Source organism: Xiphias gladius, chromosome 8 (genome assembly GCF_016859285.1).
Source record: "Xiphias gladius isolate SHS-SW01 ecotype Sanya breed wild chromosome 8, ASM1685928v1, whole genome shotgun sequence".
In the NCBI taxonomy this organism is placed as follows: Eukaryota; Metazoa; Chordata; class Actinopteri; order Istiophoriformes; family Xiphiidae; genus Xiphias; species Xiphias gladius.
In genome coordinates this window covers 18,307,444-18,449,510 of record NC_053407.1, presented here as the reverse complement: position 1 = coordinate 18,449,510, position 142,067 = coordinate 18,307,444, and the positions used below count along the sequence as shown (strand labels likewise).

Genomic DNA, 142,067 nt, shown 5'->3' with positions numbered 1-142,067 from the left:
CCATGTCCTTTACCAGATAGCTCGTTCTAATGCAATGGCAAGAGACTGAAAGGTTGCACCAGCGTGGCTGCCGATATCCCATTAGTGTGTTTGTTAATAGTAAATTGAGAGTCAGCTGCAGTCTGTCAGGGATGTCTTGGGGATCCAGCTTTCCCCCGTCATTCTACTTCACTGTGGAATTTATTTGTTTGGTTCTTACAACCTACAAATGACTGCCAATTTTGCTCTGAGGGGGGTGTAGACAGCCATGTGCTTCTTCCAATTCATATGATGTCGCCAGCTGCTTTTGCAAAGAGCTTCACTATGAGGTTTACAATATACACCTTTTGTGCAGGCACCTCAACTAACCAGCAGGACTGGCTAATTTAAGGGCAAGGATATGATACTCAAACATCGTCAGCTGCATCCTGTAGGATGTAGGTACAAAATGGAGGCTTGAACTTTTGTCTTTGAGGTGGTAGGCAAGACTTTTTAGCACTGCATTGCTCCACCCTGGAATTCAGTCACTCTTGGTGGTCCCTCTTATTATGTCTACGTAATCCCTGCAACTTTCACCAGGCTAGAACGACAGCTTAAGTTTATTTAGAATAGAAATGATTGTGTTAATGAACTAAAACAAGGGCCGACTTTGTAGTAGCTTGGTTTGAGATGGATGGATGGATGGGGGAAGAGTCTGGGTTATCTGGGTGGTTTTTTTTTTTTTTTGGTTTTTTTTCTGCGAGACCCCATGAGAGTAACCTTTGGGAGAGTGAGACGGAGTAAGAGCAAGAGAACTGGAGAAATGGGGTGAAATGGAGCTGCAAAAAGTGAAGCATGGCTGGCAGTAGGTGCAGCAGTATATATATGTGTATGTGTTTATGTGTGTGTGTGTGTGTGTGTGTGTGTGTGTGTGTGTGTGTGTGTGTGTGTGTGTGTGTGTGTGTGTGTGTGTGTGTGTGTGTGTGTGTGTGTGTGTGTGTGTGTGTGTGTGTGTGTGTGTGTGTGTGTGTGTGTATGTGTGTGTGTGTGTGTGTGTGTGTGTATGTGTGTATGTGTGTGTATATGTATATATATGTATGTGTGTGTGTGTGTGTGTGTGTGTGTGTGTGTATGTGTGTGTATATGTATATATATGTGTGTGTGTGTGTGTGTGTGTGTGTGTGTGTGTGTGTGTGTATGTATGTGTATATGTATATATGTGTGTGTGTGTGTGTGTGTGTGTGTGTGTGTGTGTGTGTGTGTGTGTGTGTGTGTGTGTGTGTGTGTGTGTGTGTATACGTATGTATTTGTGTATACATAGACTGCATAATTGGAAGCCTGGAGGAGATAGCTAGTGCGATCAAGAGTTGTCCTTCCTTTTGAACTTCAGTTACTATCATAAATCCATTCAGTTTTACAGTTGCTTTTCTCTTCATTCTGTAAACAGATTTGATCTGTTTTAAAAAAAATCTATAGTTAGCTATAGAGAAGTGCAGTGAACCTTCCCTGTCTTTCTGTCTGCATCTGCTCAGACTATAATATTCCTGTCTTAGGTCTGCCAGAGATGACATTCATGCCATGCGCATTCTTTACCTCATGACTTTGCATTATTTCTACCACAGGGTGAGGACTGTGCCACAGTGTGTCCTCCTGGTCTATATGGACCAAGCTGCATGTCCACCTGCTCCTGCCATAATCATGCATCCTGCTCTCCTGTCGATGGCTCCTGCATCTGCAGAGAAGGTACGGCATAATTGACTCTGTGATGGAGGTTCAGAACAACTCTGGAGTTTTGTAAGGTATAAACACTGACTGTAGATTATCTGAGGACACAGATTCTTACATGGATGAAAAACACTTGCCCACATACATATTAATGGTCTGACTTCTCTTGCATTCTGTACTGGAGAATGTGAGAGTAGTTGGTTGTTTTCCTATATATACTGGATCACACACAACTGCCAGATGACCCCTGATGCCAGGTGACCAAATCTCTCCATGCTATGTTGAGTTTCTTTTTTAATGATGTATAACATATAACATAAAATATATATATATAAAATGTTCTTAATAATAAGCTATAAGCTATTTTCTTGAGGGGACATTTGTTGCAATCAGGGTGTCATTTCATTCTGTTCATAAATGTGTGATTGTGACATACTATACTGTTGGTTCCCAATCTTTTTGGTTTTTAAGCCTTTAAAATGAGACATCTCATCTTAGGTTATGACCTTAGTTACGATTGGAGTTACGAGCAGTTCGACCAAAAAAGGATTTTTCCTTCTCAGATTGTTTTATCTGAAGGATTTTGAGAGGCCCTGAGCACCAATTAGGCAACAATTACAGAATATAAACAGGGAGCACCCCTCAGGTCTGAGGTTAAGGCACAATCCATGAACTGCAACGTCCCTGGGTCGCGCCCAGCCGGGGAGATTTGTTGCATGTTGTTCCCGGTCTCTTTCTCCATATTTTTCTTTCATCTCTCTACTTTCAAATAACTAATTTAGACATGAAAAATCCCCCCAAAATAATTATAACAACAAAACAGTCTTCTAACAAGACTAAGCATCTACAGCCATGCTAGCTGCTCTGCTGGGCTGTACTTACGCATAGTGGTGCAGGGAGCTAAAGGCTAACACATCTTAGTTTACTGTTTTAGCATACTAATATTTCCTAATTAGCACTAGGCACAAACTACAGCTGAGGCTGATGGGAGTGTCATAACTTTTGCAGGTATTTGGTCAAAAAATATTGGACAATTAAAATTTGGCCAGATGATTTCCATAAAACTTTGTTTATATAAGTGTCTAAGGTTGATGTGTCTCTGCTTTCTCTTACCCCAGGATGGCAGGGAGTGGACTGCTCCATCCTCTGTTCTAGTGGTACATGGGGTCTGGGCTGTAATCAAACATGCTTATGTGGCAATGGAGCTGCATGTGACCCTATGGATGGCATCTGCACATGTTCTCCAGGGTGGAGGGGTGAGCACTGCGACAAGTCCTGTCCTGTAAGTTTGTCTTATAACTGAGAGGGTGCTGCAATGAACCCTTTGGGTTTTGTATCACATTTAAAAAATTTTAAAACAGTGAGTTTTTATCGTTGTCAGGATGGCACCTATGGGTTGGAGTGTCGCGAGCGCTGTGACTGTACCCATGCTAATGGCTGTGACCCAGTGAGTGGCTACTGCCGCTGTTACCCTGGCTGGACAGGTCAGTACTGCTTTGTCCAAAAAAAATAATCCTAGCAGCCTGACATTACGACTGGAAATAACATCTGAGATCTAAACTGTATTTAATTATCCTCATCAGCTGAAAATCAAAGGCATCAGTTGCGAGTCGTACATACTTATTTACCCAAATGTTAAACTATGCTGGGGCATTTATGGTTTGTGTTTTACAGTATGTTTACCGAATGTCTAAGCAGTGTTTTGTTAATTAAATGTTCAATTTGTTTTTCCACTGAGCCAGCGGGGTATGGGAATGAGAGATGTTGAGAATTGAGTTCTAAATTAAATCTCTTGGCTGACGCACTGGATGTTGGTGTGCAATCATGCTTATATTACATCCCTTATTGGATATACACAACGTCTGAAGTGACTCACCAGATAAATATTTTGAGACTGAATCAAATTATTGGCCCAGAATGCTCACATGCCTATGATATTTTTATTTTTGGCTCTGTTAATTATTTAAAGTTCCAGGTTGTTGTGAAGTCTCACTCAACCAACTGCCATATTTATTCATCAGAGGATTCACTCTTTCTTAGGCTCTCTGATCCCCTCTAGACCCAAATTCTCAGTTTTAAATGAAGATATGTCTGCTCTTTGTTTCTTGTCATTTCCAACATTTGCTTACAGGGAAAGAGCAGGAGGTAGGAAAGTGTGAATGTCACAGCAAGGGTGAGGATCATTATGCTCAAAAATGAAACGTCGCATCTGAATGTCAAATACAGGGGGCTAGCTAAGGACCTGGTCTCTGAGCCAGGGTGGAGAGGTGCAGTCAGGGAGGGAATAGATTCAGCAGGAAAGGTCAAGCTTGTGAGCTCTCAGCAGCCCACTCCATTCAGCCTCCTGAGCTTAGGGCATTTATTCTGGGGAACAATGTGGGTTTTATTATCTGCAAGAACGGTGCCGGCAAAACGGGCCTCTCATGCTCTGAATCCTGCACAGGTCGGGACCATCTGTCAGCCTTAATTGAGTCACCGGGGTGCAGGGCTGGGGGCAGTGTGCAGCCCAGTAGGCCAGACAAACACACACAAACACATAAAGTACAAACATACTTGAATCGTCGAGGCTTGACAGTGGGGTCTATGAAGGAAGGAGCACCTAGAGAGAGGACAATGTTGGATTCGTCAAAGAACTAAATCGGGGATGGAATAAAGTGGCTATTTACAGAAATGCTATAGCTACTTTTTTTTTCTGTAAACTCTGTCATATCACTGAGTGTTATAGCCCCAGAGTTGGTATGGCATCCTACTTTGCTGTCATCTTGCTGTTTGTTTTATTGTGAGGTTTGTATGAGTGTGTGCAGCTAAGCGGTTAAGCTGCCTGTGACCCACACAGCTGTTGCTGGACTGTCGTAAGCCTGACATCAGCCAACAAAGATTTAAAAGAGTGCTCTGTGACTAGACACTTGATGCAGGGACCTTATACTAGTGCATGTTAAATAGGACTTCACCTTTTATGCCATGGAGCAGGTAATATGAGTGTGTGTTTACATGCACTGAGAGAGAGAGAGAGTTAAAGAGGTAGAGAGAAGTTTGCTTTGCTCTGCTCACTCTGTACAAATTGGATAGTGGGACCTCTGGCACTTCTCAGTGAAAAGCCTCCTTTGAAGAGACTTCAGTTCTGGCTTCTCTCACGCTTTCTTCTTCTCCCTCACTAGGCATCCAAAGCCCCTCTGTTTGTCACCATTAGACTGAAAAGTGTGATGCTCTGTCCGCATTCATTTTCTGACAGTAAAGGCAGTCGCTGTTTTTTCTGCCCGGCCTAGCAGAACCTCAAACATACTTGCACAAGCCTTGCCCTCCTTTTGATGTTCATGGCTGGGCTTCTGACTAAATCGCTGGTACCATGCCCCCCCCCCTCATCAGCACTAACATTTCCTCTCTGTTATTCCTTCATTCCAGCCCTAAGGCACTCTGCTTACTGTATAACATTAGTCCCCAGAGTTTAGTCCAGGTTTACTTCAAAGGTAATGCACTAATGCTGCTTTAATGGCCACCCCATTCTCAGATATTCTCATTCAAAGAAAATTTCAAATGAGACTTCGAACTAAGAGCTGGTGCTTGAAAAGTTGCTGAGTTTGTGTGCATGTGTGTGACTCTGTGTGTTTGTGTGCGCGAAATTGTCTGTGTGTTTAGAGCGATATATTTTATTTTATGAACCTGTGTGTATGTACAGTACAGTACATGTGACTTGGCCCCTTAGTTTTTTGAAGGCATGGGTATGGCTGAGAAAAAACGTGCTGCTTCGATGGATGTGCTAAAGCATTCATGTGCACATTGAGAGCTCTGTATGGATGCAGTGTTTCGCATTTGTTGTTTTGGAGCTGCTCCAGACGCTCAGTGACACTTCCAGACTGTGCTCTAGTAGCCTGAGTACTTCCCTTCAGCTCTGTACACTACCCCGACTCTGCTGAAAGAGAATGGGAGACAAGCTCAGCCTCTCTGGAGACGCAACCCTGTTAATCAACACAGTGCACTGGCAGGGAGCCTCAGTCAGATCAAAAATAAAATACATTTGGAAAGGAGAAACAGAGTCTAAAAGGGTGGGCTGAACTAAAAAAAAAACACACTCCAAAGTGCATCTTCTTCATTCAAGACTAAAATCTATTGAGGATCCATGCTGGGTGAATATCCCTCCACAGATCCACTGGGATCAGACATTGTGAACGCTGTCCTTTGATGTGTTTTTACAGATGGCTTGCTGTCTAGAATATTTCAGCACACCAGTCTTTGCCTTTTTAGTGTGCATTCACTGAATATTCGTCATTCTAATGTGCCCGCAGGAATCCACTGTGATAATGTGTGCCCACAAGGCTTCTGGGGACCCAACTGTTCAGTCAGCTGCTCCTGTCAGAACGGAGGATCCTGCTCTCCAGAGGACGGCACATGTGTGTGTGCACCTGGATACAGAGGGACCTCCTGCAAAAGAAGTGAGCCTCCTTTCCTTTCTCTACACAACCTCCTTTCTATCCAACCTTTAAGAAATAAGGGCACGAGACTGAGAGCGGCACATTAACAAACTCCACCACAGAACTGACCTTGCTTTGATCATTGAAGAATTGTTGAAGGGTGAGCGAGCAGAGAAGAAGCACTTTGTTGTCAGTCATTATTGCTCAGTGTAAACTCTTCATCACTGCTATCACTTAATCACAGTGTATTTACCCCTTACAGCAAGCCACCAGACACACACACAAACACACACACACACACACACACACACACACACACACACACTTCAGCCCCCCACCCCTGTCCTCAACAACCAACTCTCAGTGGGAGACTCACAGTCCTCACCCGAGGCTCATCAGAGGGCGTGCTCACTGGGAGTGCCAGCTCTGGTTTCTGGATAGGGTCTGTCAGAAGCCACTGTCAAGTGATGAGCTCACTGATTGGGAGTGAAATTCACATTCAAAAACCTGTAAACATCAGTTGGAGTGGCATGTAAGAGAGAGAGAGAGAGAGTGTGTGTGTGTGTGTGTGTGTGTGTGTGTGTGTGTGTGTGTGTGTGTGTGTGTGTGTGTGTGTGTGTGTGTGTGTGTGTGTCTGTGTGTCTGTGTGTGTACTCTGTGAGGACCAGTTTGAGTTATAGACATTACGGAGTGAGCACATTTTGGAAAAGTGAGAACATTTTGTCTGGTCCTCATACCTTCAAAGGGCTGTTTGAGGGTTAAGACTTGGTTTTAAGGTTCGGGTTAGAATCAGGTTTAGGTTAAGATTAGGGTAAGGGGCTAGGAAATGCAATATGTCAATAAATATCCTCAGAAAGATAGAAGTACAAGTGTGTGTGTGTGTGTGTGTGTGTGTGTGTGTGTGTGTGTGTGTGTGTGTGTGTGTGTGTGTGTGTGTGTGTGTGTGTGAGAGAGAGAGAGAGAGATGGAGAGAGAGGAAATGATTACTCCTCCAAATTCAGTGTTTACCAAGAGATAATTTTCTCGTCAGGTGAAAACCTCATAGCTGCAGTTTTGCTGTTTTTCCTGTTGAAACTTTAATTGAAGGATTACATGCTTCTCCAGAGGCTGATAAAGGTGCATCACACATGCTGCTTTAAATAAAATCAAAACCCATGGGTATACTTACCGTTGCATTGTTGTCAAACAACAACCCAGGGTTTTTCTGTCATTTCCTAAAAGGTTTCTGTTTTTGAAATAACTGATCGTTAGTAGGAATTTATTCAAATCACTGTGTGAAAACGGGCACATAACATGGATTTTAAAAGGTTCTTGCTGTATTGAAGTGAAAATAAGTTTTTAATATAAATTACAGCCTCCCATCATGGTTGCACAGTCAGTTAAAACTCTGTATAAAATGTTAGTATAATCATCTCTATGCCACCTTTTGAGTAGCTCTTAGTGGTTCACATTCTTTCAATAAAATCCACGTTAATAACGCACAGTTGTGTGTTTCCTGACATTTATAGAGCTATTCTGCACTCTCCCTCCCTTTGCTGTCTCTCTTCGTCATTTCTGCTTTATTTCTTCTTGATTTTTCTGTACTACCTCGATCACTCTTGTCATGCCCTGTTTCATTATTATATACCTCTTGTTCCGTCCAACTTTGTCGATGGATTCTGCTCTCCTGCCACGCTCTGCCGGCTGCAGTCTGTTCTCCTGGCTTCTACGGGCACCGCTGCAGCCAGTCGTGCCCACAGTGTGTCCACAGCACCGGGCCCTGCCATCATATCACGGGCCACTGTGAGTGCCTGTCCGGCTTCTCTGGCTCTCTATGCAACCAAGGCAAGTAACCTTCTGTGTCCCTTTGACCTTTCCCTGCTGTTTCACTAACTGTCAAATTCATTCACTGTGAAGTTTTAGTCTTTGCTACTTAATTCCGCTACTTTGTTACTTGGCATTTTGCCTCCGCATAAAATACAAAAATCTGTTTTTAAATGGTTTGTATAATAATAATAATAATAATAATAATAATAATGTGCAATACATTAAACATGATACAGTTTTAAAAGTTGTTATGTGCTGATACCAACAATATCTCATAATATTCTGGGGTTCAGTAACATGTCAATAAACCTTTTCTGTCACCGCATTTTGTGAGGACACTTATACGTTGTCTTATAGTCCTTGCTGTGCTCACTCACTCTAATAACATCAACGGATGACCTGCTGCCTCTCCCACTGGCATCTTAGCCTTGAAACTTTGAATAATGGCTATTATCAGTGCAACCCAGACCAAAGGAAAAAAAAAAAAAAAAAACAACCTTCAACAGGAGTCTGAATATTGCTGAGACCCAATTTTTCAGACAAAGGATACGTCAAGTAAATGTTTCTCTGCCTCTTCCCAACTCTGCAAAGTGCATGTAAATCGCCTACACAAATACATGGAGACAAAGATAAAACACGTGTGCATATCTTTTCTTCTGCTTAAATTTGATTTCAAGGCCACCAGGCGAACGTTTCCTTGTGAATTGCCCGTGTGATGTATGTTTTAATCCCGTAGCAAGATGTTGATAGAAAACATACGACTTACTTTCTTACGGCTCCTTATTTTAGCCCTAGACATGTTTTATTAAGATGTTACACTTTTAAAAGTCATGAGTCAATTCTAACACACATGTGTCCCTCTGAGCCCACATACATATTAAATAGAAGAGATGCTGACATTCCCGTGTTGGAAGATTTGTAATTGATAATGTCCTGAAAGTGTCACTTGTAAAAAGTAATAAAAGAGTTTCCTCAACAATTTAGTTAATGCTCTTGTAGAATGTCAGGCTTATTAAAGTCAACAATATTTAAATTGAAACTTAGAAACAGATTAGAGGTAAAATGTCAGACAATCTTTGTGTAACACAAAAAAAATAGAGAAGATGGGTCAAATATTTTTATTTTGGTTTTAAAACGCAAAGAAGCATCATCGTTTTTCCGGTGTATTATATTATTAGTATTTGTAAGCAACTTTAATTCTTCTTGTGAGACAACCATAATTGGGTGCTGGTATATAAATTGATAATGAATGACAGTAAATCAAGGCAAACTTTTCTTTCTAAATTGTTGCAAGAATATGAAATATGCCTTCACACAAAGTTATAATTGTTAGCAAATACTGTACGTTAATATGCAGTTAAACGTGTGCATATAGCTGCGTCAAACTATGTGATGGTGTGTTATGAAACTTGAATGTTTATAACATTTTTTATATACTGCTCATAAGTGCTAAATAGGGGGACTTAAAGCCTTTAAGTGTATCTAAAATCGACTCGTGTGACAATTTATGTGACCAAAAGTACTGTATTTATCTTGTAAGAGGTTCCTCATTGTCAATGAAGTGCAATAAAAATCTGCTCTCCATCACTATGTTGAGGAAAGCTAGCTACAATTTACTGTAGATTTTGCGTCTAATAATTTACCTTTTTTTTTTTTTTTTTTAATAAAATTACAGAAAGGCAGTGGGGAATTTTTGAATTCTCTTTCATGGCTTTGAGTAATGTCTTGCAAATAAAAGTTTAATAGGTTAGCTCGAGAAAGAGGAATAAGAAATAACGAGAGCCAGTCCTAATTTGTCTTGACTATAATTACTGGTGAGTAGGCGTTGCGCCACGAGGGATGAAGGTGGCCAACAACATGCACATCCTCTTGTTGAGCCCCGTTAGCGTCCTCACTTGTCCTCCGTCCAGCACATAAAATCCTAGCCTAATGAAGCTCTCCTGGTGTGTTGAGGCTTGAATCCCCAGAAGCAGCAAAAATGGGGGAGCCAACCTCATGGCCTAATGACAACCTGCTTGAAGGAGCTTGAAAGAGCTCTCAAGAAGAGGGGAAAGCCAGCTGAAATGTAATCATTAAAATCACCCCACATGAAAATGAATTAGACCCATCTCTTTCACAGCCAGCTACCTTATCTGATATTTCTAACGCGGGGCTATTCTCTTTATATGAGACCTTTGATGTATCTGCTGGCGCTGCAGCTCCCTGATCCTGATAGTTAGATACACCTTGGTTCAATTTGTCCCACGGTCCAACAAGAAAACACAATGGAGGTTTCATTGGAAATGACATCTTTTATTGAAGCGTGCCAGAGAGCATTGAAATATTAATTTCATAAAAAATGTATACAGTGGTCTGTGTACATGGTCTATTTTAATTCAGTGGCACATCACTCATTCCACTCTAGTAAGTGGAAATGGGGCAGCTGTGCCACTGGAAGCAGTGATCGACTCCTCCTTTCATCTAAACAGATCCCTTCACTTCATGTCCACTCAAACAGAACAATATTATCCATTAGAGACAGCCTTTACACAACCTTTCAAAGTATGAGTTTGTTGGTGGAAATGTGCTCACAGCTATGTGTCCAAGTTAGATGTCATAATGTTAATGAATTTTACTAGTCTTTGCATTTAAGTGATAATATGCAGATCAGTGATGTTTTGTTTTCTGTGCATTGTAGTGTGTCCAAGCGGCAGGTATGGGAGGGCCTGCGCTGAAATCTGCCTCTGCACCAACAACGGCACCTGCAACCCTATCGATGGCTCCTGCCAATGCTTTCCTGGCTGGATAGGAGAGGATTGCTCTCACGGTATGGCTTGTCTCCTTCGTCCTGTGTTCAATTTGCTTATTTTCCTTTATTTCTCCCCTCTCATTGTCTGTCTCCACTCCTCATTTTTCTCTCTCTCACTTACCTTCATACACATTTATCATTTTCATGGCCCTACACATTCCAAGAACTACCCTCAGCCCCAGCTGATGTAAAACACATAGCTTGCGTAAATGATTGTTATAATACATAATGCTCTTTGATTTACAGCACTGTAGGCCAAAGATCATTAGTGAAGCTTTGAGCTGTCATGCTGTGGGAAATTGATGTGTGGTTTTTTTATTGCATTAACTACTTAAAGTAAAAATAACCTATGATCAGATGGATGTTACATTACCAGTGCTTAACTTTGGACTATTCAACCTGACACCAATGTCTGCTCATATAAGACATATTATGGCCTCCTGGAGTGGAAAGATCACGCTGGATTTTCTGCGAGAATTTGTATAGAGTATACCCTGGAATATTGTATGGAGTATTGTATGTATGTGTGGAGAAAAGGTAGGCATTTCCTCAAAAACGTATGTGCGTCACGTATACATGCATATTACATAGAGTTTGTATGGGAGAGTGTGTGACCATGAGCTTGAATGTTTCTCTGGCGTCTGCAGCCTGTCCCTCTGGGCACTGGGGCCCTGATTGCCTCAACTCGTGTAACTGTCACAACGGCGCCCAGTGCAGTGCCTACGATGGGGAGTGCAGGTGCAGCCCTGGCTGGAACGGACTCTACTGCACACAGCGTGAGTCTCTCACATCCAGTTAGAAGGCACACACTGTCACCTACTGGCAGTCCGACAGAACTGCAGCAGATGACAAGTGAGAAACAAGACACTGGATGATAGTAGGTTTTCATTTACAAGGTTTTTTTTTTTCAAGAAAGCAACGTCAAAACAAAACTAATGGTCACTTCATTATTTTACATTCCAGTCATTCTCCCAGGGATAATGCAGATCATCAACATCAGTCCACTAATTTGAATTCCATTGTGTACCACCCCAAGGGTTTATTCAGTCTTTTTCTTTTTTGTGGTGCCACGCTCCTGCTGTTGTGTATGGAAATAACACTTGTTTTCACTGTTTTTTCTTTTCATCTCACATAAGTTCTTACTATTTCCAGTTGTCTCGTACTCATTGTCCCTTATTGAGTATGCTGCAGAGACATTGAATGGTATTGATTTTCCTGTTCCCTTGCGATATGACCTTGACTCTTTACATTGTCTTCCCCTCTCTTTGTTTTCTCCACCCCTCCCACACTGACATTTTATATATCTTTGTCCCAGGCTGTCCTTCAGGGTTCTACGGCAGGGATTGCTCTGAAGTGTGTCGCTGCCAAAACGGTGCAGACTGTGACCACATCACCGGCCAGTGTGCTTGCCGAACAGGCTTCATTGGGGCGAGCTGTGAGCAGAGTTGAGTAGGCCCAGCGCATTTTAGCTCTGAGCAAAATTACCCTGTGGATGAGTTTGATTATGTGAATGTGTTCTATAAACACTTTGGCTCCCACTCTCTGAGTGCTTTAATTTTGATGGATGTAGTAATGCACCTCTCTCCCATGCAGAGTGTCTTGCTGGCACATTTGGATACGGTTGCCAGCAGCTGTGTGAGTGCCTGAACAATGCTACCTGTGACTATGTGACTGGAACATGCTACTGCAGCCCTGGATATAAAGGCATCCGTTGTGATCAAGGTGAGAGGTGATCAACATGATTGAGACTCTCCACTGTATTATCACTCAAACACAGATGTGTACACAGCGCTTAGACAACCCACTTTCTGTGTTTTCTCTGTAGCAGCTCTGATGATGGAGGAGCTGAACCCGTACACCAAGATTAGCCCAGCACGAGGCTCGGAGCGCCAGTCGGCAGGGGCTGTCATGGGCATCATCTTTCTCCTCCTCATCATCATGGCCATGCTCAGTCTGTTTGTGTGGTACAGACAGAGGCAGAGGGACAAAGGCCATGAGATCCAGCCCAGTGTGTCCTACACGCAGGCAATGCACATCACCAACACTGACTACTCCCTTTCTGGTAAGACATTTAGAGACTTGCCTACTATAACTAAATAATGTAAAAACATCTGTGGACCAATTAAATATATATTTTTGATTATATTTAATTTTTTTTCCTGGGTTTAAAAACAAACATACATGTTTAAATTGCCATGCATTTGTGTACTTTGAAGATAGTGGATAAAAATATTTTATGCACAAACACATACATTTAGTTTTCAATCTTCTAAACCTGTTGTTTGAACCCTCAGATTGTGGCAGTACTGTAGCAATGAGGACCAGTGCTGCAGAGGTCAATCAAAGCCAGAGCAGCAGCAGCAGTGGCCAGTGCTTCTCCAACCCCAGTTACCACACTGTGGCCCAATGTAATGTTGTCTCAACCATTTCCAGCAAACTGGATGGCACCCTGACCCTCAAAGTATGAACACTCCCCACATGTGTTTCCATAAAGCGTAATTTCCCAAAAACATACTACAGTATAAAAGGAACACCTAACTGTGCTTTTCCTTTCACAGTCAAACACCCTAAAGAGCAGAAATGGCTCAGAGTGGAGAGCCTACTGCAACCTCAATGACCTAGGTCGGTTTTCCTCTCTCTTCTCATGACACACCACATACACCCTGAATTTGGCCTTTGTAGGACTGTCGCTTCAAGGGCAAAAACGCAAGTTTCATTAGTGCAAACCTTACATTGGCACCAGCCTGGACATAGCTACCCTGCTGTGAATGACGATGAACCAGGGGTTTCTTGTTAGACATAACCTTTGCTCTGATTTCGATAAGATATGCGGGTGGGATAGAGAAATCAGTGGTGCAGAGGTGAATCGGGGTCACTGTGAGCTCATTAGTCCTCTTTCACTTTCCCCAGTGGCACATTTTCTCTGTGATGGCTTAGACTGGGTCAAACAGTGCACTCCTGGTCTATGGATAATAGAAAACTAAGTGTGATGGTAAAATTACTTAATAACATCTTAAAGCTCTGGTTTATTATCTGTGCTATCTAGCCATATCTCAACACTATACTTTACTTTACCCCCCCCGGTCTATAAACATATTGAGTGACAATGGTAAAACATATTTGTAATAATACTAAATATACTGTCCATTAATAGACAATAAATAAAAATATCCTGTATATAATTAGATTATAATATGTTATAAATGTTAGTATAGTGTTTATAAATGCTAAACAGGGGGAATTAAAGTAATGTTTTAACAAGATTATACATTAAATACATAGTTCATGCCCGTAGACTCTTAGTTCGTGGTGGTGCAAGCTGGAAGAGATTGTAAAAACTGGGCTGCTGGTATGAAAACTGCCAAGCGGCATGCAAAAATGAAAATATCTACGATTTATGCTTTGTTATGCTTGACTTAACAGTCAGATACCTGAACATTGATCTGCACATTCCAGTTTGTGTTAAAGCACACAGCACATCAATTATAATGTCCCTCAAGTATCTCTCAAAAAAAAATGTCATGCATGTTCTTCCTGATGTATTGACGTAATAGGCTGATGTGGCCTTAAACAGACTTGTCTTCTGGCAAATTTCCCATCATGACCACAGTTGATTATATATATAAGCTTGTAAGCCTTGGGGGAATGCGAGAGCAAGCGGGTGAAACATTCAGCGATGCCTCACACTCACATTCCTCATATTCTTCCAACAAAATAAGACATACCTTATTGTACCTTAATGAGATGTTTCCTGTCAGCCTTCACACACTGCGGGGAATTCGTGTGTGATGTTTGACTTTCATGTTTTGACATTTGTTACAGATGTTCAACAGGGGGAGACACAGACACAGATAGGGTCGAGAAAAGGTAAATAATTAATTGTAACAACAGCAGGCATGTTCTGCGTGCGTGTGTGTGCGTGTGTGTGCGTGTGTGTGCGTGTGTGTGTGCGCGTGTGTGCGTGTGTGTGTGTGTGTGTGTGTGTGTGTGTGTGTGCGTGTGTGCGCAGACAGATACCGCATGCAGAATCCTGTTCAGCTTCACCAGCGACAATGTTACAAAATCCTTTTATACTCAACAGCCCGTGTATCTGTTTCCCCATTTGGTTTCTATTCCCATCTGAGACTGCTATTTCTGTGACCCAAAATCCCATATCCTTATATTCTCTATGATTTATGTGAACACTCTCTGCACTTTGGACAAGATCATGGTGGGCTGAGGTTTTGTTCCCATGGTAATTGCTCTCTATGGCTCAGTGCCTGATACATCATTTGTCTCCCACACTGTCTCCCACCAGTCAGCGGTGAATATGAGGGACCCAGGGGTGTGAAGAGTGGTCTCAAGGAGCTTTGTTGCAGTCTCTAATGAGGCCTCTTATCAGGCTGATGAGACTTCATTGGATGACATGAGCCTTCCACTCTCCGCCCTTTGTACTCTGATTGCTATATACTGCCATTAGTCACCTGTCAGAGACAAAAGAAGTATAACTTCTTCAGAGTGGCAATGATTTCCGTGGCCTTTCTCCAGGCCACATTCAGATGTCTATTTAAATTTTGGTTGTAATATCAGGGTCTAGCATTAATACCACTGCTATAGGTAAATGACAATCTCTTCATCTTCGCTGATACCGAATGTCCTTGTCTCGCGGCTGTGGCAGATTACATCAAGGGCTCCATGTGCAGCAACAGCTCCTGCTCCCTGAATAGTGAGAATCCCTATGCCACCATTAGAGACCCACCAGGGCTGGCTTGCAAGCATACAGAGAGCAGCTATGTGGAGATGAAGTCCCCCTCCCACCGTGAAGTGCCCTTTGGAGGCACTGCCACCCTCCTGGGCAGTGCAAGCAGGAATGTCTATGATGTTGGTGAGTGTGTTGTTTCTCTGATGTTTGGAGCCCAGCAGGTTCCTGCAGCTTATGGCCTCTCTGGTCATGTTGAGCCTGCTGTGAGCCTGAACAGACTTTGTAAGCTTTGATAACAGGAAGTGTGAGCTGCATCTCTATTGCATGCACCTCTCCTTCCTCCTTTTTCATCAGCCTGTGCCTGCCACTGTTCAGCCTCAGTGAGTCTCACGTACCTCTCCTACTTTTTCTTTCCTTCTTTGCCAAACTATCACAGAGCCAACGGTGAGCGTCCTGCAGGGACCCAATGGAATGGCCACCGGCTTCTCCCAGAGCCCCTATGACCTTCCCCGCAGCAGCCACATCCCCAGCCACTATGACATACTGCCCATGCGTCACAGCCCCACACACACACCCCCTCCACCCCCAGAAAGCCCCAGCTCCCTGCTCTAGAGGGTACACCTTCCGCCTGGCCCTGACAGCATGCCAGCATCCGGGCAACATTCGGCCAACTTTCAACCAACAGCAGTCCCTCTCTCTCTGTGTTTGTTTGATTTAGATACTGAGATGTTGAGATGAAGGGAGAGCCACAGCTCCTCTGGAAACTGCTCTCTTTGGCTCCCTCACTCACAATCTTTCTGTGGCCCTGAAGGAGGGAGGGGAGGAAAGAGTGTCCCACACACCAGCGAACCATACGTCCATTTTATTTTCTTATAGGACTGATCACTCAAACTGCTGCCCGGCCTCTTTATAGACTTCCTCACGTGGAACCTAATGGTTCTAAACAGCGCTGAGAGAGGCATACATGGATTGTTTGGACAGATTATTTACAGGGAGAGAGCTATACTCACGCTCATTTTTAGCCCATGGTATAGGTTTACTATTCAGTGGCAGCCGAGTGATTATAATATCCCCAAAAGAGAAGTGATTTCCTCCACAGGAAGGAAAGTGTTGTAACCTTGACCATGTCAGAGCAGGCAAAGATTTATTACGTAGAGACACCAGAGTTTATGGTTCGTCACTGTGTGCAGCAGCTGCAGATCACAGTGCAGCTGACATGAAGGGATTATGATCATCTACTCTGAAGTAAGGATATGTTCAGTCGTATAGTAGAGAACGCTCTGTTCTACATGTTAAACATGGCAACCTAGCTAAGAGTGAATCAAGTCTGATAAAGCATGGATAAATAGCAAAATATTGTATTGGTCCTTCATTCATTCTTAATCAGTAATGATTACAGAGTTAATACTAATGTGATCTCTGTCTGTAACTTGAGCGCTTCTTTTAAGTTACAGTGTCAATGAGGCCCAGTGTATCTGGAGATGTATTCAGGTCACCAGTGTTTACGCACTTTTTGCATTACTGGGTTACACACATACAGTAGGTCTAAAGTCTGGATTTTTCCCCACACTGATGAAGTGATCAGATCTTGTGTTGTTTTCTTTGTGAAAGCATTTTTCTTGCAAATGTCTTAGTTTACATTTTTGAAATATTGGGTGTTAAGAAGGGATTGCTTTGACCTTTTATGTTTTGTATTCATAAAGCTAATTGTTTATTTATTAATTTATATTAGTGATGGTGAATCTTTATCAATGTGACACTAGAATTAAAAAAAAAAAAAAAAGATGAGCATGATCAGATAATGGAATCCCACTGATGTAGATAACACATAATTTATCTTCTTGTGAGATGATCAGTGTCATTTTGTGAACCGTTTTTGAAGTTACTTAAAATGTTCTTTCTCTCTCGCTCTGTCAGATTGTAAATTTAAAATAAGGTTTCATCTGGCCAATTCTAGACCCACAAATACCCTGCGCAGTATTTGCGAAGGGAACCATGTGTAAAAAGTCCATTTAAAAAAAAAAAGTTTTATGTTTGTATCAGGCTAATTAACTTATTTATTGAACTGAATTTATTGATTCACTATGTGAATTCCATTTCACCCCTGTAGAAGCAATAACATGTTGACAATCGATGCCCAGACAGCATTTCATTAGTGCTGGACATTATCTCTGACCATCTTTGACCAGTGTGGTGACAGTGGATAATATTTTACGTGACTGTTTTTGCTCTGCGGAAGGTTTTTCCACTTGCTGTCATATTAATGCTGCTTGTTGTTTTGGTACATAAATTTCAAATTAAAAGCCTATTCTGCCATCGGAAACCTGTTTCAGTCAGGTTAATACGCTGGAGAGAGAGAAGATAAATAAGATGAATTCACTTCTCATGTCAAGTCTTAGACAGGACATGTCTCTCTTCATCTGTATCTTTGAATATGGAAATGTCATGACAATGAATGTTGACAAGGCAAATGAAGGATTCCGCTCTAACAAATAAGAAATGTTATTCGAGTCTGTAACGGAGTGCTTACAATTTCTGACCTACGTGTGCCTGATTTGCAAAGTGTCAAAAAGTTTTGAGTCTAGAGTCTATGGGTGAGGAAAATCGTGGCCGTACATTATTCTTCGTAAACATCTTCCAGATTCATGTATGGTGACATTTTGTCAATGAGCTCTCATGTTGAATTGGATTTTTAGAGAGTTGACAACTACATAGGCTTCACAGTTCTGTACAGCTTGTGATTTGAACAGAACTTTATTATTTTCAAGGTATGTGAAGCCTTTCTTCAGATGTTACAACGTTTGTGGCGCACTATTCAGAATCACCCATATATTTTTAAACTTTTTGGGATAAAGGGATGAATTCCCACACATAGTCAGCACCACCAATGTTGCAATTCTAATAAAGTTAGTGCTGACACTGTGGGAATTCAACATTTTCCCGCAGTGTGTGCCAGGCTAAAAAAAAAAGACAGTTTCACCTCTGACCACAGCCAGCATCGCTGATTTAATGTGTTTAAAGGTTTATCAGATTACAAAATACTGCAAAACAGTTTGTAATACTCACAGACAGGAAATTACAATGCTGGGAAGGTATCACAGCGGCAACATTTTTATCTTCAATCGCAACGATCCTGAGCTAAACAATAGAAATACAGCATTCACGTTGCACAAGGAAGGTGCGCTTGCGTGTATGTGATTGGTCAACACAGCAAATCCATTCAAATGAGTGAGACAGTTACGTTAGTGTGAACGCAGCCCAACAAATACACTGCTGTAAGGAACACCCAACAGGGATGTCACAGGGTCCTGAAGTATACCTGTTCATCACTGCAGCAAGGTGAGAAGTTAAACCACTAGTGGTCAGGAGAAGACAGGGTTTTTAGGGGATGGTAAGCTACTGTTTTATTTCCCTATGCACCCAGGTTTACATTAGATAACACTTTGATAATTAAACAGTTTAAAATCATTAATAGAGCCTGACTGATACTGGAATTTTAGGGCCAATGCCAGTAGTGATTTTAGTAAAAAATTCCGATATCTCTCTATGTATAGAAAAGTCCAAAAGTCTGAAATCACACTGAAAATCTCTAATATTTTCACATTAACCTGGAATTAATCAGAAAGTTTGAGGATTAATCTAAAAACATAAGAAGTTATGTCAGAGAAGATGACAAAGAAATATTTAAGATTCTGCACTATTTCTAGGTCAGCAATTAAATTTAAGCAAATTTTGGGCATCAACCAACTAACTCCTCTGTACAAAAGGTCAGATTTCCTTGAGATGTATCTCCTCCATTGAAGCATGTGTTCAGGTGGATTTTATCTAATCATCCGAGGCTCGTTCAAATAACTCAACTTGCAGCCAATTTTCACCTGTTATAAATAAGGCTGTGCCTCAAGTTTTCAGCAGATCATTGTTTACTTAGTAGCATTGGGATGGTGGGAAAAATGGCTTCTGAACTAAGTGAAAGTATCAGAGGTCAAACCGATATGCTAAGCAAAGAGGGGCTTTCTCAGCATCTAATCATGGCTACACTAAAGGTTTCTAAGGAGACGGCGCATGGATCTCTAAAACGCTTTTGCAGAAACTGGATCCGTTGAATCCAAAGCACGATCAGGCAAGACCAAAAGTTACCACACCATCAAAAGATACATCAAGCTTAGTTCCCTGAGAGATAGAGAAGCAACTTCATCACAGATACAGAATTTGCTAAATAAACAAAGCAAGACTCTAATCAGCAAAATTACTGTCGAAAGAAGGCTGTCTTGTAGTGGTCTAAGAGGAAGAGCAGCAGTTTCTAAACCACTTCTCAGGAGGGTAAACAAGGCCAAATGCTTGGAGCGGGCTAAGAAATACCAGCATTTCACAGTGCATGACGGGTAAAAAAGTCCTACTTGATGATGAATCCAAGTTTCAGATTTACGGCAGTAACAGACGAGTGTATGTAAGGAGACAGACAGGAGAGAGAATGTTCGGCAGTGTTTCAAAATGACCGTGAAACAGTGTGGTGGAAATATTCAAGTCTGGAGGTGTTTGCCTACTCTGGAGCTGGACACCTGCACCGAAGTGACAACACCCGGACCGAGGAGAAGTAACACTCCGTTCTTCAGAGACATGCTGTACCCTCTGGTTTGCATGTTTGTGGAGAAGGATTAATACTGCAGCAGGATAATGACCCCGAACACACCTCAAGCCTTTGCAAGAACCTCTTTAAAACTAATGAAGACCAAGGAGTCCTGCCTGTCACGGACTTTCCTCCTCAGTCACCTGACCTCAACCCCACTGAACATTTCTAGGGGCACTTGAAGACTGAGAAAGGAGCGCGCTCTGCTGGACAAACTGTGTTTTGACACCGTTTCTAAATTTCCCCAAGCATCTTTTTCTGCATTATGTTCTGTAAAAAAATCAATCAACGAATATCGGACAACACAGACAGTACGCCGATACCATTATATCTGTGATAGGCCAACATCGCCCGACAAAATCGGCCAAGCAATATATCGGTCGGGCTCGAATCATTAATATATTAATTAGATTGTACACTTTGCAAATATAAAATTATGTATCTGTTCAGTCTGTGGCATTTGTACATAGTGTCAAATCGTATGCATTGTCTTTCATCAAACATCAAAAAAGTACTTAAAGTTGCTTAAAGTTTACTGGTTCTTGTATCTAGTGACTTCAACCACAAGAGCAAAACTGCATAAAATCATGACATGCAGCATCTACAGTAAAAACAATGGGCTTTCAGTGTAATGATAAGCCTGAACTATGTCTGATTCATAAAGAGACGCAGTGGAATTGTGGCTGATTATTAAGCAAGTTGTCTTTGATGAAAATAGGGATGATCATATTATGGGAGCCAGGATAAGCTACACAGAGAAATCCCACTACAGTCGAGGAGTTCCGGATGGTTTCTCAGTAGTTAGGAGCAGGTTCCCCCGACTCCGCTGATGATGGACATGCTGCCAACGAGCCCTGAGCGATGCCCCACTGAAAGCAAATGCAGCCAGTAAGTCAAGGAGCTAATGGACTGAATACATGTGAGTATTTCAGAGAGAGCTCGAAAAATAGAGAATCACGAAAAGACGAGGTCACATGACAGCACTCAAGGTGAGCACTCATGAGAGATTTAGATTTTGGTGTAGCTGGTTGAAGATCCTCTCAGCACTGAAATAATTTATGTGATTACTCGCTGCTCAGAGCGGGAAGAGAGTTAAAGACAGCAACAGAACAGGGATTTCCTTTTACTTCTTAAATGTCGTAAGAGGTTGGCAAATACTGAATGGTGAAACGTTCAGACTGTGAAAATCAAATGCTTCCCGGCATGACATTTCCCCCGAAAAGGTACCGAAACCACTACTTGTGTTCAAATTCAGATATGATTACAGCTGCTGGGTTACTGGGGCTGCCTTTCAACTGAGTCACTGGGACAGAAAAAGGAAATTAATTTTGATTTTCTGCGTCTTGACTCATTGTTAAGACATTCTGGACCTGGGTTAGATTTTAATGCAAAGTGTATCATTAAATAATGTCAATCTAAACTTTTATGGAACACTAGACACACTTAAATCCTCATCTGTCCACATCTGTGCCATCATTTCTAATTTAGCAGCAGCAACTGTCTCAGAGGATGTCATTTGTTTTTCTAACACATTTACATTTCAGGTATAAAATTAATCCTGACAGTACAAAAAAAAACAAAACACTCATTCCTTCTCCTCTGTTCTTGTTCCTATTTCAGTGTGATGATGTGTTGAATAATTACAGTACACAATCTGTTGTATATTTTCACTTCATTAAATCACTATTACATGTATATAAATGAAGTACATCAGTTGAAATTCTATGCAACTGGCGAGTTTTCTGATGTAAAAATTACAATGAAAGATGTACAGACTAAAAGACTTTATACGGCACATTTCATTCGGTAAATTCACTGTGCTTTACATTAAAATGCATAAGGCAACAATGAGTACAGAAGAAAATAATAAAGATAATGTAAGAAAATTCAACATTAACAAAAAAAAAAAAAAACCCACCAACCCACCCAAAGACATATAACTCCACATCCACCACATAGACAGAAACTTGCACAGTGGATAGTGTGAATACACAAGCTAGATAACAACAAACTCTGAGTGTCCTTGACTTAGAAGTATAATTTGAATAAAAGTTCACAAAGTGAGTGAAATGGTTTGCAGGGGAATTACTACTTTAAGATGTAGAGTAAAAAAACTCTTGACTACATGAATGTCTAACAGACACTGTCAAAATAACAGAAATATGAAATTGCAACAACCAATTAAGCAAAAAGGTATTGGTTTCTTTTCAGTCTTGTTAAGCTGCAATTCTTGCACTCTGCCTGGATTCAACATTTTGTAGACCAAAGTGACTTATCCTCATGAAAAAACATCCTTCAGTGGGTTCATTTAGGTGCAAAGCATGGACTCATAGAACCTGGACCATGTATAAATTCTACATAGTACTGTCACTAGTCTGAATATTGGACAGAACAAATGCCGGGACTTACCAATGCAGGCCTCAGGCGTAATCTTTTCTGCTGCAGTCAGCCTGTCAGCTATATCTTTCAGCCAAAGCCGTTTTTCACAGAAGCTGCCACTGGGAAGAAGCGATACTTCTAAATGATCTGACAGAGTTGCACCTTTGGTTCATTTCATTCTCAAGAGGCTGCACCTGGATGCCGACCACACTACTGCTGGATAACCTGTCACTTTTACTTCGGTCTGACATCGGCTGTTGAGAGCCAGGGTGGTAGATTTATGTGTTAAGATGAGCCCTCAGTGCATACTGTCGCAATGAACGTAATCAGGAACGGCTACAGGAACTGTGAAGATCCGTCAGGCCATAGCTGGACCTTTTACTGAGCCATTCTTAATAGAGAATTATTATTCATCCCAGTCAGGCTGATCATTTTCACTTCTTCTGTGTCTATAACTGCTTCTAAGGCTAGATCAAAATATACCTTGGCTTGCATTACTCCACACAATAAATAAGAAGCCCATTAAGACAAGTATGGGACAGTCATTATAAGGACAAAAGCTTTGTCTAAATAAATCTAATTTGTGCATGAAGGAGAGCTCTGTGAGATTACTTTGGACAGTTATTTCCACATTAGTTCAAAGCTGCGGTCTCCGGAGATAACTAGTTTCTCTATGAGACAGAGAGAATATTGTCGCTACAGTTATGCCAGAAGTCAGGGCCACCAACATCACAACTGTCGTTGACATATTAGTACAACTGTACAGACAGATGTTTACCTGAAAGGCCTTTTTCGCTGGTATTTTGTGGTGTTCTGTGTATTAGAAAAAAACCCCTCTGTATCTATAAACCCACTGTGGTAGGCCCTGCCCGCTGAGGTGAAGTTAGTGGCGAGATGCTGGTGATAAACTCACAGACTTCTAGTCATTAACTTGAAAGAAAGGTGGACAGACTTAGTTGATACCAGCTATATTGTATGCAGAAACATACTTGTTACATTTTCATACTTAAATCGGTAATATTTCATGACACAGACCCACAGAAGGGTTTCCCATCATTACACTGCTTACATTCATCCACCTTGAATGCCAGTGTTTATCCAATACCAAGTCCTATAATGAATTTAGTTGCATCTTAGTCACGCTGGTAGACTATGAGGTTATTAAGACAATCAATCTTGCTTGTATAGGCTTTAGCCCTTGGTTATAGTCTCGAAGGCCTTCACAGGGCCCTCACTATAAAACTCATTAAGTCATTAATTAACGTTCATTAATCCTTAGTCCTTCCATGAAAATACTAGAATCTCCCGAGAATAGTTATTGGAAAAAAGTGAACCCACAGGTGTTTCTATTATTTTCGCACACCCTATTTACATCAGGGAGCTAAGTGACAGAGACGCCTCTCTGCATAATGCAACACAGTTCTCCAGCATCGAAAGCTTCGGCCGCTCAAGCGCTCACAAGAGTTGAGTCGACGCCTCTTTAGTACAGTTTCAGCGCAGAACTGCCTACAACCCTCGTGCGACGCAGGCGCGAAACGCCGTCGTTCCTCCTCCTCCTCCTCCTCACCGACACGGGGCAGACTGCGTGACCGTGTGAGAGTGGGTGAGGAACCGAGACCAGTGACAAGTCGCCACACACGTTTTTTCACCCGAAATCGCAGAGCGTAGAATCACCAGTGCGAGACGACGGAAGCCGAAAGCGACTTCTCGATGTCGAGGCACCGCGGGTGAGTGTGTGGTTCCATGGTGTAATGGTTAGCACTCTGGACTCTGAATCCAGCGATCCGAGTTCAAATCTCGGTGGGACCTGAATTTTCACGGTTTGACGGTGAAGTCGGATACCGCCCAACGGTATTCAACCTACGTGGAAATCAATAAAATCACATATGACACGTGAACTGGTGCAAGCGTATCACAATATCCTGTTTTTCAAACTGTTCGGCGAATGACAAATGATATTGAATTGTGGTCACCCAACACTGAAGAAGTGATGCACACCTATCAAAGTTTAATTCAAAAACACCTTCATACATACCTGAGCTACGTTATTGTTTTGCAGTGGTAGAGAATATACTGTAGGACCCTGAAAGTCTGCTTTAAAGGACACTAGAGCTTGGAGACTGACTAACCTTTCTCTTTTAAAACGCAGACAATCTGTTAACACAGTTACAGGGGTGGTCATGGGGAAGCTCATTTACGGATGACCCCTGGGTGGATCGGGTCCCAGGCTTTGAAAAACAATGAACTCTTGAAAAATACATCTGAGCCCTCATAAGCTGGTCAAACGGGTGCAGCTGGCGTGACCAGCCAAGTGATGCTGTCTCTTGTGGAGCTTTTATTGCCACCATTTTGCGGTTTTTTACAGTATTTGTTATATGTCAGGCTGTCTGGTTTTTACCCAGTTTGACAGGCCCCTCGAGGAAAAATGTTTTGGTTTGCAATTGATAAATGCTCTTTCAGCCTTATTGAGTGTTTATTTTTGACCATATAAATCACCGTAAACAATAGGCTCAGACCATCAAAATGTAAATTCATCTGGATTTTTTCAGCAGGAATATTAACTAACACTCTGTCTATAACAACATTCACAGTGCCCTTATTAATGATAAATAGTGGCTGACTGATTCACACCTGTACTTACATAAGACAGACCAAAATAAAGCTGTCACAACACTGGTCTGATTTCAAAGCTCAAAAATCGTTTCCATTGTAGCCCCCAGTGAATACCCTGAGCGAAAACAGACGATGCTGTTCCTGTCTGTCGCATGTTTGTTAGGGAGGCTCGAGTTTGTCTCAAGTGTGTCTTCTTGATCTATAAATGCCGTTGTGTAGATCTTATATTTAGCTACAACAGGGTAAACTAATCCGCCACTTTCTTGTTGTGCTTGCACAAAAATCTGTCCCATGTGTTGATGAAATAATAATCACCTTGACTGTTCAAATCGCTTTGTTTTCCTGAAATTTAGTCTTTTTTCTTTTTTGAATAGGTAGTCTACCGTTTTGAAATATCTCACTGGTGTACGGTGCAGGCTGTTGCCATGGATGCCCTGTCTCCCTCCTCGACAGCAGCAGTATTGTAGTTATTGACAGGCCTTCATCACAGGCTTCATCGCTACATGCTCTTTGTTATGTGAATGAATGTAACGCTTTACAGAGGCCGTCTCTGAGCTCATGCTGAGCAACACACTGAGATCAAATATGTGTCGCGTGATGTCAGTGCTACAGATCCACGTGTCTGCAGAGGCAATGACTTCAGTGTTTCTGGCTTTAGACAGCAAGTTACTGAAGCTCGCTATAAGAAGTCAGAGATCACGACTGACCATAGAATTAAATATCATTATGATCACCTTTGATCATGTTCTGTAGATGAGTTCTTGTGCAAATTGTGTAAATCCACATTTGCTGCCCAAATGTCTTCCAGTTGTTCCTCTCAGCAGCAAGATTTAAGGCCATAGTCAGCTAGTGAAAAACATCCTCAAAACCGGAAGTAGTTTAGGTTCTCATCAAGCATCTTCAACAGAGCAGATGCTCAACAGTGAAGGATTTGAAGCCAGGTCCAGTTGAAGGCCAGTTCACCCCATTTGCCTAACAGCCCTTCACGTTTCACACGTCTTCATATTCATCATTCAAATTACTCATCCAGCGTTGGCAGCTTGTCAGTTAAGCTACAGTATTTCTGTCAGTTACACCAAATTACATTTTTAGTTTTAAAGTATTTATGTTAGGTCACAAAATAATTACTAAGTGATCTAGGCGTGATGGAAGTGGAAAAAAAATGACTGCTGTCAGCTAATGCAGTTACATATCAAATAACCAAATTGGTGTTCAAGACTTTTATTGAGTTTATATATTATTTATTTATCCAGACAGCACTATTGTGGAAGATTTGGAGAGCGCTGCTGAATTGCTATTTGTAGTCTAGTCAGAGTTTAACTTCACAAACCATTTGGCACTTTCATATTTACAAACTGGTGTTGTGTGGACATGCACTATTAAAATCCAAAGATGTTTCTAGTCAAGGCCCCAAGGTGTTAATAGAAAGGGTTTAAAAAGATGATCAAGATTTTTACATTTAAATGAATGTTGCAACCATGCAAGTCGTCTTGGAATATCATAAATCATATAAAAAATCTAAATTTGTAGCTCTGCGAGGAGGAAACTGGAACTTGTTAGGCCTCAAGCCTTTTTTGAGTTCATTTATTTTCCAGACAGCACTATCATGGTAGATTTTGAGGTGTCTGCTGATGGCAGCCATAAAATTTGATGCCAGAGCAAGTGGGATGTTTGGACATTTCAGTGAAAAGTCTTACAAATTGCATTGTCAAAGGCCCCTGAATTGTCTATAGTAATTTAGCAATTTACAAATCAACCCTCCTATATGGAGGTTCTTTAATAACTACACAAATTTCTCCTGAAAACTGTCGAGAATTATTTAATTGTTTGCACTCATGCAAAATCCTTTTGGCCTCAGTGACTGGATCTGTCCAGACTAAACTTGAACACCTCGACTCATTTTCTGTGAACACCCACACATGTGAAATACCAGACAACATCTCTGTGACAAAAAAGCTTTAGAGCAGGTGATGATTTTTGTTTCTACACAGACACTCTGACCTGGAGTCAGGAGCTTTCAAACTGTGTATGATTCAGTCTCACAGAGAAAAAAGAAAAGTCAGACGTAGTCTGCCGCTGCTGACTATCCAATCAACTTGGAGTATTCAAGTTGTCATTTAGACTCTCCTGGTAATCTCTTGGATTAATATTGTTAATTTTTCTAGTCAAAGGGAGTTTATAAACTCCAATAGTGATCATCATTCATAGATTTGTTCTAGTCCGCCTGTTTTATATGGTATTTTATCATCTAAACTAATCCCACACTTTCCAACCTATCCAACATCTCTGTAAAGGTAATACAGTTTCTAACATTTTTGATTTAGTGATTGCTATGATCGGTTATACCGCAAAACTGCAATGTCAATACGGCATGGATATCATTATTATAAAGATATAAATGCAACATCAAAGATGACACAGAACAATGTCTGAAAAGTTTCATACATCTAAGATGTCTGCAATCATCCGGTATTCAAATAAGATTCAAGAAAGCTGTGTGTCTTGCTAATCACCACACAAGGGCAGCAGAGGGCAAGACAATAAGCCGTGCTGTCTCTGGCTGTGGGCCAGTTCTCTGCACCACTTCAGTGTCTATATCACAAACAGAAAAGTTTCATCCCTGCAGCAGTCCATGTCTAAGTAAATCAAATACAATTGCTAGCTGTATTTCAAAGGTGCTCTGCACTAACATCCACTTGCGTCCAGTTTAACCACAAATTCAGCTGACGGATGACTAAGGAAATTACTTTGACTGTGAAGTCTCTAACATGTTATAGATTAGCCCACCTCATACATACTTTCAGTAATGTCGGGGTGATTTCACAGTTCTGTTTTCTTTTGGGACAGAACCAGACTCCACTCGAATGTATGTACGGTGTAGATTTCAACCATCAGTCTGTTTTTATTGTTCCCAAGGGGGAATCTGGTTTTCAGCCAAATGACATAACTTAGTCAGTTATCATTTAGAACAACAGTGTAAAACAAAAAACAGTCAGGCAGTACAGCACAGCACAATGTGCACTGTGATGATATCTACAAAGTCATGATGAGGTTAAAGCAATTCATTTAACATAATCAGCTACAACACACGATGCTGTAACGGCATTGTCCCTCAGAGTAGAATGTTTCTGTATAAAAGTTGAATTACAATGAACCACGTAAATGTAATTATGAGAGGTAGAATGATATCAAAATGTATTTTGAAGTTTTATGCAGCTTTTATACACTGAAAAAATTTAAAAAGTGCTATCATTATTATTATCGTCATATTCAACAAGGTCTTAGCTTACGTTGAGAACACTGTGGTCATGTCCTCTATGTTTTGTGGAAATTTTATCAATCTGGGCAATTTCATATCCTACAAATAAAAGGTGACACTTGTTGGATGTTTTATAGGCTGACTGCAATATTATTCATTTATTTAGACTCAATATATTTACATTTAACTTCTGTAAGGGCATAAAAAGCACTCTGAATTGTATTCACGGCTGTGTGAAGAAGGCTGACAAAAATAATAGAATAGAATCTCACCAGTGAAGAGCGTACTGACTGTTGTTGCAGTCGCTTCTTAAATATGGATCTTTCATTACGCTTTAATTAGTCGGACATTTTTGTTTTTCAAATTAATTGGCTCCATTCTAATTAGACTTTGGCTAAAAACAAATCAAATTTCATTAAATGGGCAAGATTTGCAATTACGTAACATTTTAGTGGTACTGACCAGGGCACTCAAGTTTCATCGTCTGAAAAAGTGTCCCAGAAAGACAGGGGGGGGGACTACAGAGAGACACAAAACAAGCACAAGGAGATGCGAAATAACCATAAAGAGACACAGATGACAAAGCTTCCTGGTTGGTGGTTGTTGTGCGTCTCTTTCAGCGCAGTTGTCTTGAAGGGTTGGGGGGCCCCTTTGACATGTCTGTGCCCAGGGGCCGGTTTTTTGTCAAAATCCGTCCATGCTCACTTATCGCCACGACTGCTCCCACTACCAGTCACGGCAGCAGTGGTGAGGGGCTGTGACAGTAAACACATGTTGTCTTCCTGTAAAGACAGCAGACCAAACGTTTCCTCACGGCCGCAGACGTCGTCCTTCGGTCACAGCTGCCAGCAGAGTCATCGGTGACGTCGGTGAGGGTTGTAATCGGTCACGTGGTCCGCGCAGGTCTGGATAAAGCGCCGCTCGGGACTGCACGGGCTGTTCAGACGCATCCATCCCACTGTGAATTATTATTATTGTTATTATTATTGTTGTTGTTTTTATGATAACAACATTCAGACAGAGTTGGGGGAAAAAAATAAGAATACTAAAGGAAGCAAACGCCGAGAAATAATATTTCTCACCAACGGGAATCTGGGGTTTATTTCGACGCCGGCGCGACAGATTCATCCTTCAGTCGTCGTGATTCGTGAGATGTGAGTAGATTCTTCTTTTATTGAGGATAAAAAAAAACACATCCGGTCTCTGTAGTGGAGGCGTTTTTGTCCTGTTTATTTTTTTTTTAATATATATTTCGAAACTGAATTTATTTGAGGCGACGGCTGTTAGCGTTCCAACCCGAAATCCTTTAAATTACGATTTGAATGTTGGATGTTTGCTGAGGGTAATTAACGGACACGGGAAATAGGCTAGGCTGTGTAATTGTCGTAGAGCTATGTGCACCAGAAGAAGAGCCGAATGCTTTACGGTGAGTGTCGCTGCCTGTGTGTGATCCACTGTATTTACAGTGCGCTCATTGGTTACGATGAAGTCATATGGAGGCTTATTTCGTCGCATCCCGTGTAGATGCTCCATAAGATGGCTTCTTCTGAGTTGGACACAGGGAGACAAGCCCTCTGTATTACTATGGTCGCTGTGGTCACTCGTCTTTTTCAAATGAGCAATTGTTTGCGTTACGGCAAATCAAATATTGCCAATGCATTTACCAGCTAACGCAGGTCTCCTTCAGTATTTTTCTATTTCCAGGACCACCTGTATTTTCTCCTTCATCTTTCTGCTCTGTTTATCTTGGGCGTGTGTGGTTTCCTCTTCAAGCACCCCCCCACCACACACACACACACACACACACACACACACACACACCTGTCAAACATAAGGAATGCAAATGGCTGATGAGGGTGAGGGTTGTCTTCACGGCTAAGAGGGAACAGATGCTGAGTGAAATGTTGTGATGGTTCCCTCCCCAGATCAAACCGCCAATCCTCCCCGCCCGCCGTCAACACAGCCTTCTATAATCCCTGCACAGTCCGGGTCTGACCTGGGACCAGCAGCCGCTGCCTCTGTCTCTTGGGCCATAATTGCAACAACACTGTGATGCTCAAAGCAAAAGTCAAAAGGCCTTTATGTCACGTCACAAAACCACATACAGTATAGAGCGAGGCTCAAGTATTTTTTTTTAAATTCTGCTATTTTGGGGGGAAGAATTCAAGAATTTTATATCTAAACTAACCACAAAAGGCATCTTTGAATATGTTAAATTGAGTACTGGGACTGGCAGATACAGAATGCGATGTCTTCTGTTTTAACATAAGTGTGAGAAAAATCACAGTTTGTGGGACCTTGGGAAACTTATGGCACAAGTGGTTGACAAATTGCTGCAAAGCTGTCAGTTGGAGGTGACTCATAAAAGCAATAGTGGATGTGAATGGGGAAGTTGGCTTGTTAGATGGCAAAAAGAGGAAATCCGCAGTGTCCTTATTTGTCTGCTTTTATGAAGAAAATGCGGGTGAATGAAAAGATTGCTGTTTCTGGGGAGACCGTGAGTCACTCCCTCCCAGTGTTGAGCTAACGTAGGGTTGCCTAAAATAAGTGTGATAGTAGAAAGATAGTTTGACAATAAAATATCAAGTCTGGTCGGATCAGGTTTATTTATAGCCTTTTTGTCAGTAACGCAGGTCTCGAAGGAGTTCGGAAGACAAGACTTTCTAGACGGATGGACAGAACAATCAAAGTATGGCAGTACTGTGTGGAAACAAAACAAAACACAAGACACATGACTGCAGACGGCCAGTAGCCTTTCGACTCTAGTGCAGCCTGCCCAGCAGTACCAAGCTTAGACACTGATGGAAAACAAACAAAAAAACATTGCTGGGCATAAAGGGAAAAACTGTAGACAGGTCTGTTCACTGAGAGTTGACATTTGGTTGTAATAGCTTTCAGGTCAATACAACAAAAAGGCCAATGGCATGGGAAAATTTAATCAGATTAACAGAAACTATAGTTGTTCATTTTATATTCAGGGTATGTCTGTTAATATTTACACTTAAATCATTTTATTCCTCTGCCTTTCTCAGAGACTCTGATTTTACGAACAGAATACGTCTGTGGTAGTGACACAGCCCTTTAGTCGACTTGTATTATCCAGAACAGTGTTTCTGGCTCGTCTCAGCATCACTGGGAGAAATGCTCAGTCTTCAGTTCAGTTTTAACGTTGTTGCTATGGCAAGGATTAGATATGATTTTAGGCCTCCGCTTCCTGTTGAGGGGGAGGAAGAGACGCACTGGTTGTCGTGGTAGTCTGGACTGGAGATTACATCTATATTTAATCCCAAACCGTCCAAGTATTGCATGACAAATCTGCAATGCCATCAGCTGTGTATTTAGCAGCGCTCATGCAATACCTACTGAGAGCAGGAATTTTTTTTACGGAGTGGTGTAAGTGGTGTGTCATTATAAAGGGAAGGTGAATCTACTGAACAGATTTATCTAGGCCTTTATCTCTCTTTGGTTGTTAGGTCACTGAATAAAATAGAAATATGTCTCTTGATTTTCGTTCGTTATCATAATGACTGTATTTGCAGTGTCTCCATTCGGATCAGTCCGGTGAAAGCTTTCACAGCGACGATGAAAAGTTTGCGAACCCTCTAGCAAACTGTCTGAACAGTATATTGCCTCAAATGATACTTGACCCCCGCGTAGCCGGGGAATTCTGGTGGGACGGCAATGTGAGACGTCTTTTTGTTTGGAAGGCATCTAATAATCGAATCCATCCAATACTGGAAAAAGGACCATCATATACTTTTACAGACTGTTGAAAATTTAAAGGCTACTGAATAAAAATACATTTGTGACATTTATCAAAGTGAGAGAAAAGTACGACCAGTGGAAAATCATGAAAAAACTTTAAGCAACTTTGAATATGCGTCACTTGTGAAATTTTGGGACATCTTGAAAGAGTCAGAATGTGTCAAACTCTGGACCTTTTTTGTTTTTCAGAAATTGACTGTACAGCTGATAACACTTTTTGAATCATTTTTCAGAGCAAGAGTGAACAAAAGATGAAATCGAAACATTAAAAAATGCAGTATTTAGGTGCTACTGTGATGTGTAGTTACATATTTTGCCATTTACTGATAACAACCAGTTTTGGAAGAGATCAGAAAAAAACGGACAACTTTTTGTTGTTGGGCATGCTGAGTCATTGGGTATACCCACAAGGCTTAACAATGCAGAGTACAAATAACCTGCATCAAAACAGCCACCGGCTAACTGGGAAACATTGGACACGAGGACTCTTTAATGTGGACTAAAACACTGTAAAACCATGAGTGATGAGTCATGATTTGAAAATATCACTCACTGATGCACAGGAAATATATTAGACTGAATTTGGTTTTGAATTGTTTAGGGTGGTCTTATGGTTTCTAGTAGGCTAAGAAATTAGCCAAATAAGTAAATCTAAGTGTTGTTAGATCTCAGACTGACCAGTTGCAGATTAAGGGCTGCATCATTCTAATCCTCCAGCGCGACGACGGTAACGCTGCAGCGTGTTTGCTACTAAAGATTATCTTTGTTTTTTTCCATGTTCTCATATTAGTGGTCAGTTTCATGTCCTAAACCTGTAAGCAGTGCTTGGCTTTCTGTCCCATCACACGCCAAAGTCCTGATAGGGCGAGATATGCCGTGGTTCCTAGCAGTGACACATCTAGCACAGAGGAGGGGGATTACTTTATGCTAACTCTCTCATATCCCAGGGGGGTTGGGGTGGAGGGGAATAATAGGCAGCTGTTTATCAGTTTGCTAGTGAGTGTGGAGGAACTGCTGAGAGAGATAAAACAGGCTCTTGGGCTGAAGAACAATAAACTGGCCCAGCGCTGAGAGGGCTTCCTGGGCTTCCAGGGTTTCATGCTTTGTGATAAAGCTCTAACAAGCTGACTCACAGGCGATCCCTCTATTCCTTTCTTTATCACAACATTGTTCAGCGCAGAATGTACGCTGTCTGAATATCACCTCGCTAAAAGCTCCCAAGAAGCTTTTTGCTGCACTACAGCGCACCCTCTCCTCAATTCCCAGTGCTCAGTTATAGTTCTGGTACTTTTCCTTTCCACACATTTTTTTCTTCTTTTTTTTTTTCACGAAGGCATGTGTTTTATTTTACATAATCAGTCAAGGCATATAGCAAGGTCATTGGTCTTAAGCCATCCCATATTTCTAGGTGAAATATGGTGCTTTTACAGACAGGAATGTATGCTAAATGCTTCCAGATGCTTTCATTTTATTCGGTTATTTCTTCAGTATAAAATGTATTTGTAATGTAGGTAATGTCTGTATTTTACGTGCTGCATTGTACCTCTATTCACATGTTTCATTCAACAATTATAGCGGCAAGGTAATTAATGCGATGTGCTCAGAGAGTGAATTAAAGGTGATACTTTTATAGCCAGTCTAGTCTGCTCTGTCAGGTCCTTTCCTGATTGCAAAGGCCCATTTTCCTCTTGTTACACTACATCATATGTAATTGCAATATGTTTAAAATGCATAATGGAAGCCCTCCCTCTCTCCCTCTCCCTGTTTTCCAGCCCACAGTGTGGGAATGGGAAATGATGGAGGATAAAGGCCCTCGTGTAGCCGACTACTTTGTGGTTGCCGGCCTCAAGGACTCCTCCAAGCCTCTGGAGGAGGAGCTCCACTTGGACGATGCCGGTCCAAAGTCTGTGAAACCCAAAGCCCCCATCACCGATGTAGCTGTGGTGATCCGCTCCCTGGGTGAAGAGGTACCCCCGGGTTTCACCTGTTTGGAAAGCACTCCCTCAGGCCTCTCTGCAGAGCTCAATGGAGCCAGCCTCAGGGGCCCACAGATCTTCTTGTGCTTCAAGCGGGGCAGAGATAAGCCTCCACTGACAGATCTTGGGTAAGCAGTAATCCTCAGTCTCTCTCACCCTTTACTCACCCAGCACAACTAATCGCTTCTCTGCCTTGGGTCAGTGTAATCTGCTCTTAAACACATCCCTTAGTCTGACATCTCTTCAATGAATATATTATCGAAGCTCTCCAGTAATATTTTTTCAAGAATGTCTTGTTTCAAAAGCATTAAAATAAAGAGTCAGTCTAATACTGCCCTTTATCTCAGGGTTCTGTATGAGTGGAAAGAGAAGCTGAAGGCTGGATGTCACATTGTCCAGACAACGCCCTCAGGTCGCCCTGCCAACATCAGCAGTTCATCCTCCCAACGCATCTACATCACCTACCGCCGTGCCCCGAAGAGCCAGCCCCACACTTCGCTGGCTGTCACTGATGTCTGCATTATCATACCCGGCAAAGGGGAGTCACCCCCTCACACCTTCTGCAAGGTGGACAAGAACCTCAACAGTAGCATGGTGGGATAGAGCTCTGAGAACACATTTATATCTCTAGCATGTTTGCAAAAATAACTCAGGTTTTCATTGATCTGTGATGTCTTTTGTCTTTTCTCATATGCCAGTGGGGATCCTCAATCTACCTTTGTTATAAGAAATCGCTGGCTAAAGCAAACACAATTGCATATAAAGCAGGTAAACTAGTGCACAGAATTTGTATTATGTATGAAATTTGACTGTGGATATGTGTCCTTAATTATCAGATCCTCTTGCCTGTACATCAACATCTAGTGGTGTTTTGACGACGTGTTTGAGTGTGTTGTATGTATTTGTGTCTAGGTCTGCTGTGTAGGTACCCTGAAGAGGATTACGAGTCCTTCCCACTGCCTGAGTCAGTGCCCATGTTCTGCCTGCCCATGGGGGCTACCATCGAGTGCTGGCCAGCACACACCAAACACTCCCTGCCTGTTTTTTCCACATTTGTGCTGACAGGGGCCTCTGGAGAAAAGGTAAAACCATCTACTTACATGAGTGTTACCTAATAACCATGTTCCTTTCTGATAATCCTTTTTTTCAATTGGACTTTTGCATGTTTCGCTTATCTTTTCATGTCCTTTTATGTCATGCAAAAAACATGGAAACCTACAAACGTGCATATCGATATTGCAAAAAGAAAACACCGATGACTTCAATTTCATTTACCTAATCAGTAATGAAGCAGTTTCCCCCAAAGTTAGCATCAGTTTCCTGCCTTTTGATACACAAATTCTCCCTTAATTTCGTCATTTCAGATAGCCTCTCCATCTTTATCTGCCCCTGTGCCTCTCTCTGCGCATTAGTGTCCTTTCCAGATTAGCTTGTTGATGAACTGCAGTAGTATTTCTAAGAATACCAGACAATCTTAATCAACTTCTAAACTCTGACTGGAATCTAAAACAGTCTAAAGGCTGTGTTTGGAATACTAAAAGGCTGGTAGGCTTTGAAAGCAACGCAGAATAAAAGATTTTTTTGCAGCTCATCTTTTGAATAATGGATAACTCATGCACCACTTGGGCTGGTGCACAAGTTTTAAATGCTGAATACCTCAGTGTGCACTCCTTCTTTCCTGCAACCTCTAGTCTGCAGGCTAGTCTCCTGGCACTTAATGCCTGGAATAATTTGTTTATTTATTTCAGAGGAAAAAACTTCAAAGGGCTGAGTATGATTTGGCTGATTTATTATGATGAAAATTCTCTAGAGGAGCTGCCACAACATCTTACCTAAATAAGTTTTTTTCAAACGACCTCTGACTACTGTGGTAAGAGTCTTTGTAAAGTTTGCATCAGGATACTGACAAGTCCTTTTGTGTGTGTGCATACTTGTCTGTGCATTGGATATTCTTTATGGTGATCTAAGTGGGTACGTTGTGATCCCTTTGTGTGCAGGTGTACGGAGCAGCCATCCAGTTCTATGAGCCTTACTCAGAGGGGAATCTGTCTGAGCGTCAGCGCTCACAGCTCGGCCTGCCAAGCTCCAATCTCGGACCTGATGGGACCAGAAATGTTTACAGCAACAAGAGCATCTGTCTGCTCTCCCACTGGCCCTTCTTCCAGTCCTTTAGGAGCTTTCTCACTTTCCTCTACCGATACTCCATCTCTGGACCGCATGCACTGCCTATTGAAAAGTTAGTTAAAAGTTAGCTTTTACAGATTTAGTCTTTTTGTTGAAGTTTATCAGAAACTGGTTAATTCGGAAGCTGGGTAAAAATGGTTTGTTCTTAGTCTTGCAGACAGGACTGGGTGGCTTTATTAACTTATTTTCTTTTTACTTTCAGGCACATTTCTCACTTCATGCAAAATGTGCCATTCCCCTCCATTCAGAGACCACGCATCCTAGTGCAGGTGAGCTTAAAATGTGAAATTCGAGGAGTGAAGTAATAAATTCAGGTCTGTTTGCTTGCTTTATTTGGTTTGACATGATTGTCTGTAAACACACTGTAATCTCAAGCTAAATCCTGCACCCACTGATGCTCTAATGCTCTAATGCTCTTCTTTGCGTCTTCTACAGCTGTCTCCACACGATAGCCTGATACTGAGCCAACCTGTCTCCTCTCCACTGCCTCTCAGGTGGGGAAACGTCAGTAAAATGTAAAATAATAACATGAAGACATACTGTATTTGTTGCTGTCTTGATCTGGAACCATTTGTTTTTTCGTGCTAGTGGTGGAAGCCTCTCCACGTTACTGCTGAATCTGGGCCCAAAAAACGCAGCCACTCTGCTGGTGTTGGCCGTCACGGAGCACAAGATCCTGGTTCACTCCCTGCGTCCAGCTGTACTCACCAGTGTAACAGAGGCCCTTGTGTCTGTAAGTCTTTTCTTCTTTTCTTTCCTTTCCCCTTTTCCGAATAATACCACTAAAGAGGGTGGTCTTTAATGTGATTTTAGGTACAATGGTGGATGAGGTAAGAGGCAGGGCTGTGGCATCAATGAATCACGTAATCACATCAAAGAAGACCCTCTCTTAGGGTATTAGGGGTGTTCAACCGTAATTACTTCCGAAAAATGTTTTTCAAAGAAATGTTCATTAAAAGAGAGGTCGCTGACGAGCTCCCTTTTTAAATCTCTTCTTTCGTCCCTGCACTGTATGTATCAGTTATATTGATGCATTGTACTGATGGATACTGTTCTCTTTTTCAGATGATCTTTCCCTTCCACTGGCCGTGCCCCTACATCCCTCTGTGCCCGTTGGCCCTGGCTGATGTGCTCAGTGCACCGTGTCCTTTCATTGTGGGTGTGGACTCCAGATACTTTGACCTTTACATCCCCCCGGCTGACATCAGCTGTGTGGATCTGGACACCAACACAATCTCCCAGTAAGTGACCTCTGACCGCAACCGCAATGTGATAGATGGCCACTTTCAACTTTAAGACACCCGACCAAGAATCACCTTCCCATGGTTTAGGTTTTTTATTGGTCTGATGACAAAAGTTCTTCCCAAGGTTATCGGCATTTGTCAGTGAGAGTTTTTCTTATGTAATCATAAGAGCTGGAATGTGAAATATTCTCACTGTACACAAAAGCACATCTGGATCCCATTGATCTACCATATAAATTCAAAAGCTCTTTTGTAATTGTAATTGTAAGTGCTGATGTCAGTAAATCCATCTCCCTCCATATATCACTTAGCAATGTGTCTTGACTGTCCTCCCCTGAAATGAAAACCATATGGTGTGCTTTCAGAAAAGACGACAAGAAGGCTTTAACGTGGAAAATCTTGCCCAGGAGAGCCTGCAAATATCTTCTGAATACCCTGAATATACTCTATCAGCAGCTAACTGAGGGTGAGTCAGGTCTGATGCCGTGCAATTTTATGTGTGATGTGGTGTGGTTTCATCAATAATTTAGACTGGCTCCTTGAGTCTGTCGAGTCAGCCTGTACAGTCAATTTACAGGAAAACTTTAATTGTTATATAAAACTGACCTATAATGTTTAGTGCATCCTAGGAGATATTGTGGATGAAGTGTAATTTAGTCTTTATGGTGTACACACTCCTGCTCAAACTGCCTCATCTACTTATACTTCAATTAGTCAACTCCTGAGTTTCCCAGAATCGCTTTTGCCCCTTTACTCAAATTTCAGCATGTGGCTGTATTGTATTATTGTCTAATGTGGTCTGTCAGCAGAGAAAATAGAAATATCTGCCTCTTCTACCATGGATTTCTCCCGTTGTCACAGTTAAACACAAAAAATATTGTCCTTTGATTCTAGCAGATCAATATTTATCTTTGATACTTTCTGCTATAGCACTACATTTTAGCTGACGAAGGATGATTTATTGTCATATGGTCTAAATTTATCCGGTTATGCTGAAACACACTGTACTGTACAAACAAGTGCACCCAGAAACCCATTGCAAGTAGCTGTTTACAACAGTGTTTTAGGGTATTTTAGCTTCATCACTGTGGTTCACTGTGTGGCAATGCCAGTCTGTCGGTCAGTCCACCACTTGGGTCCAGACTAAAATATCTCAACAACTATACCAGATGAATTACCATGAGATCTTGTGCAGACATTCATGGTCCCCAGAAGATCAATCCCAAAGACTTTGGTGATCCCCTGACTTTTTCTCTAATACCACTTTGAGGTTGACATTTGTTTTTGAGAGAAATGTCTCAACAAATATTAGATAGTTGCCACATGTCATATTGTGGAAAACGTGCTCACACTGGCTGGCACAAAAAAATAGCTTATGAACGGAGAGTGTTTAGTCTTGCACCTGACTTTACTTCAGAAGTTAGCTTGTGATGTCATTGTGTTCATGTCCAACCTTTACATTACACATATACCTCTGTTGCGTGCTCTCAGGTGGTCAGCTGAACCGTGAGGATGTGCAGATGGAGCACACAGTGACTGACAGTGAGCTCAACGGGGGGAAGAGCCTCCACACTCTGGAGCTGGAGATCCAGGAGGCCTTCCTGCGGTTCTTGGCGGCCATCCTACGAGGCTACCGCTCCTACCTGCTGCCCATCACCCAAGCCCCTTCAGAGAAGACCACAGATGCCAGCTCCCTCTTTGACCTCCAAGGTACACTTCAGTCTCAGTCTGTGAGATGTTTTACTTTATGTAATCACAAAACACACTGACAAGCTATCGTTGCCTTGCCTTCATGTGATTCGGTGCTGTAGTAGGTCAGGGGGTTAAGTTCTGAGTGCTGCTGCATCAAAGTTTGGCCTGAATCGCTGCAGTAATGACTCTGGGGATGTACTTAAGCCTCAGCGGGAATTAGGCTTGAATAACAAGTCAGCGAAACGGACATGATTAATAGCACAGTGTCCCTGCACATGTGTGCTATTATGCAAGCGGAGAGGCAGAGAACGTGTTTCACAGCACAGTATTCATTTCTGTAAACGCTGGTTGAGTCTGCATCATGACCCTGTAAACATTCTGCAACAGCTTGAGAAGTGAATGTCCAGCTTTATAATGATGACACTGCCATTAAAGCCCACTTGTCATGTGTGTGTGATTTCGTAATACGTTCTGTTTCATAGGCTTCCTGAAGAGCAGAGACCGCTCCCATCAGAGGTTTTACTCCCTCATGACCAAGACTCAAATGTTCAGCCGTTTCATAGAGGAGTGCTCCTTTGTCAGTGACAAGGACGCGAGCCTGGCTTTCTTTGATGAGTGTGTTGATAAGGTGAGGCTTGCAGCTAGTCTTTATTATGGATTTTCTGTGTAGGAGACTGTTCATTAGGAAACTGCATCATCACGCTGTGTAAGAACAAATGCTCCTGTAACGCCTCCGGCCATTTGTTGTAGAAGTTCTCAGGAAAAAAAAGCAGAGGCATTTAGAGGAAAGATTAATCACACGCTGTCCTCCCAATTAAGATGTCTTGTTCAGGTCTTCGTTTAATTTGAAGGAGCTAATAAGCAAATAACAGGAACTAATAGAAATAAACAAACACCCCAACATCTCCCTTGAGGCTATTATTAACATCAGCGCTATGCTTTTCTCATCTATAACCCCCCCCCTGTTCTTTTCAGTCCTTTAAAATGTTTTTCTGTCTTCTTTTTTGCTCTTTACTTTTTCTGATCTTCTGCCGCTTTGTCTTCTATCTCTGCTCCTTTGTTTGTCGTCCTCCCTCCTGCCTGTTAGCTGTTCACCACTGGAGGCAAGGTAAGCTGCCAGGGCTCGTGCTGTTGTTTAAGCCTGGGTAAATGTTTCTACACATTTTTCCTTTTTCAGTGATGGTAGCATCAGGTGTGATCCTCATCAGAGTGTTTTCCATTGTCCTTAGAGCATGAGTCAGCTCGGAGAGTTTTGTGTGTGTACTCAGTCTGAATAAATCAAAGTGAGTTAAAGAGGGAGTGAAGCTAAAACTGTATTAAGGTCTTAAATGTGGGGATGTGCATTAGCCGTCTGTGTGTGTCAGCAAACTTCATTATTGAACCAGGTGCCATTATAATGAACTGCACAGAGAGGTCATGCAGAAATGTTTGAGACTTTGAGACAGAGAGATTAATCATTTGTGTTTGCCATTTTCTAAGGTTACTCTTTGCACTCTTACTCTGACCTGACTTCAGTTGACTCTGTAAAATATAATAAACGAGATTGACATAGGAAGACAAAGACAGAGGCGATAATCCCTATTTGAAAAAATGTTATGAGTTTAGTTGTTGAAGTTCTATGGGGTTTGGGCCTCATTCCTAGTTGGAGGGCTAATCATTTAGGGATTTGACAGCTTTTATTAACACATCCTGCCTACACATGTTTTTTGTAACACACAAAAAAAAGTCAAAGCACCGACCTCTCCAAAAAAAACCCTCTGTGCTTGCAAACTTGTGCAATCAGGAAGTTACATTTACATCCTGCATGAACATTTTGAGCTCCTGTATGAATGGTCATTGCATTTATTATTGAGAAGTGGAAGCATTGATTCATGCAGCGTCATTGCTGCTGAGGTTGACAACAAGTGCATGATTGGGAAAGACCTCTTGGGTGTAAGAGGAAGGGTAACAAGCAGAAAAACACTGAGTAGAATTGAAGTGAGGACAAATGGGTCAGTGACAGTAAGTTGACTGAATCATTCACTCGACTGAGTGGAACAAACCCTGTAACGCAGTTCCACTGGGGAGCTATTCAGCTGCTGCCATAATATTAACGTTTTTGTGAAGCTCATGTCAGAGATAAGCTGGTAATCAATTCAGATAAGCCAAGTGACTGCACATCAGCATAGCAGGCTTTTTATGATCACCCAGACAGCTATTCAGTGGCTATTTTCTCTATTAAAATAAAAAAAGAACATGTAAGCTTTACCTTGTCATCCTGCTTCGTGATCCTGCTGTAGTTCTCAGACAGGCAGCCAGTGGGGCTTTGTACACTTTGTACACTTTGTGCTCTCCATAGAGCACATCCGTCGGTCAGTTTTGAGTTGAAGGAAATGTTGCAGTTTAGTATCCAGCACTACTGCCAAAGCAGTACAGTGTAATGGTTACATGTCCCTAGAGCAACTTGGCATTTTGTCCAGGTCACTGCAGCCTGGATTAATTTAGTCTTGGAAGATTCATAGGATCAAGGCTCTGCCTTGGTAGTGCGCTTTAGATAAACTGGGGACTGGGGACACAGGCCATATTTCTGGTGTACATGGACTCAGTACTGACATCTGTTTGTCCTCACTGACCCTCATATCTGCTCTGATCTGAGGGCTGATACGGTATCAGATGCCCATGAGCCGCCAGGAAGCATTAGCCAGCGGATTTTTGATTATAGTTGAAAGCTTATAGCTTTGCTATAAAGATGGAGAAAGGTGAAAAACAATGATGAAAGTGTGTTTCTCTTGCACACCAGATGGAAAGTGAGCGGCCGGAGGACACCAGGCTGATCGAACTGGATGAATCCCACTGCAGTGAGCACACAGTCTATATCAACCCTCCAGAGCTCCCTCCACCACCACAGGGAGAAGAGCATCCTCTGTGCTATAGGTACCACACTGCACACTCAATCTCTTAACGACAGACACAAAACAAACTTTCTTTCTTTTACACCGCCTTACACACTGCAAGAGCACTTCTCACCAACAATGGGTGGACACAATGCGGCCCCTGAAGGAGAGACTTAGCGTAAATTGCTACTGTTGTTAAAGAATATGTCACTGCCATAGGGCTTTGTGATTATTTTGAGCCGGAACACGTCGCTTTTTGGATTCTCAAGCTTTCAGGGTGTCAGTGCCAAACCATGACTCCTGTCACTTGGCTTGCCATTTGTGATGTGGGATTGATGTCTATTTCAGTTTTGTCACGGTATATAAGGGAGTAAATATGTCTTTTTGCAGCTACACTGGGTTCCCTGTGCTGAATGCTGAGCTCCTGGAGCCACTGGAGGGACAAAATCCTCCATCAGCAGGCATGGCCTCACGCCACAGCAGCCCAGCCAGCCCTACGGCCATCTTTAGGCGCTCCAAACAGGTCAGTCACATGAGTAGTGAGATTTTCTTGCGATTAATAAATACCATTAATGAATGATATCACAGGTGAATGATGATTAATGGTTATAGAAATACCATATATAAATAAAACCTTCATTTCCCCCTCCTTTTTTTTAATCTCTTTAACTAGCTTTTTCTCATTATAACAATAATGTGTTAAATGTATTGTCAGATTTTATCCTTATTTGAGCCTATGTGTTTCTTTTTATCTTAAGCTTATTTTACTACTGCCCTCATTCTTCATAATGATGGGAGAATAATGATAATGATTTCTAAAAGAAAATCAATCCTCTTTATATGTGATCTTTTTTTTTTTTTTTTTTTTTATCTCAGGAGATCAAATTGGCTCAAAGGATGGCCAAAACCTATTCATCAATGCCTCAGATGTGGTCCAAGTGTCTGCTGCGCCACTGCTATGGCCTTTGGTTCATCTGCCTGCCAGGGTTTGTCGGGACCTGCCACTCTAAGGCGCGAGCACTGCGAACAGCTCACGACGTGTTGAGGAAGATGCAGGACAAGAAGCTACAGGCTCCAGATGAGGTAGGAAACTGAATTATAAGACAACCACAAAGATACATACATGTGTATTAATGATATTAATAAAGTTTTTTTTTTTTAAGTTTAACATTAAAATCCTGATGTTTTCTTTCCAAGGTGTGCTACCGTGTGTTGCTGCAGTTGTGTGGCCAGTACAGCCAGCCTGTGCTGGCTGTCAGGGTGCTGTTTGAGATGAAAAAGGCTGGAGTTCAACCCAATGCCATCACCTATGGGTACTACAACAAGGTGTGTACTCTTGATATAAACCGTACCTACAAACAGTAAGCAATAAACAAGCTAATGTGACTTTAAATTGAACAGTTTCGTTTAAATCTTATGAGTATATGACCATGTTCCTGCTCCAGGCGGTGTTGGAGAGCACCTGGCCCTCCACCACCAGAGGAGGCTACTTTCTGTGGGGAAAGCTGAGGAACGTGGTCCTAGGTGTGCTCCAGTTCAAGCAAGCCGGGAGAAAACAACAGACTCTTCACAGAGATCCTCAGCTTTCAGGTAAGAATGGCAAAATCCTGGCTCAGGGACGCATTATATTAAAATTCTACTGATATCTAACCCCTAATTTCCGAGGTAATTTCAGCTAATAATATTTTTCTGTTAAAAACATACAGCAGTGGTCATTACTTTATACCCAAGACTTATTAGGTCTTAAATTGTTTGGCATTGCATTAAGTTCAGAGGCCATTACTTTTCAGTTGCACACACATTAAGTAAATGATAGACTGATAGAGTAGGATCTTTTCTTACTTCCTGTGGTTCTTAATGAATAGACATGTAAATGAATGTGATCCTGTGGGAGCAGTTGTTTCTTCAAGGCATCTCTCTCGGTCTCATAACAAGGTTTATCCCAACTCCAGTCTCCTTCAGCACATATTGTTCCCAACCCGCATTTCTTTAATGACACTAATTAAACAGAGTGGGGAGGTTTTCCTCCCCAGCAGTCGCAGCACAGGTTGCTCTTGATGTCTATCCCTAATTCCCACGACAGCCCAAGAGAGACCGTCATTACCATAATAACATGTTGTGTGAGGGGCTCTAATGAAACATCATGCTTAACACCATATAATGTAATGTTGTTGTTGTTGTTGTTGTTGTGTGTTGAGTTTGATTTCATTCACTTCACAAAGGGGATTTTATACAAAATTCCAAAAATGGAGCGTAATCCTGTAGTTATTTGTGAAATTCATGTGATTCATTCTGCCCCCATTGTGCTCTCCTTTGAGTTAAAAATAAGACAGAAAAGTAAAAGCTGGATTTTTCTTTTGGCGCTCTGGCATCCGTATGTGGAGCAAGGTCCAATCATGATGACAAATACGTACAGTATGTGGTACTCAGCGCATCCCTGCCTCTTCGCAGTGGATGATAATGATTACAGCGCCGTTCAGTCCTGTTGGTACTCTGTCATGTTTTAACCTCTCACCCTCTCCCTTACCTGTTACCTCCCTTCAGACGGCAGTGATCTTGACACAGTCAGTCATGGGAGTTTGGACAGTGCGAATGACTCTGCTGAGCGCACCTCCATTGACACTGACTTCACTAAAATGGACTCCAGCGATGATGGATTTAGTACAGGTATGAAGTCACAGCCCTGCTTTGTTCTTCTTCCACCTATTTCACTCTCATCCTTTAATTGCGTCACTGCTGCTCCTTGTGTCTCAGCGTCTCCCTGTTGATTTGATTTCCCACTTTAGAAGTGCCCAAACCACATGATTCATAAACCTTAATTTTGCTTCGTTCTGTCACCGTACTCAGATAAATTGTTCTGACATTGTTGCACACTCTGCTTTCAGTCTGACACCTGACACCCAGAGAAAAAAACAAAAGTCCCCAGTACCAAGAAATGTCACCTTATAACTGTTGAGTCCCAGAATTGGCAAATGTTACAACAACCCACCTGTCAAAAGTAAAAATAAATACATAACACCACCTAGTAAATAATAATTATTTAAAAAAAAAAATGCTAATTATATTCCAGTGGTATTTAAAAGTGACTGGGGAAAATTGAGATGCTGGGTCACAATAATCTGTGCAAAAAGATTAAAAAAAAAAAAAGACTTCTATCTTTTTCCCCGACTGTTCTTTTCATTTTGCATGGAGTCAGGAGAGGAAGACCAAGAAAAGTAGACTCTGACAACAAATGAATGAGTCAACCTGGTGACACTGTTTCTTCTTTTGCTCTTTTGATCTTACATCATGACTAATGTACAGTAGATAGACGACAGTAGAGACAGCAGGGGTTATAGTGGTCTATCAGCAGGCTGAGGCTCTGATACTAGTACTGTCATGGATTTGAGAGCAGGTTTGTACTTTTTCCTGCAGTTTGACGTTGTGAATATCATTCAAGGTTTTCAAAGACTCTGCGCCTGCTTTTCTATTCTGGGAGTGTTGTGTGCTGTAAGCTGTATGGAATGTCATCACGCTCCGTTGAGGGGGGGGAAAAAAACTCTCAGATCTGTTGTGCTCTTATAAAGGATCCATGCAGGCTAAAAAGCTGGTTTTTGATTTACTCGGCTCTTTCTAAAAGAGGAAACACGACAGTGAGATAAAAATGGTTTTCTGAGGAATAAAGCATCGTAACTTTTTTTTTTTTTTCAGGTGGACAGTCAGACCAGGGCTATGATTCACTGTCCAAAGAGGAGGAGAGGCTGTGTGGCAGAGAGAGTGACAGCACACCGTTGGTGGAAGACAAAGGACAGAGGCAGTCCAGTGAGTTATGGATTAGCTGCAATCTCTAATCTGTGACACTTTTCTGCATTTCTGCAGAAGTAAATCACCGCTTACTGTCAGCAAATTGAACGCTCTCTCTCTTTAAAAGCTGGGGTGTCTTATCGCTGTGTGGGTGTAATGTATTCTCTACCCATCCATTTGCTGATATATTTAGATGTTTTTCCAAAAGCAGATTCTGTTGATGGATGAATGTGTTATGTAAGCAGGTGATTGTGTGCATTACAGGATTTGTCTAGAATTTTGTCGCTAATAACAACATGCTGTGGCCCTCTGTTCCAGTATTCGTGATCAATAGCCCTCACTAATTGGTGTGGCATCTAATCAATCCCCATTGCTTTTAACTTTGTTTTTTGGCATAGAATATAAGACAGCCATATAAAATATGAACGCCTGTCCCTTAAGAAACCACGCAGCTGCCAGTTTTCCCCATCTCCACCCCACAGCAATAGCTTTTTTTTGGCATGAACAACAGCACTCCAGCTGCAGTTTACATTCATAAATGTCATTGAATTAATCATTTGCAATAATAATCTGATTTCCTATATTAAATGCAGAATTTTGCAGGAATGCAGTACTGTTAGTTATTTTAAAGATTTTGATAGACTGGCCAGATGCACAAAAACATGCAATAAGGGTATTATCTCCTTAAGAATTTGGTGTCCTTTGAATCTCTAGCACCTGAGACTGAGCATCCAATCAGCAGCATATCTCCTTCTGCTAGAAGCTACAAATCCACAGATGCCAATGCAGGTGAGTTTTGTTTACAAAGAAGATTGCCATGAAGCCATTATGACTGTTTAAAACAGCGCCAGAGATTGTCAGTCTTACTGTACCAGAGCTGAATTGCCTTGCGATATTTTTTTTTATCACAGGCAATGGCAGCAGGCTGGTTTCCAGTGCAACTAGGGACGCCTTTCTGTGTGGAGTTCTGCCAAAGACAGAGAGGCCAAAATCTCTAGACCTGTCTGGTGGACTGGGAACTCTGAGGTTCACCGTGCCCCATCCAGGCTCAGCAAAGCAGCATCACCTAGCTCCTGACCAGTTGCGCGGAGTAGAGGAAGAGGCGACGGAAACTGATAAAGAGAAACCCCCGGTGGAGAGGACTGTGAACTGCAGCGGTGCAGTTGAGAGGCCAGGTGTCTCCATAGAGAGGAGTGTCAACTTCAGTGCTGGGACTGTGAGGAGGACAGGCATAGAGATGGGTTTTGACCCCCTGTCACTGATGGCAACGGAGACGGTGCAAGAGTGTGACCAGGACAACTGCAGCACACCAACCACCCGCCGCAACCTCGCTGAGGAGATCGAGATGTACATGAACAAGGGCAACAGCCCTCTAAGCAGCCGCACGCCCAGTATTGACCTGCAGAACCCCTCGAGCCCCTTGTTTCGATCCACCTCATCTCCTCAGGCCTCGCCGAGACCCTCCACTCTACCGCACTCCAACACACACCTCCAGCTGTCTGTCAAATCCAAGGAGAGGCTGAGGCCATCGCCGTCTCTTCCTCTGGGTGTCTGTAACAAGGACAGGGAGAGGCCTTCGTCATTAGTTTCACCCTCGTCACCTACTCCCTCCACCTCGTCGTTCTCCATGGACTCTCTCCTCACGCCAACTCTGGACATCTTCAAGAGCAGCGTCATATCAGCAGGGAAGGGTGTGGCTGAGAAGGCCAGCCGCCTTTACTCTCGTCTGTCTTCCCAGACTTCATTAACACAGGTTAGTAGGGCAACATTTTTCACAAACAAATATTTCCAACACAACCTCTGACGATATCAAATTGTGTCCAAAATGAACTCTTGTGAAGGGATAGTATTTTTTCTGTTTTCTATCATGCAGGAAGCAAACTGTGACCGGATTAGTGTATCCTCACTGACCTCAGGAGACGCTGACTGCTTCTCGCTGCTTGACAATGACTCCTGTCTGGACCCAGATGGCTTTACCTCCCCCCAGCATGGCAGCATGTCCCGACTCAGGAGGAGCCCTGTTGTGGGCCATGCTAACCTGGGCAGCCCCAGCACACCCAACAGGGTGTTCAGACACAACTCCTTCTCTGGTTAGTTATACATCTTTTAAACTGTCTGCCTAATAAATATTGTTGGAATTAAGCTGCTAGTTTCAGTGGAATCTTGAAATTGCACTAGACAAACAACACAATCCACATTTATTTCAAGTAGTTTGCAGTCTTTATGAAAACATCTCCCATGTAAAAAAAAAAACCAAATAAAAAAATAAAAAATAAAAAAGTAATTTCTTACAGCCATGCTCATTAAATTGCTGTTTTTAACTGCAGCATTGAATTGGTTCCCAGCAAAACACTTCTTGATAATCTAAAATTCGAGTGAGAGTAGGGCTCAGTAATGGAGAGACTCGGGTGTCGTTCTGTGGGAAACTAGGCCAGCAGGCATGAGGGCTGAGTCGGTGAGTAGGCTTTTCTTCACTCAGCCACAGGCCCTGTGCTTAACATGCACACGTGCAAGCACACTCACATGCACATTCCCAGACACACAAATGTGAGACACAGATTCACTAAACCTGACATGTCCACTGATTGCACACTCTGAAGAACAGGGCGCTGCTTCGTTTCATTCTTGCACTTTTGCCTGATTTAATTCAGATCCGCCTAGCTTTGATAGATATGTTAAATCTTGGCTTTGCCTTGTGTGTCTAATTATATAATCCTCCATCGTATCTAGGTGGTTTGGCAATTCCCTCTAAAACTCCTCACACTCCAGATTCCTCCCCCGACACCAGCCGCTTCCAACCCACTCCCAGTTACACCATAGAGGTAAGTTGCTCACATCAAAATCCCTTATCAGACCCTCATCTTTCGACTGACTCACACTGTCATGATCGAGTGTCGCACTGCATCTGATTTCCTCCACACCCTGATGATTTTTGTTGTAGGTGCTGATGTCCAGTTGTTCGCTTTGTAAGACGTGTGACTGTCTGGTGTATGACGAGGAGATCATGGCTGGCTGGACGGCAAATGACTCGAACCTCAACAGCACTTGTCCCTTCTGTGGCACAGCCTTCCTGCCTTTCCTCAACGTGGAAATCAAAGATCTGAGACCGAGGAGCAGGTAAATCCTCCCCTTTGCTCAGAACAACACAGTATGAACACATTATATATTCACCTGCACAAACGCTTTGATTAATTAATCGAGTGCCTCCGTCATTTCATGCTGAATTCAGTAATAATAGGTTTAATGTCTTTGATTCTCTTATGCTAAATTGTCTATTTTTTTAGCTTCTTGTCAGCTGCCTGGCACTTTTTGGGAAACACTGACACACACACACACACACACACACACACACACACACACACACTCAGACACAACATTTTTTATCCCTGTGGCCAGACAGATTCATCATGTGTCTCCCCTCAGGTCCTCTGAGGAAAGTAATCCTGTTAGAGAGGAGGACACGTCTGCATCACTCAACCCCGAGGCCAAAATGTCTGCGACAGACTGTTCAGCTCAGTCATCTGCGGCTCCAGCGCGGAAGCAGGAGAGCAGTGGGAGTGCTGGGACAGCTGCGCCAGCCTCAGCCCCAGCCTCCGTCTCCACTCCGGTGACGGTGCCGTACCTGAGCCCTCTGGTTCTGTGGAAGGAGCTGGAGAGCCTGCTGGTGAACGAGGGCGACCAGGCCATCTCCTCTCCGAGTGTTGTGGACCAACACCCCATTGTCTTCTGGAACCTCGTGTGGTACTTCCGAAGGCTGGAGCTGCCGAGTAACCTGCCGGCGCTTATCCTTGCCTCAAAGCACTGTAGCCATGGAGACCAGGTAAATATGTCAACATCTGTTAAGCTCACCCACATTATAGTTGAATGTGTAAAGTCACCATTGAATCAACTTTGTTTTAAAGCTGTTATGTGGAGGATGTGAACATTTCTGACTTTGGTGCCTCCTAGTGGTGGCTTCAAAAAAAGACACTGTGAAAACACAGCAATGTATGAAAGCAGCACAAATTTTCACTGGGAATGTGTCTTTTTTTTTTTTTTCTTCTTTTTTTTCATAAACAAATGAAAAAAACAGTACTTTTAAAGATATAACAGCATTCAAATTCTATCCACAGGGGCTGTAAGATACGGAATAAGAGATTAATCCTCCACACATTTTACCCCCTTTAGACTCCTCAGAGCGTTTCATCCGAGGAAAGTAAGCAGGTGCTGGTGAGGATTATGTGGGACAACCTGAAGTTGCACCAAGACAAAGTTCAACCCTGCTATGTCCTGTGGAACACACACTGTAAGTTGTTTCAGCATTTACCTTAATAGACTGAGGTATATTATGTTTCAACAGGTGAAATTACTTTCAGAAAATAATGGTAATGCCGGAGGGTTTGATCAAGGTCAGATATTTACATGAAAAATTAAATGATGCATATGAAGTAACTAGAAATACATGCATATTTCAGCTCAGGACTCCTGTGAGTCAAGCCGCCTTTATCAGCACTGCACTTTCAGAGTTGATTCTGAGTGATGGAGATGAATGAGCCTTTGATCAGGGTGACTTTTATCTCTCTTTCTCTGCAGGTGCCAACTCCCTAGTTCGCTCTGGGCTGTGTGAAGAAGGCCAGCTCTTCACTGTGGAGCTACTGCAGGGTTTTGTGAGGAGCATTAAGAAGAGTGATGTCTATCAGCCCATGAGTCAAATCATCCAGCTGCTGGGGCCGGAGCTGGGTTTTAAGAGGCAGAGGTGAGGAAATAAAGATGTCAGTGTAGAGTCATGTCGAGAAAATGATGTGAGTGGAAAATCAAATTGTTTTTTTCTTTCTCTCTTCCAAAAAGGAGCCTCTACAGAGATTTATTGTTCCTTGCCCTGGTGGCTTTGGGGAAGAACAACATTAATATAAGTAGGTTCAAAAGCCTGATATCCTGTTTTTATTCATCTTAGCGGCATAGGATGGCAATGTCAGTCTGTTGGTCGGACAGTCCACCAATTTGGTCCAGATTGAAACATATCAGAAACTATTGGATGGATTGCCGTGAAGTTTGGTGCAGGTGCTGTTGTTCCCCAACCAATGAATCCTGATGACTTTGGTGATCCTTTAGCACCACCAGCAGGTCAAAATTAAAATTTTTCCAATACTTTGATTGAGGACAAAACTCCTTCAAAACGAATGACATTCCCATCGGCCCCATCTGTACTTTGTGTTTAGTGAAGAAACACAAAAAAATGTTAGCTTGCTGACACGCTAAACAAAAATAGTGAATAATACTGTATGTCCACATTTTTAACCAACCATTCTCTCATTGCAGACGCTTTTGACCGGGAGTACAAGTTGGCATATGATCGCCTCACACCCAACCTGGTTAAACTGACACACAACTGTGACCGGCCCCCTGGAGCAGGGGTCATGGAGTGCAGGAGGACTTTTAGGGAGCCCAGTCTCTGAACTGCCTCTCTTTTTCTGTCCCTGTTTGTGTTTTTCCTTCAACCATGGTCACCGCTGCTGTTTCTTTTTTCTTTTTGGACTGTTCTTCAGACTCAGGACCAGCTCACCTGACTGAAGCGCAGAGCTCTTTAAAGCACAATCGGGAAATGACACTTCAAGTGAAGCAACTGCCATGAGTTTCTTGTGTACTGTTAGAGCTGAGAGGCATGGAGCAACAGGCCTTGTGTTTGTAAATATTTAGAAAATGTCACCTTATTTTCAGTATACCTATAGTAAAATGTTTGTACAGTTGATATACAGTCTATTTTATGACTTTGTTTCTGTTGACGCTGTGAGTAAGTATGTAAAAGTAATTGTATGATCACGTTGTCTAAATTCCTCAGTGGTCCTGGTGACCTTGTTAAGACTGTTGTTGAGTGTGTGTATAATAAGTACTTGCTTTTAGAAGTTCATGTTTTTACAAAGCACTTTGACAAAGATGAGCATTTGCTATTCATTTTATTAACGTAGTGCTGTAGCCCAGCAGCCTACGCTTAAGTCATTTTCTATTTGGCAGCTGCTGGACTTACTGCACTGTCTAATATGTCAATTACATGCAGTCGACAAAAGCAAAGAAATCCCTCCTCGTCTGCACCCTGTAAACCTGGAGGGGCCATGCTCATATGCCTGAACACACTAAACTAGACGATAACATAACAAAAAATTAGAATCAAAAAGGGAGTTCTCAGTTCATGTATATGCACAATGTTTATTCATGCATCGTTTTTATGGACAGTGTTCCAAAAGAACCCAAAAGGGGAGTAACACTTCTATGATTTATTTACAGTTTTTTAAGCAATACCTTTTTTAAGTGAGGACTAAATAATTTATGTGTTATACGGGACCACCAAGGATACATTTCCTTAAAAACAGTACAATCAAACTAATAGCAGACAAACAACAACTGAAAATAAATGTTTTCTGTTGGTTTAATCAATACACTTTTTTGATAAAGAGATTCATGTATTGACGGAGTAACAGATATATGAAATTGTACAGAGTATTTGATTCTAGTATTTTGTATATTTCTTTTTGATCTTCACTGTACGGTGTAGATGTCAGTTTTAGACATTTGGACAACAGCGCACTGTTTAAGGTCAATTTAACCACTTATACTAAAACTGACTATTGGAAAAAAAAAAGTTGAACAGACAGCAGTGCAGGATTCTTTGCACTGAGCGTATTAAAAGATGTGTAAGTGGGTAAAAGGTGTTAGTTTTTTGAACAACAGCTCCGACCTGCCCTTATTCAAACTCACGTCCAAAAATGAGTATGATTGTTCACCGTGTTAATATTGTCTTTCACTATTAACTGACAAAGACTTGTCTAGATTCTGTTTGTAGTGTGATGCAGCTGCACAGTTTATTACTGAATTTCACAATTACTTACAATGATAAGATGCTGGATTAGATACAGCTGTGTGCTTGGAATCAAAACCAGTCTCGCAGCATGTACATTTGCATTTTAACCACCCTGTAAGTTGTAACCAGTGACAAAAGAAAAACACTGATGATCAAAACATCATTTGATGTCTACATGTTGTTTACACTATTTGTCAATTTAAACAATGTTTATGAAGTATTATTTATCATTTGTAACACAGATACTAATTTTTATGATTTTTACATAAAAAAGAAATCGATTTTTTCCCTGGCTGGATCTATAGTTTGCTTTCATTTATTAATAAACACAATTATTCTATGGATGTAAAGTAAATTTTTTTTTTCCAAACTGAGTACTATGCCTGACCTTTTTTATAAAAACTGATGTGCATGAACGAACAGTGAGTTCAAGCAAGCTCAGGTTCTGTATAATAAATGTTATAAAACAGTTGTTGTTGCAAGTGTACAGTTACATTTTATACAAAATTCACATTTAGAAAACTACATTTTCCAAAATGTGCACGTATTGTAGATTTCTAATTCCATTCTGTAGATGCTGTTTTGTAAACAGTGAAAAAATGTCAGCCCTGTTAGTGTTCATTCTTTTACTGCTATAACTCCACAATCTGCACTATATTAGACAGTAGTTCTGAACCTCCTGCTGTAATAGAAAAGTTAAAAGCTGCCATTGTTCCTAAAAGTGAATATGCAACAAGTTCTAGAAAACGTAGTATGTGTAATGCTGCTTAAAAGTGAGAAAAAATGTCACTGGCAGCAGTGCAGAGCAGCTACAGTAGCTTTCTGCGTGGTTTCTACAGATATCCAGACCCATGCTCATGAGATCCGTACATGTACAGGTTAACAGTTGTGCTTCAGGTCACACGCGAAGAGAGCAACTGCTATAGAGAGAGCTGCTGTTCACACGCTCAGATGGAAACCGGGCAGATAATGATGCGATCCTCCAGCATCACGCTAAGCACCACGAAGATAAAGTAGAGCAGGAACATGGTTAAACCCAGTACCTTGTTCATCTTCCACTTACAGGTTGCAATGGAGATGATGACAAAGAGGAGCATGAGGAAGAGGAGCACAATGGCACAGAAGAGCCCGTTGCTGCTGACGGCCACTGGAGCCAAACCGTGGATGGATGAATACAGGAGCCATGGGACTGGCAGACTTTTGAAACAAAGTGACAGAGTGAGAAACACAGAAGAACAAAGAAAGCAGTTAACTAGCTGCATTTCAACTTCACTTGTGGCACATCGGGCTATTAGAGCTCACCCCACAGTGATGTCAAAGATGTTACTGCCCACAGAGCTGGACACAGCCATGTCCCCCAGGCCTTTACGTGCCACAATCACACTGGTAATGAGGTCAGGGATGGACGTCCCTGCAGCCAAGATTGTAAGGCCCATAACCTCCTCGGAGATGCCAATGGTCTCGCCCACCTACCAGGGCAAACCAGAGTTGAGAGTGGTTTTCAGTTCATATTTATGGATTCAGGGAGATTTTTGAAGACCCTGAAAATCTATTTTCAGCCTCTTACTATGGGGGAGGTGGTCCTTCATAAACACTTAACAGTTTTGGTTATTTCGTTGGCTGCACCTATCGGATTTTAGCAACATTTGATTGTTGAGACAGCCAATGTCCAAGCTGATCAAACCACACACACATAGTACTTATGAGGAAATTAGCTGTGCTTTGGAGCGGTTTTTTTTGTTGTTTTTTTTCAGTGTTAAACTGTTGAATTATAACTTTTTTCAAAGTTAAACTTTAAATGTTGCTGATTGTAGTCATGAATATTTAATGTTATCAGGAAATACTACAATTTAAAACCATGTTTTCGATGGTTTTAATTGAAAAAAGTTTATATATCAAAATAGCATTGCATATACGTGCACTACGCTACCTGGTCACACAAATCTGTGTGAGGGCTGCATTGTTATTTAAAAACACAGCCTTTCAATGCCTGTTTGCACAGGTTGCACAGTTAGGAAACAAGGCAGAGCATCTCAAATCTTATCTCAAAATGTCACTAAAGTAACTGACCTGATGGGCCCACCACACCATGAGGTAGGAGAAGATAGCGATCCACAGAATAGAGCCCAGGAAGGTGACCACAAAGAATTTTCTGGATTTCTGTTGTGGAAGTGATATAAAAGCAAAACACAAGAGGTCAGGCATTTGAGCTGCCACAGCTGAGCTCGGAAATGTGTCCGTGTTTTACCTGCTTGCGAACATCAGGAACTGTGAGCCACAGAGGGAAGACTATGGGCAGCAGGAAGAGGTAGGTGGCTTGTCTGCGTCGTGTGTCAGGCCACTCTAAAGACAGAGGCTCATCCTCTTTCTCCTCGTCTTCCTCTTCCTCATCTTCATCCTCATCATCATCATCCTCGTCTTCACTGGACTCATCGCTGTCTTCATCGCTGCCATCTTCGTCACTGTTCGAGTCCTCTGAGCTCCCTGACCCATCCTCTCCTGCAGGCACATCCTCCTGAAGTGTTGGGGTAAAAACATCATGATGGGCGTCAGTAGAGTCAAAAGGGAAATGAAAGCAAAGACCAAAGAAGCCTAAAGAGGCCGTTTGCCAAAGGTTGATGCTCTGTACATTGTCTCTTACGTAAACAGGTATCAAAGACTGACTTCTGGGCTTTTTGATAACCACCAGGACAGGGTTGGCGATTACCTTCTTCTCCTCTGGCTGCTCCTCCTCCTTTGTTTCTGTTGCTGGGACGGCCTCTGGCTCTTTGGTCTGCTCACTCTTCCCCCCACCATCTGCAAAAGGAATCCCAAAAATTCTGTGCATTTCCTTCATGCCTCTTACTCATTCAGCTATCTAAACAACTCCCATGTCATTTTATAAGACTTTAGGACTGGTCATATGGAGAAATGCAATGAAAGTGTTGTTTTTTATATATATATATATGATATAAGATAAATGAGGTCATCTTCATGTGTATGTTTTGGGATTTTATTACATGCTCCTGTAGGCACTTTGTCTAGTCTTTAATACTTTGAGTACGTGGTTTTTATATAGTATATTGTACATGTATACAACTTGATGTATTCCTTGTGATTTATTTACACTACCCTGGATACACTTCATATTTTACTACTGGTCACCCACCTACAGAATGCTGCCCAGCAGCATAAAAGGATGCTAAAGACACACTTTCCCACTGGGGGCAACAAATTATCTAATACTATTATAATGGAGGGCATGTATTATGGACATCTAATATTTCTGTGCCTGACTCAGACTCATGTATGGTTTAATGAGAAACAGTGCTTCGTAACCAAGCAGCTTTCAGTGTCTCTTCGTTAGCAGACTCTGAAAGCTTAATGAAAGGCATCTGATCAGTGGATGACCATCACATCCTTCCATGTTACCTTCACTTTTGTCTTGAGCTTTGCTCTCTGCCGTCCGTCTAGCCACATTATTCAGAGTCTCAGCCTTATCCTTAAATTTGCCTATGAACAATCAAACAAGCAAAAACAAACTTAGAATGCTGTGGTGAATTACTCAATCATGTGATAACCCTTAGAATATATTTCATATATATACATATATATAAGGCGAGAGAGAGCGAGAGAGAGAAAGTGAGAGATAGATAGATATATAGATACTGTATATATACACTGATCAACCGCGACATTAAAACCAGTAACTGGTTTTAATGTTGTGGCTGATTGGTGTATCGAGGACAAAGAATCAGTCACAGCAATCATGAATAAAGCATAGAGCAAAATGCAGGCAGTACAACATCAAAAAAAAACAAAAAACACCAGCAGCGTATTCCTTATTGCAGCAACGAGCTATGTCATGAAAGAAAAATGAGCTTATCAAAGGAATTGCACAAGAGGCACTGCACAGTACAAGACAAAACAGGATCTCACTTTTGCTCTCCACTAAAAACCAATTATATTTTACATGAACTCCACTGCTTCTTTGATCATTATAAACAGCAATTTGTTTTCCAATGAACAGAGAAAGATTGAAAAAAAAGAATTTACTGTTTTACTGTTTATTTTGATCCAATGTCTTTGATTAAATACATGCACCTCAAGCAAGCAGGGTTTAAGGCAGAGGTTGAAACAGATAACTGTGCACGACATGTTAGGCTAAGTTGCAACTGCAAACTTCCATTTTGATTTTTACATTCAAAGCATTTCAAACTTTCTTTTAAAGCTTTATTTAAAAAAAAACTGTGCTCAAATAACCCCAAATTTGAGAAATATATTTGATTCATTTCTTTGTGTCATTTAGTTTGTCAGCACATTATTATTTAAGTAAGTTAAGTGAGTCAAATATATTCATAATGTTGCTTTAATGCATCTCCATGTCACTAGTGATGTCAGATAAAGGGAGTGGGCTGATAACAGGGGCTGCTACATGTGATCCAGATTGTTTAGGCTCATTCAAAAGCTGATAATTGTGCTCAAGTAGTGGGGTGTTTGTTGCCCCGAGGCCTGAGAGACGAGAAAACCAGGAGCCAGGGCCACAGGTACAAAAATTGGAATATACTGTGGCATGGCCAGAGAACAGCAAAATGTGAGCCTTGCTGTAAGATGATCCTGGTATGATCACCATAGCGCAATACACTGTAAAACAAACCCTACTAATCTATGAGGAAAACCTATGAGAGAAAAACTGTGGGAGAGCTGTACAGAACCAGTCCATGACCTCGTTGTTTAACCAGCTATCAGTACATCTTCTTACTTATCTGTCTTCACAGAACAGATAAGCAACCACAAATGAATCACCTCTAGGATTGCCTTTGACATGCATTAAATTGTGTTATTATATATCGATATTTTATTTAGAACCCTCCCTCTGTTGACTACGACCATAGCTTAGTGTGTCCTGAGAATCTTTTTTATATTTCACTGTGGGCCTCCAAATGGATCCCTCCATAGACTGAGATAGGTATTTATCTGCTTAGTATCAATCTGGACTTAGTGCTGCCTTCATTTGGGACACTTTGCTAATCCATTTTACAATGAGAAGGCCGTAGTCCCCAGACACTCATTGTAAGAGCAGTTTTAGAGACACACAGCTATCAGTCCTCTGGCAGGTTATCACAGTGATATGCTACTCACCATCTCCTAGAGGGTCTAACGTGTGGATCATGAGTTGGAAGATGGTGTTTCTCATGGTGCTGTTGTGTAAAGAAGCTGAACTTCCCCCTCGCTTAAGGGATGGCTTCAACTGGGGAAAAAGATTGCTGAGGTCATGATAGCTACTCACAGTAACAGACAGTGACACATCAGACAGTGACAGTCATGTCAGAGGGAATGTCAGGCTTGTATTTTTTTTCTTGACGGATGCATTTACATGTGGAGACACTTGAAGGAAGGCTTGTTAAAATGATGTTATAATAAATGTTATTGTAGAAAGGTAAATATGATGTAAAATAGCAAGGTATGGTCAAAAATGAGCTGCCTATGAAGTAGACTGGGTAAGGATGTTGTTTTTTGTGTCTTTCTTTTGTAGCTGATTGGTTGGTTAATTGATTTTTACCTTTAACAGATTCTTGTCCTCTGGAGCAGGAGGGGCATTATCTTCGTCATCCCCATTTGTCTGCGTGCAACAATGTTTTTTCAGTGATAATCATTCATTGGTTGAAATAGTCCAAAGTTATTTAATTTTGGTAGAGCTTAAATATCAGTACAAACTGTATATTATAATCTGATACATTGCTATTTCAAACTTTGCACACTCTGGGGGTCTTTTTAGTGTCACATGACAGTGAAAAAAAAGATGGAGCTGTGTTTCATGTATAGGATTATAATTTGGCGAAATTACCCCTCACCCCATTAAAACTAATTATGATTGTGTATGATGTGAAATAGCATTTTCAACAGATGAAATAATTACATTTGCTCCTTGGGAACCCAGCTCCAGCAGTATATCCAGCTCAACAAAAGCCTTGGGTGCAGACAAATACTTAGCGTAGCTTTAGGTTGTGTGAATTAAGCTGCAATCACACTTACCAGGGTTACACATAGTATATGTTGATGCTACAATTTGCATAGAGCTGTGGCTCCTCAAAGGATTAGTTTGCTGCCGTTGATCAGCTTTGGTTTTCCAAGGCCTTTGCTAGTGTTATTTCAGTCTTTTGACATGATTTGCATATAAGCCCACAGCTGGGAGTAGAGATGTTGAGTGATGAGTAATGTGGCTTTGACTCTCAGTAATAAACCACACTGTATGTGAGGAGCATGGCAGAATAAGGGACAAAATGATGCATGAGTGAAAGGGCTAGTGTCAACTTTGAGAGTATGTATCTCTTTTATTGAGTGCAATGTTATGTAGTAGTATTGCTTTCATGTTGACAAGATTAAACACCAGCAAAAACGACGCCAATGAATAATTGGTAAAGTATCACAAAATATGCATATTTTTAACTTGTCAAGCTAAACACAATTGTCTGAGCTGTATATGTTGTTCTTTAAAGTGCCATAGCTTTGTTCTCAATTAGATACTACATACTGTGTAAACACCTAATAACAGACTCATTATTGTATCAATTAAGGACATCAGAGATTGGAAATATCCGATTATTGACCTATCATGTTTTGTCACAGTAGTGCTTACCTTTTCGGGTTCCTCCACACTAATGACTTTGACAATGTTCTTGTGTTTGTAGAGTTGGGTCTTGAAGGCCCGCTCTATTTGCACATTAAACTTCATGAAAATCACATAGAAAGTGTAACTGGCCACCAGCATCATGCTCTCCCACCAGATTATGACATTATCCAAGAAGAAGATGATGAGTAAGATGAGGTCAAGTATGTAGAAGGAGACATCTCTGAAAAGTGGCCACCAAGTTAGATGAAGTACCTCTCGAGAAAACAAAGCACACATTCCAATCACAAACAAAATGTTGAAAACTGCTGAACCAACAATTGTGCCAATGCCCACGTTACTGTGAGCGATGAAGACCCCTATCAAGGAGGTAAAAAGCTCAGGGGCAGAACCTCCAGCAGCCATGAAGGTGGCTCCTGCCACATCGTCAGAAATTGCTAACTTGTCTGTGATTACCCCCAGCGCAGGAACAAAGAACTCATCGCACACAATGGCAAGTGACACGAACATATATACCATCCCAAAAATGTGGAGGATCACCCAGCCTTGTCTGCGTTCTTCAATAGAAAAGAGATCTTCAGGGTATTCACCCTTAATATGTGGAGCCTCACCGGGAGAAGCTGGAGTGATGGTAGTTACAGGAGGAGATGGAGCTGGTGTGGATGTCTTCTGTGGAGGCTCAGGGGCCACGTAGATGCAATGCACAATAGTCCGGTTTGTGGTCGGCAACGGTGGAGATTCAGTGGGGGTGGATGCTTTCACATCTGAGGCTGTATCCAGACGATTTACCACATGCATCTCAGGCGTTGTTTGATCTGTGGGCTCTAATTCATGTACTGCAGTGAGAGGTTCCTCCAGCCCTTGAGGCTCCACTGTAGCCTCCTCAACCCCCTCTGCTGAACCCTCTCCAAAATCCTCTCCAGTCCGAGGCATTGGCAAAGGCTTTTGCAGTCTGGTACTGATGGTCAGCTGGTAGAGGGTACAGAGGAAAACGCCAGAGAGGAGGAACAGAACTCGGCTCAGCTGCAGTCTCTTCCTTCTTGTACAGTACATTTTCCTCCAAAGCAGTGTTGCTACTGGCTATGTCAAATTAAGCTGCATTAATGGGCTTTGGTAGAGGCCAAGACCTGCTGTCTCCCCAGCAGACCATGGGGTGATAGAATCTAAAACTTCAGCGGCGTGATTCATGTCACATCCTCAGCTCCTTGAAAAACCCAACCTACCGTAAATGAAAAGAAGCATCAGATATAAAATGACATTTAGACAGCCGGTGGCATACCAGTACTATACATTTGAAAGCATTTACACATGGGTGGTTTTCTGAGAAAGAGAACGAACAATTTGAATGACAGAAACAAGATACTCAAACACCAATCAAAGGTAAAACATAAATGCACAGAGAAACAAAAATGGATGATAACTAAAATAAATAGAAAATGTTGCATGATAAGGGGCTAGGATAATTTCCTCATTGACTGCGAAGAGAACGAACAAAACGATACATTTTGATTACAAATGCAGACTTACCACAGAATGAATATTTTGGAGAGTCAGGGGTGCAAAAATTTCCGAAAGCAGATTTCCACAGCTGGATATTGTGGCACAAGCAAAAGTCCAAACTGTTGCCAGTGGCAAAAGAGGTATGTAGGACGCAGGACAAGTCTTCACAATGGATCAGCATAATACCTAATACCTGAAGTCTTCTAAGAGGATTATGCGCATTGTCTCACTCTCACTTTATCGTGAGCCTATCATAGCAATATTTAATTGAAAGCAAAATAAAATTCGTGCTTTGGTCTAATGCTATTATGTTGCATAACTATAGTATAAAAACTATTTTTAAACAAATATCACAATTTGAATAGGAATGGCTAACCTGAAAATCTAGTCCATAATGTACAATGTGCATGAGCCAAAAGCATTATTGATGAAATTTTCCTTGTAGTTTTTTTTTTTTTTTTTTAATTTTTATCCTAGGGAAAATGAAATTTCCCATGTAAAGTATTTATCACATAAGATTTATTTATTATAGGTGAACTGAGGTGGCGGACGGAAGTGGTGGTGCACATTACAGTTCAAACTGATGGCGTAAGAACAATTGAAAGGCGCCATTAGTCTGGGGAAGTTGTCCTTACAATACGTGTTATCTTTGAACATCTTTAATTGTCGTTCTTGGGCCTAAAATAACCTCAGTGTAAAACCTAAACTCACACTTTTCATCCTGTCCTGCAGGGATATTTGGAGCAATGTAACCTAGCTAACCTAGTTAACAAACGCTCGTCCTGTTGCTTGTAGCAATCAACTTTGTCACAGGAATAATCTTTTCTTTTTTAACCGTTAATTCGATGGTAACTGTTTAGTCATAGGAGCAGATTTCACAGTGTCATACCTGGGATGTGCTATCGGGAACGGAGCTTTTTTTTTTTTTTTTCTTTTTTTTTTTTAACGCAACCTGCAACCCCACAAAATAACGAAGTTTGCTACCGTATGTCGTAAGCCAGTTTCCCGGACATAACATTTGTGGATGACGTGACAGCAGACAAACTGTGTTTATTCCATTCCTTGCACTTCTTTTCCAAATAAGCTCCTCTAAATCTAACATTGTGTAGCGCGGCCTCTTTTTACCACAGAGAAACGCACAGCTTGACGGGTGTGCTGTGCCTAGTTACGGTTGCTAAGCTATGATTGCTAAGCAATCGCTGTTCGGGGGAGGGGCTTAGCTTTGGAAGCGATATCGGACGTAATACTGTCCGCTTACTACCTTAACCCACCTTAACTTCGGCCTGAAAGTTAATATTAATTTTTTATATAGATTTCACAATTGAGTTTGTGAAGCTTTTCCAACTGTTCTTGTCCAGTTATAATCATTCCCCCCATCATTTCCATTCTTTTCTATTCATTTTCCTTTTCCAAAAATCAATATAAATTCCAATGTTTGATCAAAAATGCACGACTGAAATCTTACACCTTGCAGCTCCAGATGGTATATCTGGTGAGCTAAAGTGTCGAAATACTGTTAAAGGTTGTCAGATAAGTCAAAAATACAATGAAATATAACAATAGTAATACTGTTAGCTATATAATTAAAATGGAGTGTAAACAGAAATATACCTTACTTTTTGATATCAGCTACTCATGCATGTTGTTACATAGGGTTATGTTTATTTATGTACCTCTATTTTTGTCCTCTAGGTGGTGCTGTTTTTCTCCAGCTTTATTGGTACACCTGACGCAGAACAAGGGCCACAGAGCATCCTAAATCATAGGTACACTGCATCGTTATAAAATAAAAAATATTGAAATACAGAATGCATATATTATACATTAAATAAATAAACATGTGCACATGTCAATGAAAAAAACACAAGATAAAATACCAATAGTAAGATCACATTGAAAATAAATAATATGAATGAAAAATTAAACACAGTGTAAATGGCATAGTTATCTTACTCAGATTTTTTAAAATAACTCTTGAAACTGATATTTACACAAGTCTATTAATAACCTTTCATAGACTTTTAAAATTCAGTAATAAAGAATTCAGAAGATGGGAGAGATGTGGAAAACATAGTACAATTAGTAAGTTAACAGTTAGTTGTATTTTCTCCTCGTTGTTTTTCATAGTATAAAATATCATATACTATTAATATTCTTAACCTCTACTTTAACTGTATTTAATTTGTTTGATGAACAAAATAATTCTCCGCCTTCTTTCAGAAGGTTGTTGTGTATGGACAGCAATACAACAAATATTTCATTGTGTCTTCTTCAAGGTGTCTGTTCAAGGTTTTTACCTTGTAAAAGGGAGTTTTTCCTTGCAGCTGTCGCCAAGTGCTTTCACATGGGGGAATGTTGGGTCTCTGTAAATATAACTATTACGAGTACAGTCTAGACCTGCTATATATGAAAAGTGATCTGTGATAACCCTTTTCATGATTTGGCACCATAAAAATAAAATTGAATAGATTTCAATCGGATTAATTTTGACCAATATGTAGTTGGGGACACTACAAATCTTGAAATGTAAGCGTTGTCAGATGTACTGTATATTATGTAAGATTTTGTAATGTTCTTAAAAGTAAATAAGACACAACAGAGGTTTTAATGTGACCATTAGCCAGGAAAAACATGATCTTTTTCATTTCTTTTCTTCTGGGCTTTTATTAAGAAATATAATGATTTAATAAAAATGACGCAAATAAAGAAAACATACAAGAAAAAACAATATACAAAGCAAGAAAGTGAACAATTGTGGTAGAGATATCAGGCGTGAGTATATACCGTAGAAAAAGAAAAAAGAAATGAGATGAGAAAGGCAAATGTAAATGGATTATACAAATTAAAATATATATGGATGTGTCTATGTATATGTTTAAATATACATGTATATATGTACATGAGACAAAATGTGTCTACAATGAGTATACAGCTAAGTTTAAGAGGAGTGTTTGTTAGTCACGTGCATATGAACCAGTAAAATGATTAATTAATTACTTGGATTAATAAAATCCAGCGAGTATCTAGGTTATTTCTTGATAAAGACAATATTTATTGATGTAAATAAAATTTACTGAATAAATATTACATAAAATCTTATGTTGAGTCAGATTTTTTGTTCTGACATTGACATCTTAGAAAGCAGAATAATGAAAATGACCAAAAATGTCTAATTTAAACTGTTACTACATTTCAGGTCATTCAAGTTTGCATCACAGACCTTGGGAGTAGGCAACGTTGCGACAGGTTTATGAAGGGAAGAGACAAATAGTTCTGCGTGGAGCCCAGTAAATTATCTTTCTTTACTGGTGCAGCAATACGAACTTTTCTGCAGCCCAGGGGGCACATGGTGTTCTGAATGAGCAGAGACCAGCTGACTCACATCTAGCATTCCTATTGGCTAATCCTGAATGTTACAGTTCTGGCGTGTATGTTGATGCAAAAGTAGATGCAGAAGTAGGTGTTAATGTGTTTGGATACAGTAAATGTTTGCATTTAAGTAGTAATAATTTGTTCTGTTCACGTACAAATCAAGGAGTAATTGCCAAAAATGAGAAAGCATATACAGAAAAATAAGTGATTTCATGAGCATATGCATAAACATACACAAAACATTTAAGCCTTTTTTTGGCAAAGGCTCCTGCAGTCTGGCACTGATGGTCAGCTGGTAGAGGGTACAGAGGAAAAGCAGAACCCGGCTCAGCTGCAGTCTCTTCCCTGTTGTGCAATACATTTTCCCCCACAGAAGCACTTGTATTGTCTACAAAAAAAAAACACACACACTCACACACACACACACACACACACACACACACACACACACACACACACACACACACACAAACACACACAAAAAAAAAAGCTGCATCAGTGGACAGTGATCCAGCTTTCTTTCTGACTAGCAGAGCATGGAGTTGAAGAATCATAAAAAGTACAGCAGCTTGATCTGTTTCAAAAATGAAAGGCAAAGCTGAGACGAAAGATAAAGCCGAGAAAAAAATTACATTTAGAAAGATGGGGGAGCAGCTCAATTGTATTCAGACAGTGCAATACAATACAATACCAACAAAAAAACCTTTGCATTTCTAAACACAGATGCAGGCTTACCGAAAATCTCAAAAAGCAGAGTTGTGGGACGCTGGAAAAGTCTTCACCATATGCATCATACCTTAAGTCTTAAGAGGATTATGACAGTGTCTCATTCTCACACTTAAACTGATCACCCAAGCATTGGTCAATGCAGCCTGACAGACGTTTACAATATTCATTTAACAGCCATGAACACCCAGTTACAGCATATTCTTACCTTTAAAAAGGCGGTACATCCTCCACCAGTTTCTATGAAAAACTACGCACCAAGTTATTGAAAACCAGGTTTCTAACCGCGTCGATAGATGCAAAACAACGGCTAATTGCGAACTCCGGGCACAAAAGATTTTATTCTTGTGAAGAACATTTCTCTCGCATTATTTTTAAAAGTCGTGCAGTTTATGCCACAAAGCAACTTCTCCTGACCATCAGTCCGTTTTTTTTTCTTACGCATCTCAATTTGAGCTGACATCCAAACTTTCGCCTTAAATTTATAATGTACATAAACCAATAGCCGTATTGTTGAAATGATTAAGGTTTTTCCTTCTCATTTTTATATAGATTTTTCAGCAGAGAAATATGAAAATTTCCTCAGACAGGAACTATGTGATAAAAAGTACACTGGTTTCACCCGGACGGAAATTGTGATGCACACTCTAACACAAACACTGGATGGCGAGCGAAACATTGAATGGCATGTATATATGTTTGTTTGTGTATTTATTTATTTATCAGCATACTAAGTATTCATTTTATGGATAGTTATCTTATCACATTCGTTAAATAGTAACCTGGATGTTTCTACAGTCTTCCGGCGTTGTGTTGCAGGATGCTAGCCTAATTTAGCCTACATTAGCTAACAGTCCTCTGCTGTGACATGTCCTTTCATTTTTAGCTTCTAACGTCGTTAAAGGTTTGTTGTTTGATGTTAGCTAACGCCAGTGTAAACCCCGATACTGGAGCTTACATTAATACAGCCACTGTCGCGTAATAAGCGAAATAACTGACAAAAGGTCCTTTTGACATGCCCTCCATAGACAGGAGGAGATGCTATTAAACGCCAAGTTTCTGCCCGTGTTCTCACAAATCTCATCCTTTTCTGTCTTTGCCTTCAGTGGGAGCACGCTGGAGGGTACTGTAAGTCCACTGCATTATTGTGAGTCTATATAAGCCGGCGAGCCATGCCTACCGTGGTCGTGATGGACGTGTCCCTGTCCATGACACGGCCGGTGTCACTGGATGGCAGCGAGGAGTTTCAGAGGAAGAACCTGGCTGTCCACGGACTCAATATGTTGTTTGAACACATGGCCTCAAACTACCGTTTGGAGTTCACGGCCCTGATGGCCTTTTCTTCCCTCTGGGAGCTCTTGGTGCCTTTCACCAGAGATTACAATGCATTACAGGTAAAGTGAGCCCCATGTGATAAGTCGGAAGGAAAAGTCAAAGCATGTTTCCCTCTCCCGAGGCATTGCCTGAGTTTGACCTCAAGAGAAGAAGACTTAGGAGGAGAGTTTTAAGAGTTTATCTAAAATATCATATTTTCTGCACAGGAGGCTCTGAGCAACCTGGAAGACTATGACAAGACCTGTGTTGAATCAGCTCTTCACGGAGTTAGTAACGTAGTACAACAGGAGTGGGGCAGCGCCTGTCCCTGTCAGGTATTGTTGTTAGTATCATCACACCTCTGAATTTATTCTTGATTCAAGAAAGCTGAGGTGTGGAAAAATAGTCAGTTTCAGCTATCTCTGCATAGTTGTTGCATAGTTATATAGGGTTATGCTTATATTCCTCCCTCTCATGTCCTATAGGTGATTCTGGTTACTGACGGATCTCTTGGTATCGGGAAGGGTTCTCTACGTCACTCCCTCCAAACACTGAAGCAGCGCGGGGATGACAAGAAGTTCCCGCTCCCTTTCCCTTTCCCTACCAAACTGTTCATCATGTGTGTAGCCAATGCAGAGGAGGTACAGATTCACCTTTTTTTTGGCTGCCTGTTCAACTGTTCATTTCTATTTACTTGCATCTTTATCTCAACTCAGTCAGCTTAATACCAAGAGGGATATTTTATCAGAAACCATGCAACCAGAAGCAGCTGGTCATAAATAGGATCAAAGGCGATCCTATTGTGTTCATGAAATGTCAATGACTGTAATATGACAGTGACTCCCAGAATCTACAGTGGGTTATGGGTCATCTGTTTTACTGTTGTAGCTGAGTTGTCCATGTTGTTGGAGTTGTTCATGTCTCCTTCTCTGAATTGGGATGTAAGTATTAACTCCAAAAGACAGGAGCGTCTGCAGATCCTACTAGAGTTCTTTGAGAGAGTTATTTGTTGATTGTAAATAAGAATATGTGTCAATACAGGGGTTTGAATGGTGAAGTAGTTAAGGTGACCTAATCATTAAAGCAGCCAATATGTTACCTTGGGAGAAATTTTTTTGATAATTGTTTTTTTTATTCCTCCAGTACTTCTCTATCAACACATTATTTGTATTGAATCAAAAAGTCTGAGTGTTTTATGCAGTCTTAAAGGAGCCTTGAGCATGTCATTTGTGTCAGGTGCCATCAGGTTTGTCTAATGTGCACCGTAACTTGCATCCATGTATTATTTTGGCATCTTGCAGTAGATTTCATAGCTGTACCAAATGCGACCCCCTGTCTTGTGTAATTGCAGTTACAGATGACTGACGCCATGGACAACTTGGAGGAACTACTTTGTCTCAGTGGAGGGGACGGACAGATCTTCACTATGGAGGGACCACTTTGCATGAAGAGTGTACAGGCCATGTTTGGGTATGACTGTTACTGGGGAAATAACTGTAATTTCTCATCATTTTTTATATGTTAACTAAGGCACCTTTTGTACCATTTTACATCTTTGTATGTCTACAGGAGGCTGATTGATCACGCATACTCTCCTTTCCATGCGGTCCTGCACTGTGGGAACCTGTCCTCAGACGTTCAGGTGTTCCCCCGACCTGAGCCTATCGTGGTGGATGAAGAGGTGGAGCCCATGCCCCGAACAGTCAGTACAGGTACCGGCTGGCTTCAAAGTCATTGATAAACAGTTTAATTAGAATTACTTTCTATTCAGACAAATCTTTATTCTTTTATGCATGTTTCAGATTTGGAAATTGTGGGCTTCATCGAAATTGCTGATATTTCCAGTCCTCCTGTTATATCCAGACACTTGGTACTGCCTATTGCCGTAAACAAAGGTTAGTGTTGAAATTTTTTGTCGTATTGTTTTAAAGAAAAACTAAACATTCATAGAAAAAACAGCTGTATATCATGGCTCATTGCTTTTGGTTTAACTGACTTTCACAGAAAAGATACAGATTTTCTTTAAAGGAGCAAATTGTTTTAAACTGATTTAAAAAGTCAATAAATTGTTAAAATAGTGTTTGTGATGCAATCAATGTTTTTAAAACCCTATTTTTGCACAAATATTTGATTTTTTTCTGACTTCTTCCTTTCATATTTAATGTAAACTCATCATTTTTTAAAATACAGACACCAAAATCAATGAGCTTAGTATACCAATTTCCATGCATTTTATTTGTACTTGATTTCAGAGGTGGATGAAATTGGCACAGGAGCCACAGATGAGCTCGAGGAGGAACCCTCTGCCAGTCAGATGGCAGGCAAAAGCCCAAACTTTTGTGTGCTTTTACATGGTAGTCTTAAAGTTGAGGGCATGGTGGCACTGGTCCAGCTGGGGTGAGATTCAACAAAGCTGTTTATATTTAACACATGGAAAGAATTTAGTGCCTTTAAATATCAAGACACCTGCATATTAAAATGAGTTCATACATTTTATGAACAAATAGCCTAAATTTAGTTTGCTTTTTTCTTTTTTTCCTCAGGCCAGATTGGTACGGTATGCTGTACTCGCAAGCAGACAGTAAGAAGAAATCAAATCTGATGATGTCTCTGTTTGAACCTGGTCCAGAGCCTCTGCCCTGGCTGGGCAAGATCTCACATTTGGGACCAATCTCAGGTAACCTGTCACAGACTTTTGTCAGACAAGCAAGCGGCAACTTTTCTGCATATTCACAGCAAACTTCTAAGGAGTCTGTTTAGCATTTACTGTTCATAAACTTTGCTCATTCCTGAAGGCATCATTTTAAGAGTATTTTTTGGATATTGTGAAAATGCATTTTCATGTATCGTAGGACACATGAACCTATGTACAGGTACATGACGGTTTATTCCTAAATACTAAAGGCCTCCTCATATGTGTACATACTCAAGCAGTCAGTTTTTTAGACAGTTGTATGACAAAGTTGAACTGCTTTGATTGTGAAGCAGTGGGTCAACTGACTTCACTTTGATGTTTCATGACCTTTCTGGTATTTCAGAGGCTGCCGAAAATCCCTATGGAGAGGATGACAGTAAAAGTCCTTTTCCCGTGCAGCCACAGGTCAAACGAAGCTATGCCCAGAATGTTACTGTGTGGATAAAGGCCAGTGGACTACAGGTAGAGTAAAATCCCTGTATCAAAGCACTGTTGTTTGTTGAAGTCTTTGGAGAAATGACAAAAATAAGACAAATTTAGTAGCTTTTAATTCTGCTGTAAGAGCCTGACAAAATATCTTCTCAGAAAATGAAAAAGCCACCATAATACCCAGGTTGTGTTCATTTGGGAGGGATGTTGACGCCATGGTAATTCAGAGAAAGTTGAGAGATAGTGTTCACTTAATGCATTGCAGCTAGGACTTATTACAGTTAACAGTATTAACCAATCTGATATAGAAATCAGCCTGGACAAGACAAATTAACTGACACATTAATTATATGTAGATAATATGAAAATACTGAGATACTATTATTATCATGATATTACACAGAGGGGGTATATATTACTAATTACATATTGTAGATATAATCATTCAGTCAGCAGGCTTTCTTCACAGACATTTTGACTTGTCGTCATAGGAAGAGCATTCTATTCAAGTGTCCCGGTCAGTATTTGCATTTATCAGAAATCATTTATCACAAATATGGATGCCTCAAATTAGCCAAAGTCCGTGGTAAAATGTAATTACACCCAAACTGAATGGATATGGCGTCACATTTTAAATTCGTAGCATTTTAACCCTCACAAAATTAACTCTGTAATCTGTTCTGATGAGGTGAACAGTCGCAAGTCGATAACATGGGAATCTCTCTCATCTCTACCATCCATCCCACATTGTGTGACCGTGTCATGAGTGTGTGTTGTTGGTGAGATATATATAGTTAGAGCCTTAACCATTTTTTTAGTTTGAAGGAGTTCTTGAAAAATTATTCCTCAGTTCGGGACTTTGACAATGTTGAGTACAAACATTTTGAGGGTCATTTGTGCTCGCCATTTTACAGACTGATGTGCAGAAGATTCTGAGGAATGCAAGAAAATTACCAGATAAAACTCAGACCTTCTATAAGGTAGGTTTGACTAAGAACTGCTCGGGTTTGAAAATACATCTGAACTACGCTGTTGCTTTCATAATTTAAATTAATGTTTTGTACTTTAATCTGTCAGGAGCTCAACCGTCTGCGGAAGGCCGCCTTGGCTTTCGGTTTCTGGGAGCTCCTGAAGGGAGTGGCCGACCTGCTGGAGAGAGAGTGCACTTTGTTGCCCGACTCGGCCCATCCTGATGCTGCGTTCCAGCTCTCCCACGCCGCACAGCAGCTCAAACTGGCCAGCACTGGTGACTCCCAGTACGCTGCATTTGATCACAACATTGCCCCCATGCACACTGACTTCTCAAGCTGAGCCACATCTGAATGAGTAAAAATGGACTAAGATCTCGCAGCATCAGCCTGTGTGGACCAATGGGGAGACAGCACTTGGTGTATGCTGGACGTTTAAAGAATTCATCCAAGGGGCTGCTTCAAGTATGTGTTTGCAGAAATGATTGGTGATGGATGACTCAAACTCCTCTGTGACAAACGTATATCATGAGGTATTTGTAAAATGTAAATTTTTTTTTGTTTGTGTTTTTACATGTTACTTTGTCGGATCTTTTTGACAAATTGACCAGATTTAATTTTCATTTTTATTCAGTGCGCCACATTACATAACATAACATTACATTACATATCTGCCACATTTACAGGAAACCAGGGAAATTACTTTTTGCTTAAAAAATTTTGATGACTGTTAAAATACTAAAACAGCAGAGGGAGGAAGGGATACAAATAAAAATCTTTCATAGCAGGTTATCAGTGAGCATGAGGGACAAAACGTACTCTGTATTTAAGCAGTCAATAGTATAATTTTCCCTGAGGTGTGTGGAACGGTTCAGAAATCTGGAATGATAGCAAATACAGTATTTGTTGGCAAGGTTGTTGCTTTCTTCATTTATACACCAATTGCTGTATATCAAAAGACATCAGCAGGGTTTCCTGATCAGTGCTTGTTGCAACATATTCAACCAAAATTAACACTGCATTGAGAAAAAAAAAATTACAGAAACACAGTATCATACAGGATGTCAAGGTCTATGTCCTGCTACAGATCTCCACTAATCTATAAAATTCATATAAGAGAAATCAATCACCAGTAAGTGAGCCTGTCAATACAGTGAAATATTGCATCATCTTTAGGATACTCATGTTGATCATAAAGGAAATAATTTTAGTGAGCGCAAATGGGCTATGGAAAAGAAAATATCTTCTTCATAACATTACTGATTTGACTGGACCATGGTTTGTGAGGATCATTTCAAAAAGAAAACATTCTACAGAAATAAGCAGGCAGCGAAGGTGTTTGTGGATTGTTGTTTGTGCTGAATTTCAAATTGCCTTCCTCTTTTTGGTACGGAAACGCCTCTTCCTCTGCTTATAGAGATGATGAAAGTTGATACAAAGTCCTGGGGGGGGACAAAAGGTTGATATCAGAACAAAAATGCTGACACTAGAACATAATATTTGTTGAGAGATTTGAGAGAGCTGCACTTTAATATAGTATCCATTGTTTTATTTCAAATTGAATGTACTGAAGCTCAGCGCCTGAAGAACAAAAAAATGTGTAACTGTCCAAATACTTCCAGTCGTGACTGCATATGATTAATTTTTTATCTAAAGACTTACCCAGAAACATGAGAACAAGATAAACGTGCAGGATGTAAGAGAAGCTGATAAAGGTGCCAAAGGCTTTCGGCAGAGGAATGCTGAAGAGTTTGGTCTCGTAAAAGATGGGAATGGATTGTATAACAGCAACAGCTACATGAGAGTGGGAGATGAGATAAATTTTAGTATTTGTATGTGGAGAATTGTAATTAATTCAAAGAGAAGTGAAGACGCTCACCTTCAGCTAAAACACCTAATGGGTACAGTGGTATCCAGATTGTGTACCGCAGCCACGTGAGGGTTTTCCACTCTGTATTAAAACAGCCCAGCATGTAAAATGGATACCTGAAATTGGAACTTAGTGTTAGTTTTAGGCAGGAAACACAAGTCGTGATGAGTCGCTCATCAACTAACACAAAGTTGCATTAATATCAATCCATCCTTACAGCAATGTAGCCCAAATGACCTGCTGGTATGCTGATGCTTAAAAAACTGCTGCACCCATCTGCTGCTTGGTAAACCTCAACCTAGAAATAAATAAAGAGTTACGGGTCTAGACCTGCTCTATATGAAAAGTGCCCTGGGATAACTTGTTTTATATTTTGGCACTATATAAATAAAACTGAATTGAAATTGAATCTCAAACTTCAGTTGCTAAAGCTGAGTCAGTGGTTACTTTTGATGTGATGCTGCTGCAGTGGATTTACATAATACCGTTTTACTGACAATATTCTGCTTGTGTCAACAGTTGATACAAGTTAAAAGTAGAAAAATTTCATATAATTACAGTATTGTTTAAACCTCTAAATCTTACTGACAACTAAATGACATAAAAAGGAAGTCCACAATTCAGTAGCCGAAGTTTGTCCATTTGGAGAATTTCTGGTGTGATTTAAAGAATATTGGTTGTATACAGAAGAGTCCATTTACATGACTGTTAATCATGAACGATGACAAAGCAGATGCATATTTACCTAAAAATCTCGATGGCGCTCCACAGATAGAAAACGAAGAACACAACTGGCTGGTGATGCATTTCCTCCAAACTACCAAAAATGATGAAGAGGATAAAATTCCTTCCAACCACCTAGTAAAAGAACAAAAGCAACAAAAGCACTTAATAATAAATAAGAACTTATACTAGGAATGTCTTGTCCCTACACCTGTGACCCCATGAAGCTGTAAATCTGGCAAAGGAACATCCCATACCTGTATAAGAGTTGGAACAACAGCTGTTCTGACTACACCAAAAGCAGCGTTGAGGACCTCCACTGCTGCCAGGATCTGGCAGAAGAACATCACATCCGATATAGTGTGAAATGTGTCGTAGAGAGAATCTGAAATGAGGGCAGTGTTATAAATGATAGGTTTGACCAGATTTTGGTGAATTAACTGATCAGTGAGGGAAAAACAGATTTTAAGCTACAGTAGAGGTAAAGTTTCTAACCCTCGCCAAAGATGAAGAGGCGCACAGTCATGTTGACAAAAATCCAGGAAAAACCGAGGAACTGCACCAGGTTGTATACAAACAAAAATCCTGTTTTCAGGCTGACAAACCCTGAAACATTTCAAAGAAGAAGAACTTGCTTGAACAAAGATATGACAAAAGTCTAAAGCCACAACTGAAAAAAATCAATTAAAAAAAAAAAAACTTCGACACAATCTAGAAACTGAATTGTTTGACTTCAGATAAACAGGCATGCATTAAGAAATTTGTGAGTTTCAATTTTTCTACTGTTCAGTAATAATAATTTTAATTTGCAGCACAATTAGAAAACACCAATTAAAACAGACATTTCCTATTGTCAAGATTTTCCATTCACCTTCCTCTTTATGCCTTGAAGCCTTCAGCCGGTTCCTTTTCTCCTCCTTTTCATAGTAAAAAAATAAAACAGGTTTGTACAAATTTTAAGTCTTTGCCTATCGTATCAATTTCTACAATCTTAGTTCAGATATTGACACTTTGCAGTATTTTACGTATGAGTATGCTATTCAATAAGAAAAAAGCTGTCAAATGCACATGGTTGTTTGTGAAAATTTCCCACTGAGTTAAAGGCACAACTTTAATCTCACCTTTTCACGGATCTCCATCTCAGCGTCTGACTCGTCCAGCCAGCGGTCAAAGTCAGGTGCCAGGAAGACAGGTTTACGCTCCTTTGCGGTTAGCCTTTCCCACCAGCCACGCTGCTCTTTCCGCACTGTGATATTTACTTGCCGCTGTGTTGACTTGTGGCTCACCTGGGCACACAGATTCCTTTCATGAACACATTCAGCAAAACTAGATATCATAAGTAAGGAAAAACAGTAGATATCTACAACCAATTTTTTAACTGGGTACATACCTCTGGCTTTACTGGTGAAAGAAACTCCAATTTGAACTCATATTCATTTTGTCCTTTTGCACCATGGCCCTGGGCTACACACAAAATACAATATACAGTGTCACAAATCACACATTTAAAAAAAAAAAAAAAGTACATAGTCAAATGAACATGAATAATATGTCACCTCTAAACTGAAGGACGTTTTCATGTACATGGACGACAATATTCTGCAAAAAAGAAACAGAAGGATGATGAACTTCCTTCCTGCTACAGAGTGAGAATTCAAGCATGATATTATGTACTGCGCGCTATACCGCGGAACAGAGACAATAATGAAACATTCAAAAGACTAATGAGTTAGACCTAAAAAACAATTAAGCTAAGGTTACAATAACAATCTATTATCCAACAAAAATAGTGTCATTTAATTACCAGCCAGAATAATTTCCTTGCTTGAAGAAACTGAGTCACTGTCAAGTGAGCTGTTTCAGTCTCCACCCTGAATCAGCTCTTGTTCATGTCACTGTATGCTGTATAATAAACAGCACAGCAATGTATGGTGCCATAAAAAAAAAAAAAAAAAACTATATGACTATAATGCCTAAATTTAGACAGGAGTGAGCGTAGTTGTAGGTTTCCAGTTAATGAATCCTTAGCTTGACGCTCTAAACAAGACAAAAACACTGCATGGCTCCAATCTCCACTTGCCTGACTGCCCACAGATTACAACCCCACCTCACTTCTCCCCAGAGTATCAAAAAGCAACTACTGATGCGCAATCACTAGGAAGCCTTGATCATAGTCACCTATTCCCAAATGTTACAAATGTAATATAAATTAGATTTTATACACTTTCAATTATCCACACACATTCACAGGGCAAGGAATCAAACAGTTAACTAATTGCATTACTGTAGATATGAACTGTAAATACATCAACTTGTAAATACTGTAAATACTCTTCCCAGTTCCTTCTAAATGAACCATGTCCATTACTCTGTTTTAAGTATAAACTTTAAATGATGCAGGTTAATTAGTCAAACATCCATAAACGGCATTTAGGCTCCTACAGTGGTCCTCATTGCAGCCTGGACTTTGGCACGAACTGACATCTTTGGGTTAAGCAATGCCTGTCACTACCCCCACTTGCGTGACTGACAGTACACACGCACATTATCTTAAAACCATGTTACTCGCCACTAACTCAGGGAATCACTGAACAGGTTTGGTGGGACCACGGCTGCTAGATAATGGCAGGCCTTAATAGATGGCTTTGTTCAACTATCACCTATTTATCATCCAAAATGCAAATTGTACAGCTACCCAGCGGTATGGCATTTACAAGAACATGCCGCCTTCATTTGCATTGCTTAATATTTACCCTTAGAGGCATAAAATGGTGCTGTAACCGGTTTAAAAGTGCTGCCCGAAAGAAAGTCCCTGATGAAAAGTGAGTGCAGACAGTTTGTGTTACCACAGCGGGTCCTGCTCTGTACACTTTGGTTAGCTCACCTGAGCGTCTGTCAGCTCCACTCGCAGGTAAATGACTTCATGGCGTTGAGCCCAGTAAACGAGAGGTGTTAGGGTCATTGTTGCGTTGTTGTTGTTGTTGGGTTTTTGTTCGTTTCGTTTTGTTTTGCTTTGTTTTGCTTTGTTTTGCTTTGTTTTTTAAAGAGCCTTGTTAAAGAGCTGTGTTTCGGGCGGACATTGAATGGACTTCCTTCGTTTCATGCTAGCTAGCTGACTGACCTGGAAGTCTTCAGCAGATACCCAGAATGTTCTGTCAACGCGCGCGCTCACCAGCCGTCAACCTAGCGACGTGCTCGCCGTCGCGCCGTTGGTTGTGGTCTCCTCTGATTGGCCAGCTGTGAATATTTACGGAAGTAGTGAAGTGGAGGCGGTTTAGGGGAGCACGGCACATCCAGCCTGACGACCACGTCTGGTAGATGTGCTAATATGCAGACAGAGAACCATGTTTCTTGTTTAAAAACCGATTTGGTGAAATCCTGCGGGGCATTTCGTGTTCTTGTTGGCGTAACTGGAAGCGTTGCAGCCTTGAAACTACCTCTTTTGGTCTCCCAGCTTCTTCAGCTCCCTGGGGTGAGCTGCTTCGTATTTCTTTTAATTCAAATCCTGTTTTCAGTTACCATTTCTTCTGTCCGTGTCTGTTACCTATACACCAAGTATGGTACTGTGCAGAAGTTTTAGGCTCTTTAGATGTTAAGATTCTTATCTGTCAGGGAGGCGTCTGATCGGTCCCAAATTCGGTCTGCAGCACTACAACGACCCCAAACATACAGCCAGAGATGTAAAGAACCATCTTCAACAACAAGAACAACAAGGAGTCCTGCAACAGATGGTCTGGCCCCAACAGAGCCCTGATCTCAACATCATGGAGTCAGTCTGGGATTAAATGAAGAAACAGAAGAGACTGAGACTCACTCAATCCCCAGAAGAACTGTGGCATGTTGTCCAAGATGCTTGGACCAACTTACCTGTCAAGTACCTTGAAAAACGGTGGCAAATGTACCTGAGAGAACTGGTGCTGATTTAAAGTCAAAGGAGGGTCACACCAAATACTGATTTGATTAGGTCTTTTCTTTTTACTGTTTGTATGAAGTTAATTGATAAATAAAAGATATTCCTGGCATTATTTTTGAAAGCATCGCCACTTTAATTTTATTGCCTAAAACCTTTGCACAGTTCTTTGTGTGCCCATGCAGCTCTAAACATTATTGTTTCTCTGTCTGGCAGAACCCTCATGGGCTCACCTTAACCACAAGATGGAGATGTTGCAGCTGTTAGGCAACGATAAAACCACAGCAGCACAATCTTGCTATTGTAGTTCTTTTTTCAGCTACAGTACTGTTTTTTTACTCTTAGATATAGTCTTTTTAATTTAAAGCCTCATTAAGTGCAGTGGAATTAAACTAACAGAACTGTGTTTCCGGTATACTCAGCAGACCAGAATTAGCAAAAACTGCATATTAATGAAACTGTTAGTGGGGAAACTAAACAGAGAAGTGAAAACATTAAGTATCAGAACGGGAGATAAAGTATGACACGCACCAATGCATTTGTCATAAAAGAGGAATACAAATACATTCTTTTATATTCCTTTGAACTGTAATAGCTAAGGCCTCACGCTGTACGCAGATATATTTGTTCTGACCAACATGTCCAACTAACAATATGTGTTCCATCTGAGTGAAAATGAAACCCTTTACTACTTCACAGCCTCATTTGGATTAAAATGATGCTTCAGGGAGCAGGGGTATATAATATGAACCAATCAATCACTGTAATTATTGATCGTATTACTACAGTAGACCATTCACCAGTGTTTTTCAACATCTATAGCCACTGTTTACTTTAAAACTAATTAAATGACAGCCTTTTATTTTTGTGAGGGGAGAAAAGTGGGATATCTTTCCTGGCAACAACTAATCTGAGAGATATAGCTCTGTAATCATCCTTAACATTTGCAAGGAAAATCCAGGATGAGAGAGAGTGAGAGCTTTTCAAACTGTGGCTTGGTAGTCAAGAAACTCATACTCCAGTAAAAAAAAAATATTATTGCAGTCAAAATTAGATGCCCAGTGTTATTGCGCACATCTAACCACACAAGTCTGTTAAAATTGCTTAAATATGTTAAAGTGTAAGACCAGTAAAATGGTCTCTAAGACAAAGATCAGTTACTTGCCATTTGGAACGCTCTTTTTAGTTTTCCAACTCATCAGCACTGTAGTAAAACTAAAAAATGCTTCTAATCCCTGTGAATGTCACTGTCTTGTTTTATGGTTTAGGTGGATGTAAGAGTGGTCACTACAGAGCATGCCAAGCACTTCTACAATCCTGCAGAGGTTTCAGTAAAAATCTACAGTGACAAGGATGAGTGGGAGGTAACAATGATTTTATCAAATTTTCTAGTAAGCCATTGTTAACTGAGAGTCTTCTCAGACGATTGTGAAAGATTTCTTAAATTTATATTTTAATCATTTCTATTTTTAATTAAATATTGAATTGAACAGATGTGCAGTATATCATAATTTTCATACAAACCTTTCAAAGATTGCTTCATGCTCTTGAAATTAAAACATAAACTAATGCCACACTTTAAATCACATTGAGTGAATTTAAGCGTAGCATGAGTCATCAAGTAGACAATTGACAGCTTTCCAGCTGCTGACCTCATGTGCATTTTGAAACATAAAAACATGGTCAAGGGTCAGGAAACATTGAGAAACCCTGGTCTAAAGTATCATGCATTCCAGAAAAGAAGTGAAGAAGTAAGCGTCTTGTTGCTTGTGTGCCTAACAGTATGTCTCTGTTCTAGATGTGGACGCAGAGATCTGACCCTGTGCTACACATTGAGCTAAGGCGTTGGGCAGACCTACTTGTCATCGCCCCCTTAGATGCCAATACTCTTGGAAAGATTGCTAATGGCATTTGTGACAATCTGCTAGTGAGAAAATTAAATTTTTATCTAATTACCTAGACATTTGTATGGCAAATAATAATTTATTACATGATTTCTCTGAAATTATTTCCAAGTTGATATCTATTTGTTATGACAGACGTGTGTGGTAAGAGCCTGGGATACCAGCCGACCTCTCCTCTTCTGTCCTGCAATGAATACAGCTATGTGGCAGCATCCCATTACAGCCCATCAGGTATCCAGGCTGAAAGAGTTTGGCTATGCAGAAATCCCCTGCATTGCTAAGAAGCTAGTGTGTGGAGATGAAGGTGGGTTTTAATTCCAGGAAAAACTTAATATATGAAATATCTACCAATATTTACTTGTTGGTTTGACCATAACAATTAGAATACATTAATTACTCACATTTCCATTATATAGATTGTATCTGCATTATAGTCTGTGACAATTTGGATTTTATTATTACCTTAAAGGTTTTGAAGTATGTGGGTTATGTAAGAACTAATTCTTACCTTATATGAATAATTCTGGCAGTAGTTGTAAATGTAAATCGATCAGAAAATGAACTAAATACTGTACATGAAATGGTGCTGAAAGTGAGTGGACAAGTAGTGTGTAGCGGTACAGGGTAAATTATATGAGATCAATTGTCTTAAGGCGAGTAAATTGGTAAAACAGGCAATATGACATAGGCAAAAGTTGTATAGCAACATGATAAATATCCATTTTTGCACAAAATGGGTTATTTTAGAATAGCAGCAATCAATGTACGAAACACAGGCTTCAGATGCAAGTTTACATATGTGTAAGCGCACTGTTGCTTTAAAGAGCAACAAAAAATCCTCCTCCTCCTGTGGTTTAACTTCTCACCTTGCTGCAGTGATGTAGAAGTGTGCTCCAGGGTGAGTCAGTACATTATGACATTTTTGTTGGGTGTGGTTACAGATACAGTCTAGGGCACTCTTAAGTGGCTCCAATATCAAGAGAAATGCTACAAGAAAGTTTTTGAATGTCTGCCCTGCTTATTCCAAAACTCTTTTCAGGTCTCCTTCAAGGTCTGCTACATACAAGTGTGTGCATCACAAGATATATACTCCCCTGTTTCCATAACCCAGACTCAGTAGGCCAAGGCCTCCGCCTTCACCTGGTACTCGGCAGGCATTGCACCCAATCCTTATGGCCATCATTGTGGGTGGTGGAACCACACAGTAGTGGTCCCCACATTGTTTTGGACTTTGGCAGGCCCAGGCACCATGTTCTCACCTGTGCATCTGGGCCAGAGGACTTTTCTGTGGAGATATTCCAGGCATATTCTAGTGGGAGGAGACCATAGGGCAGGCCCAGAACAGATTGGCAGGATTTGGCCGTTGGAAACAACTCAGGATCCCCCAGAGAAGGAGAGGAAGGGGAAGTTGTGAGGCAGAAGGGTACCTTTTAGAGGGTAAACAGTGCAGCTGACCCTACTGAACTATGTCTTTACTTCACAGAACTAAAGGAAATGCCCTAAAGACCAACGCAGCCTCAGACTCGATAAGGGGAAGTAGTGGGGCCTGACTATCACCATTTCACATAGCAAAGTACCAGCACTAGTATTCGAGCACCGCAGTGTTCCAATAAAGACTTAAACTCCTCAACTGCAGAGAGTGGTGAAATGAGCAAAAGCAAGGCTTACTCTTCTTTCTGTATTAACAAAGAGCACTTCCTGGGTATATGTCCCCAGTTTTAGAGCAAACTTCACTACTGAGCAGGAGACTGCATGAATTAAAGGAAACAGCAAAATGTCGGCAGTGTGGGAAGGGGAGGGCATATCCACCTGCTCACTGCACTTTTTAGACCTACCAAGGATTCTGTCTTCAAATAATCCCTGACATAGAAGGCCAGATACATGTCAATGGCATGTCAACCATTAGCATGGCTAAGTATATTTCTGATCAGTAGTGCGTTCAGACCATAATACTCAGTATGATCTAGTGCAAGACGTTGATTGATATTGCTGTATGTGTAATGATGCATTCTTTTGCTAAATCAGTTGTTTTTTTTCGAGGGACCTTGGTACATTACTTTAGTGACGACTTTTTTTAGATGCACAAACCACTGCAAATGTAGCAAAAAGAGTATTCTTCTAAACAAAATCATACAGAACAGCATTCAAATAAAGTTTTAAAGAGAATGTAATAATGAGAAAAGTTTAAATTTAAATTTAAAATACTAATCTCAAAGCCATAGCCTAATATATTCTCTATTCTGGAAATATTTGACTTTGAAGCAGTTGCAACAGCAAGTGTTAAAGTTGCATTATCAGTATAACCAAATGAGTCAGCTTTCTGACAGTGGTTTGTCTCAATGATTCACTGGTGAGTTCAAAACACTTAGAATCCTGTGGATGTGGAGAGAATATATTTATTTAGGTGTGTTTGTGAGTGTGGAGAACATGCACAAGGGCTTGCATGATCATTTGAATCATTGCCTGCCACCGACTGATCATTTATTCCTCCCTGCTGAATGTGCTTGTGGAATCATGAATTCTTCACTTTGTTGCAGGTAAAGGCGCCATGGCAGAGGTCTCGACTATTGTCAGTGTTGTCAAACAGTATCTGCAGATACCAGATGATTAATTTCAGAAAACATGAACGTCACGTCGCATTGTACAGTCAGCTGGCACCAGATTACCAGTGAAAAATAAACATAAACATGATGACTTGTCTTCAAAATTACTTTGTGTCCAAACCTCCAAGGCCTCACACACTCATGGTAAACTCACATGCTTGCTGTCACGTTTACCTTTCCTCTTCATGGGATTGTGTGGGTGTATACAGACTGTCAATAATTGGCATCACTCTGACTCTTTCAAAAGTTTTGTTGCACCTGTTAGGGAAGGACAACACAAACTTTTACGATTTGTATTGGGACTTTGATGCCCTCATGAAATTCCTAGTATGGCCCAACCCAAGTACAACCTCCGTGGCATAATCAGACAGTATCTGCAGGACCTTTTTTAGCCATCACCAGCAGTTACTGGAGCCAAATTTTAAACAGTTTGATGCTGTTTTTTAAATGTATCATCTATTCATTATGCACTCATAGGGACATTATTGATGGCTTATTGGAGAGGGAATTCAAACTCAAAGAATTCAAAATCAGCTGAATTTGTCACTTAAGCCCCTCCCCCTTTTCTGCAGTGACGTATTTATCCCAAAATTACACTAAAATGTGTGTTGGTATATTTCTGGTCACAAAGCAGCATTTCATTGGTGACATGTCATTTGGCTGATGTGGATAAGCTGAAAAACGCAGTTCGCGCATTGACATTTGTTTTGTCTATACTTGTGGTCGTCCACGCTGAACCGTGTCTGCATCGTCTGTCACCCCCCAACACTGACAAATGCTTACTGCACATTTCCTCTTTGTCTCTTTCTTTACTGAACTTCCAACTCCGTGAAAAGAGTGAGGTTGAATGGACACACAGTTTGATAATCCTGATTAATGATGTGCTCCACCTGGCTTCCTAGGAGGAAGCTTCTGTTTATTGCTGTTTATTTTGGGATTAATGCAGGTAAAAAAATAATACAGTGGTGGTTTTACTGGGCATATTATTGTGTTTTTTCAAATTAGAAATACAAAATACAAAATGGCAAAATAGCAACTTAGTTGAGGTTCAAATATTGTAAGTGCTTAAAAAAGGTGATTGTAATTCCAGGGCTGTTAGCACTGACAAGCTTACATTGCCTCTGTGTCTTTGACAACAGACTGGGATAAATATTGTCAGTATCAAAGGTAAAAGGTGAAAGGAGTTTGGATTAAAAACACTGTTTTCAATCAAATTAAATTTTCAACCGTTGGTTTTTTGTTTTTTTTTCTCAATAGCAAAATGCCTCTCAAAATGAAGGTCAAAAAACGTGGCTTTGTATTACATTATGAGATTAGGTTTCATCGGCAGAGAAAACGAATGTTCACTGTCCTCAAAGCAACATTACCGTAGGTCTACTTCAGCAAACTGGTCATTATGAAATTTAAAAAAGACAATTATTAAATGCATGTGTTTACCGAGACATCACGTTTACTGTGAACAACATTTTCTTATTTGAGTCAGTAGTGGCTGCCGTGGTGCCTATGGGGTTAATTATGTGAGCAGTGGAAAGTCTTTTCCCACAAGGCAGTTTTGAAAGACTGGCTTTACTGCCGAGACACGTTACATGAAACTGTCAGCTGCGGTACGGATGCCTCACACTCTGTGAGGTATTAGGTACTAGTAGCAGTCGTATTCCAGCAAACATTCACTCTTATTTTGTTCGAGTAGACAAGTGAGGTGTATGGTTACATATGTAGGTCAGAGGCCTTAGGTCAGAGGCCCTTGGTCAAAGGTCCTCGGGGGGTGCCCGGCAGTCTGATAAGCCAGATAATGCTTTGGAATTAAAGCCATATGTTAGTGACGTTTTTCAGGAAAACAACTGTGCTTATTTAAAAGTCGGTGGACAAGGCTGATTTTTCAGAGTGGTTCATTGGCTTCACACCCTCTCACAAGCAGACCTGCGGGTGCTTGACTTGACGCTGTACTTCTTTGTAATATACCTTTATATGCAATCAAGACGGTGTCAGCGGAGTCTCCTTCATTCTCCTCACATTATCATCATCATCATCTAATAAACTACACAAGATCATGCAGTATTTTTGGCTTAAATGTTTCAAAAGAGAGACGAAAGGGAGGTAGATGTATTTTCCGAAGTGCTTTCTACCAAATGCTTTTTTACCATGACTGAAAGCATCAAAGGTGAAAAGTGATGAGACCCATGGTTCACATTAGTGTTAGACATGTTTATCTTTGGGAAAACCCTCTATCTCCAATCAAAGTGAACCGTACCCGTCTGGATTGTGTCAAGAGAGGACAGACGAGAGAAATGTTGAACCAAACCCTACAATGGTTTGTTTATACTGTATCAGTGAGAAGAAGCAGACCGTAACAACTGTCCTGTCAAACACTGAGAGGAACTGAGCCTTGTAGGTGGTAATATTGGAGGTATGTTTCCACTGCAACATTATTATGTAGGACAAGTGGCACACACTTTTTAGACCGGAGCTCAAGATATAAATACTCAAACACTGTCATCCACAGACCAAAAAGAGTTGACAAGAGCATAGCTGCATAACAGATTTTTTTTTTGTGTCACATTTACAAGCACTATCTACTTTGGTGCTGTTAGTATAAAGTTGATCGTTAAAATTCTTCTTTCTTGTAGTCATACACCTTTTACTGTTTTATGGCACTCTTGAAAAAACATAAAGTCTTCCTGATCGCATGCATGGCTGGTGACTCATTAATTTTATTTCATTGTCGCTGTGAGAGTGAATCCCTCCCTTATAACCAACACGTAGAGGTTTGTATTGCTTATGGGGTTTTTTTTCTCCATGCTGTCCAGGTAGTTATATTTTATCTTGGTTTATTTCCCTCTCCACTAAATCCAAAGGAAATGGGAAATTTGGTTTGCAAATAACCAGAGGCAGTCTCACTGTTGATCCGACGAGGTTGCGGCACATGGAGCCGTGTGAATGGCTCCCCAAATGAAAAGCATCCTTCCCTGAGCCACAACTTGTCCTGCTGCTATTGGCCGCTGCGTTATTCTGTTAATGAAGCCAGAGGCACATTACATCAGTCGCACCAATGAGGGGAGTATCACTGCGGCCTTGACAGCGCTGTGGGGGAGTGTGCAGCCTGCAGGTGTACCTAATGGGAATAAACACCACGTTCTCACAACTACGGTCAAATAACCAAAACTGCAGATAAGCGGTAGTCAGAGGCCGTGTGAACTAATCAAAGGTTTGCCTTTTCAAGACTAAACATACTACTTTACTCTACTGCCACTTCAATTCCTTTTCTCCAAAGGACGTTTACTTCAAGACGTTTCTGAGCAGTGTCACACAATACTACCACACTCAGCTTTGTTTTTTGTTGTGAATGCCACAAATTCTAACATGAATACTGTTGTAGATGAAGGCTAACGTAACTAAACATACAAAATGATAAAGCACCGAGTCTACAAGAGACTGACCCTGCAGCATACCAGCTCATCACATAACAATCAACAATAAATTCCATGAGTAGCTCAACTAATTGTCTCGGACTAATTATTATTGTCATTATAATTCCAGCCTCAACTTTAAGGAGGGGCTCAAAATGATTAAAGTCCATGCTCGCTACCATCAGACATTCATAACTTTACTTAATCAGGTCGTCACATTGTGATCAAGACACCTAAGAACAAGAGGCATCCATAGTCACAGAACCACACAACCGGCATGGAAAAGCAACACATCTTCAATAAGAGGAAGTAAAAGAAACTTCTCATTGTAAAGCTTTAAAAATAATCTAGTTTGAGGGTAGTTTGCAATTAACTCCATTTGAAAGGTACATTTCTACCTGAAAGTAGTTCTGCCAAGGTTAGTGCTTACGTATGGGACATCTGAGCAGATGTGGCTTTTGGATTGTGTACTGTAATTACAAGGTTTAAGTGAGAGATGTGAGGCAATTTGGAAGCTTTAACAGAAGAATTAGGACTGAAACCAAATAGTCAGCTATCAGACTGAGCATGCAGCTTCAGCTTCTTATCAGGAGTTCAATGCAGTTAACTGGACCCAACCCAGATTTAATACAAAAAAGGACTTGGTTTACCATAGTGAATATGAGAATTTTCAAACACAGCATATTTGCAGTAATGAACCAGAATATACAAAAAAAGGACATAAATGTATTTGCTATGATAGATTGTTGTAAGTTAACTTGCTGTAGGTTCAATATAAGTTGAATATTAGCTTCAATGGAGCCATGGAGTATAGTATTAGTAGATTTGTTAATTGCATTGTACTGCTGGTGGAAAGCTGCAGTGGAGTGACTCCGAAAAAGAAATATATGCGTGTGATCACCTGAGCAGCGAGTGATATAAAAGGACAGGTGGATTGTCAACCATCCACCGTGCTCAATGCAAACTTCTCACAGTGTGTATAGCCTATACTCAGTGGTAACAGTGTGGCAAAAATACATTACGCCTGTGTGCTATCTTGTTCTCCTTGACAACAAGTGTGCAGGTTCAGGTGCACGTGCATCTCGTGCATCGTGTGATGCAACTTGAGCAGTCTCTAGGCTCGACGTGTAGTTTCATCAGAAACTACATCCTGAGAGATCCGCTGCTCCGCTCCCTGTGTCACCACAGCTCACTTTAGTGACTCTCAGCCGTTTAGAAGTGGTAAACACCTTGTGGATTCACTCAGGAGCAGGCATTAATGAATTGCATTTGTCTCGCATGTATGACATGTAGCACTTTATACATTTATTACATCGTGTGTACTTCCTATACACATTGTACTGTATGTTGCACGAAGAGCAATTATAAATTTGTGTCTCTGCCATTGGAAATATCGTGTGAATATTACAGTAAAATGAATCTATAAAAAGCCCCTTGAAAATTTTGTGCAACTTTTTGCACGGCTGCCTGTAAAATTTAACTGAGCCACACTTGTACTTTTGAATTGAGCCGATGACCTTTCCTCAACTACTCATTGTAGCTCCTCTCCAACCAGGATATGAACCCACTAAACAAATGTCACCCATTTGCTGATTGCCCCAGGGAAAGACAAACCCTTCTTTGAGATCATTTAGTTTACCATATAAATGGTTGAAATGATCTGCCCAATGTTTGACGTGAATTAATATGTATTTATGTATATTAGATATTTAACAGAAAGAAGTTTCACAGAGGGAAAACATCTTTAAAAATACCGTGTCACCAACTGTGTATATGTGTCAGGAAATAAGAGGCAGCAGTTCACTGTGGTGGAAATTCTGTAAACACTCTGGACACAGACACAATTAAAGCACAGACACTGACGGATTGGAATATTAATGTGATTATTACTGATCAATAATAGGAGACAGCAACTTACACAGGTCGGCAAAACCCCCCCTGTCTCTCCTAACAGAGCGCAAACCTAATCTTTTATAGTTTTCTAGAGAACAAAGAAACTCCTTCTGGTTGGTCAGTACATAGCAACATATGTCTTCCATCCAATGGTCAATTTGCCAAACACACATTCACATGCATATGTATAGGAAATAGGAAACCAGGGGCCCAAAAACTTAAGTTCATTAATCAACTCTAGTCCAGTACATTACTACCATCTTTGGTCATACAGAGACCGAAGCCTTGCTCTTCTGTTTACATTACATGTTACATAGGGTGTTTGTGAATTTCCGACCCTCTTCGAAAAGCTCTTTGCCCCCGGCCACAATTTTCTGGCTGCCTGTCTTCATCTGTTTTCCTTTCCGGTTTAGAAACACATTTCCAACAACGGACTACCACACTGTATGTGTTCAATTCATCATTTTGCCCTCCATGTTTGAACATCTGTGTTGCTTTACCCATATGGCACACTCTTAGCCCCTCGATGCCTCGTGTTGGTTAGCCTTAAGCTGTAATGCCATGGAAACTGGAAATAGGGGAGATGTGAGTGCGCTCTGTGGGGAAAAGGTCCCTGCCTCCTCTCCTCAATCAAACCCCTTGACGAGCATCTCCTTTACCTGCGAGGCCACAGGGAACGATGGAGGCCACCAACTTGTCTAGACTAAACCGTGGCAGCCCCAGGGGACACACAAATTAGACTCCAACTCACGGGTGAAGAGGGACTGGTATGATGCAAGTGGAACAAGAAATTAAGTCATTCAGAGGGTAAAGCAAGTGAAAGAATGAAGGTATCGATGATGTTGGATCGTCTGCATCTCACCATAATGATCTTATTAAAGTGCCATGCATGCTGCTAAGTCAAACATTACTGCCTTACTCCTACTGTTAGAGTGTAAAGTAATTGTGTTGTACGCGTGTATGTCAGTGCTCGCGGCCAAACTAAAATATGGGCCATGATCGATGAGAGGAGTTGAAACGCAGTCAGACTGAGGTAATAGCTGACCTGATTTTAACTTTGGTCAACTGAAGTCAAACATTAACTAGATTAGTATGAGGTCAACAAACAGCAAATCTGCACTAGAGCCTTCCTCCACACCAGAATTTTGTCTACACAATCTCTTTATGTATGTTATATTATGCTCTTACTTTTTTTTTAATTATTATTATTATTTTTTTTTTTAATTCAATGCATCATCTTTTGCTTTGCAGTTCATTAAAGGTTTTACTTTTCTGTGTAGGAAACGCACCCGTTCCACAGCTCTGTACCTGTCACACAGCAGGACTAACCACTGGGGTTTATCAAGGCAAACACATGACCGTGCTGTCATTCATTTTCTTGCTGCAGATATCGTGAAAGATGTGTGCTCCTAATCCTTGACTTTCGCTTTGCCATATTCTTCATCCAACCCTATGCAAAGGGGGCCAGTGCCTGAGTCTGCAGTATATAAATTGTGTAGTTCGCTTTCATGTAAAAGTGCAGTGGGACTGTCGTATATCACGACCTTGCACCTCTTGAGTGGAGAAGAATGATTCACAGCATGTCGATGCTCCTTTTGAGTTTTCTTTATTTATAAAAATCAGGGTTACATAGTTTGCAGGGAGAGAATCATGGAGGTCAAATTAAAAAGCCTGCAAGGGTCCAGTCGAGTCCGATTCTCCAATTCTGATTCTCCAACAATATCAGGGTGTTGTCCCAAATATATAGTCTTATGCAAATGCATCCTTTAATATTCAGGATATCCCACTCCCAACTTTGGTTCGTTACCAATTAGGGTCAGTTTCAGTGTTCTCACTCCCCAATTGCTCATCCCACATGTATCACTTTATCTCTGTTCTTACATTAGGCCTTAATGAGGCGACATGGAGCTTAGGCTACACGTTGACGTAAACCTCCTGTGTGTCTTTGAACCAGGCAACACAGAATTTGACAGGAGGCTGGAATTCGTCAAAAGCACTCCCTGTGTCAATTCACACAGAGCTACGGTCTAGGAATTTGGGAAAAAAACCCCTTAACCGATTACGAAATACACAACAGGACAACTTAGTTCCGGGGTTCCCAAACTATTTGTGAATAAGCAACAGATAAAAGGATGGGGACTGATGGATTCCTGCAAAAGACTCTCTGAAAGTGGATGTCTTAGGTTAACGTCCATGGAGTCAGATAATAGTGATATCAGATGATTGTCTTATTCTTTGGTGAGCCCCTGGAGCTCCCTGAGGGGAAAGGGAGTTCAAAACTCTGGTTTGGGAGCAGCGGAGAAAGGAGTGAAACCTCAGCCTGGAGAAATCATTGGCGCACACTCCTATTATCTGTCAGTGAATGAAAAGACAAGTAGGTTGACCTTTTCTTGCTTGATTTCGTTTCTTTTTATTTCTTTTTTTTTTTTCATTTTTTAATTTTTATTTTTAGGCTTTTTGGGGTTTTTTTTTGTTGCCGTCAGCAGCAGCCAGCTGGCAGCCGGACATTAGGATACGGCCAATAAAAGTGAGAGAGTCATGAGCAGGAAAACATCACATGTGTAGAAAACAAGCCGTGGACAGACTGAGGGTGTGACTCCGCCTATTGATCAAAGACCATCCTCCTCCCTTTTGTCTTTTCTTCAGTTTGTTAAGTTCTCGAAAAGCCGCGCGGAGCCCCTCCGACCGTTTGGCAGGGCCTCCGTTTCATTTCGTGGGATTTTAGCGCATCCGGGCGGACAAGTCCACCAACACGCAGAGAGGAAATCCGTTCCCTCTTTTCTTGGAAACTGCGTTTCATGGAGTCCTTGTGGAAATCATTGATTGCCATCACAGCAGCGAGGTAGGAAAACGCATTTACCGCTCAGTCTTCAGATGTCTCAAGTCACGACAGACTGTGAGCCAGGTTGCGGAGCGGAGGGAGGGGTGGGGGGGTCAGCACATCGTGGCAAACACACTTTGATATCTTCTAGGAAAGCATGTGAAACTATTTCATGGCTCCATCGCAGGCATTTGGAACGGTGCTGTGGTTTTAGTTTCGCCCTGGTCTCCGATGCCTTTGCAGCCTGTATGGAAACCACTCGCGCCGCGCAGGTCGAGCTCTGGCTCGTCTGTTATTTTTCATATTATTTGCGTCCTGTTCATTCGAGCAGCTGTTAATGGAGGCAGGGCAACAAGCTCGTGTTTTCATGTGGCTCCGGATAAGCAAATATACGCGCCCCACAGGCTACAGCTTGTCCGGCTGCAGCAAGACGCTGAGAGGAAACTTTTTCTTAAAGTTTAAGTTCCGTTTTTTTTTTTTTTACTGGTTAGTTTGAGACCAACTGGCGGAAACTGATGATTTTTTTTTTTTTTTTTTTTGCTCCTCATGTGAACTTTCCGACATTTTTCCAACTTTTCTTGACGCGACAGACTAATGAGTTGTCAGACAAATGGTTGATAACTTTCAGGCGCGCGGGAATGAAGCGAGTTTTTTTTTTGCCCACTCTCTTCCCACGTGCTCTGAGGCTCAGCCTGTCAGTTTGGACGGTTTGCTTTCGGAAGTCGAGGTCCCCATCAGCCTTGCCCGCTACAGATCCGGGCGTGCGGACACACACACACACACACACACACACACAGCTACACACACACACACACACACACACACACACACACACACACACACACACACACACACACACACACACACACCCACCCCAACCTCACTGGGTGAGGGTTTCAGTCCGTTGAAAACACCTCCGTGCACAGTTTCCTCCGTGCACACAAACCACATTTCTCCTCGCTAGAGGCAGATAGGCCATCGCCCTGTACTTCTCTGAAAGGTGTCAACAGGATGAGCTGACAACATCTGTGGGACAGTGTGCTGTCAAAACGCTGGGTTCAGGCTGAGGCCCCTCTGAGGTTACAGTGACAATTTGGGCGTTTATTTCACCAATCCATACATCGCAGATTTTAGGCTTTTATTATAATTTATTTATTTTTTTTAATTAAAGTTTGCTGGATGCATGTGTTCATTGGATCTGACGCAGCTGTGTCAACATATATTGGCAGATGTCATGCTCTGAATTTGGCTGCCTGTCAAGAGACAGCGGGGATGTTTTGCCCTATGATCTGTTAGTTTTGGGGAGTACAGTGGAGAGGACTGTCCACCAGTGGGAGGACAACACCAGTAATATAACTTACGGATTATATATATTAAAAAAAAAAAGCCTATACTGTTAATGCTGCGTCCTAGGTTCATGCAGATCGTTGAGTGGCAGAGTCATGAATTCTGTGTGCTGCCTTCAGGTGCCTTCAGATGAGCATGCATTAATATGATGATAACCAGGGTAAAAGCAGGGACAGCTTGGATTTTCACTGATGTTGAAGTTGCCATAAAGTGTGCATAGACATGTATATTATTGGGTGCATATTTACAGTGGGGTCCAAAAGTCTGATATCTATAGATAGATAGATCGAAAGATAGATATAGATAGATAGATCGAAAGATAGATAGATAGATCGAAAGATAGATATAGATATATCCAGGTAGATCGAAAGATAGATATAGATATCGATATCTATCTATATATCTATGTCTTCATTGGAGAGGTGTAAATAAAAAGGAACTATAGTAATGACTGAGGACTTCTGGTGATAAAATGCAGAATAGAAACAGTCTGCTGAAGTGTTGAGTCTCAGGAAACAACACAAGATGAGAAGTACCTGTCTGATCAAGTGATATGTCCTGAAAGTGACTCTGAACCTTTTCGATGTGACCATGATGACACATTATGACATCTAGAATAAGCCACAGTAAGACCCCTAAAAGGGATCAAATATGTCTCAGATACATCACAAAGACTCACACACATTGTAATTCTCACATTTGTAGACGTGGCCTCGAAGTGAAGGCTGCTTTTAAGCACACATGGACATTATGTCATCACCATAGCTGGTAACACTGGAGGCTGCACCACGAGAGCTGGTTTGTTTATTTAGACATGTGGCAACTATCCCATTAGCTGTCTGTAGGAAATTGTTCTCATTTTTAGCCTTTTGTCATTCAGTAGAATTCTTTGCATAATCCTTAAGTCACGATTGTTACTTCCTTGCCATGTGCTGCATTTTGCTTCCATCGATGTGCATCGGCTGATAGTTTTATGTGACATACATGTGATAAGCTACAAAGATCTGTCAAGGTTTAGAAAATGCCTCGAAACTAGTTGTTATCTAATGACTTCTTTGAGTGTGCAAAGTGTTTATTGTTCTGCTGTGTATCCTGCCCTGATGCCTGAGGTGGGAGTGTATTCAAGTTAATTAGTGATGCTTTTCTTGAACTTATCATGTATAAATATTAAAAAATGAATGCCGGTGTCTCATTTGTTGTCTTCATATTCTTAGATCTGGAGCCCTATCAGTGCACCATCATAACAAAGTTACTACATGATGAGCAACCATTCGATGCAGACCCTCATTGACCCAGTGTTTCGAAGCAAGATGCCATTATTCAACGGGACCATAGCAGCCACAGGACTGTCAAAGCCACAAAGTATGTCTGGTTTCCTGGATAAGCAGACATTGCAGTACAGCGGGGCCTACTTTACTTATGACCCCAGAGGAAAGGATGGAGCAGGACTCACTCCTCCTTGGAGCAACTCAAAGACCTCTCTGCTGGATGGCAGAAGTCCTGTGAGTCACCTCTCTGGCATGGAGGGACAAAACCGCATCATTTGCAGGCAAGACAGCAATTCTTCAGAGGAAGGCCATTTTCATTCTTCCTCACTATATCACGCTCCGGTAAAACAGGGCTTTACCATATACACTAAAAGTCCTGGGATCAACAGTCCTGCAGCAGCTACGTCAGGGGCTGTTAGAAAACAAAAAACTGGAGGTGAGAGTTCATCTCCTCCATCCGAAAACTCTGTTTACTTAGCGATTCCTAAGCCAGTTTACGGACATAACCCCTGCTGTAATGAACTGGGCTGTATGATAGGACAACGATACAGTGTAGAGCATGGCTCTCCGAGGATACCAAAAACTGTATATGAGCAGGATTGGATGCAAACTGATGCTCACTACGCTGAAAGACCACCTATTCAGAGGAAGGCGCAGGACAAAGTGCTGCAACAGAGAGGTTTACAGTTTGAGCCCAGTGCAGAACCACTAAAGAGAATGACTGTGGAGACATACAGCCCAAGTACAGCGAGGACTTTGCCTGCTGTGATTGACCCAAACTACAGCAGTTACCCCTGCACCCCAACTCGCACACTGTTTGGTTCTTTAAGTGAGCAGAGCCAGCGGTTACAGACTTCCCCCAGAGGCTACCCCAGCCTATACCCCTCCCACCCAACATATGAGCATATGACCTCAGAGGTTTATCAGGAACGCTCTCCCATGTCCAAATATGGCCAGCTAACACAGCACCCAGTGTTTTACTACCCCCAGGCGAATGAGGAGCTAGAAAACAGCACACGGTGTAAAAATATTGGCAGTAAGCAGAGAGGAGATGTCCCAGTAATTCTTAAACGCACACTCTCAAACCCCAGGGAGCATTACATAGTGCCTCAGTCACTTCATGGTGAAATTCCTTTGACTTTGCCTGGCACTGAAGCACTGGCAAATCATTCCTTCATGCAGGGTTTTGACTATCCATGTTATGCGGTCCCAAGATTTCATTTAAATGCAAGCCAAATCAGAGTGCCCCTAAAAAGGCAACATGCATCGCCTAGTTTCCACACTAACAGCATAAATATTTCCCCAACCAGCCAATATATGGATCACCCCTTGGCCTCTGAAGCCAGTCTACATAAGGACAAACCCAACACGATTCTGCATGTTGAACGGTCACAACCTTCCTCACCATTCCTACTTGTGGACCAGACCAGTCCTACCAGATGTATAAGCCAACCTGGTGTCTCGTCACCCAGCATACACATGAACAGATTTTTTTCCCCACTCTCCAGCCTGCACATAGACCGACACATCCTTCCACCAGCTGGCTTGAACATGAACAGACTCGCGGACTACTCCTCCTGTGAAACCCAGGTTACATGCCCAAAACAGCCAAAAGGCTTTCCTGTTTCCTCAGCAGCATGGGTGCCCCGGTCGCCTAGTCATGGTTCAGATCGCATCCACACAGCAGTAACTAATACTGCAAATGTCAGAAAAATTATTTATTCCCCTGCTGTTGTAACAGGAAATAAATACAATGGCCCTACGTCCAGTTCAGCCACCACTGTTCTTAAAGGGTGCCTGAAGAGAAGTATTTCTCATTCATCTCCACCTATCAAAGTAAAAGAAGAGGGTAGGGATTTATGTGACGTGGAACTCATTGAGAAACGACAAAAAGTGGAAATGGAGAATGCCCAGGTAGGAAATAAAACGGACTCCCCTCCTATGCCAGTCATTGACAATGTCTTCAGTCTGGCACCATACCAAGCATACCTGCAGGCCTCTGGGGTCTTATTTCCGGGCAGAGAGCTTCAGAGAGCCATCCAGTCTTCTGAGCACCGTGAAGTCAGAACCAAGACAGACATCAAAGAGAAAAGGCCAGATCGAGATGAACAGCAGCCTGTTGTCCCTCCAGTTTCCAAAGAAATCTGTCCAGATACTCCAACAGAGAAGCCTGTTGTAGAAATCTTTGAATCCAAAAATATTAAAATGGAAAAAGTAGATCCATCAGACACGGATAATACTGCAGTCTCTCCTGTTTGTCAGAAGGACTGCAGCAAAGTAACAATCAAAAAGGAGCCTGAAGAGACTGGTTCATGTGACAGTGGGCCCATGTTGGTGATAAAGAAATGTGAACCTGATGAACTTGAAAGTAAACCCTCATTAGCAGACGAAAATGAGACTTCAAATGAGTCCAAACCTGTTGAGTTGACAGCACAGATGAACTCATCTGCTCAGGTTGATGCATGCACACTGCATGAAGAGGTGGCCACCCTTCAATCCAAATCCATTAGTCCACCTCAGTCATCTGAGAGGAAGATTTATTTCAAAAACATTGCTCCCCAGTGTCTAAAACTTTCTACCTACAAAATCATTCTCCCTGATACAAAGCATTCCAGACCTGTTCCACCCCAAGAGAAGACACCTGCACAGCCAGTAACTGATTTCATGCCAAAACTAGAGCTCCAAATGCCAGTCCGCAAGCACTTCTATGAATTGCACCATTCCCTTTGCAAGCTAGTATCCAAATCTGTGTCGGGTTCTTCAGAGCAGGAACTCAGAACCTGGTTGTCTCAGTTGGAACTGACTGAACCTGCATCTCCGTCGACCAAAGTCCAGAAAGTGTCGTGTTTGTTAGGGGTGAAAGCCAGAGAGGTGTGGCTCAATGAGGAGATGAAGTCAGCACTCCATAAGGTCCTCGAGAGGTTGAGAGAGTACACCACCCAGGAACGCTGTCCTTTTCCACACGTCATGCGAACGGGGGCGGTGTTCATCCCCATGCTGGTGATGAAGGAGCTGCTGTTTCCGACGGTCCAGGGCAGCTTCATCGACCAGGTCCTGCAGGAGCACAAAGTGGAACTGCGGCCCACTACGCTCTCTGAAGAGAAGATACTCATCCAGCTGCATAAACGAGCCTGCTCCTCCCGCCTCAGGAGACTGATGTCCCTCAAACACCTTCCCGACATCTACGCTGACGTGGTCAACCTCTTGTATTACGCCTGTGTCTGCAAACATCTGGGTGAGTGCATGTTCACTTCAGTTACTGAGGTAATGTAATGAATACGTGTAGTGCATTGAATGTTTTCCTAGTAAAGTAAGGAAGGAAATGGGCATTGCCGTGATATAATGTTGGTTAAAAACATCTAATTTTATTCCTTAAAATATTTCTGTCTATATTTCCAAATTAATGTTGCTCTGCGATGGTATTATGACATTTTGTCTCTCTTGGTGCTTGCAAGCCAAACAAATGAGAAGTGTTACAATAAGCAACACTTGTTTTAATTGCCTCTCATGGGGCATGCTGGACACCACTACTTATGACTAACACTTAAGTAAACACAGGTTCATGAAGGAGACAGGAAATTAATGGATAATGGACACTTATTTTAGGGGCATGCATACGCAAACTGGAGCCTTTTTAAAACAAGACTAGACTACTTCTGTTTTTCAGTCCTAAGACCGCAATTCGTTTTGTCAGTGAAGTACAGTTTATTAGTCAGGCAGTTATGAAAATGTAACTTTTCACCTCGGTCATGAGTGAAAAGTATGTAAGGACTTATGATAGATCACAAGACACACTGAAATAATTCATATGATACTGTTTCATATATAAATCTTTGTTTCTTGACAAATACTTTGAAAGATTATACTTCTAGTTTGATAATTTGACCATCTGATAAGTATAACATGACTGCCAAAGCAACAGTACTTCCTGCCTTTCCTTGCAGATTTCTGGAAATCCCCTTTGAGTGGACAGTGTGATTTTCTGATTCCTTTAGATTTTATTATAAGGCGATATTTTTTGACTGTTATGTAGTTGTCCCTCAAACAGTCTTTTAGTAGTCATATTTTCTGCATTATTGGCCCTTTTGTAAAGAACGAATCAAAATAAACAGTACATATTCAATATAAAATCCATTTATTTTTTACAGAATCCACTTCACCTGATGTCCAAAAGAGAGTCCAGGTATATTCATTTTTTATGTTGTCCCTCAATCTCACTATTGTTTGCTTTTTTTTCTGATTAGAGAGAAGGAATAGTTTCTGCTGACTTTCAATAATGAATCACAAGAAGTTGCATGATTACATTATACTTGTTATTGGTGGGTGGATGGGAGGGTGCTGAGCTGGAAAAATGTGAGGAAAAAAGAAACTGTCCATGTTTTTTTTTTTTTTTTTTGTTTAGCATTAGTGGACCTTAAAGAGGTCAGGCAGGCTGGTGGATCACACTATCAGAGGAAGGAAGTGACAGCCTTCAGCACTGGGGGGAATTACACTGTGCGGTGGCACATTTTGAGGCCTTTGGATCGGAGAGAAGTTCATGTTTTCAGAAGATGGTGATCGTCACTCTTTTCTGTGCTTTTTAGTCATAGAGGGAAGTGACACTAAATAAGTGCTGTTGTGAAAACTGTTTGTCCGTGTGGCTTTAAGGGATAAGGCTGGTGATGTATTGTTTTGTTACTGCTCTTTTAACCCAATTAAAAGAGCAGAACCAACAACGTGTTAATCTATCTTTAAATATTTTCTGACTCCCCCAGCCCATTTTTTTCCTACTGAAGGTTTAATTTTTTTTTTTCTAAATGGCTTAGTGATTTCCTAAAACAGCTGGGTACTGCTGTTTTTTTTTTTTAACTTGTTTGACTATATTAACTATTTTCAGTTGCAGATTTGGTGCACTAGTTAGTACTTTTGGCTGCAGGATGGTGTATGTGGGGTTAAAAAAAAAAAAAACTACACTGCCCATACTCATCATGATTTTACCCTGTTAAATAAGTTTTATATTAGGCTTTGGCTGCACGGGCAATAGTTGTTAGAAGGACTAATTAATTGTTTGTTTTGGTGCTTTCATTGGATTTGTTGACAATAAAATGAATATATTATATCACCAGACTTGTCTTTTAACTTTGCCTTTTTACTTTCTGTCCTTTGACAGCTATTATTTGGCACACGCATTTGCTAACTGACTTGGGTTAATCAGATTTCCATTCACTGCTGACTTTATTAAAAGTTCACATGGTTTGGGAACACTTGACTTTGGTATCTGAACATTTCCCTCGTCCTACCCTTGCCTCGGTGCTGTTTTATCCCTGACTGATAGCATCCCTTCTAGCAGCTGACGTTTTCCCAGCCTTCATATTTACGCCCACTGTCCAATCACCATATCTGCTGATATTAATAGAAAGGGCTCTCATTGTTCTTGTTTGCTAAGTGCTATAGGATTGGTTTGTCAACCTGTGTGGAGGTGTTGGACTTTGAGGTTGCTAGCTGGCTTTTTGGAAATTGTCTCTTGAGAAATTTTTTTTTTTTTTTTCTTTTTAATCTGAAATCCTCAATATTCCTCTCTAACTTTCTGTCCAAATGTTTTCCCTGATCACTAAGTAAATTCTATAAACTATTTAACTCCTGCTTTTCCATTTTGTCAGCAATCTCATTTTTATATATCTGGCATGGTTGTGTATGTATTTTGACCCCTCCTTATTGCTGTATTCCCTGTGTTGCAGGATTAGATATGGACGATCCCGCTGACAGAGAAAAAGATGACGTTAGTGAAGAGACTCCTGTATTTTCAGACATCACTGCCTCAGCAGCCTCGCCCGCAGAGTCACACCCACAGAGACACCCGAAGGACCAGGAAACAAAATCACATTTGAACAGGAATAGAACAAAAAGCAGGGTAAAGAGCAGCTCAAGGCGCATGTTTCTGGACAACAGTTTGTCAGATGAGGAAGAGGAAGATGACACAGGAAAGACTGTAAATGGAGGCGTGCTGAATGAATTTCGCAAGAAAAGCTGGAGTGCCAGTCAGTATGAGGAGAGTGAGAATGGAGGAAGTGATGTTATAACTGCAGAGCAGGATTCTTCACTCATTCCCCAAAGCCCAACTTCTGAGAATTCATGGACATATCCTTTAACCTTGGATGAGCTTTCTCCATCTCCCACTGACACAGAAACAGAGGAATCCTCCAGTCCACAGCCTGGTAGTCAGTCCCCAGGAGCAGCCAAATCTCCGGTGCGATCCAAGAATTGTTCAGGCATGATTCTCAAACTGAAAAGGATGTTTAGTGAGGGTCTTAACAGCAAAAAGTCGCACTACCAGGCAGTGTCAGACTCGGGGACATTTGCTGATCCTTCGCTCTCACAGACCGAGGATTTGGAGGGAGAGGTGGGCGGCAAGAGGGACCCTCAGCGGAGGACAGCTAAAGTAACCCACAGGTGGCAGAGAACAGATAGCTTCTCTCACGCCTTAAGACCCCTCAGCAGCTCTTCTAAAAGAAAACGCAGATCACTCTTGAAGATCAAATACTGTCCCTACTTATCTGCTTGCCACAGCGCTGAGAACAGGAGGCGATGGGTCCTGCGTTCAGCGGTCCAGAGGGCTCGGAGGGCCATGAGGTCCTACTACCCGGACCTGGTGGGAAAGAGGATCCGCCATCTGTATGAAGAAGATGACAAATCAGAAGTGTGGTATCAAGGAGAGGTGCTGTGTGTCCATGAGGCTCACACCAACCCTCTAAAGACCATATTTGAGGTCAGGTATGACAGTGAGCCAGAGTGGAAGTACTACCTAGAGCTGCTGATAGACTATAAAAAAGGCTGGCTTAAAATTGAAGACTAGTTTCCCCATGCAAATGTTGCTATGTCAGATTTGTTTTTCGTCATGTCAGAGTGCAATGACAGTTTTGAATTGGTTCCTTTTTATTTTATTTTTTTTACACTTCCCAATAGGCCTAAATATCTGTTTGGCCTCCTGAAGAATAAAGTTGGACTCTTTTTTTTTTATTATTTATTTATTTTTTGTTTGGTTGTAATGAGGTCATCTAAACATTCTTTGTCATTTGAGAGCCACAGGGCGTATTCTCATTTAGGGATGGACTGTATGCAGCATCCTGTAGATGTTTTTGAAGCTCTTATCATGTTTGACACATCTATCAACAGCTTTTCTGGTTTATTCACAAATTAGATTGTGGTTATGTGAAAGAAATGCCATGGCCTTACTGTTAAAGAACATACAAAAACCAAATGTCCCTTAGTTTTTTTAATTAATTTAAATTGTAAGCAAATGTAAAGATTTGTATTTGTTTTTAAGTCATCATTATCCACTTTTCAGGTTTGAAAAAAAATGTGAAGTTAGTAACTTTTTTGTTTGCAAGTAAGAAATGAGAAACCAGCAAATGACATGGGGACATTTTAAAAGGGCTTCACTGTCAAACAGTGCCAGCCACATGTATATAGGTTTACAGTAATAGTGCCAGTCTTGTATATCATTATAGCAAAGAGTGATTTTTACCCTGATGATTGTCTTGGTGTTTTGTGTGTAACTGAAGCTGGACAGGCATTGATGTAGTTGTGTACTAAGCTGCTCAGGAGATCTTTGATGACACACAGGCTGAGATGTTCCCATGTCATAGTGTTTTTAATCACTGTGAACCTGAATACTTTCACCTCAAAGTGAATTTTAATTTAATTTTGTATCATTTTCTAAGACTTCTGAAGTCTGAATATTAAAATATTACTTACTGATGTCTTAAATAAATGTTTGCAATGATTCCATGTTTTGTCATACTGTTGAAATGGTGTTTCTCCCCAAAACACATTTTTCACAACTTCATGTACATTTCTTTTAAAACTCACAACAAAGTTCTTGAAAGATTTCAAGAAATCCTGGACCAAGATTTCTTGAAAAAAAAAAAAGCTAAAGTTCACATACTGCTAAATCTTTACCACTGATGCTACCACTGAGCATGGAAAACGTTTTAAACATGGTGTGATTACTGAGTCTATTGCAGAGTCATAACTATTATAACCTATCACCCCACAGATCATGAAAGTGGTAAAGTTTGTCACTTTTTTTTCTTCCACCACATCAGTATGGATGTCATGGTTTGAAAAAAATAACTCCAGAAAAAGGAGCTTCCAATTTTGTAAGCATTGTCTTCGAAAGATAACGGCACCTAAACTGTGAAACTTTAAATTAGAATTAGTGTCTTTGTCCCCATCCAGTGGCAAACATTTTTTTATCAAAAGTGCTATTAGGTAGGAAACTGTATTTGCAGGAAATGCTTGTATAAGTGACACAGTACACAGTGGTAAGTCTTCTTCAGGACACAGTTTTAAAACACATCAAATATTGATTGTGGTGAAAGTTTTTTTTTTTTAATTAAAATGGCTGCTGCCACAAAAAAAAAAAAAAAAAAAGCATTGTGTCCATTATCAAACAACCACCCATGCCAGAACGATGTTTGCAACATTTTGCACTTTAATATTTTCTCCAAAACAGACAACTAATTTCTCCCACATTTTTACACTAATAGGAAATAAAACACCTTTGATAGCATAAAGAAAAAATATGTAGAAAAGTATTAAAAGTTTTTGGATGTCTCAGTTTAATGTAAGTAGCTGCTTCTGTTACTTCAAACGTTATGAAATGTTTATGAACTACTAGCAGACACAATGAAAACAGTGAACCCTGGAGAGCATATTAGCCTAATGATCACAGCTATAGCTGGTGTGTTACCTGCAAGACAGCTTAATGAAAATAGCCCATCTTTTGTAATTATCCATTCAACTTGCGTCATCATTGGTTCGTGACTTGAGAGACAAAATGAATTCAAAAGTGACATCATACAAACAACCACTTGATCTTTATCGTACAATCTGCAAAGTAAAAGTGGTGCAAAAAAGCTAACAGTTTTACCTAAAATCAAAATTATTCAATGAAAGTTACCAAATGAATTCCACGCTATTCTGGAAGACACAGCTCTGCCAAGGTCTGTAGTACACTACATCGCAAAATACATAGCGCAGAAATGCATCATGGATGTTTGGTTAATTAATATGATTGAGACCAAACCTACTCTAATGACTCACACAGTACTCCCAAAAATGAGATTTCTCATGACATTTATTCAAATAAACAATACAGTTTATAATTTGCTAGGATAAAATAATAAGTTTGAACACATAAGAAGCATTTGGGAGAGAATTCCCCAAAGATTTGAAACTGGGGCAAAGGATGTGTTTTAATGATGGCTGACACTTTGGTGTCATCTTCTGACTTGCATCAGTGCCTGTATATTCATGTCCCCTCCAGTCAATCTTGTGAAGACTGCCATATTGCAGAGACATGAACGAGCATTTACAAGCAGACAGCTTGACAACCAGAGCAACCACCACACAGAACAATGCAAAACCTGGAGGGGCACTGACATTTCAATGTCGAATCCTCAACCCATGTGCGAAAAATACAGTCTTTAATGCAAAAGCATAACAGCGTTATAAAACAGCCCTACAACCTTTAGAAGTTTGCCCTATATTCCTCATCTGGCCCACGCAAGTCCATCTGTGTAGCTCTGTTTAAAGCAATGTTCAGTCTCACTGCAAGGCAAGAGATCTCTTCAAAGAGGCGTGGCCACTATCAGTCCCATGCCATCCAAGTATTCCCTGCAAGAGTGATGCAAATGCCTGACCCTGTTTGACAGTGATCCAGCCCAATTAGCAGCACTACAAAGCTGTGCTGTCAGTACATTCTATTACCCTCATTCAATCCCCAAGGTGCAATCTGAGCTTTAAGAGGGCTACCTCAAGCCACGTCAGGAAAGAGAGAGAGAAAAAAAAAAAAAAAAAAAATGAGTGAATGTCACTCAGTTTGGCTCTTGCAAATAATTAGTAATGTTCTTAAATGTTAAACACCTCTAAAAAAAACTAAGAGGGTACGGCAAAAGGTTAGAATAGAGGGACACAGGGCCAGTGCATTCAACCTTTCCTTTTAACTGTGAAACTTTTTCTGTTCTTGATTTTCTAACTCAGCTGTGCACTTTCACTGAGTCTTTTATCTGATCACTTGGCAAATAAGAGAAATCTTTTCCATCAGTCCCCATTTAGATTTACTGATAAGGTGTAACTTATGCACTGCTCTGAAGAGACTGTGGATGATAGGGTGAATGCCTTATTGCCAAAGACCTCCAAACCCCAACGCACTATGGAGGGAGTAAACAGACTCAACCTACATGGCAAAAGTACACCTTTTTCAATATTGGTAAAGAATAAATATTTCAAAATTTCAAAATTATGCAAACACGTGCCACTCTTGCTCTTTAACTTCCATGCATATGGACTATTTACAAATTGAAAAATACAGACTTGCTACTTTGTTCTTTTGATGTTTTTTTTTCTTCTCCCCCCCTGAAATGTCTTTGCCCCTTTGCAATCAGCCTATCAACATTCAGCCACCCAGACAAGGATCTCACCACATATTGCAGACATGGCCAGGACAATTAAAGCTGTGTTGAAAACATATTCACACCAATGGGAAAACAAAAGTCAAAATCAAAACAGAAAAGATTCACAAGCAAAAAACATAGGAAAATAAGATAGTTCAGGGGAGGTGTTACAATACAAGCCAAAAGGATGTATTTGTTTAAGATGGATTTTCTGCTTTCTCAAGACTCCACTCTGTTGCTAACAATACTGTAGTACACTTTCTTTTTATTACTCTACCTTTTATTTAAATATAATTTACTTTTAAGATTTTGTTAAACAAATCCAGGAAAAATGATGCAAAAGTGGTTGGTTTGCCAAAGGAGAGGCGGCAGAAGGCCCGTGCTGCCCTGTTAAATTGCATCAGCGCTCTAGTTTGTCAAGATACTCAAGAGTCCGTTGCATTGGGACGTGTCCTCAATCCTCAATGTACTCCCACAGGTCCTTCTCATAGCCTTCATGCACGTGCTGTAGCAGCACTCTTCGCCTGCTCTCACAGTATCTACAGACACAAGATAAATTTATTGGAGTCCAAGAACACACAAACTTAACAGTGGCAGACAGTGATTACGATTCTTCCTTCACTGACCTGTACTTATCTTGTACTTTCTGCTTGATATCCTGCAAGGAATCCTGGGAGATGTCCCGCTCTAGGTAGCCAGACAGCACCTCAGTGGCATTTTCCAGGTCTGCCTGGTTGTTCTGATGAACCAAGAATTTGATAAACAATATTATTCTATTTCACAGGATAGATTAAAAAACCGAAATGTCAGTTATCCATCATAATGTGTTCTAAATTTTGGAGCGTCCTGCCTCAGGCCCAGCTCGGACTACAGGAAGCATAGGCCAATTTCCTCCCATTTGCCCCTCCCAACAATTGGGTGACTAATTTGGTCTTGTCAGTGGATTCATTCTGCTGCGAGAGTGGAATGACGAATGGAAACATGGTCAGAACTTCCTGGGATAATCTGTCTTCCAAAAAAGACATAACCGTACAGAGTAAGTAACAAGAGTCAAGAGAGCCTGTGTGTGTGAACGAGATATGTGAGGGAGATGAACATGTGTCAGAGAGAGAAAGCTAATGGTGGCAACATAATCTAATAATATGTAGGAAATATATTTTCTATTGCTAGTCTTGTAGTACCAGCGTGATTGAGGTTTATGACAAAAGCAGTCTTTTTGTGTGATGGAATGTGGTTTCACAATTGTTCATAATTTTGTATAGACCTGTAATCTGAGTTTGGCCTGAGGATTTATGATTAGAAATCTTTTTTTGACAGAATTGAAAAGATGATATTTCAAAGGCTGAAATGGGGGCGTCGCCATATAGGAGTGTTCATGACTGTATTATAATAAAACACAATAAGTAGGAATACTGTTTATATTTTTTCCAGCTAATAACAATAAATGGATATGTAACTGCTTCACTTTTAAACTTTGATTCATTAGTATAAAATACACTGATTAGTTGGGATTTAAAAGTAAACTTTTAATATTCTTTTGCTAATAATGATTGTGATATTACTGTTATTTGATTATTTTGTGCCATTATAACCATGCAGTGAAGGTCTGATATGATAACCCTTGTTAGAAATGTATGTATTCACCCACCTGTTTGTCTGCTACTAAGGTATCACAATCAGTAAAACTGTAAGGCTGAAATTTGAAAATAAGTTTTTTAGGCCTAAGAATCAGCCAACATGATTGGTGAAGACCTAGTTCAGGAGTTTTTCCTCCTTTTTTCTTTGCAGTGTTGAATTATTGTTGCACTACAAACACTCTTACTAAACACAGTTCTATTACAATGATTAATTCTTCATTTAATGGCAGTAATTACTAACAAGATAAACACTTAACAGCACTAACTGTTTTGCAAATGGTATTTATAAAAATAATATGAAAACTAAAATAGCTCTAGTTATTTATGTCATACACCATCTGCTCACATTTATGACATTTAAGCCAACAGTTTCCCTTTTATCATACCTCAAAAATAATGGACTGGTTGTTCTTCTTGAGGTAGAAGGCAAAGACATAAGTGAACATGAGTGTGGAGCGGCACTGGCACAGCACATCCACAGCCTTCTTCAGAAACTGCACCTCAATCCAGGACATGTTGTGCTGCTGCATCTCCTCCATCTTCTGCTTGACCTGAGCATAGAGCTTGTGCTCAAAGCGCAGGCTCTGCATGTGGTTCATGTAGCGGTTGCAGTAGAACAGGTACCTCTGCAAGGCTGCCCTGGAGCGCTGTACACAAGAGCATGGAACTAGCTTTAACTCAAGCATGCTCAACTCAACTTTTACTTGACTGTAACGCTTCAAACTCATTGGGTACTGGATAATCGGCAACATATAACAAAATATCCAAATCACAATTTGCAGGCATTTCAGGCGAGACAGTATTCTTCAGTGCGCAACAATTAACCCCGTTGTCAAAGATTTAATGGACATTTATTATCAGGCTAACGCAGCAGCTTCCCCCTTATCGTTACCAATGTTTTTAGATAAACTTTGTACATGAGGAACTGTTTGATTATTTGGAGTGAATTATATTCTCAAATAATTCAATAGATAATTTTTTTGCTGGCTATATAATTGTTGTGGTATTTATCAAATTATATACATTTTTTCAGGATTTCTCGTCGGAATGTACATGTGTTACTCAGTTCAGCAGGATGCAAACAATACTTGGGGGCTGCCACCTCTGTGTGTTTATGAATGGCAGTCACACCTGTTGCAAATATGGCTGAATGTTGCACACTGATATTGTGCTATTATGTGGCATCACAGGCAAAGTGAAAAATTATGCAAAGGTTTTGAAATTTATCAATATGAGTATCATTTATTACCTCTTGGGCATCTCTGGCTGCCTTGGCATCATCTTCATTGTAGCGATTGCAGTTGTACCTAAAACATTACAACCAACAATGTTGTCCAGAATACCATGACACACAACAACGGTTTGACAATATTTTATATCCTCATGCTTTTTCATATACAATATTTAACATGGCAGATGTCAGATATGTATTTAGACATGAAATGGCACGACAATTTCAATTTAATATCTGTTAAGGATATACTTCTCCTAAGATCATTTATTTTCCACATATTTAAAAGTTTAAAGTTTTTTTTACCATCAATACTACTATCAATAAAGACCTACTTGAAGTATATTCCAACGAGGCACAAGTCATCTACTCTATAGATTTAAAGTTCTTACCAGGCTGAGCCGTGGGGTTCCCATGGACCAAGGCAGACCCAGCAGAACTCAGCTTTGCAGTTCTGGTTCCGACAAACCATGTGATTGCAGCCACCATCTTTCTCAATGGTCACATGGCATTTTGGACACTCCTGTCAGGAGAGGGGATTAATGATTTCTGTGATTCAGAGAAGCACTGAGTCTCTGCTCAAGGCCAAAAATGACAAAAATGAAATGCTAACAGCAGTAAAAGCAAAGAGGAATTCAAGAGAGACAGAAAAAAAAACATACTTAAAAAGGGAGTAGATGTTTGGATTTAAGAAGCTATTAAAAAAAATACTAAAACTGACTGTTCTTTTTGGGCCTGTCTTCTTATAAGTCTAGAGTTGTGTCCGAAATAATAATGAAGGCCTGATAGCTTGGGACCAGGAAGGTTATTCAAACAAATGAGCTGATTTGATTGGGCCAACACTGAGTTTTCCAACTTTAGGAAAAAAAAAAAAAAAAAGCCTTCAGTATGATCATTATTTCCACAACTGAAATTTCTTTGTTGCCATCACATTAATTCCCTAGCAACATGAACCAGGCAAGTGGGCAAAACTAACAGCCACATTGATTCCATACCTTAGTATTTGCTGCAATCCAGTTTGAAGTTTCACTGTCATCATCACATTTCTTAATCCATTTTCTCAGCCACTACAAAAGTATTAAAATAAGAATAAGAAATAATAATGTTGATGGTGATAGAATTTCACTCAAGAGAAGTAGCTAAATATTTCTTGCGATAATAAGTTGATAAAATATTCCCCATTGGCTTACCTTACACTTGACGGGATCGTGCCAATTCTCTCCACAGTTGAAGCTGCAACAACAGGAGGCATAGCAAGTCAAATTCAAATAATGTTTAATAATTACTGTTAAACTTACAGAGTCAACATTCAATTACTGTCACTGTCAGTTCACAATAATCTAATACACCAATTTTTTAACAAGCTCTCTTACCAGAACTGACGGCCACACTTGCACCTCACTGGCTTGGCATCTGGGTACTGGACTTTGACTACATGATGGCAGTCGGGTGCAGGGCACCACTTTAACAGTCGATTGCACTTGAAAGAAGTAATGAGAGATAGAATATCAACTCTTAATTTCATGGACGCTTAAGTACAAAGAGGGTCTGTGTTTTTCCAAGTTGTGCATATGGATAAACTAACAGCTCAACATAATAAATCAGGGTTTTATAGTCCATTCCAATACACTATTAAGGAGAAAAAAAAACAACCAAAAAACATCAAAGCTTACCTCTACAAAACTATTCGTAATTAAATGCTGGTACTTCAACTTCACTTTTGAATCTGTTATGAGGCGCCTATAGGAAAAGTCAAATCATTTATTATCAGCATTCATTATATAAAATGTATGACTTTTGTAAAAGCTTCTTCCCTTTTATACTGTACTCAGTGCAAACCTTTCAAGCAACAATTCAATAAAAACAAAACAGTTAGACAATACCACTTTCTCTTGAGTTGACATTACAGTCAGAAAACTCGTGTATTTGCTCATATAATTATGTGAGCAAGTACACATTTTATATTATTAAAGATATTTAGTACGGGTTACTAACTAAGGTACAAGTGCATTCATGAAATTAAATACTGACTTGGGGAATATATGTTTCTGTGCATGTTGCATCCTACACTGTAGAAACACTGTCAGGTCTCTTGCTAGCTGGTAAGATCAGAATGTAGGTTAAGACAATTACTGTCTGCTTAAGAGCTGGTACAAGAGATTACTGTCCATGTTTCCAATATGGAGGTATATTTCTTTGCACTACAGGCTGAACATAAACATTATGAAGTAGTAAAGTAGTGGTCTAATGACAGAGAAAATGCCAGGTGAAAAATCTTCTGATTTACAGTTTCTATTCCTGTTAAATGCAGTAAAAAACTAATATAAATAAAGACAGCATGTCTAATTTTAGGATGATATTGATTTTCTTCTGCTTAATTTGCAATAAATAATTATGTCTGTGTTCTTTACTATTTGATTGAAATGTATGCCCAATTGCAAAGTGTATGGGCTTCATTATGTTTTTTGACTTTTCAACACCATCTTGCAAAATTTCCAAATTAAAAATGATGCAGATGTAACAATGTTGTGAGAAAAATGTCCTTCACTAGTAGTTGGTTAGTGAACTGTGCCTGTCTCTATACAATAATGATTTTACAAAAAAATGAGACAGAATTAAAAAAAAAGAAGAATCATGTTTATTTCCTGCTCTTTTCTTTACAAGAATAGGTAAGTCACATTTACTTATGCTGATCATTGATGGCCAATATGCAACAAGTCATCAAAACAAATACAAGCACAAACGGATACTCACATGACTGTGTTGTCATCAACCAAAATGTCACAACTATGAGCAGGACAAGAAATGGTCTGAGAAGACAACGCAGAAGGCGAATCATTAGTCAGACAGCTATTAAAAGACTAACACTGATCATTAAATCTTAGTGGGTACCTGTCCCATTCCTTCTTCTATGATTTTGGTGGTCAGGTAATCTCCCCAGCATTGCATGCAGAACTTGTGTCCACACTCCAGGCCTGTAAAATACTGTAAGAGAGAAGTATCTACTTTAATTTTAAATAAGACAAATATCACATAATTACAAGCATATGCGCTTTTGTTGACCAGACTAGTCAAGGGCTTCAGAGTTGATGCCATTCATAGGAAAAATACCAAGATTTGACAAAACAATTTTGTACAAAATGATTCAAATAGCTGATGGATAATTTTGTGTGCTACAAACCTGAACATATAAATATTGTAGATTAATATAGTCTGGATTTTGCAGCTTTCTTTCTAACAATTTAATATCTCCTCCTCCATGAATGAATACTTTGTTGAGACAATGTACTGTATTATAGGAATGGAACCATACACTCTGCAGTGGCCCTTTAATTTAGGTACATTTGTAGATTAACAGTCCTAATCTGTTGGTAAATGTTTTTAATATTGGCCCTGGATGACCTCTGGCTGGGTAAATAAGGTATACAAATTCTACCAATTCTGGGACACAATAATTTTCTATTTCCTGTTGAAATGGTATAGCATTGCAATTAAACAACTGTTGCAGTATTTGCTGAGTTTTCCTTCTGATACTTCCAAGTGAAAGGGACATAGAAGCATTCAGCTTTCCAACAGCTATGCAACTAAAATATTTCCCCCCTCTGTGCTCTGCATTAGTAATCTTTACTTCAAATTGGAACATTTTACTGTTCAAGCATTTTTATTACCTGGCATGTCTTGAGAGTTTTCTATTCTAAATCCAATTGACAAAGCCAACAGCTGGTAGAGAGACATCTGATTACAGGGTGCCAAGTCTAAAATGTCTAAACTAATATCCCAAGTTAATACCATAATATCACTTTTAGCCTGAAAACTAAAATCAGATCACTGTACTGATAAAGAATCTAACTAACAGTAGTGAATACTGAGTTAAAATAATGACACTGAGCTGCATTCAACAATTTATGTCTGGGTACAGCAGGCATGAGAAAACATTAATCCTAGTCCTTCATAATAGACAATGTGATCACATTTTGTGATGATGTCAAGTTAGCCATACTTATCCTGTTTTTCTCTTACTAGTATGTTAGCCAAGGCTGTTAACTGGGTCTCCATTGTGCCATCAAGCGAAGACACAGCTTTAGTGTCGTACAATTTTCGAGATAATCTCTATTGTAAAATCACAATTTACAGCTGAACATACATTGAGCTCAGGCAACACAGCGCTGGTGTCATTATAGGACTCACAGAGTTGGGGAAATTCAGATAGCAGATCTGACATGGCATGTCCTGTGCCGATGATCTAGTGTTGATTGGAGGACGGATCCGAGGCTTCTTACTGGGGTTAATGACGTGACACTCAGAGAAAAGCTTGTCCAGATTACCATCAAAATACCTGTATAAAATGAGACAAAAAAAAGAAAAAAGAAAAAAATGAAATCAGTCTTTAAAAAAAAAAAAAAAAATCTTTAAGACATCAGCCCTCCCATGTGGCAAATAAAGAATGTAATTCAGAGATTGTTACCTTTCCATAAGCTTTTCTTTATCCCAGTTGAAGTGACTGAGAAGGATGCGTGTTATTGTTGCAGGATTCTAGAGGAATGAGAAATGGTTGGTCAGATATAAATCCAAAGTTTACATTTAACTACTGCCAATTTTTAATCTTCACTGTAACAACCTATAATTGGGGGTATTACTGACACAAGCTCAGTAATCGGTATTTCCACAATTTTACTCGAAGTACCAGTTCAAATTTCTTTTGTGAAACAACAGAAAGCTCTATGGATCCAGTTTTCTTTAGATATTGCTTAAGCCTATTATTGGACAATAACTGTATTCACTGAAATGAAATCAAGTCATTTAAATTAAAAAAAAAAAAAATAGTTGTGATTTCATAACTCTCACATTACCACTCATTGTCCAACCATGTATGCTAGTGGGCATGAACAAACATATCTGAAACACCTTTCATCACAGTAAAATCCAATAAAATACCACCACAAACTACAGCCTTACAAGTTGTCAAAAAGTTAAGTCAACTCCTGTCTGACACCATCTGAAGAAATCGTTTTTTGAAAAATGATGCACCAGGAGTATTTACTGCAGGGTAGAGTTTCAATTTTTCTGTTCACAGTGGCTGCCTAAGAGTAGGCAACCTAAGCCACAGTACATTCCAAATTAAATACAAGTTTTGCATTTTTGCAATATGTAGACTTTTCACAGGCAAAATAGCAGCTGTGTATGATGCAATAAATTAGACCACTAGACACGCGATTAAAAAAAAACAACAACCACGCACCATTGCTTGTGACTGGACATGTGACGGTGTATTAGGGGAAACTGAACAAGGCTGTGAGAAAATTTATGTATGTAATTTAAGTATAATGGGCCAGCATTCACATTCTGCAGTGAAACTAAAGTGGCACCGCAAGTGTGTCACAAAAACCTGCCATTTTGACAGAAGAAATACATCCAACTCAGTTTTGTTTGGAGTGTACTATAGGCCTAATTGAATAAGGTCAGACAATCCTGAATTCTCCTTGAAAGGGCAACAAAACCAAATTGAACCCTGCCCACAAAAAACATTTAATGGAAAAGTTCCATCACATCCATTTCCCATCAATCCTACTTCTGGCTTAATCTAAGCTCTCTCTGTGCAAATTACCATTTGATTTAGCATTTTAATTTGCAACACAGATTCTACTATGTTTATGTGATGGTATAGCTCCACAGAAGCACACCATATTGTACAGCACTGAAATATCAGTGATGATACAGAAAATACAGATGATGTCACAAACACAGTGTCATTATACTGTATGTAAGGATTTTTCACTGTAAGTACTTTAAGTAATTTAACACATTATCAACATTCTTCTTGCTTCTTCCCCTGAAAAATTAACAAATAACAATTATGTAAAATATAAATGTATTATTTGCATTCTGTTTTTCAACCTTGGTTACAAATGAGAAGGATTTCACTAATGAAGGCAGTGAATACAGAATGCTGTTGAATTATTCAAGTCACTACCTACAGCTGGAGTCAGCTTAAGTCCCTTACAGAAAATTTCAGCCAGCCAGCAGCACATTTGAAAGTTAAGTTGGTGGATTTGTGCTCTATGCGCATGTGCTTTATGTACCACACTGCACAACCAGTTATTGCCACACCATTAAACGTACAAAGCTGCTCTCTCCTATTTGATATAAAGATTTTTTACAAATTAAAGAAATCAAAGCAACCTCCAATATAAAGTGTCTTATAAGGTGCTTGGCCACCAAGAGCTGCAAAAATAACTTTAGTGTACCTTGACATAAATTCTATTCTAAGTCCATATAGTAATGCACAGGGATATGACAGACATGTTGCACCCACCAATTTCGTCCTCCAGGAGCAACAGAAATACTGCATGCTACACTGAAGTCTTGACTTGAAGAGTGTGTGAGCCACTCCAGGTTTTCTATCTGTTCCCTCCCATTTGTTCTTTGTTCAAACTGAGAGAAAACCTGCTCCACTTCACAATTTGCTGATGCTGCCTTGCAGTTAAGTTATACAAAGCAGAGTGAATACAGAGGTGGCATGCAAAGTCAACGGAAAGACTCAAACAAATGAAGATTTCTAAAAGGTGGTTTCCATACGAGTTGAAAAGTTTTCATCAGGAGGAGAAAAAAAAATTTGCGGGTAACCTGAACTGAACTATATGATTTCACTTTCTTAATTTACAAAAGGAAAAAAAAAAAAAAAACAAAGGAATCAATCTAGCAGGGAGAAAAAAAAAACTAAAATCTGTTAAATTTTAATATTGTTCCAAGTCTGTGCTGTCATACACACATATACATCTACCAACTTGTGTGTGTGCGTTGTTACAGAAACAATTGTACCATCAGTCAGGGAAAAACATCTATCAGCTGTTTGTAACAAAATGCTCAAGACTGCACTTTAGCAGTGAAATTTCTTAGAATTACAGAAGACAAAAATTTGTTTTGCATTTTGATTCATTGCAGCTTCATTGTGGAAGCAGTATAGAATATGAAAGAACAATAAAAACCCCATCATACCTGGGTGTGATGTGGGTGTAACATTATATTTTTATATATTGTATTCTAAATATATGCATGATGCATTTATTTTGAAATGGGATTGATGTTGCAGCAGTAGAGTACATTATAGTACAGTGCCATGGTTCCATGGGGTTTGCTCTAAGCTATTAAAACATAAGGGGAATTGTCTCCATGTACCTCTTCACACACAAAATGTTTATTTCACTCCATCCTGTACAGATAGGTACATAAATATTTGGAGAGTGACACAATTTTCATAATTTTTCCTCTGTAAACCACCACAATGGATTTGAAATGAAGCCATCAAGATCCGACTAAAGTGTAGACTTCAGCTTTAATTCGATGGGTTTAACAAAAATATTGCATTAACCGTTTAGGAATTATAGCCATTTTTATACATTCCCTCATTTTCAGAGGCTGAAAAATAATTGGACAAACCAACATAATTATAAATATAAGGATTAATTTTAATACTTGGAAGAACATCCTTTACAGTCAATGACTGCCTGAAGTCTGGAACCCTTTGACATCACCAAATGCTGAGTTTCCTCCCTTGAGATGCTTTTCCAGGCCTTTACTGCAGCCACCTTCAGTTGCAGCTTGTTTGTGGGTCTTTCTGCTTTCAGTTTTGTCTTCAGTGTGTGAAAAACATGCTCAATTTGGCTGAGGTCTGGTGACTGACTCGGCCATTGAAGAATGTTCTTTCGCAGTATGTTTTGGGTCATTATCCGTCTGTACAGTGAAGCAACATCTGGCTGAATCTGAGCAGAAAGTATAGCCCAATACAATTCAGAATCCATCCCGCTACTTCTATCAGCAGTCACATCATCAATACACACCAGTGACCCAGTTCCATTGACAGCCATACATGCCCATGCCATAACACTGCCTCCACCATGTGTGACAGATGATGTGGTATGCTTTAGATCATGAGCCGTTCCTTTTCTTCTACATACTCTTCTCATCCCATCATCCTGGTACAAGTTAATCTTGGTCTCATATGTCCAAAGAATCTTATTCCAGAACTGGGCACGTTTTTTTGAGATGATTTATGGCAAAGTCTAATCTGGCCTTTCTGCCCTTGAGCGTTACCCGTGGTTTGCACCTTCTGGCGAAACCTATGTATTTACGTTCATGAAAGCGTCTCTTGATTGTAGACTTTGACAATGATACCCCTACCTCCTCAAGACTGTCCTTGGCCATGGCTAGAAGCTTCGAAGGGTTTATCTTCACCAAGGAAAAAATTCTGTGATCATCCACTTTAGTTGTCTTCTGTGGTCTTCAGGCCTTTTGGTGTTGCTGAGCTCACCAACTCGTTCCTTCTTTTTAAGAATGTACCAAATTGTTGATTCCGCCATTCCTAAAGTTTTTGCCATCCGTCTGATAGGTTTGTTTTATTTTTTCAAACTAATGATGGTGTCCTTCATTTACATCTACACCTTTTTGAACCACATATTGAGAGTTCCCAGGAAAAGCGACCAAATGCAAATTTAAATTCACTTTTATCTGCTTAATTTTTAATGAAATAACGAGGGAACGCGCCACACCTGGCCATGACACAGATTTTTCCAATTGCTTTCGAGCCTCTGAAAATGAGGAATAGTATAAAAATGGCTGTAATTCCAAAAAAGTTCATGCAACATTTTTGTTAAACCCTTTGATTTAAAAACTTCTCTAAAAATGATCAAATAATTTCCGAAGTTCTCTATCATATACTTCTCATTCAAAGCAATATGTAGTGCCTTTGGTTTGCAAATGTTTATGAGAGATTCACAAAGCCACATGTACACATGTGCTGTCACCCAAATATCAAACAAGCATAAACATGTGGTTGGTGGTCCTTGAATAAAAACATCTGCAAATTAAGCAGGATACACCTCAAGAGAACTTATCATGACATTGGTACCAAGGTATTGATAATGTATGAAAAGACAAAGTATGATTATATACTAAACTGCCAGTTTAATAGGCACACCTAGCTAAAACTAATGCAATCTAATACAACAGCCCATCAGTAAACCCTACCTTCATGAAGGTTATAATAATCAGCTTCTGTTTATAATGTTTTAGAGAGGTGCTGATTCAATTTTATACTCGTTTTAGGGACTGTAGTTTGTTGTGTAGTTTAATTGTACTGAGAAATGTTCTTAATATTTGGACAAAATATTAAAAAATACCTGTGAGTATATTTATGAACAATGTTCACACAAGTTTTGCCTGTTCTGTTTTTCTGAAGTTTGCCGTGCAATTTTTGACAGTCTACAAAGTTACAGGTGAAAAAAAAAATCCGTAAGCCACTTGTAACTTCACCCTTAATTGTCTTCCGAGACCGGGCAAAACCAGTTTTGACATGTGAAGACACAGCCACTACAGACATTTACAAGAAAAGTATATTCAAGTGAAGTTAACTATCCTACTATGACATACTCCACATTGAAAACTTTAATTCAGAAAACAGATGTTTGAATTTACTTGAATAAAGTTATTTGTCAGTGCTGCAAATACCTGAAATTAAGTAGCTAGATCTAAATACTATTAATAGAAGAATACCCCTATCAGTTGATTCTGCTGTAGAAACAACTGCCATGCGGCTGTACCGTATCCACAGTTTGGGTATTTTACCTATTTTAGTTTTTGGGTTTGTTTATTGTGCAATTATAACACTCAAACATATTTTTATACATAAAATGCAACCCTATTCCTTAAAAACGTAAATAATGACAGGGTTATCGTGACCACTTCCCATTTTATTCTGTACCTAAGTGAAGCTAAGTGAAAGGAAATGGAGGCCCAAGTTAACGCTAAGCCGAAGGTCTCCACTGAGTTTCCGTTCAAATTTAATCTTTCACCGTTGCCAGATTGCAACGTCTTCGTGTGAACCATCCAAACTTTTAATTAAGTCGTAATAACATAGCTTGTTAACGTTAACGCATGTAACCTAGCATGAAACCTGCTAATCAACTCGATGACCAAGCCTTTCGTCCTACATTATAATAACGTTAACGGTCATGTAATTTTACAAATTTTGTAACGTTAATTTTAATCTGCTTGGTTAACGCACTCCAACTGGTGTTTACGTGGAGTTGGCAGATATCTAATTGTAGAACCAAAGACGTTATGCGCTAAGGTGTTAGTTTAACGGTTATAGTTCGCTAGTTAGCAAGCTAGCTAACTTGCAAGCTAACATTAGCTTAGCAAACGTTACTGCCAACTTCTCAATAGGGATTAGACTACTTCCTGGAACAGAATTCGTATAGAAATTGTTACTCCAATGCACAAATTTAAAGTTGTCCATATCTTCGTTTCAAACGCTAGGCACACAAAATAGGACTACATTGAGAAAAAAGGTTTCTTGTCTTGTGTAAATCTTATCAATGTTCTGAAACTGCCAACTTCCAGCAAGTAAACTACTCCTACCAGGCTAACGGCTAAGCTAACATCCATGGCCTGTTTACGCTTCATCCAACCCTGGACCCCGGTCTTTCCTAACGCTGACATGCCAAAATACCTACCTGGATGACCTCGTTGACCTCCCTGATACACTCCACCATATGCTGGAGGATCTGCTCGGCAGTCAAAACCTCGAAACGGTAGTCCTCCTCCTCTTCCTCACCGGGACCGTGGCCTCCTCCACCAGTCTCGCCGCACTCGTCTCGCTCCCCACCGGCCACCACGGGATCGACCAACTCCACCTCGCCGAGCTCCAGGGTGTCGTCCTCGGGCTCCTCTTCGGCGCTGTCCTCGCTACATTCCTCCTCCTCGTCGTCGTATTCATAGTTATAACCCTCGTCTGAGTCCATTCCTAGGGTGGTTATCAACTTGTGACAAGCACACCTAAAGGTCTACAGTGTGTGAAATGTTGAGTGTGGAACAATTCGAAAACCAAAATTATCCGAGCCTGTTTTTCAGCTGCAGCGAAAATAACAACAAAACGTCGCCGCTGCTAAGCCAACAAAGAGACACAGCGTCACCAACTGACGACGGACTTACGTCAGATGGACTGTACAAGAAAATGTTTTTTTTAAAACAAAATTATATATATTTTAAATGACAAACTTTTGTCGTCACCTGGGTATATTTCAAAACGATTTTTGAAAACACAAAAATAATCATTATACGCAGCATTAAACACGCGCAGCTAAAGTACTCAGCAACTTAACAAAACACACTTCCCGCTCATAAAAAGTAGGCAAGACCAACGCTTGAAGAAACTATTACGAGCTGGCGAACTATACGGTTCCAACATTTTCTGTAATTCTACAGAAGTGTATCGATTTGTAAAACGTTATCATATTTTGTCAGCCACTATCTGCACCCAAGCAAGCCTTATTTATACAGCCTACGTCATGGCAACCTACTTTTTTTTTTTTTTTTTTGCCCCCCACATTTGCTTCAAGCGTCACATCACTCCGACTTGAGTGACATTAGTTGTTCCACTAGTAATTTACACGTAGCGGTAGAATCGGTAGAATGATTGTAGTGAATAATGGGAAAAGTATTAACGATAAAATTAATAGTAAATACAATAAACCCGGGAGATACTTCTCCTGAATACTGATAGACAAACTGCTTAAACAAAAAGTTCAAACAAACAAACAAACAAACAAACAAACAAAATGTTGTGGCCCCAATCATGTGACTGCGTGCCGTCGAGTGTTTGTCAGTTGAGCAAGTGCCGGTGAATACATCCAAATTGAAGTCAAGTATGCTGTTAGTTCTGGACGCTACACTCGTCGAGATGTTATTTTGCTACTATTAATTACCGTCCAACTTGGCCTACACGCAGTGGAGGGAGTGCGGCCGCTACCACGGGCTTTCGTCTCCTCAACGGGGCGACACCGATTGAACCCACCGGCTTTCCACTGTGGTTACGCAAAACAGTCAGCCGCTGATCTGGGTGCTGCGTGCAAGAGATAATTTCCTCTTATTTTTCCCAGACCTCACTTTATCTGGCAGGTGATAAAGTGAGGTGGAATCAAGTCAAACGCAAGCAAGATTTTACACCTTTCTGGAGGTAAAAGCTCCAGTCGTACTAACAGAAATTGTAAATATTCACAGTGGTACTTAAAGTGTTTCTGTGATACTTGTGATATATCATGTGTGTAAACTATGGCTTTTTTAATTCTAGAGTGGGCATTAAGAGTAGATGATCTGGTGATACACACGTTCAAGACTCCATTATGAATGCACAAAAATGTAGCGCCAAGTACTCACTGTGGTTTTGTTATGAATGTTCTGTTTGTCATGTTGGCTTTTAAAGTCGATCAGTGGGCTTTGTAGAGACAGCAGTTCATCAGTAAGCCAGTGTAGGCCTACCTACTCCAAAACCCACCATGGCAATGGACCAGGGTAGCACAGCTTCATGTTTGTGTTTTCAAAAATAGATCATAGCTCATTGGCAGAATGGCACTCAGAAGAGCGCTGACCTCCGCCAAGACCAATGTCAAACAACGCACACCAGACTTCAGAGAAAAAATTCAAATTCATAGTAAATGATCTGGATCTGGTCCAAAACTTAATCGGTTCTTCCCTGGCCCATGCGCCATCCCTCCACCAGGTTCGGTGCAAATCAGTCCAGTACTTTTTGCATAATCCTGCTGACAAACAAACAAACCAACAAACAGACACGGGTGAAAGCTTAACTTCCTTGGTGGAGGTAATGAAAGTACACAGGCTACGTATGCATTTCTACAGAATTTCAATCATTCTGCAACTATAGTGACTGTAATATTTAAACTTTTATGGTCAACAGAAAATGGTGCCCTGCGATTCAAAGAGGATAAACCATTTGCTGTGGAGATCACTGTTGACACCGATGAGTGTGAGAGTCACCCAAAGGAGGACTCTTGTGAGAAATGTAAGTATTAATACATTTATCTGAGCCAGAGCATCACAGGTAAAGGTCACGATGCCGCCATCTTGCGCAACCGGTAGGGTCCGGTGCCTTATCTCATCTGCTCCTATTTGTGTTCCAGGCAATCTGATTGTCTCCGAACGGGAAGCATCTCTGGTTGCAGGAACCGCGTGGGGTGCTGTAAGAGGTGATTATAGCCAGTACAACGTTGAAGAACATGTATAAACAAAATCAAGAACATGTGTAGACAAAAGTACAAAAATGAAACAAACATGTTAACAATCGGCTACAGTTAGTAAAGGACAGGCTTGCATCATGGGTTCCATCACAGCGTGTTTAGCAAGTTGCACTAGATTTCTCATGCTACTAAGCATTAATTATGGGCCCAAGTATTACACTGTTATTTATGCAGATTCAGATGATTGCTGATTTTATACTGTAGATCATCTGATTAAGCACAGGTCTGGAAACCTTCAGTCAGATGCTGTATCAAGAGGATTTCGGCTCAGTAAGTCAGAATTTTCCAAATGCTCAAACTCATGAGGCCTCTGAAGTTGTTACTTCTTGAATACACAATCTCGGTGTGTTGTAGAGCTTGGATAATGTTTGGGATGGATCAATTAAATCCACTAGTCGATTTTTGGTCATTCATTTTTAGTATTTTGTGAACCACACTGAGATTGAAAACTTCTCCCGGTTTCAGGTCAGGGGGAATTTTGTGGGACGCTTCACGTCACTATTTACCAGTGCAGGCCATTTTAAAAACTCTGGTAATAATCAGATGACATAATCTGAACTTCAGCTTTCCGTTCAATTGATCAAATTGTCATCAATGGTATTAACAGATATGTTTTCTTGTTAGGATGCAGTGGCCTACAGTAAGTTCAATGTGTTTCATTGGCACATTGTTGATGACTCCTCATTCCCTTACCGGAGCCGCACCTTTCCAAACCTTTTCAGTAAGGGCGTGTCATGCTGACGAAGAGAGCTACTAAGGAATAAGGAAGAATAAGCAAGCTCCCATCATATGCACCATGACTCTGCATATTCATCATAATTTGCTTTGCAAATATTTGAATCTTGATTTTAATGAAATGAAACTCGGCTACTTTATATCCTAGATTTATCATATTTTAGATTTTTAACCAGGCTAACTGCATGTGGATTCATGAGGTAGAAAAAAATGCTGAAAAGTTGCATCCACCCTGAACAAAGGCTTCTGGCTCTGATTCAGGGGGCTTTCCATCCAATGACTCACATCTACATAAAGTCAGATGTGAAAGAGTGATCTCATATGCCAGGCGGCAGGGTATAAGAGTCCTTCCTGAGTTTGATTCGCCCAGCCACATCAAATCGTGGGGAAAAGGTAAAATTCAAAGACCAAATGAGCCAAATTTACTGAAAAACAACAGTTTTATCCAAATGATCTCAGCTCCTTGATCTTCAGAAAAAGTGCCTTTTATTATGCGTGATATTTTTAAACTAATAACAGCAACAAGATGTACTGAATTTTGAGCTAGACTCATCTCTTAGCTGGAGGACTCTTATGGCTACATCAGTGGGATCAAATGTCTGTCCTCAACAGACAATGCGAGAAATGTATTTAAACTAAATTCTGAACTAAATCTGATAGATTACCATTTATTCCCCAGGGCAGTCTGACCTGTTTATTCCCTGCTACAGAGGGGGAACCCCTTCAGGTACTTCTGGCCCTGTTAATCCAGAGTTACCCTCCACCTGCCAGTTTATGGCGAGACTATAGAGTGGAGTGAGGAAGTGTCATCAGTGTTTCCTGATTCCGAAAGCCACGTAGGAGGGGATGAGGTTGACTTTTCCTGCTGGTAGGCTCAAATGTAACAGATCATTTAAATGCCTCCTGACAGTTGTTGATCTCAACCAGGATTTCCTGGTTTCGATCACTATTGTTTGTTTACAGTGCTACGGATTTTGGCAACGAAAAAGTGCAAGGAATGTCAGCAGAAGGTATGTCACCTTTCCTGTGCCTGCTGCTGTTTTGTTTGTTCAAAAATACAAGTAATTAGAAACAAGAAAAAACAAAGTTTATATCTTGACCCAGGTGGTTGTTGTAAGTATATGTCTTATAATTATTATTATTATAAATAATAATAATTATAAAAAGGGAACAACTTTAGTTTGGTTTAAGTAAGCTTAAGCTTTTTCAAAGTGAACTTAAACAATCAGTGCAATTATGTTTAGTTAAATGACTTGGTTCCATAGGAGATCCAACCATGATGTACTTGCATTCATGCAGAAGATGGGATTTGGAGGAGATTTCACCAAACTGGAGGCATTCTACATGGAGAAGTAGGTTGTGAAGGGGAACATACAATGTAGAGGGGAAATACACCGTCCAACACACCGATGTTACAAATGTCATTATTGTCTGTATTTCCAGCTTTGTGAATATTACTTCAGCTTCAGCTGAAGTGACATCTATCATGTGGCAGGATGTTTTTGATGACCATGAAAGAGGAAGTACAGCCCAACAAATAACACTGTATCCATATTTCTATCAGCGGCGTTCATATAGACTCACCTACCTTTTAGACATCGTTTAAAAGATGATTCGAAATATTTCTTCTGCAAATGCGTATAAAATGGACTTTAACAGATAAGTAGTAATTTACACAATAACTGAAATTATGACATGTCATTGCAGCACCATCATGTGTTTAGTCTAAAGTAAAGTTTAAGTATTGCATGTGATGCATGGTGCAGATACAGAGATTTAAAAAAAAAAATCTTATAACTGTTGTTTGTTTTTTATTTTATTTTTTTTATTTTTTTTTTATTATTTCAGCTATTTTAAACTGTGTCCAAGTATCTGCATTCACTTAAGGAGATATTTAAAATGTAATATATAAAACATGTAGCATTTATTTTTACATAATATTTTCAAACATCTTTGTTGTAAATGCTTAGAGAAGGAAATCTGATCTTTTCTGTCCCACATTTCAGCATAGGCTGATAATCCACCTACAATTTTAAATATTTTTTTTGCTAACAATATAATTTTAACGTCAGCAAGTTTAGTGGTTCGAAACAACTGACCAGCTATTTTAAACAGTAAATTGTCAGATAACACGAAGCTACGTATCACACAACCACCTCATGTAAGTCTGATAGTCTATAGCACTGTGTTGCAGCACAGCTTTCTATCAGTGGTGGAGGTATGGAGAGAGGGCTGTTACCTGTGCGAGGTACGCAGGGTGGTTAAAGCCGGAATCAGGGTGATTCTGGCCTCTCCGTGATATCTGGACCAGCAGGGACCCATACACAACTGGGCCTGCTACTGCACTGTGTGGCCCCTTGCCTTCAAGTGTCAGAGAACAACCTGTGTGCTGTGGCTAGTTTAAATAGTATTAACTGCTGTGGTTCATGTCTCTAATTATAATTTACATAATTAAAACTTGGTCTCCTGTAAATTACAGGAAATAGATGGTGAAACCTTTTGGCTTTTAATGCAACACAGAATGTTACGTGTGTTGCTGTACCACTAGGTGGCAGTGAAGACTGCTGTATATGCATTAATGTTACAGACATACTATGGGTCCCATTTCTATATGGTATACTAATTGTATACAGAATGTACTGTGTACAAATTTCAAGATATAGATATCAGTGTACTTTACAATTTTGTGCTGACAGGAAATGATATAAGACTTGTGCTGATGCACGTCAGTCAAACCTCACAGTGACAGCAACATGTTTTTCCAATGATTTGGAAGTTCTTTTTTTTTTTTTTTTTTTTTCTTCTTAGGTTTCCTGAAGCTGTGTCACCACCACCCGCAATTTGCTTAAAACTCTTTCCAGCTGTCTGCTGCTCCTCAGTTTTCTCAGATCAGGATTTTCCAGTGTAAACACATCACAAAGAATACCCAATTTAGAATTAGTATGTAGTATGGAATTGGGACACAGCTACAGAGAGGTGTGATTGCTGTGGTTTGTACTCACAATGCCTAATGTATAGCCCCATGGCTAACATGCACACTGTTTCCCCTAAACACAGAAGAATAAAAATGTTTCTATTGGCAGCTTTTTTACAAAGCTCCTTGAAACAGATTTATAAAAGCAAAGGCCCAGGAAAAGATGTTTATCAGATAAACAACCAATAAACCACGTCATCATGATGAGTTACTAAACATTCCAGCTAAAACAACTGCAACAACTTGCAACTTAATGGATATTTCTGTTGGTTGCAAAAATGTAGTCAGCTGTTTCCTAACATTTCACTGCAACATAATTGTTGGTGATTTCACGTAGAAAAAATGTGGAGATATTCAATGCAAATTTAAATACAAAGATTAATCAAAGAATACAGACAATAAGAAGGATGAAAGTCTAATTGTCAGTTAAAAATTAACATGAATATGCTCTCTGCATTATGGAAATTAAAAGGCTGTATAAGAATTTGCTTCCTAAGAAAGAATGTTTTTACAGTATGTCAAGGGACATGACTGCAAGTATAGATTTATGCAATTCGGTTTCCCTGGTTCGCTACTCTTCTTGGATAGAGTACCGTGATGTGCTGTGCATAGCATGTTCCAAGGTGTTCAGATGCTTTGCCCCATAGGAGGAGCACCATTTCTGTGAACCTAGTCTGGGTTAAAGCTTACCCTTGTTGGTAAGAGCTTATTAAGGATTTTTATATGTGACTGTTTGCTGAAATATAAAATGCTAAATGTAAGCAGATCAATAAATATAAAAATACAGAAGGCAGACAGGTCAGTAACAATTTATCACAGAAGGGCAAGACAGAATGTGGTTTTTATCATCCTGCTCAGATTCCTAAGGACACAGCGCTGCACATCTGGAAGGGCCTCCCGGCTAGTGATCGGGCAGAGCTCAGCAGGATCACCAAAGCTGGAAAGAGGGTCCTGCTGGCTTCACCGTGGTACATTACCCGCATTTCCTACGGCCAGGACTGACGCAACTACTACAGTGTGCAGACACAGAACTTTTCTGGTGTGTGCATGGCCAAGTAATATCACACACTATTACAACCTGCCTCAGTTAGGTGCTGGTGATGGTACTTGTCCGGCAATGACACCTGCAAATGGGGACTGTCAATTATAGAGGCCCATTTAAACATTGACTCCCTGAGCTTGACTTGAAGTGGTGCATTAATATTGAAGTGAAAATTCGGATTAGTAGTAAACTCATTACCAGCTCATTCTTAAATAAACCCTGTTCTGTTATCATCCCCTCACAGGTACTGAGGAACAGAAGAAGCTGGTGATAGGGGGTGAGATCTGGATGTGGGGAGAATATGTTGATGCCACCAATCTCACTCTCTTTGGTGCTACATTAAAAAGACCCCTGAAATCCCCACCCCAGTGTAGCAACAATCCCATGAAATGATTCGAAATAATCACCGATTGCACCCAAAATCACAGGCAAGGGCAAGTAGTGCAGCAGAGAGACTGTGGAGTGATGAGAAGCAGACCTCAAGTGTGGACATGGCTATCCCTCGTTTGGAGGACTTTCGCTGCTAGCTTGTGAGGAACTTTGCTTTTCCTATCCGTAACCTTTGAAGAGCATAGTGCTGGCATACTTAAACAGAACAATGAGCTCTTTCTCATAATGTCAGCTTTATAACACACTGATATTTCTGCTTCTCTTTCTTCTCAAGGCATGGCATCCAGGCACAGCCTCTCTCTGTTGGACACTGCAAACACACGAGTAACAAGACGTTCAAAGCTGGATGCTGGATGGACTAACATTATGAGATTTTTCTGAGTGTTTGAACTATTTAAGTTCAGAGTTGCCTTCGTAGCTGATTCTGAAAAACATCTTGTGTGGAGGCATGTAAAGTGGTGTAAAATCTTTAATATTTTGTTCCTCCAGTCTTCAGTGTGTGCAAACTCAAATGCTTTCTCAGGGACTTATCACATGCCTACATTTTCTTTTTTTTAAATTTTTTGCAAAAGCTATTTGAGTAATGGTCTTTTTATTCTACATTTTGAGTATTTTGCAGTCAGAAAATAGAAATGTTAACAAAAACCTTCCTTGTAGGATACCAAAGTACCAAACTGTAATGCCATGATGAATTGCACTTGAAGACTGCAAGATGACAGCAAAATTTAAAATGGAAACTTTTAATTTAAATATTAACATTGCCAGTATGCTGTAGCTTGTGTTCTTGGAATGAAATGTAATAAAATTATGTTGGTGTACAGACATTGTCACCCTGATTTTTTTTTTTTTTTTTTTTTTTTCTTCTTCACAAAACTGAGGAAAATTAGCTTGCCATCACAAAGCTAACAAAAACAGAAAAATAAATACATTGACAGCTATTTTTGCACATATTGACAGTTTAGCTTTTCCAGCTTGTCCAACCTGCATGTCTCTAAGGAAGAAATGAGCACCCAGAAAAAAAAAAAAAAAACAGCAGCCATGGCAATAACATGTAGCAAGACTTCACACAGAAATTAATGTCTAATTTATTTTATTTATATACGAAACAAAAAAAATGTCTTGGAGGACTATCAACATATGACACTCTATGACGCTAAGAAATTTGGTCCAAATAAAGAACTCCACATAAAAACCCTCTAACTGGGAAAAAATGCGAGGAACATCAGGAATCTTAGCTCCAAATTGCAGGAATAGAAAAGTTAAAATAAAAATAATAATAAAAATAATAATAATAATAATAATAATAATAATAATAATAATAATCACGGTGGCCCTGAGGGTGAAAACCCAATATTTCACAAAACACAACATTTCAAAAAACACAAAACATTACAAAAACCGCAACAATATTTCAGATTATTAAAAGGGCGGGACAAAACTTCTTACATGTGATTGGACAGAACCCGAGTCAATTCAGAGTTTAGTCAGTGGATGTGTTAAGGTGGGTTGGTGCTAAATTGGATCAGCTGGAGGGACACTCTAAACTTTACACTGCTGTGATTGCTTGTCTGCTGTCAGGCAACTGATGATGCTCTGGGTCCAGGGGACATTTTAATCTCCTGCTATACTGAAAGCATATTGAGAAATTACATCATATGAATGTCCGTTGTTAAAATATTCCCCTCTTCCAGCCTTTCAAACTGAGTTAAAAATTCATTTAAGGGCACTGCTGAGAGTAGTACACAATAGAAACAGAAAATGACATAGAACTGTAGTGAGGGACTTGGATTCCATCCAATCACACACAAGAAGTCCCTTCCCATGTTTCCTTAATCTGACTTGTCTTCTGAAATGTTGTTGTGTTTTGTGAAATGTCTTTTGACCAATAGGGCCACCATACGTAACATCAACAACAACAACAACAACAACAACAACAACAACAACAACAACAACCACTATTAAGTGTAAAAAAAATTTAGTGTCAGGAAAAGAGCAAAACAGTTTGGGATAAAAAGATGATCAGTAAGAAGATGCAGAGTAACTTCCAGATGCCACAAGAACTGATAGGAACATGTGCACAAAACTTCCATTGTACCTCAGAGACCTGGAAGAAAGACAGACTGCACATTCCCACACAAGTTAAAACTCAAGCATACCATTCACACAAAAGCAGAAGAGAAAAGAGGCATTAACGTTATTCATTGAATCACAGATAACACAATGCAAGACCATATATAAATAAAGACAAACCGGGGTCTTGAATATGAAGACCTGCATTAGAGGTAAATGGATGAAGCACAGAAAGACGAAGTAAACCAAAGGAATTTTGTGGCAAAAGAGAGAAGGGGAAACGGGGGGGGGGGGGATTAGAAAAACAAAAAAAAAAAAAAAAAAAAAAGTTTTGACAACAGCATCTAATGAGCAAGAAAAAAAAACCTTCAAGGTAAAAATGGCTAATTCCCTTGGAAAAATCTCACAATAGGGTGATTCAAAGGCCTTAAGGTGTCGTGACAGTAATGACAACTCATGATTACTGTTTATTCAAAAAACAAGGAAAAAAATAAACTGTTTAGACACCACCCTCTACGGAGCAAGAAAAGACTCCAAAACACGTTTTTTGTAAATTTTAAGAATTCCTTGCAAAGAAATACACAAGGTGGCACTCTTCCAAGGCTTGAAGGTGTCCTGATAGTAAAAACAGCGTACATGATGATTACTATTTACTGATGATACAAGAAAAAAAAAAAAAAAGAGAAACTGTTTCAACACCCTCTACTGAGCAAGAAGAAACTCCAGAAAACCTTATAGGTAAGATTGGAGAATTCCTTGGAAAGACATACATAGTGGTTGCCCCTCTTCCAAGTCTTGAAGGTGTCATTAAAGAAACTACAGATCAAGTGATGAGTACTATGTCAACAATGAAACCAAAAAAATACCAGGGTTTTGACACAACCCTCAAATGAGCAAGAAAACACTCCTTGTTTTGCGTGAAGGTGTCTTGACAGTAACAACAATGCAAATGATGATTACTATTTATGCAATAAAACAAAGAAAAAGTAGAATTACCGCCTTGCGGTTGTATGCCTCTGCCAACCAGTCAAGTTGCAAAAAATATGTCTACAAATCTCACTGTGTTTCATGGTGTTGTATGCCTCTGCCAACCAGTCAAGTTGCAGCAAATATGGTCACAATCTCACTGTCTGTTCCGAGTCATGGTGTTGTATAATGGCCAGAAAAGTGTTTTTGCAGAACATTATGATATTTCACTGTGAAGTTGACCTTTGACCTATTGGATATAAACTGTCATCACTTCATTGTTTAATCCTATCAGACATTTGCGTGTAATTGTGTCATAAGTAGCGTACGAATTCTTGAGTTGTGGCCGAAAACGTGTTTTGTGAGGTTACAGTGACCTTGACCTTTGACCACCAAATACTAAATCAGTTTATCCCTCAAACTACTGTCAAAACACGTTCTAAGACGTGAAGTTGACTGTAACAACAAATGAAATTAATGACTAACTTTTAGGCAAGAAAAGAAGGAAAATAATTAAACTGTTTTTTTGACACATTCTCAAGTGAGTGAGGTGTATGGTCATATGTACAACTGAAGCCATGTTTAAATAGAGGCATGGGTCAAAGGCCCTAGGTCAAAGGTCATCAGAAGGTGCTTGGCAGTCTGAGAAGTGAGGTAATGCTAAAGCCATGTGTTAGTGACGTTTTTCAGGAAAACAACTACCCTATTTAAGAGTCAGTGACTCTGATTTTCAGAGTGGTTCATTGGCTTCACACCCTCTCACGAGCAGATCTGCGGGTGCTTGATCCTACGCTGTACTTCTTTGTAATAAACCTTTATATGCAATCAAGACGGTGTCAGCGGAGTCTCCTTCATCCTCTTCACATCATCATCGCCATAGAATAAACGACATGAGCAAGACCAAACCCCTGAATATCTTTTAGGTCAGATTGGAGAAATCCTTAAGAAATACACAAGAGGGGCCTTAATCCAAAGTGTCTTGAGAGTAACCTCAATGCAAATCATTACTAATATTTACGCAATACAACTGTTTCAACACCACCCTCGAATTTAAAGTGTTTGCATGTAACTGTAAAGTTGTGTTTGCAAATGTTTATGTATGACTATGGAATGTATGGGTATGTGTGTACATAGTTATGTTTAGTTTTATATTTTTATGATACACAGAAACATATAGATGTATTTCTATTTTTCTTAATGTAAATTCTACTTAGATTCAGTTGTCAACTGTAAACATGGAGCTCAACCATAAGCTCAAACTCAAACCCAAGTGGGCAAGAACTAAAAGGGGCCCTTTTCCAAGGTTTGACGATGTCTTGAAAGTAACAATGAGGCAAATGATGACCGATGTTTATGCAATAAATGAAGGGGAAAAAAAGAAAAATGTTTCAAACACAACACTCAAGTGAGCAAGAACGAACCCCAGAAAAACTTCTAGATCAGATCGGAGAAATTATTGAGAAGAAATACATAAGAGGGGCCTTTGTCAAAAGGCGTGAAGGTTTATTGACAGTGAGCGAGAAGAAAACCCCAGAAAACCATTTAGTTCAGATCGGAGAAATCCTTGGGAAAAAAAAATACACAAGAGGGGCCCTCTTCAAAGGAATTAAAAAGACACTTTTTCGAGAACACCCACAAGTGAGCAACTAGAACATGTAGAAAACACTTTAGCTCAGTTTGGAGAAATCACTGGAAAGAAATACACAAGAGGGGCCTTATTCCAAGACGTGAAGGCGTCTCGACAGAGAGCAAGAACCAACCCCAGAAAACCCAAGCCCAAGTGTGCAAAAAAAGCTCCAAAAAACCTTCTAGGTTAGATTGTTGAAATCCTTGGGAAGAAATACACAAGAGGGGCCCTCTTCCAAGGCATGAAGGTATCTTAACAGTCTGTAAGAAACTACCCCAGAAAACCTTTTAGGTCTGAATGAAGAAATACACAAGAAAGGCCCATCTTTAAAAATGTGAAGGTGTTTTGACAGTGAGCTAGAATGAACCCCAGATAACCTTTTAGTTAAAATCAAAGAAATCCCTGGGAAAAAATATACATTTGGGGCGGTCTTTTAAGACATGAAGGTGTCTCGACAGTGAGCAAGAACAAACCCCAGATAACCTTTTAGATCAGATTGGATAAATCCTCGAGAATTAATATGCAAGAGGGGCAGTCTTCCAAGGTTTTAAGGTGTCTTGACAGTATCAAAAAGACAATGTATGACTATCATTTGAATAATAAAAGAGGTGAAAAATGATTTTGACACCAATTTCACATCAGCAAGAACGAACCCCAGAAAACCCTTTAGGTCAGATAGGAGAAATTCTTGGGTTAAATACACAGGAGGGGCCCTCCTCCAGGGTTGTGCTACAGTTGTTGTTGAACCCAGAATGCTATCAATATGGTTATGTTAGCTGTATTGTAACTGCTCTCAACTGCCTCTATTAACATTAGCCAAGGAAGCATCATTAAGTCACACAGGATGTGAAGGAGCAGTTCTTTCATTAGATATGACAGTTATTTTACCAAGACACCACAGCAAACAGAAACACGGTTGCTCCACTACAACGATCAGCCAGCACAACGACGTCAATTCCCTGCATCCATATGACTCCTACATGTGTCACACCCAATTTAAAGCCGGTTATGATAACACCGTGTAGAGAGCTGGGTTAAGTAGCTCTATTGACTAGCTCTGCTAGTTATGTATATAGCTGCAATGGTACGGACTTGACCCTGAGCCATTCACAACTAAGTCTGCGTAGACTTGTGCTGCGGTCACAACCAGCGGCTGTCTGCTACTGATATTGTAATACATAATACATCTCAGCCTCTCTTTATGGATCCAAGGGAATGCAAAACTAAATGCGAAGAACAAAAAAAGCACAAAAGTTGTTCAGAAAAAAAATTGCTCCATAGTGTTTCAGCACTTGAAGGTGTCTTGACAGTAACAACACAAATGATTATTACTTTGTTACCAGTGTAACTAAAACAAATTTCAGCGCCCCCCTCCAGTGACCAAACAAAAACTCCCAAAAACTTTCTAATGTGATACAATTTAGGAAAAAAAAAAAAAAAAAAAAAAACAAGAACGAAAAAAAAGGAGAACGACCCGAGAAAAGCTATGCCATGCAAAAGCTTTGGATTAGGATATACACAAAGAAACAGTGGCCTCTGAGCAGAGAGAGAGAGATACAGAGAAAGAAGGAAAATGTGCAATTTAGAGCGCATCACATTTCTTAAATGTGAGCAAATGATCATTGAATGTCAAACCCTAAAAAGAAAAAAACATCTGATGCTTCAATAATGTTCACAGAGTTGAAGAGAGACAGATACAGTGGGTTAGACACAAAGAGAGATGATAAGAAAGGAAAGAGTGTCAAGATAAGAAAACAGAGACCACTGCAGAAACACAAAACCCACCTCTGCAAGACTTTACCAATCTGATTTGCAAAACCTAAAAACCAATCAACATTAGCCATATCCTGGCAGTCATGAAATGAGTCATAACGTGAAAAGAGGCGCATTTTTCCCCCACAAACGATGGAAATGTTTCCGTGTTTCTTGAGAAGCCACGGCTGTCAGAAAGTTAAGAAAAACTTCAATAATGAGGAAAAACTATGAAATGTATCTCCAATCCAAATAGATCCACTGTGAGTCTGCCAGGTTTGTCCAGTATGTGGAGGGATACATTTCTAAAGTGACTTTGACGCGACACAATGAGCAGAACTTCCGAATGACACGTAACAATGAGATCACAGAATTCTGACACACACAAACACACACGTGGGGACCCGTCATTGAGATGATGCATTCCCTAGCCCCTTACCACCACAGCTGAATGCCTAACCGCACTCTTACCCTAAACCTAAAACCAAGTTTTGACCCTTAGAAAGCACTCTCTACCCATGGGCACCTCAATTTTTGTCCCCAAATTGATACGGGTCCACAAGGGGTTAAAGTGCATTCAGGTTAAAGTCCCCACCGGGATATAATAAGTATACACACACACACACACACACACACACACACACACACACACACACACTTGTTTTTCCCATTGCAGTTTTTAATCATAATAATACTGAGTCTTACAGTACTACTTTTATTTAAGAACTATAGTTATATGTTAATTTTCAGAATATACAATGGCAAGAAATAGTACGAACACTTTGGAATGACCTGGTTTTCTGGTTTGAGAGAGTTTTGGAGGTGAGATTAACTGTTTGGCCAAGATGCATGTTGGTAATGCAGACTGTATGAAGAGTTTTGAAAAAAGTGGCTTCAGTATTGAACGATGCTTGTTAGTGATTGCAAAAAACTGTAAATCCAAGGGTTCACCTACTTTTTCAACAGCACTGTGAATGTTTGATGGCTTTTTTCTGTATAGACACAGAAGTTTGTGTGTATGCTATTAGCTTAGGCACATTTTTTCTATACTTACACTTACTACAGTTCAATTTCAAATGCTACCCATTCACTTTATTGACTGTACTAAAGTATATGTAGCAAAAATGAGTCAGAAATGCAGCAACTTTTGGATCCTACTGTAAAAACACACACACACACACACACACACACACACACACACACAAAATCAACACATTTAAAAATGTCAGTACATGTGAAAATGTAAACATACTGTATTGTACTGTAATATGTAGTTCAGGGTATCATTGAAGGATGTACATCTCACCTGTTGTTAGTATTATCGATACAGCTGTTGAATCCTGCGGATTTGGTTGCACCCGTAAACTGGCCTTTCTCAAAGAGAGACCCAGTTTACGATATGGTCAATAACTGTGGCCCTTATCCCATCAGAGACCGCCGCTCCTTTGTCCTCCACACATAGTCCCTCTCCCTGCCACTCTTCTTTCCCCACCAATGTGTCTTCCTTGATCCGTGTTTCCACACAAAATCATTCTGAAGCCAATCCCTTTTGTCTGTTTGGTAACGAACCTAAACACAGGGCACCTTGGTAGGCTTTCAAGTGAAATTGCAAATCAAGCTGTGTTTGGAACGATTATTATTTAAGTTTCTTGTAAATATTTACAAAGATTTTCTATATATTTAAATATGGTTACTGCAGAAATGCATGAAATTTGCCATTATACTGTTTAAATATGTTTTTAACAGTGTTAGCATTTGAAAAATTTGTTGCAAATATATAGTGTTTTGCAGGTGCTGGAGTATGAATGAGAAAGAAGTTCATGGATTTTGGACAATGTGGTCATTGAAGGCATTTTGTGTGAAAGCAATGAAAAATGATTATAATATGTGGACCATAGTTTGGTCCACATAGACTTCTGTTTCATGGTGTGAGGAGTATTAACAATGTGACTTCAGTTTTGACCAATGCTTGTTAGCAATAAAAAAAAAACCTGACTGAGTTGTTCACATGCTTTTTCCAACCTACACTGTGAATGTTTGAATTATGTATTCAATGATTTGTTTGTTACTAATGAAAGTAAATTGTGATCTGACTATATTTTAAGACAAATTTATACATAAATGTAGGTAATTCCAAAAGGATCACTTACTTTTTCTTGCCACTGTACCTGTGATCAATTTTTAAATCAACCAATATGTGAATAGATCTACTGCACCTTTATGTTTTGGTCTCCTCTTTTTTCCCTTTTTTCTGTGACATACCATGGATGGTTTAAACTGTTTTGTAATCAAATAAATTAAATCTGCAGTGGTTTTAGGAAATTTCCTTACACATTCCTTCGGTATTCGGATGTTGCAATCCCACAGTATGCTCAACTTCCAGAATTAGTAGTCAATCGTAGTTTTTGTTTTTCATCCCTTGCCAGTTAAAAATACAACTACAAATAATAATAATAATAACAATTAAGATAATAAGTAATGATTCTTTCTGATATCTCACTGGATTACACTTTTCACATCATGTCATGGCCCACTTTTCCATCTTGTTTTTACAGGAAATCTCACTTTCAGTTTGATTTCATTGGTATAAATGAGAAAAACAATAAGCCTTTGTAAAAATAATAGTGCTGTGGTCAGTAGTTTTCATCATGGAGACCAGGTCAAACATCAAGTTCGGGAAATTTGTTGAAGCTTTAAACTATTCAAATCTCCTCCAACTCTCAGCTTTTCTTGGATATATAAAGAGACATATTGATCTATTTTTTTTTACCCTGACACTGTTTTGCGCAAATGTCAGGGAAACCACACTGGGTTTAAAATTAAGATGGATGTGACCCAGATGATCTTATTACTGTAACTGTACTGTTTCATGTAATCCTATAAATGTTGCAGTCTCAGACAGCATCCCTGACTCATCAGCTGTGGGTTTACTCAGCTCCAATCAGCTACATTGCCTTTGACAACACTTTTGTGACACAGTAGGGGGGCGTCTGTCTCCCTCTAGAGGCTAACCCGGGACTGACAACGCTGTTGAAGACAAGGACAGCTTAAAGGAGAAAGCTCTGACCACTGATTGTCACAAAGGCCAGAAAGTTAATGTCTTACTTTATTAATTTGTGAATGGCTACGTGAAGCTTCCTATAGGCCCCACCAAACTGGGCGGAACCTGTATATGGTACAGTACATTATTTCAAACTTATAATTTTGCTGTAGTAAAGTTTAAGAGCATGCTGGGCCTTCTTTTTAATATTCAGTCATAACATTATAAGCCAACACCAAAGACAAAGTGAATGGATAAATGTGTCCTCCATTCAGCTATAAGAAAAGTTAATCATTTCAGGCTTGAAACAATCTTTCAAACAATGAGTGTTAATTTACAATTAAATTTCTGGTAAATTATTTGTAACGTTCTGTTTCATCTACGCCAAAGAGCATGAGCTTTTATTTAGAGGACAAAACCAAATAAGCTTTGCGATTCCTTTGTCAGCAGTAACATGGATTTTACAGGAAGTCTCGCTGATGTTAATTTACCTGTTGAATTGAGTTGACATGACTTTGATATGGACTGAGACAACTGATTTTCTCATTGTGCGGATTACAGTAGTGGCAGCAGATGGCAAAGCGGGGCAATCCCTGGTAGCCATAGTGCTGACACCTCAATCCTTCTACTTCATCTGACTTGGGGGTTGCACAGGAAGCGCTGAACTGAACCTAACAAAGCCTAATCAAGGGAACTTGGTTAACCACTCTCTGCAGCTACTTGGAATCACATAGAAGTGCTGAGTGCAGTGTAATAGAAGCTTATGCCATGATAATAGGGCAGGAATGAGATTATCCTGCTGGAACATTTTATGGCCTTTATACATTTGAAATTGTTAACTTTAAATTTGAACTTTTTTGCAAAAACAGTTATAAAAGTTCGTTCTGATGAGAATTTCATTTAATTCATTAATTTAGTCTGTTTTATAATTCCAAAATTTGTCTAAATATAAACATTCGTACATCAACTATGATATATTTTATGCCTTAGCAGCTTGAGACACCTACTCCCTGTGCGTAAAGAGAAAAAACAACAACTTTAAAAGTTAATCTCACTCTTTGACAATATCTGACATTCAAAGAGATTATATCAAAAAGCTGCTTAGACTGGTGCAAATATTGAACTAGCATTCAAGGGCATCATCTAAAGGACAATAAAAACTGTCTTGCACATGTTCGCCTGCTGCAGTGCATGTACATCCAATGTTTTTTGAACTGCAAATGATCACAGTGAGTAAGTATTTTATAGTCCTAATATCTAGAAAGGTAACGGCACTCTTAAACTAATGAGCAGCCGATCTGTCTGATCTGCCAAGCAACTGAGCAAGGGTTTTACCAGTGACGTGCGTTCAATCACCTGCAGGGCTCCGTCATCACAAATGTTTCCTCTAAATACAGAATAATCCAGGTGGCTCATGGCAGCGGGCTGCTAAAGATTGGCTGCATCTGTACAACAATCACAGGGCTGAGGAGTGAAGAAATGTGACAGTTATCCCTGCCGGGCAAAACCTCAAAGCAGCACTTTGCTGATGGCAGCAGCATCTTACTTGTGCCGACAACTGGAAGGTGAGGCATGCAAGAAGAGACAGGCAGGACTCTTACAAGTTTCACTATTATGGAAATCTTTCAAGTTACACTTTGTGTGACCTATTTAGATGCCAAACATAAGTCTATCATTAGTCTAAAGGTATTATCAGTGATCAGAAACAAACTTGACGAACTATCACATTTGAAATGGTCTGAAACATCCAACCCATTTATTTTCCTCAAAGAGGACGTTTGAGAATACACCTTACATGTACATTTCCTGTCTGCTAGTGTGAAGCTCCTCCTGACATGTGAGTAACACCTGTGTTATGTAATCTGACATGGAACTCCAGATTACTATAAACAGTACAGCTTAGGTCAGTATGAAAATGTATTTAGGCTTATCCACAGAGTAGGTTTAGATGGTGTTTTGAGTGTGAATTTATACTGCAACCAAACGTGTAGTGTAAATGCGAATGTCTTCCTGGAACACAGTGAAAGACTGTGTTGTGGAAATTCCTGCTGAAAATCAGTCTGCTAGTCGGGTGTTAATGGGCCCCAGATGCCAAGAATACACAATATCACTTCATTCTCAGAGCGTTTACTGTACAAGTTACATCTGCATATGGAGCGCGGTGTCGAGTGACAGAGTGAGGTGCAAGACGGAGAAAGCTAAGGCAGTAGGTCAGCCTCACACATCTATAACGTACTGGTCTGAGCTGGTATTCTGAAGAGTTACAAAAGCACAAAGTCGTCCCATGGTCCATCAAAGTCTGGCCTTGGCCAGCTAATAAATAACAAATGATAAATTTCTGTGCAGGTAACAAATAATGATTTAGGGGAGGAAAATTCACATGAGGCTAACATTTGCCACTTGCAGTGTCAGCAAACTTAGATACATGAAAGTCACACAGTGTGCAAGATAATTGTTTAAGCATAACACATTACTTTAATTTTGAATAAATGTAAGTCACACAGTGAATATAAGAATTTCCCTCACAACTGTCTGTCTAGCATGCATAAACCTACGAACTATATTTATTATGCCACGTCTCTCATCGCTAGCTGTGTGAACATGCATTTTTGTTTCAGATATTTACAGTTTACCACAGACAAAATTAGCTGAGAAATCAGATTATGAGTAGTTCGGTTAAAGGTACATTGGAGACGTTTTGATTTGAACTTTTAAAAACTCTGTTTAACTGTTTTAAATGGTTTTACACCCAGTCTGGATACAAGATACTACAGGCCATGATACCAACCCTTTTGGCCTAGGGGCATGTACATTGTGTATACACCGTACGTATAAACTCAGGCAGGTTAATTTGACTGAGTTTGTATATCTCCTTAAAGCACAGAAGCAATTTAAAGAGCCTTAAATAAAACAAAGACATGCATTCGAACAACATAAAAAAAAATACAAATGCAACGATTTGAATAAAATCAATTAAAGTAGAATAAAATTAAAGAACACTGAATACAAAAAATAAGATATAAATGAATAGGCAAGGAATACAGTGCAGTAAGATATTTCTTTAAAATTTAATCAGTCAAAGGCTATGGAAAACTGGTAATTAGGAACATAACACAAAGCCAGTTAGCAACATAAAAAATATACACAAACCTTTAGGCTAACAATTATTATATGTATGTACTTACACCATTGCAACTATTTAGGCCCCTGATATACCAAATCTAAAGTGTCCCTGTTCCAGGATTATAATTCAGACAAGTTCTGAGCTCAAATGATTCTGTGTGCTCAACCCCTGTAGTCTGTAATCCTTTTATACACCAGTTTAGGTCAACAGAAAGAGCTCTGTTTTCATCACTAAGTTGTCCTCCTAAAATCAAGAGTGACTTAATAGGGATTACAGTCATGATAGAAATCAATCTGTGGACGGAGCAGACAGTCACTTCAGTATTTCTAGTGTCTTTGTCGTTGATCTGCATAAAGAGCTGAACTAGATGTTATTAGCTGTATTCAATCATGACTTCAGCCATAATTGTTGCTTGTTAGATGGATACAGAAAATAGCAAGCACGGGTGTTGATGTTTCTGACATTTCCTTGTGGCTACCTGCTGTTTATTACCTTAACGTAAAGAAAAGAGAGAACATCAGTGATTATAGGAGGCTTATTAACAGTAAATTGCACTTGGGTCACTAATTAGGCAGACTGAGGCTCCAGAGAGCCGCCACCATATGGCAGAAGAATGGAATTAAGGGTCAACTCTTTGCTGGTCTTTCAATCTCTGCACTAATTGTTTTTCTTCTCATCACCCCCTTTCGTGCCCCCCCTCCGAGAGGAAGACCACATTTCATTGAAGGTTAAGCTACTTTGCTGATTTGGGGTGGCGGTATTCCCCTGAGGCCCTTAGTGTCATTGACAGGGCCAATATGGCTCAGAGGGGAATGTCTTGTGTAAGGGTAACGCTATTAGCAGGAAGCAGCAGTAGCAGTAGTGGACTACGCATGCATGGTTTTAGCAAGCATGACCAGATTTGCAATAGGCTAGATAACAAGTGAAGCATATTTTCCTATACATATATCTTTCCTCACTTTTTTTTTTTCAATAATAATAATTATTAATACAAAATAATTATTCACCCACCTAAGGAGAGACCCACACATTTCCTAACCCAACAAAATGCCACTGGAGCAGTTGCATTTGTGTTAAAAAGAAGTTCTTTGCAGACTAGTGTTTTTTTTGCAGCTTTTGGTAACATAACTGGTTCACTGATAGCCAGTTTCATTTGTCAGAAAGTATTTGACTGGTAAAATCAGCAGTCTCGAGTTTTATTTATTCTACATTGATGGTGGTAAAGTGTCACAGACACACTCAACTTGTAATAATTAAAAACTCTTCTGGTATTAAGTTGCAGTTTGGATAGGATGTAATCATAAGCGCGATAAACCTGAGTGAGGCCACTCTACATGAAACACATGGAAATAATGATAAATGAAGACTGAACCGTGAATAACAACAACAGTTCTGATTATAGTTATAATAGGGAGATGTCACTCTTTGGTCGCAGTGAAAGTAAGAAGAAAAAAGAGATATTATCTTCCTTTTCTTTTCCATTGTTCACATTTGTTGGATATGGTTATGTCTGTAGGCGATGTGACTGATTGATTCACCCTTATAGACAGTAAAGATTAAGAGGATGACAAATCAGCATTTGCTTACACAGCGCCTGTTACTAATCTCCTTGTCTTCCTCCAGAAAGCCCCCAGACGACTCAGGCTCACACACTCATTCTAACACAGAGAAAGAAACAAGAAGACAAGTAGTAACTCCACTGACCCCGCATTACATCAGAAACAGCAGAAAAAGGATGACAGCACTGGATCATTGAGCATTCCTGGAGTTTCTCTCTGACGATCTCTGAAAAAATTTCATCTGAACGCTATGCTCTAGTGGAAATTCTACATCTTTTTTGTTTTTTGGTCATTGCATGTGTCAGTACTTCACATGGTACAATGCTTTGATCCAGCCAGGAAAATACACCCAAAAAAAAAAAAAAAAGAGAAGAAATGCTTTTGGGAGTAAACTTATGATTGTCTAAAAACAAATTATCAAGTGAATTCCAGATATTAGAACACATCTCAAAATGGAGGACCACATGACCAAAATGAACTTGTTTTCTTCAGATGTCTCTGACGACTGCACAGATGGAACTCTGTCAGGTGAGCCACCAAATATTGTAATATATATTCTCTGTACAGAAAAAGATGTGGACAGATTAATGATGCCCATGATATTCTTTTTATGTATTGTGTATTCAATAGAACGGAACAGAATATGAAGACAAAACTAGTAAATAAATAATTTCATGAAAAACCTATCTGTACAATTAAGTCCTCCATTTATCCTTAAACGAGTGTGAAATTATGTGAAATATTCATTGCTTCTATCTGTTCTCTACAGAAAAAAATTCAGTCCCAGGTAAAGCACTTGGCCAAAGCCTGCTTTGTAAAGTGTGCTCTGATTCAAGCAGTGGTAAACACTATGGCATCTATGCCTGCAACGGCTGCAGTGGCTTCTTCAAGCGCAGTGTAAGACGAAAACTCATCTATAGGTGAGCAAGACGCAGACTGGATTTGATACATGTAAATAAAAGAAAATAAAACTAATATGGCAATTAACTGTTCGCATTTTAACGTACTTGTCTTCATTTGGAATTGTTTTTTATAGGTGTCAGGCTGGAACTGGCAGCTGCCCTGTTGACAAGGCTCACCGGAACCAGTGCCAAGCTTGTCGACTAAAGAAATGTCTCCAAGCAGGCATGAACAAAGATGGTGAGAAAACTCTGAATAAGTTGACTGTAGAGTATACTCTCTGTGTATACATCCTTTCTAGCAACGTCCAACACAAATCCTGTATAGCCTAGACTGTTCCGACACAATATATTATTTACCTGTCCCCTTGGCAGCTGTGCAGAATGAGCGACAGCCCCGAAGCAGAGCCCATGTCAGTCTAGACTCCGTAAGTGCGGAAACTAAAAAGGAGCACCTGGCCACCACACGGGAACTCATCTCCTCTGCCGCTTACTCATCGGCCGTCTGCAGACCTCTGGTCACCTCGTCTGTCGCCACCTCCGCCACCACACAGCCCTGCAGCAACCCCAATAACAGCCACCGCTTTATGGTCAGCCTGCTGACTGCTGAGACTTGTGCAAAACTGGAACCTGAGGATGGTGAGATCATATGAAGGATGATACATTTTGATGGATCTGGTCACAACAAGTATGTAGTCAGACATGGGACAAATCATTTTTAAAAAACACTTTATGATTTCTTTTTGCCTACCTAGGTGATAAACAATAGGGTTTTCCTCTGAGTAACAAAAACTTGTCTTGATTGTAATGCCTTTTAACAGAATAATATTGTACTCCCAGAAGCCCTGAAAATTTGAGTGACCCTCTTTCTCTAATGTACAGTGGAGGAGAATATTGATGTGACAACAAACGATTCAGAGAGAGATCGGACTCCCTCTGACTTTCGCATGTCCCCGTACACCTCCAACTGTTCAGAGAATGTATACGAGACATCGGCACGACTCCTCTTCATGTCTGTAAAGTGGGCAAAAAATTTGCCTGTTTTTGCTCACCTGCCATTTCGAGACCAGGTGAGATTGATCGGCATAACTTTTTTGTATATTTACTGAAGCGATTTAAACAAACCTGAATCATGGCTGAGACTTACAACACATATACTGTATTTCTCTGATATCCTCAGGTGATTCTCCTTGAAGAAGCTTGGAGTGAGATGTTCCTCCTTTGTGCCATCCAGTGGTCCCTGCCCATGGACAGCTGTCCTCTTCTGTCTCTGCCAGATCTTTCCCCTACACAGCAGGCCAAGATCAGCCTCCCCACAGCTGACCTGCGCATCCTGGAAGAGGTTTTCAATCGCTTCAAGGCCCTGGCTGTGGACCCTACTGAGTTTGCTTGCCTGAAGGCCACTGTACTGTTCAAGCCAGGTAAGGAGTTATTTATCCAGCGATTGGTGTTCAATTTTGAATGGACAGTCTAACTAATGTCCGCTTTTTTACTCCCTGGAGCAGAGACATGCAGCCTCAAAGACCCAGAGCAGGTGGAGAATCTGCAGGACCAGTCGCAGGTGTTGCTGGGGCAGCATGTCCATTCAATGTACCCCAGCCAGAGTGCCAGGTGACCCTGCTGCATCTTTATTTTCTGACAGAATACAAAGATTTTCAAACATAATGAGATGGGGTATGTCTAACCCCGTTAGTCATGTTAACTGGAAGTATAGAAACATTAAGTTCATTCTACTTTGTTCTTGTCCATCAAGGTTTGGGAGACTGTTACTTCTGCTGCCGTCCCTCCGCTTTGTGAGCTCTGAGAAAATAGAGCAGCTGTTCTTTCATAGGACCATTGGCAGCACACCCATGGAGAAGCTGCTGTGTGACATGTTCAAAAACTAAACAAGCATCAAGAGGAGCTGAACTCTACTAGGACGGGACAATAAACCAACCCTCAAAATACAAATTTCCTTACCTCATAGTTCAAATATTCTCGTTTTGATTCCTTTAAAATTCAACATAATAGACATTTTCACAGACAACTTTTTGACATGTCCCAGTAGGAAAAGCACGGTTGTAAGTAATAAAATTAACAACGGCTGAATTCCTTCCAGCGGCTTCAGTGTCAGGGTCCTGGTACTGTGCATGCTGGCTCATTGTCAAGTTGTCATAACTTACTGGGACACTTGAGTAGAACTAAGCCATCGTTAAATCATTTGTAATACCTGTGCTTTTCCTACAATGAGTCAAAATGTCAGAAAAAACCTGTTAAGGTTAATGGCATTCTAATTAAAAAAAAAACATACAGTTTTTGTTCAGAGATTAACACCGTTTACTTTGTAAATTTTTACAGTTTTGTTAACCACAGACATAGCAAATCATTTTGTGTAGGTACTGAGTTGCAAGGAAAAGCATTTTTAGTACAGTACATGAAAATGAAAATATGTGTTTGAATTTAAGTTTTTGTCCTAAATAAATTTTGTATTTGCTTTATTTGACAAATATGTTCATTTGTGGCAATTTCTGCCCTTTATTTATTGGGTCAGCAGAAATAAAACAGAATATATAACACAAGATATGTTACAAAAAGATGCTTCAAAGAACATGCACTATAGAAAAACATTATAAATATATACAGTATAGTTCAGGTCATTTTCATTTATATGATTTACAACCTGACTGATACATCGGTATGGTTGATATTTTTGTACAATTATAGCCTATTACAAGTACTGTATATCAGTGTCGCTGTATATGTCAGCCAAGATGTAACAAGAAATTCACCATAGGAATGATAAAGATATGTTTGAGGTATTAGAAACTTTGTCACCTACGTAGTTTGTCCACCGGTGAGCTCTGATAAGTTTATTTTTCAACAGTTCACTGTCTCACTCCATACATATATTGTTCACAATTATTTAATCACACAATATACATGATATTTATCAAAAATGTTTATGTCATCTATTAAAAAAACAGTATTAAAAATGCATTGAGTTTTTAAAAACACAATGAAATCTCTTTGGTGGCCTGAAAAATCCAGTATCAATCAGTATCTAGGACGAATTGTCTGCCGTCCAGTAGGAGAATCTTTACAGTGGCTACAGAGCTTGCTAAAAGACAGGATCAGCTGTTTTCTTTCGAAACAGGGGTCCTGTGGCCCCCTTGGGCAACTTTTCATCACCCCGAACAGTAAAAAAATAAACAATTACATTTGACTGCGGAAGCCAACAGTAACATTTGACAGCAAACATACCTGAAACTGGGAAACCATGGATGGAAGATCAGCTTTGGGCCCAGTCCTGTCCTGGAGTGGAAACTTCAGTTTGGCTACATTAACATTAGGTGGCGATAATGAGCTCATTTACTGATGAGTCATGTAAAAATACCAAGAGGAAGAGCAGCAGCAAAACACGGAACAACTTTACGCTAGCAAGTTAGCGTAATGAGAAAGAGCATCCTGCGGTCTAGTAACATAACGACTTTGTTCACTTCAACCAGGCCGTGTTTGCTGACAGCTGGGGCGGAGACTTTCAAATAATATGAATTTGCT

General features: G+C 40.2%; 10 protein-coding genes, 1 non-coding gene and 1 pseudogene across 14 annotated transcripts in view; 9 read left to right on the top strand and 3 right to left on the bottom strand.

The window, feature by feature from the left end:
- megf11 (multiple EGF-like-domains 11) overlaps positions 1-17,676 on the top strand; it is a 70,689-nt gene extending 53,013 nt beyond the window's left edge. The window contains exons 11-25 of the mRNA XM_040131861.1: positions 1,581-1,701; positions 2,802-2,965; positions 3,065-3,167; positions 5,967-6,113; positions 7,782-7,916; positions 10,576-10,704; positions 11,334-11,462; positions 12,002-12,130; positions 12,280-12,408; positions 12,512-12,748; positions 12,981-13,147; positions 13,245-13,308; positions 14,509-14,553; positions 15,344-15,550; positions 15,804-17,676. Of these exons, the coding sequence (XP_039987795.1) occupies positions 1,581-1,701; positions 2,802-2,965; positions 3,065-3,167; positions 5,967-6,113; positions 7,782-7,916; positions 10,576-10,704; positions 11,334-11,462; positions 12,002-12,130; positions 12,280-12,408; positions 12,512-12,748; positions 12,981-13,147; positions 13,245-13,308; positions 14,509-14,553; positions 15,344-15,550; positions 15,804-15,979 (2,082 nt within the window). The 3' untranslated portion in view covers positions 15,980-17,676. The remainder of the gene's footprint in view (positions 1-1,580; positions 1,702-2,801; positions 2,966-3,064; positions 3,168-5,966; positions 6,114-7,781; positions 7,917-10,575; positions 10,705-11,333; positions 11,463-12,001; positions 12,131-12,279; positions 12,409-12,511; positions 12,749-12,980; positions 13,148-13,244; positions 13,309-14,508; positions 14,554-15,343; positions 15,551-15,803) is intronic.
- A 6,434-nt stretch (positions 17,677-24,110) lies between these two features.
- On the top strand, positions 24,111-24,182 carry trnaq-cug. Its single transcript has one exon. It is a non-coding gene; the product is annotated as a tRNA-Gln (tRNA).
- Positions 24,183-29,075: 4,893 nt separating this feature from the next.
- Positions 29,076-52,939, top strand: dennd4a (DENN/MADD domain containing 4A). Of its 2 annotated transcripts, XM_040132402.1 has the most exons (31): positions 29,076-29,399; positions 33,783-34,114; positions 34,334-34,580; positions 34,685-34,754; positions 34,899-35,068; positions 35,984-36,222; positions 36,373-36,439; positions 36,606-36,664; positions 36,759-36,903; positions 37,236-37,411; positions 37,780-37,880; positions 38,906-39,124; positions 39,589-39,734; positions 40,194-40,214; positions 41,886-42,019; positions 42,370-42,502; positions 42,856-43,062; positions 43,177-43,305; positions 43,425-43,569; positions 44,524-44,646; positions 45,670-45,780; positions 46,477-46,551; positions 46,674-47,515; positions 47,636-47,852; positions 48,493-48,584; positions 48,704-48,879; positions 49,186-49,582; positions 49,930-50,047; positions 50,335-50,497; positions 50,590-50,654; positions 51,061-52,939. In XM_040132402.1, exons 2-31 carry the CDS (start codon positions 33,804-33,806, stop codon positions 51,195-51,197), a joined length of 5,235 nt encoding a protein of 1,744 aa, XP_039988336.1. In that variant the 5' UTR covers positions 29,076-29,399; positions 33,783-33,803; the 3' UTR covers positions 51,198-52,939. The 2 variants fall into 2 exon arrangements, with proteins under 2 accessions (XP_039988336.1, XP_039988337.1); XM_040132403.1 differs by lacking the exon at positions 40,194-40,214.
- An 89-nt stretch (positions 52,940-53,028) lies between these two features.
- On the bottom strand, positions 53,029-60,260 carry slc24a1 (solute carrier family 24 member 1). Of its 2 annotated transcripts, none has more exons than XM_040132404.1 (9): positions 59,217-60,260; positions 58,140-58,199; positions 57,719-57,827; positions 56,009-56,089; positions 55,239-55,393; positions 54,846-55,112; positions 54,668-54,757; positions 53,900-54,066; positions 53,029-53,794 (listed from the first exon to the last, which is right to left on the bottom strand). In XM_040132404.1, the coding sequence occupies exons 1-9, from the start codon at positions 60,258-60,260 to the stop codon at positions 53,545-53,547; spliced, it is 2,223 nt and encodes a 740-aa protein (XP_039988338.1). In that variant the 3' UTR covers positions 53,029-53,544. The 2 variants fall into 2 exon arrangements, with proteins under 2 accessions (XP_039988338.1, XP_039988339.1); XM_040132405.1 differs by having other exon boundaries at positions 55,305-55,393.
- A 5,147-nt stretch (positions 60,261-65,407) lies between these two features.
- ints14 (integrator complex subunit 14) lies at positions 65,408-71,127 on the top strand. Its single transcript, XM_040132890.1, has 12 exons — positions 65,408-65,490; positions 65,912-66,199; positions 66,347-66,454; positions 66,605-66,760; positions 67,471-67,589; positions 67,689-67,831; positions 67,922-68,014; positions 68,372-68,516; positions 68,663-68,796; positions 69,158-69,276; positions 70,158-70,223; positions 70,321-71,127. The coding sequence occupies exons 2-12, from the start codon at positions 65,978-65,980 to the stop codon at positions 70,552-70,554; spliced, it is 1,539 nt and encodes a 512-aa protein (XP_039988824.1). The 5' UTR covers positions 65,408-65,490; positions 65,912-65,977; the 3' UTR covers positions 70,555-71,127.
- Positions 71,128-71,247: 120 nt separating this feature from the next.
- On the bottom strand, positions 71,248-75,981 carry hacd3 (3-hydroxyacyl-CoA dehydratase 3). The gene is made up of 11 exons (XM_040132891.1): positions 75,689-75,981; positions 74,361-74,403; positions 74,195-74,268; positions 73,926-74,090; positions 73,676-73,721; positions 73,300-73,410; positions 73,062-73,189; positions 72,827-72,939; positions 72,091-72,197; positions 71,874-72,005; positions 71,248-71,653 (listed from the first exon to the last, which is right to left on the bottom strand). The coding sequence occupies exons 1-11, from the start codon at positions 75,764-75,766 to the stop codon at positions 71,577-71,579; spliced, it is 1,074 nt and encodes a 357-aa protein (XP_039988825.1). The 5' UTR covers positions 75,767-75,981; the 3' UTR covers positions 71,248-71,576.
- A 67-nt stretch (positions 75,982-76,048) lies between these two features.
- On the top strand, positions 76,049-81,327 carry ppcdc (phosphopantothenoylcysteine decarboxylase). The gene is made up of 5 exons (XM_040132892.1): positions 76,049-76,276; positions 77,983-78,078; positions 78,513-78,641; positions 78,754-78,922; positions 81,156-81,327. Exons 1-5 carry the CDS (start codon positions 76,133-76,135, stop codon positions 81,227-81,229), a joined length of 612 nt encoding a protein of 203 aa, XP_039988826.1. The 5' UTR covers positions 76,049-76,132; the 3' UTR covers positions 81,230-81,327.
- Positions 81,328-89,092: 7,765 nt separating this feature from the next.
- c8h15orf39 (chromosome 8 C15orf39 homolog) lies at positions 89,093-99,690 on the top strand. The gene is made up of 3 exons (XM_040133135.1): positions 89,093-89,363; positions 91,904-95,192; positions 97,675-99,690. The coding sequence occupies exons 2-3, from the start codon at positions 91,946-91,948 to the stop codon at positions 98,787-98,789; spliced, it is 4,362 nt and encodes a 1,453-aa protein (XP_039989069.1). The 5' UTR covers positions 89,093-89,363; positions 91,904-91,945; the 3' UTR covers positions 98,790-99,690.
- A 1,367-nt stretch (positions 99,691-101,057) lies between these two features.
- Positions 101,058-116,539, bottom strand: arih1 (ariadne ubiquitin-conjugating enzyme E2 binding protein homolog 1 (Drosophila)). The gene is made up of 14 exons (XM_040132708.1): positions 115,773-116,539; positions 109,727-109,794; positions 109,450-109,597; positions 108,154-108,246; positions 108,016-108,071; positions 106,935-107,001; positions 106,635-106,741; positions 106,452-106,494; positions 106,257-106,328; positions 105,654-105,784; positions 105,280-105,337; positions 104,417-104,677; positions 103,020-103,132; positions 101,058-102,932 (listed from the first exon to the last, which is right to left on the bottom strand). Exons 1-14 carry the CDS (start codon positions 116,058-116,060, stop codon positions 102,848-102,850), a joined length of 1,590 nt encoding a protein of 529 aa, XP_039988642.1. The 5' UTR covers positions 116,061-116,539; the 3' UTR covers positions 101,058-102,847.
- Positions 116,540-116,730: 191 nt separating this feature from the next.
- On the top strand, positions 116,731-124,294 carry LOC120792874 (annotated as a pseudogene).
- A 13,789-nt stretch (positions 124,295-138,083) lies between these two features.
- LOC120792873 (photoreceptor-specific nuclear receptor-like) lies at positions 138,084-140,416 on the top strand. The gene is made up of 8 exons (XM_040132257.1): positions 138,084-138,159; positions 138,401-138,551; positions 138,668-138,771; positions 138,906-139,169; positions 139,413-139,600; positions 139,711-139,951; positions 140,036-140,141; positions 140,284-140,416. The coding sequence occupies exons 1-8, from the start codon at positions 138,084-138,086 to the stop codon at positions 140,414-140,416; spliced, it is 1,263 nt and encodes a 420-aa protein (XP_039988191.1).
- Positions 140,417-141,894: 1,478 nt separating this feature from the next.
- The window catches only part of stoml1 (stomatin (EPB72)-like 1), a 3,481-nt gene continuing 3,308 nt past the window's right edge, over positions 141,895-142,067 (top strand). For both annotated transcript variants that reach the window (XM_040133242.1, XM_040133241.1), the window contains exon 1: positions 141,895-142,067. This exon is cut by the window's right edge and continues 196 nt beyond it. The gene's annotated coding sequence lies outside the window, so the exon portion shown is untranslated.

What these genes read in the sequence shown, in the direction of transcription:
- dennd4a (XM_040132402.1), top strand. Translation starts at nt 33,804, where the DNA reads ATGATGGAGGATAAAGGCCCTCGTGTAGCCGACTACTTTGTGGTTGCC. An exon ending in CTATCAGCAGCTAACTGAGG is followed by an intron (nt 37,881 to 38,905) that starts GTGAGTCAGGTC and finishes GCGTGCTCTCAG; the next exon opens with GTGGTCAGCTGAACCGTGAG. An exon ending in TGTTCACCACTGGAGGCAAG is followed by an intron (nt 40,215 to 41,885) that starts GTAAGCTGCCAG and finishes CTTGCACACCAG; the next exon opens with ATGGAAAGTGAGCGGCCGGA.
- slc24a1 (XM_040132404.1), bottom strand. Translation starts at nt 60,260, where the DNA reads ATGTACTGTACAAGAAGGAAGAGACTGCAGCTGAGCCGAGTTCTGTTC. An exon ending in AGCTCAAGACAAAAGTGAAG is followed by an intron (nt 55,394 to 56,008) that starts GTAACATGGAAG and finishes TTCCTTTTGCAG; the next exon opens with ATGGTGGGGGGAAGAGTGAG. An exon ending in AGTCTTTGATACCTGTTTAC is followed by an intron (nt 55,113 to 55,238) that starts GTAAGAGACAAT and finishes CCAACACTTCAG; the next exon opens with GAGGATGTGCCTGCAGGAGA.
- ints14 (XM_040132890.1), top strand. Translation starts at nt 65,978, where the DNA reads ATGCCTACCGTGGTCGTGATGGACGTGTCCCTGTCCATGACACGGCCG. An exon ending in GTGTAGCCAATGCAGAGGAG is followed by an intron (nt 66,761 to 67,470) that starts GTACAGATTCAC and finishes GTGTAATTGCAG; the next exon opens with TTACAGATGACTGACGCCAT. An exon ending in ACATTTGGGACCAATCTCAG is followed by an intron (nt 68,797 to 69,157) that starts GTAACCTGTCAC and finishes CTGGTATTTCAG; the next exon opens with AGGCTGCCGAAAATCCCTAT.
- hacd3 (XM_040132891.1), bottom strand. Translation starts at nt 75,766, where the DNA reads ATGACCCTAACACCTCTCGTTTACTGGGCTCAACGCCATGAAGTCATT. An exon ending in TTTCACCAGTAAAGCCAGAG is followed by an intron (nt 74,091 to 74,194) that starts GTATGTACCCAG and finishes CTGTGTGCCCAG; the next exon opens with GTGAGCCACAAGTCAACACA. An exon ending in ATTAGGTGTTTTAGCTGAAG is followed by an intron (nt 72,006 to 72,090) that starts GTGAGCGTCTTC and finishes ACTCTCATGTAG; the next exon opens with CTGTTGCTGTTATACAATCC.
- ppcdc (XM_040132892.1), top strand. Translation starts at nt 76,133, where the DNA reads ATGCAGACAGAGAACCATGTTTCTTGTTTAAAAACCGATTTGGTGAAA. An exon ending in GCATTTGTGACAATCTGCTA is followed by an intron (nt 78,642 to 78,753) that starts GTGAGAAAATTA and finishes TTGTTATGACAG; the next exon opens with ACGTGTGTGGTAAGAGCCTG. An exon ending in GCTAGTGTGTGGAGATGAAG is followed by an intron (nt 78,923 to 81,155) that starts GTGGGTTTTAAT and finishes ACTTTGTTGCAG; the next exon opens with GTAAAGGCGCCATGGCAGAG.
- c8h15orf39 (XM_040133135.1), top strand. Translation starts at nt 91,946, where the DNA reads ATGATGAGCAACCATTCGATGCAGACCCTCATTGACCCAGTGTTTCGA. An exon ending in CTGTGTCTGCAAACATCTGG is followed by an intron (nt 95,193 to 97,674) that starts GTGAGTGCATGT and finishes CCTGTGTTGCAG; the next exon opens with GATTAGATATGGACGATCCC.
- arih1 (XM_040132708.1), bottom strand. Translation starts at nt 116,060, where the DNA reads ATGGACTCAGACGAGGGTTATAACTATGAATACGACGACGAGGAGGAG. An exon ending in GTTGATGACAACACAGTCAT is followed by an intron (nt 107,002 to 108,015) that starts GTGAGTATCCGT and finishes CTTTTCCTATAG; the next exon opens with GCGCCTCATAACAGATTCAA. An exon ending in AAAGTACAAGATAAGTACAG is followed by an intron (nt 102,933 to 103,019) that starts GTCAGTGAAGGA and finishes TTGTGTCTGTAG; the next exon opens with ATACTGTGAGAGCAGGCGAA.
- LOC120792873 (XM_040132257.1), top strand. Translation starts at nt 138,084, where the DNA reads ATGGAGGACCACATGACCAAAATGAACTTGTTTTCTTCAGATGTCTCT. An exon ending in CACTGTACTGTTCAAGCCAG is followed by an intron (nt 139,952 to 140,035) that starts GTAAGGAGTTAT and finishes TCCCTGGAGCAG; the next exon opens with AGACATGCAGCCTCAAAGAC. An exon ending in TACCCCAGCCAGAGTGCCAG is followed by an intron (nt 140,142 to 140,283) that starts GTGACCCTGCTG and finishes TTGTCCATCAAG; the next exon opens with GTTTGGGAGACTGTTACTTC.